Here is a 144,179-nt window from a genome sequence, read left to right on the forward strand (position 1 = left end):
ATTATGTAATGGCCTTCTTTGTCTCTTTTGATCTTTGATGGTTTAAAGTCTGTTTTATCAGAGACTAGTATTGCAACCCCCGCTTTTTTTTGTTCTCCATTTGCTTGGTAAATCTTCCTCCATCCCTTTATTTTGAGCCTATGTATGTCTCTGCATGTGAGATCGGTCTCCTGAATACAGCAGACTGATGGGTCTTGACTCTTTATCCAGTTTGCCAGTCTGTGTCTTTTAATTGGAGCATTTAGTCCATTTACATTTAAGGTTAAGATTGTTATGTGTGAACTTGATCCTGCCATTATGATATTAACTGGTTATTTTGCTCGTTAGTTGATGCAGTTTCTTCCTAGCCTCGATGGTCTTTACATTTTGGCATGTTTTTGCAATGGCTATGACCAGTTGTTCCTTTCCATGTTTAGTGCTTCCTTCAGGGTCTCTTGTAAGGCAGGCCTAGTGGTGACAAAATCTCTAAGCATTTGCTTATCTGTAAAGGATTTTATTTCTCCTTCACTTATGAAACTTAGTTTGGCTGGATATGAAATTCTGGGATTAAAATTCTTTTCTTTAAGAATGTTGAATATTGGCCCCCACTCTCTTCTGGCTTGGAGAGTTTCTGCCGAGAGATCTGCTGTTAGTCTGATGGGCTTCCCTTTGTGGGTAACCCGACCTTTCTCTCTGGCTGCCCTTAAGATTTTTTCCTTCATTTCAACTTTGGTGAATCTGGCAATTATGTGTCTTGGAGTTGCTCTTCTCGAGGAGTATCTTTGTGGCGTTCTCTGTATTTCCTGGATTTGAATGTTGGCCTGCCCTACTAGGTTGGGAAAGTTCTCCTGGATGATATCCTGAAGAGTGTTTTCCAACTTGGTTCCATTTTCCCCCTCACTTTCAGGCACCCCAATCAGACGTAGATTTGGTCTTTTTACATAATCCCATACTTCTTGCAGGCTTTGTTCATTTCTTTTTCTTCTTTTTTCTTTTGGTTTCCCTTCTCGCTTCATTTCATTCATTTGATCCTCAATCGCAGATACTCTTTCTTCCAGTTGATCGAGTCGGTTACTGAAGCTTGTGCATTTGTCACGTATTTCTCGTGTCATGGTTTTCATCTCTTTCATTTCGTTTAGGACCTTCTCTGCATTAATTACTCTCGCCATCAATTCTTCCACTTTTTTTTCAAGATTTTTAGTTTCTTTGCGCTGGGTACGTAATTCCTCCTTTAGCTCTGAGAAATTTGATGGACTGAAGCCTTCTTCTCTCATCTCGTCAAAGTCATTCTCCGTCCAGCTTTTATCCGTTGCTGGCGATGAGCTGCGCTCCTTTGCCAGGGGAGATGCGCTCTTATTTTTTGAATTTCCAGCTTTTCTGCCCTGCTTTTTCCCCATCTTTGTGGTTTTATCTGCCTCTGGTCTTTGATGATGGTGATGTACTGATGGGGTTTTGGTGTAGGTATCCTTCCTGTTTGATAGTTTTCCTTCTAACAGTCAGGACCCTCAGCTGTAGGTCTGTTGGAGATTGCTTCAGGTCCACTCCAGACCCTGTTTGCCTGGGTATCAGCAGCAGAGGCAGCAGAAGATAGAATATTTCTGAACAGCGAGTGTACCTGTCTGATTCTTGCTTTGGAAGCTTCCTCTCAGGGGTGTACTCCACTGTGTGAGGTGTGGGGTGTCAGACTGCCCCTAGTGGGGGATGTCTCCCAGTTAGGCTACTCAGGGCTCAGGGACCCACTTGAGCAGGGAGTCTGTCCCTTCTCAGATCTCAACCTCCGTGTTGGGAGATCCACTGCTCTCTTCAAAGCTGTCAGACAGAGTCGTTTGCGTCTGCAGAGGTTTCGGCTGTGTTTGTTATTGCCCTGTCCCCAGAGGTGGAGTCTACAGAGACAGGCAGGTTTCCTTGAGCTGCTGTGAGCTCCACCCAGTTCGAGCTTCCCAGCAGCTTTGTTTACCTACTTAAGCCTCAGCAATGGCGGGAGCCCCTCCCCCAGCCTCCCTACTGCCTTGCCGGTAGATCACAGACTGCTGTGCTAGCAATGAGGGAGGCTCCGTGGGTGTGGGACCCTCCCGGCCAGGTGTGGGATATGATCTCCTGGTGTGCCTGTTTGCTTAAAGCGCAGTATTGGGGTGGGAGTTACCCGATTTTCCAGGTGTTGTGTGTCTCAGTTCCCCTGGCTAGGAAAAGGGATTCCCTTCCCCCTTGCGCTTCCCAGGTGAGGCGATGCCTCGCCCTGCTTCAGCTCTCGCTGGTCGGGCTGCAGCAGCTGACCAGCACCGATCGTCCGGCACTCCCCAGTGAGCTGAACCCAGTACCTCAGTTGAAAATGCAGAAATCACCGGTTTCTGTGTCCCTCGCGCTGGGAGTTGGAGACTGGAGCTGTTCCTATTCGGCCATCTTGCTCCTGTTTGAACATACTGTTTCTTAACTAGAGATGTTCATCAGGATTATATGGGGAAATTTTAAAAATACCTATGCCAAGTCTTATTTCTAGAGGTTCCTCTTTAGGAGGCGGCTCTGTTTTAAATATTTCTCAAGTGACCTTACCTCATAACTAAGAACCATTATGATGTTGAAAATCCTTATTAGAGAGTCAGGTAGCCTGCATGCCTCACGAATTGTAATAATATCTTAAAAAACAAAACAAAGATAGACATGTAGTGGTTAAATACATTAGTCAATAAGAGGGTAAGCAATATTCAGCGCCTCAAGTGGAGGATACTTTTTAATTGTTAGTAATCCTTAGTGTGCAACTTCTGAAGTTGTTAATGCCTGAGGTAAATGGACCAGTAGAATCAAGAGAAAATTTCTTCCAGTTATTCTATGGATTTAAATACTTGAACAAAGGACTAAAGGATTCTCTGAGGCATCATTTGAATTCCAAAGCGTCAAGGGGAAGGTATTAGGTGATAGTACCTGGTGTATTTGAATTGTTTCCTTTTGTTTCCCAAGACTCAAAAAAATAAAAGAAAAAAAACATAGAGTGGCCACTAAAGATCAGTGACGATGTAGAAAATGCTAGAAAAAATTATCACCCAGTAAGTTTTATTAAGTATATAACTAAGAGAAGTATAACCTCTTAGCAAATTATGTTATCCAACTGAACACCTTCTTAGAGTTTATGCTTAATTATTTTAAGTTAACATAAAGAAACAGAACACATTGACTATACAATGCACTTGTATTTACTATCCAGTTATTTATGTGGATGTGTTTATAAATAGTGTTAGAAAAAGTGTTTCTGCGAGGGCACATATACTTTTAGATGTTTTGTTTAATCACGTTGCTGCCTGCTAAAATAAAACATATTTCTAAGAGGATTAGTTCTTCTGAATGTGCCAACATGATTTCTGTTGTCATTAGGAATGCAGATGGTGTGGGGTCTGAGAGCCCAAATCTTTTCTCATTCTGTTGTGACTAGAAATAATAAATGGATCCTTAATTAGTAAGCAAGGAAATATGTTGTATTCCATAATACAAATGCATTATGTTTACTATGTTAATTATATTACCAAGGAAACCATAAAACTTTGGGTAGAAATTCTTAAAAGTGAATCAGCGAGTGAAACAAAGTAGAGAAAAGAGGATTTGGAATTAGACAGATGTTTGGGTTCAATACACGTATTTCTAAAAAATGAGTTATTTTATTTAATTATATAAGTATAAACTCTATAAATGCTTGTAAACACTTGACATAGGGTATTTATTTTATATCTTGCACATCTGTCTGTCTTGTATCGGTTCTTTACCTCTTTATATTGTGAAACTTTTTATCTATTTATTTATTTATTTGAAATGGAGTCTGGCTCTGTCACCCAGGCTGGAGTGCAGTGGCACGATCTTGGCTCACTGCAACCTCCGACTCCCAGGTTCATGCCATTCTCCTACCTCAACCTCCCAAGTAGGTGGGACTACAGGTGCCCGCCACCACTCCTGGCTAAAATTTTTTGTATTTTTAGTAGAGACGGGGTTTCACTGTGTTAGCCAGGATGGTCTTGGTCTCCTAACCTCATGATCCACCTGCCTCAGCCTCCCAAAGTGCTGGGATTACAGGCCTGAGCCACCATGCTTGGAGTATATTGTGAAATTTTAGAGGGAAATAAAGGACTTGGGTTATCAGAAACCTCCTGTCTCTAATTCCTAGAAATTCATAAAATAGATGAAATCTCTCCATTGCTAATTTTCTATATTAAATTTCATTTAGCATGTTTCTTCAATTATTTTTCTTTACCTGTCAATTTCTGAAGGAGTAGGTGAATAAAAATCCATATTTGAAAAAAAATAGAGGAAATAATGATATAAAAGTAGTATTTAGATTTGGGTCTGCAGAGCTGGTAAAAAGTTGATAAAGAGAAGAAAATTAAAAACAATCAGTAGAGGCTGGGCGTGGTGGCTCACGCCTGTAATCCCAGAACTTTGGGAGGCCAAGGCGGGCGGATCACGAGGTCAGGAGATGGAGACCATCCTGGCTAACATGGTGAAACCCCATCTCTACTAAAAATACAAGAAAATTAGCTAGGTGTGACGGTGGGCACCTGTAGTCCCAGCTACTGGTGAGCCTGAGGCAGGAGAATGGCATGAACCCGGGGGGGAAAGCTTGCAGTGAGCCAAGATCACGCCACTGAACTCCAGCCTGGGTGACAGAGTGAGACGCCGTTTCAAAAAAAAAAAAATCAGTAAAGATTTTCAGTAAGGCTCAGTGATGTTCTCTACAAAGAGGAAAATAAACTCAAATGAAGAAGAAAAATGCTTCAGTATCTACAAACCCTCACTTTCTCTACATGTTGCTGAGAGGTGACAATGTGCTAGCAGCCCTCACTTGTTCTCGGTGCCTCCTCCTTGGCCTCAGCATCCACTCTGGCCACACTTGAGGAGCCCTTCAGCCCACCACTATGAAATGAGGGCTCCTCTCTGGGGCTGGCTGAGGCAGACTGGCTCCCTCTGCTTGGGGGGAGGTGTGGAGGGAGAGGCACAAGTGGGAGCCGGGGCTGCATGTGGTCCTCCTGGGCTAGCGCGGGTTTCGGGTGGGTGCGGGCTCGGTGGACCCTGCACACAGTGTGAGTGACCAGTGCCTGCTGGGCTTGATCGGGGGAAGAACTCCCTCTGGGCTGCCAGAGTGCCCAGGCTGTGTGCCTCAGGGTCCCCTGGTGAGTGCCAGTGAGAGGTGAAGCTGTCTGGGCTTCTGGGATGGGTGGGACTTGGAGAAATTTTCTGTCTAGCTAAAAGATTGTAAACGCACCAATCAGCACTCTGTGTCTAGCTAAAGGTTTGTAAAGACACCAATCAGCACTCTGTGTCTAGCTAAAGATTTGTAGATGCACCAATCAGGGCTCTGTCAAAACAGACCAATCAGCTCTCTGTAAAACGTACCAATCAGCTCTCTGTAAAATAGACCAATCAGCTCTCTGTAAAATGGACCAATCAGCAGGATGTGGGTGTGGCCAGATAAGGGAATAAAGGCAGGCCACCCCAGCCAGGGGCACAACTCTCTCGGGTCCCCTTCCGTGCTGTAGAAGCTTTGTTCTTTTGCTCTTCACAATAAATCTTGCTGCTGCTCACTTTCTGGGTCTCCACCACCTTTATGAGCTGTAACACTCACTGCAAAGGTCTGTGGCTTCACTCCAGAAGCCAGCGAGACCATGAACCCACCAGGAAGGATGAACAACTCCAGATGGGTGGAACGAACAACTCTGGACGTGCCACCTTTATGAACTGTAACACTCACAGTGAAGGTCTGCAGCTTCACTCCTGAGGCCAGCGAGACCACAAACCCACTAGAAGGAATGAACAACTCCAGATGTACTGCCTTTAAGAGCCATAACACTCACCACAAAGGTCTGCAGCTTCACTCCTGAAGTCAGTGAGACCACGAACCCACCGGGAGAAAGAAACTCCGGACATGTCTGAACATCAGAAGGAACAAACTCTGGACACACCATCTTTAAGAACTGTAACATTCACCGTGAGGGTCCGCAACTTCATTCTTGAAGTCAGGGAGACCAAGAACCCACCAATTCTGGACACATTTTGGCAGCCAAAAAGGGACTATTGCCTATCGCCAAGTAGTGAGTACCATTGGACCTCTTTCACTTGCTATTCTTTCCCATTTTTCCTTAGAATTTGGGGGCTAAATACCGTGCACCTGTCAGCTAGTTAAAAGCGACTAGTGTGGCCACCAGACTAAAGACACAGGTGTCAGGCTTTCTGGGAAAGGACTGTCTAACAATCCCCGACTCTTCAGAGTTGGGAGTGTTGGTTTGCCTGGAACCAGCTTCTGCTTTTCCTGTACTTCTGGGCTGAGCCAAGGGTTGACAGAGAGGAAAGCCATGCAGCTCCAGGGTCCCAACAACAAGTTGGTTGACCCTGTGTTCATGAGCGGAACTCTCAAAGGCATGTCACCCAAGCGAGACTCTCCCATCTATCTATTCTGATCCTTGCCTTCTGGGTCCTAATGCCTTCCAGACAAACTTCCTCTACCCTCTCTTCTCTAAGGCTAGCCCTGCTTCTAAAAACCACTCCCTGTCTCTGGTGCTTTTCTAGTTTCTCCTATAAGAATGATTTCTAGTATAAACTCCAGGACTCTGTTACTGTCTTTAGGCACTTGGGCTCACCAATCAAAAAGACATAATTTTGCCCAAAGACCTCCATTGTGGGGGGGGACTATCTGGAATTTTAGGATCCCTCCTCAGACAAGTAGACCTAACAAAAGCTATTCCTGAAGCTAGGATATGGGGAGCCTCAGAAATTGTATCTTTCCTATTCATATAAGTGGGGACAAAAGGCATCACTCTTCCAACTCTGGAGATCCCTTCCCTCCCTCAGGGTGTGGCGCTCCACTTCATTTTTGGGGCATAATATCTTTACAGGACACGGGTAAGGTTTCAATACTAACAGAAGAATGCTTAGGACTCTAACAGGTTTTCGAGAATGCATCTGCAAGGGCCACTGAATCTGATTTTTTTGGTCCTCTTTGTGGTCTAGGAGGACAGGCAAGGGTGCAGGTTTTGGAGAATGCATTGGTAAGGGCCACTAAATCTGGCCTTCCTTGGTCCTCCAGAAACAAAACTAGGGTTTCTGCTGCTGCATCGGTGAGCGCAACTGTTCTGATCAGCAGGGTCCAGGGACTGTTGCGGGTTCTTGGGCAGGGGTTGTTTCTGCTGCTGTGTCAGTGAGCAAACTATTATTATCGCGGGTTTTGGGGCAGGGGGAGAAACAAAACAAATAAAAACCTTGGGCACTTTTGTCTTTCAGATGGGAAACACTCAGGCATCAACAGGCTCACCTTTGAAATGCATCCTAAGCCATTGAGACCAATTTGACCCACAAACCCTGAAAAAGAGGCAGCTCACTTTTTCCTGCACTATGCCCTGGCCTCAATATTCTTTCTCTGATGGGGAAAAATGGCCACCTGAGGCAAGTACAAATTACAATACTCTCTGTAGCTTGACCTTTTCTGTAAGAAGGAAGGCAAATGGAGTGAAATACCTTATGTCCAAGCTTTCTTTTCATTGAAGGAGAATACACAACTATGCAAAGCTTGCAATTTACATTCCACAGAAGGACCTTCAGCTTACCCCCATATCCTAGCCTCCCTATAGCTCCCCTTCCTATTAATGATAAGACTCCTCTAATCTCCCGTGCCCAGAAGGAAACAAGCAGAAGAAATCTCCAAAGGACCACAAAAAACCCCAGGCTATCAGTTATGTCCCCTTCAAGCTGTAGGGGGAGGGGAATTTGGCCCAACCCAGGTACATGTCCCCTTCTCCCTCTCTGATTTAAAGCAGATCAAGGCAGACCTGGGGAAGTTTTCAGATGATCCTGATAAGCACATAGATGTCCTACAAGGTCTAGGGCAAACCTTCTACCTCACTTGGAAAGATGTCACGCTATTGTTAGATCACACCCTGACCTTTAATGAAAAGAATGTGGCTGTAGCTGTAGCCTGAGAGTTTGGAGATACTTGGTATCTTAGTCAAGTAAATGACAGAATGATAGTCAGAGAAAGGGATAAATTCCCTACTGGTCAGCAAGCTGTCCCCAGTATGGATCCCCACTGGCACCTTGACTCAGATCATGGGGACTGGAGTCATAAACATCTTTCAACCTGTGTTCTAGAAGGACTAAGGAGAATAAGGAAAAAGCCCATGAATTATTCAATAATGTCCAGCATAATCAGGGAAAGGAAGAAAAACTTCTGCCTTCCTTGAGTGGCTATGGGAGGCCTTAAGAAAATATACTCCCCTGTCACCTGAATCACTCAATGGTCAATTGATTCTAAAAGATAAGTTTATTACCCAGTCAGCCACAGATATCAGGAGAAAGCTCCAAAAGCAAGCCCTGGGCCCTGAACAAAATCTGGAGGCATTATTAAACCTGGCAACTTTGGTGTTCAATAATAGGGACCAAGAGGAACAGGCCCAAAAGGAAAAGCGAGATCAATGAAAGGCTGCAGCCTCAGTCATGGCTCTCAGACAAACAAATCTTGGTGGTTCAAAGAGGACAGAAAATGGAGCAGGCCAATCACTTGCTAGGGCTTGTTATCAGTGTGGTTTACAAGGACACTTTAAAAAAGATTGTCCAATGAGAAACAAGCCGCCCACTTGTCCACGTCCGCTATGTCGAGGCAATCACTGGAAGGTGCACTGCCCCAGAGGACAAAGGTTTTCTGGGTCAGAAGCCCCCAACCAGATGATACAGCAACAGGACTGAGGGTACCTGGGACAAGCACCAGCTCATGTCATCACCCTTACTGAGCCCTGGGTACATTTAACCACTGAGGGCCAGGAAATTGACTTCCTCCTGGACACTGGTGCAACCTTCTCAGTGTTAATCTGCTATCCTGGACAACTGTCCTAAAGGTCCATTACCATCCGAGGAATCCTGGGACAGCCTGTAACCAGGTATTTCTTCCACCTCCTCAGTTGTAAATTGGGAGACTTTGCTCTTTTCACATGCCTTTCTTGTTATGCCTGAAAGTCCCACACCCTTATTGGGGGGGCTATATTAGCCAAAGCTGGAGCTATTTTCTACATGAATATGGGGAATGAGTTACCCATTTGTTGTCCCGTACTTGAGGAAGGAATCAACCCTGAAATCTGGGCATTGGAAGGACAATTTGGAAGGTCAAAAAAATGCCCGCCCAGTCCAAATCAGGCTAAAAGATCCCACCACTTTCCCTTATCAAAGGCAATATCCCTTAAGGCCTGAAGCTCATAAAGATTTACAGGATATTGTTAAACATTTAAAAGCTCAAGGCTTAGTAAGGAAATGCTGCAGTCTCTGCAACACCCCAATTCTAGGAGTACAAAAACTAAATGGTCAGTGGAGACGAGTGCAAGATCTCAGACTCACCAGTGAGGCAGTAATTCCTCTATATCCAGTTGTACCCAACCCCTATACCCTGCTCTCTCAAATACCAGAGGAAGCAGAATGGTTCACTGTTCTGGACCTCAAGGATGCCTTTTTCTGTATCCCCCTGCACTTCCAGTTTCTCTTTTTCTTTGAGGATCCCACAGACCACACCTCCCAACTTACATGGACAGTCTTGCCCCAAGGGTTTAGGGATAGCCCTCGTCTGTTCAGGCACTGGCCCATGATCTAGGCCACTTCTCAAGTCCAGGCACTCTTGTCCTTCAGTATGTGGATTTATTTTGGCTACCAGTTTGGATGCCTCATGCCAGCAGGCTACTCTAGATCTCTTGAACTTTCTAGCTAATCATGGGTACAAGGTGCCTAGGTTGAAGGCCCAGCTTTGCCTACAGCAGGTCAAATATCTAGTCCTAATCTTAGCCAGAGGGACCAGGGCCCTCTGCAAGGAACGAATACAGCCTATACTGGCTTATCCTTGCCCTAAAACATTAAGATAGTCATGGGGATTCCTTGGAATCACCGGCTTTTGCCAACTGTGGATCCCTGGATACAGTGAGATAGCCAGGCCCCTCTATACTCTAATCAAGGAAACCCAGAGGGCAAATACTCATCTAGTAGAATGGGAACTAGAGGCAGAAACAGCCTTCAAAACCTTAAAGCAGGCCCTAGTACAAGCTTTAAGCCTTCTGACAGGACAAAAGTTCTCTTTACACGTCACAGAGAGAGCAAGGATAGCTCTTGGAGTCCTTACTCAGACTCGTGGGACAACCCTACCACCAGTGGCATACCTAAGTAAGGAAACTGATGTAGTAGCAAAAGGGCTGGTCTCACTGTTCATGGATAGTTGTGATGGTGGCTGTCTTAGTGTCAGAGGCTATCAAATAATACAAGGAAAGAATCTCACTGTCTGGACTACTCATGATGTAAATGGCATACTAGGTGCCAAAGGAAGTTTATGGCTATCAGACAACTGCCTAATTAGATACCAGGTGCTACTCCTTGAGGGACTGGTGCTTCAAATATGCATGTGCGTGGCCCTCAGCCCTGCCACTTCTTCCAGAGGATGGGGAACCAGTCGAGCATGACTGTCCCCAAATTATAGTCCAGACTTACGACACCCGAGATGATCTCTTAGAAGTCCCCTTAGCTAATCCTGACCTTAAGCTATATACTGATGGAAGTTCTTTTGTGGAGAATGGGATACGAAGGGCAGGTTATGCCATAGCTAGTGATGTAACTGTGCTTGAAAGTAAGCCTCTTCCCCCAGAGACCAGCGCCCAGTTAGCAGAACTAATGGCACTTAACTGAGCCTTAGACCTGGGAAAGGGGAAAAGAATAAATGTGTATACAGAGAGCAAGTATGCTTATCTAATCCTACATACCCATGCTGCAATATGGAAAGAAAGGGAGTTCCTAACCTCTGGGGGAACCCTCATTAAATACCACAAGGAAATCATGGAGTTATTGCACTCAGTGCAAAAACCCAAGAAGGTGGCAGTCTTACACTGCCGAAGCCATCAAAAGGGGAAGAAGAGGGGAGAACAGCAGCATAAGCGGCTGGCAGAGGCAGGGAAAGACCAGCAGAAAGGAAAGAGAGAGAGAGACAGGAAGTCAGAGAAAGAGAGAGAGAGGAAGAAACAGAGTCAAAGAGAAGGAGACAGAGGGAGGAAGAGACAGAGAGACAGAAAGTCAAAGAAGGAAAGAGAGGAAGAGACAGACGAAGAGGTAGTCAGAAAGAGAGAAAGACAGCGACAAGAAGTCAAAGAGAAAGGAAGAAAGATGGAAGTAGTAAAGAAAAAAAACAGTGTACCCTATTCCTTTAAAAGCCAGGAAAAAAAATGAGGATGTCTGTCTACCCAGCCAAGGCATATTTTTCTTATGTGGAACTTCAAACGATATCTGCCTCTCAGACAATTTGCAATAAATAACGAAATCTATTCTTACTTTACAATCCCAAATAGACTCTTTGGCAGCAGTGACTCTCCAAAACTGCCAAGGCCTAGACCTCCTCACTGCTGAGAAAGGAAGACTTTGCACCTTCTTAAGGGAAGAGTGTTGTTTTTACGCTAACCAGTCAGGCATAGTATGATATGCTGCCTGGTGTTTACAGGAAAAGGCTTCTGAAATCAGACAACACTTTTCAAACTCTTATTCCAGCTCTGGAGTTGGGCAACGTGGCTTCTCCCCTTTCTAGGTCCTGTGGCAGCCATCTTGCTATTACTCACCTTTGGACTCTGTGTTTTTAACCTTCTTGTCAAATTTGTTTCCTCTAGAATCGAGGCCATCAAGCCACAGATGATCTTACAAATGGAACCCGAAATGAGTTCAACTAACAACTTCTACGAGGACCCCTGGACCAACCTCCTGGCCCTTCCGCTGGCCTAAAGAGCTCCCCTCTGGAGGACAGTGCAACTGCAGGGCCCGTTCTTCATCCCTATCTAGCAGGAAGTAGCTAGAGCGATCATTGGCCAAATTCCCAACAGCAATTGGGGTGTCTTGTTTAGAGGGGAGATTGAGAGGTGACAACATGCTAGCAGCCCTCACTCGCTCTCGGCGCCTCCTCAGCCTCCGTGTCCACTCTGGCCACACTGGAGGAGCCCTTCAGCCCACCGCTGCGTTATGAGGGTCCCTCTCTGGGGCTGGCCAAGGCCGGAGCCAGCTCCCTCTGCTCACTGGGAGGTGTGGAGGGAGAGGTGCAGGTTGGAGCCAGGGCTGCGTGCAGCACTTGCAGGCCAGCGTGGGTTCCGGGTGGGTGTGGGCTTGGCGGGCCCTGCACTCCGCATGGGCGGCCGGCCAGCGCCTACTGGGCTTGATCAGGGACGAGCTCCCTCTGGGCTGCTGGAGTGCCCAGGCTGGGTGCTGCAGGGTCCTGAGGCGAGTGACAGTGAGAGGTGAAGCTGGCTGGGTTTCTGGGATGGGTGGGGACTTGGAGAACTTTTCTCTCTAGCTAAAGGATTGTAAACACACCAATCAGCACTCTGTGTCTAGCTAAAAGCTTGTAAACGCACCAATGAGTGCTCTGTGTCTAGCTAATCTGGTGGGGAACATGCAACTGATACTTTGAAGCAACTTATACCTTTATAGCATGTTTTCCACCTAGCAAATCTTGTATAAAGGAAAACCCTGTTATGCTCACAGTTTTTTATGATTTTTGTCAAAGAAGCCTCATAATAATTAATTTTGCATATTAATAAATATAACTTCAAGGAAGCTCTTTTCAAGCTTAAAATTGTAGACCAAAGTTCTGTTTTAACAATTTCTGTATAAACCTAACCCCCCACCAACCCCCCCCTTTTTTTTTTCCAAGGCTGGAGTGCAGTGGTGTGACTTCGGCTCACTGCAAGCTTTGCCTCCTGGGTTCAGGCCATTCTCCCACCTCAGCCTCCCTAGTAGCTGGGACTACAGGTGCCCGTCACCATGCCTGGCTAATTTTTTGTATTTTTAGTAGAGATAGAGTTTCACCGTGTTAGCCAGGATGGTCTCGATCTCCTGACCTCGTGATCTGCCTGCCTCGGCCTCCCAAAGTGCTGGGATTACAGGTGTGAGCCACCGCGCCTGGCCCAAACCTAACTACTTTTTATGAAAACTATTGAGTATAGGGAAGGGTTGTTTAGAAAAAGAAACTTGATTACAATAGCATTTTCCACTGATGACATTTATTCATATATTTACTAGATAAGGGAAGTTTAAACAAGACTAGTGCTTCCCTTGCAGACAATGAGGTCAAACACTGCTTTGATAATAATACTAAGTTATTTGTCTTTTTCACTGTGTTGACATTTTCACTGATGGTGCAGAAGCAATGGTTAATAAAACTTGAGGATGTCTTGGCCTGGAATCAAACCACTAGTACTAAATTGTTCCTGTAATTATTGTTTTCTTTACTGTCATCCCCTCATAGTTAAATATTTTTAAAAATATAAAAATAGTTTCCAGTTTTGTGAAGAAAGTCATTGGTAGCTTGATGGGGATGGCATTGAATTTATAAATTACCTTGGGCAGTGTGGCCATTTTCCCGATATTGATTCTTCCTATCCATGAGCATGGAATGTTCTTCCATTTGTTTGTGTCCTCTTTTATTTCATTGAGCAATGATTTGTAGTTCTGCCTGAAGACATCCTTCACATCCCTTGTCAGTTGGATTCCTGGGTATTTTATTCTCTTTGAAGCTATTGTGAATGGGAGTTCATTCATGATTTGGTTCTCTGTCTGTTACTGGTGTATAAGAATGCTTGTGATTTTTGCCCATTGATTTTGTATCCTGAGACTTTGCTGAAGTTGTTTATCAGCTTAGAGAGATTTTGGGCTGAGATGATGGGGTTTCCTAAATATACAATCATGTCATCTGCAAACAGAGACAGTTTGACTTCTTCTTTTCCAAATTGAATACCCTTCATTTCTTTCTCCTGCCTGATTGCCCTTGCCAGAACTTCCAACACTATGTTGAATAGGAGTGGTGAGAGAGGGCATCCCTGTCTTGTGCCAGTTTTCAAAGGGAATGCTTCCAGTTTTTGCCCATGAAGTATGATATTGGCTGTGGGTTTGTCATAAATGGCTCTTATTATTTTGAGATACGTCCTATCAATACCTAATTCATTGAGAGTTTTTAGCATGAAGGGCTGTTGAATTTTGTCAAAGGCCTTTTTTGCATCTATTGAGATAATCATGTGTTTTTTGTCTTTGGTTCTGTTTATATGCTGGATTACATTTATTGATTTGCATATGTTGAACCAGCCTTGCATCCCAGGGATGAAGCCCACTTGATCATGGTGGATAAGCTTTTTGATGTGCTGCTGGATTCGTTTTGCCAGTATTTTATCAAGGATTTTTGCATCATGTTCATCAGGGATGTGGGCCTAAAAGTCTCTTTTTTTGTTGTGTCTCTGCCAGGCTTTGGTATCAGGATGATGCTGGCTTCATAAAATGAGTTAGGGATGATTCCCTCTTTTTCTATTGATTGAAATAGTTTCAGAAGGAATGGTACCAGCTCCTCCTTGTACCTCTGGTAGAATTCGGTGAATCCGTCTATTCCTGGACTTTTTTTGGTTTGTAGGCTATTAATTATTGCCTCAATTTCAGAGCCTGCTATTGGTATATTCAGGGATTCACCTTCTTCCTGGTTTAGTCTTTGGAGGGTGTTTGTTTCGAGGAATTTATCCATTTCTTCTAGGTTTTCTAGTTTATTTGCGTAGAGGTGTTTATAGTATTCTCTGAGGGTAATTTGTATTTCTGTGGGATCGATGGTGATATTCCCTTTATCATTTTTTATGGCGTCTATTGGATTCTTCTCTCTTTTCTTCTTTATTAGTCTTGCTAGCAGTCTATCAATTTTATTGATCTTTTCAAAAAACCAGCTCCTGGATTCATTGATTTTTTGAAGGGTTTTTTGTGTCTCTATCTCCTTCAGTTCTGCTCTGACCTTATTTATTTCTTGCCTTCTGCTAACTTTTTAATGTGTTTGCCCTTGCTTCTCTAGTTCTTTTAATTGTAATGTTAGGGTGTCAATTTTAGATCTTTCCCGCTTTCTGTTGTGGGCATTTAATGCTATAACTTTCCCTCTACACACTGCTTGAATTGGAAAAAACTACTTTAAAGTTCGTATGGAACCAAAAAAGAGCCTGCATTGGCAAGTCAATCCTAAGCCAAAAGAACAAATCTGGAGGCATCATGCTACCTGACTTCAAACTATACTACAAGGCTACAGTAACCAAAACAGCATGGTACTTGTACCAAGAGATATAGACCAATGGAACAGAACAGAGCCCTCAGAAATAATACCACACAGCTACAACCATCTGATCTTTGACAAACCTGACAAAAACAAGAAATGGGAAAAGGATTCCCTATTTAATAAATGGTGCTGGGAAAACTGGTTAGCCATATGTGGAAAGCTGAAACTGGATCCCTTCCTTACACCTTATACAAAAATTAATTCAAGATGGACTAAAGACTTATATGTTAGACCTAAAACCATAAAAACCCTAGAAGAAAAGCTAGGCAATACCATTCAGGACATAGGCATGGGCAAGGACTTCATTTCTAAAACACCAAAAGCAATGGCAACAAAAGCCAAAATGGACAAAAGGGGTCTAATTAAACTTAAGAGCTTCTGCACAGTAAAAGAAACTACCATCAGAGTGACCAGGCAATCTACAGAATGGGAGAAAATTTTTGCCATCTACTCATCTGACAAAGGGCTAATATCCAGAATCTACAAAGAACTCTAACAAATGTACAAGAAAAAAACAACCCCATTAAAAGTGGGCAAAGGATGTGAACAGACACTTCTGTAAAGAAGACATTTATGCAGCCAACAGACACATGAAAAAATGTTCATCATCACTGGCCATCAGAGAAATGCAAATTAAAACCACAATGAGATACCATCTCACACCAGTTAGAATGGTGATCATTAAAAAATCAGGAAACAACAGGTGCTGGAGAGGATGTGGAGAAATAGGAACACTTTTACTCTGTTGGTGGGATTGTAAACTAGTTCAACCATTGTGGAAGACAGTATGGCAATTCCTCAAGGATCTAGAACTAGATGTACCATTTGACCCACCTATCCCATTACTGGGTATATACCCAAAGGATTATAAGTCATGCTGCTATAAAGACACATGCACACGTATGTTTATTGCGGCACTATTCACAATAGCAAAGACTTGGAATCAACCCAAATGTCCATCAGTGACAGACTGGATTAAGAAAATGTGGCACATATGCACCATGGAATACTATGCAGCCATAAAAAAGGATGAGTTCGTGTCCTTTGTAGGGACATGCAGCTGGAAACCATCATTGTCAGCAAACTATCACAAGAACAGAAAACCAAACACCACATGTTCTCACTCATAGGTGGGAATTGAACAATGAGATCACTTGGACTCAGGAAGGGGAACATCACACACCGGGTCCTATTCTGGGGATGGGGGAGGGGGAGAGATAGCATTAGGAGATATACCTAATGTAAATGACGAGTTAATGGGTATAGCACACCAACATGGCACATGTATACATATGTAACAAACCTGCACGTTGTGCACATGTGCCCTAGAACTTAAAGTATAATAAAAAACAAAAACAAACAAACAAACAAAAACAAACACGCACAAAAAAAGAAGATGTGGCATATATACACCATGGAATACTATGCAGCCATAAAAAAGGATGAGTTCATGCCCTTTGTAGGGACATGGGTGAAGCTGTAAACCATCATTCTCAGCAAACTGTCACAAGGACAAAAAACCAAACACCACATGTTCTCACTCATAGGTGGGAATTGAACAATGAGAACACTTGGACATAGGAAGGGGAACATCACACACTGGGGCCTGTCATGGGGTGAGGGCGGGGGGAGGGATAGCATTAGAAGATATGCCTAATGTAAATGACGAGTTAATGGGTGCAGCACACCAACATGGCACATGTATACATATGTAACAAACCTGCACGTTGTGCACATGTACCTTAGAACTTAAGTTATAATTAAAAAAATGGTTTCACTTAAAAATGCTCATAGTGGAGCCATAATACGTTAATTGTATTAAATATCTGTCTTTATATACACTGTTCTTTAATATTTTGTGTGGCAAAAGAGGCAATTTGAATGGAGCGCTTCTGTCAGTTGGCAAAATGGGATAGTTTTTTCAGAAGAAACGAAGTGTTTGTATAATTTTGTGATCTGTTGGCTGAAATCAGCAACTTTATAAAAAATTGGACGTTACCTTTACTTGAAAGAATGATGGACAGACAAACGTGATTTGAAACATTTGGATATTAGGCAAAATTTTATTGAAAACAAACAGAAAAGCTCATCATGTCAAGAAAAAACAAACAATATTTATTGCCAATTATAAAATTTAAATTTTCAAGCAAAAATTAGAATTTTGGAAAATGTTTAGCCATCATGATGAGCTTCATGGCTTTCCAATATGTAAAGAGGTTTCTAATATATGTTGTAGTATTTAAAATGTGATATTTTGAAATTATATGATGAAACATGCCAACATTTAGACAAACCATATAATTTAGTGAACCAACATTTCTCAAATGGCCAATGTCTGATTTTATAGAATCATACATGGAAAGCATAACCATTTAAAGTATAAGCTGGTAACTAAAGAGTATAATTGGAATGTTTATAACACAAAGAAATTGTAAATGCTTGAGGTGATGGATACCCATTTACCCTTATGTGATTATTATGATTTGTATGCCTATTTCAAAATAGTTTATCTATAAGTATATACACCTACTATATACCTGTAATAATTAAATATTTAAAAATAAAATTATAATGCAAGATGAGCTAATGAATTTTATTATAATATAATATGTAATAGAATATTTAAAAATCATATAGATTCAGATTCTATACTGCAACTAGTATTTAAGGAATAATACTTATAAAATCTTGGTGTCACATCAAAGAAGAATATTCAAAGTTATTTGAAAAGGTTATTAAACACTCCTTCGTTTTCTAAGTAGTTATTTTTGTGAGGCTGTGTTTTCTTCATATATTTCAACCACAACAAGATATTGCAATACATTGGATAAAAAAGCAGATATAAGAATCTAACTTTCTTCTCTTAAGAAAAAATAAAGAAATTTTCAAAGGCATTAATAAAACAATGTTACTCTCCTGAACAATTTTATAGAAAATAGTTTTTTTAAACAAAATCTATGTTATTTATATTAACATATAATGTCTTTATTATTATTAGCACTATTATTATTTTTGAGAAAGGATATCACTCTGACACCTATGCTGGAGTACAGTGACACTATCATTGCTCACTGCAGCCTTGAACACCTGGGCTCAAGCAATACTCTTGCCTCAGCCTCCTGAGCAGCTAGGACTACAGGAGTCCATTGCCACACCTGGCTGATTTTTAAATTTTTGTAGAGACTTGGTATTGCTGTGTTTCCCAGGTTGGTTTCAAAGTTCTGGTCTCAAGCAGTGCTCTTGCTTCAGCCTCCCAATGTGCTGGGACTACAGTTATGAGCCATTGAGTCCAGCCTGTTATTTTAAAAACAATTTGTAAATAAATAGTTTTAAATGTCTATATTAATTCTAATATTGTGAATGTTGATAGATATAACTCATATTGTATAAAGAAGCTCTTTGACATTTCTCCAAAGAAAACACAAATAGCCCAGTGGCATAGGAAGAGATGCTCAACATCACTAATTATCAAGAAAATGCCAATCAAAGCCGTAATGAGACATCACCTCACCCCAGTTAGAGTGGCTATTAGTGGAAAGACAGAAGATAGCAAGCATTGGCAAGGATGTGGCTTAAAAGGAGCCCTTTACACACTGTGGGTGGAAATGTAAATTAGCACAGAAATTACTATTATGCCAGTATGGAAAACTGTATGGAGGTTCCTCAAAATATTAAAAATAGAACTTCCATATGACCCAGCAGTCTCAATACTGGGTATTATTCAAAGGAAATGAAATCAGTTGTCAAAGAGATACATGCACTTTCAGTTTATTGCAGCACTATTATCTGTGGTTAAGATAGGGAAACAACCTAAACTCATCAACAGATGAGTAAAGAAAATGTGGTATGTGTACAAAATGGAATGCTAGTCAGTCATAAAAAAGAATAAAAGCCAGTCATTTACAACAATATGGAAGAATCTGGAAGGTATTGCGTTAAGTGAAATAAGACAGGCACAGAAAGACAAATACCACATGATCTCACTCATACACAGAGTCTTAAAAATTTGATCTCATAAAAGTAGAAAAATAGAATGGTAGTTACCAGAGTCTGGGGTGGTTAGCAGGGAGGAGAGGATGGAGAGAAGTTGGTTATAAGATGGATAATTACAGTAAAATAGGAGATATAAGGCCAGGAGCTCTATTATGAAAGCATGGTGATTATACTTAATGATATGTTTTATTCTTAAAAAATGCAAAGAGAATGAATGTAAGTTTTCTCACTACAAAAGTAATACTTATGTGAGGTAATACATTTGCTGATTACTTAGAATTAACTATTCCACAATGTACATATACTTCAAAACATCCTGTTGGACATAATAAATGAATACAATTTCATCTGTCAATTAAAAAAATTTAAAAATTCAGCTCTTTGGGGCCCTTAATAGTTTCTAAGAGTGTATATAATTACTATGCCATCATCACATATATTAATAATATTCCATTACTAATACCCAACATCTTGTCTATATTAAAATATTTCCAATTTTCCACAAACACATGATTATATGTTTGTTTGTCAAATTAAAATCAAATTAAGGTCTCATTGTTGTGATTTGTTTCTCTGTTTCAACTCCAACTGCGCAGTCCACACCCTACTTTTGATGCCATTGCTGTGTTGGAGAAACCAATTCTCTTATCCAATGGAATGCTTCAATTTCCACATTTGGATGAACATTTCTTTTGATGTAATTAATTTTTCTTCTATTCTCTGTGAACTTGTAGTTAGATGTGGAAGAGTGATTAGATTCAGACGCATTATTTGGCAAGAATACATCCCATATGGATGGATGCTTTCAACTTCCTTTTGAAGGATATCTTGAAACACAATGTCTTGTTCTTGTGTTTTTAGTGAATGCTGAAATTGATCAGTGGGTACAGGTGGGGTTAACCTAATTTATAACACAAAGTTTCTCATTAACATTTCACTTAAAACCTTTATAATCCATTTAATAATTGTTTCTTAGGGCTATTAGCTTACTTTGGGTGATTTTCTAATTCTATCAGGCTTCTTGCATTTTTTAAGCTGAACCTTTTCTATAAAGAACAATTTTTCCTCACTTACTATTGGTTATTCTGAAAATCAGGTCACTTAGTAATTATAGAATAAATGCTTGAGCATTTTCCTTTACTTTTCAATGTTAATGTTAATGAATTTGTGCACTAGTAATTAGCAATGTTGGCCAATAGTGATTTTTAAAAAATAGTTAACAATACAGTAATTTACATATGATTTATTTTAATCAATTTCAATCAATATTATTTTAATGATAAAATTGGTCCAACATTACTAGTAGCAGGCCCTTCATGTTGGTTCCTAGGTTGCATGTCTTGACTCTTACTAGTCATCTGAAAACTTTTCTTCCTGGTAAAATAAGATTTCCCAGGCTTGTCTTGTATATTTCTTGTCCCAAATATGGAAATAGCCATTTCTGAAGAAGCACCCCAACATCCCTACTTAAAACAATTTAGAATGTCTTAAATACTTAGGGAAAGAAAGATAAATGAGGCCATCAAAACTTTCAGATTTTCAGGTCATAATATTTAATTTAGGTATTCCATTTGATCAAACTACGCAGATAATTTGTAAACACCATTACAATTTTGGTATGATATAAAAGATGTACAGTTCATTGTGTTAACACTTTGATAAACACTTTTTTCAAATCCATTATTTTAACACTTCTTTTAAATAGAATATTACCTATAACCCCAATAATGGCAAAGATACAAAAAAAAAAAAAAAAAAAGCATGACTAGCTACTGTGTTTGAAGCAGAGATTTATGGGGGTCCAGGGTGAGAGTGAAATGCTGAACCTGGAGACTCCAGCCCTGCCCACTGAAACATTTCTTGGCTGACCCTTATGTCAGACCCTCTAGATACCCCCTAGGGTTCTCAGGCTTTGTCAAACGTAGTTTGAAAGCAATTGATTTATATCCGTTATTTTCAAAGTGTGCTACCTAGACCTGCAATATCTGCATCACCTGGTACTTTAGAAATGCACATTTTCAGCCCTAACCCACACTCATTGAGTCAGAAATCCAAGGACTAGAACCCAGAAATCTATGTTTTAACAAATCTTGATGGACACTGAAGTTTGGGTGTCACTGTTTTATAACAGTCCATGTTTTTCAAAGCGCCCTTTCCTATACCCACTCCTTATATTTTTATAACTCCCATGGGAGGCAGGTGTTATCTCTTCTTTGTAGTTTGGAGACCCTAAGGCAGTTATAATTAACATTCAGGTTTTCTCACCTTTGAATTGGGACACTTTTTATCATATCATTTAACCATGATGACCTGTCTCTTCTGTCATGGAAATTCTGTATTTCAAATGCTGTGATGTATTTTTAAATGATACTTGGAGAGCATTTAAGGAGAGCAAGAAATACTTCACCTGTGAAAATTCCAGAGTTGTTGATAGAATACATATACATGCCTGTAAAACTGTAATCTGCATACAGAAGTTACATTTTTCTTGTGGGGCTGCAGGAGCATCACATGAAATCCAGCTCTGGGTCTTCATCTAGGGACAGCAGTGTATTGCTGCACACATGTGAACTTAGCCACTCCCAACATTCCCACTTCCATGTTTTCTTAAGCAATCACCTATCTAGAGAATCGGCTGCAGGATAAAATGCCTCTATTTTAAATGACTTTCATTCTTGAGGTATCCTGGACTATAAGAAACACTTTAGACTTCAGTCGTTCCTTGCAAGACATACAAGAAACTGAATTTAAAGATAAGAGTATATTTTCTCCTCCCAAGAGACAAATGGCTTGATTATTTATTCAGGTCTCTGGAGCTGCTGGAGCAGTGGCTACAGTGTAAAGGGCATCGTGTGCAGTGAGAAGGAGATTTGGTGCCCAAGGAAATGAAAAAAAATATTAGCACTGTTGTTATCTGTACTTACAAAGGAAGACCTGCTTGGCAGATAACAGCATTCGAAGTTCTCTTTTCTATTTATCTTGCATTACATCTTCTGAACAAAACCAATGTGTAGACAACTGAAGCTTGTTCTAATAACAAAATTGTTGCCTGAAATGAAATTCTTGACATACCAATCATTCTCTATAGCCAAATCTTTTTTTCATACAAAACATGTTTGAAGAACACTTTAATGAATGTTTTGCACTTAGTCATCTACTTTATTTTCTTTGCTAAGAGTTCCTTCAATAACCATAAAAGAACAAATCTTTCCTGGGAGGCATAAAATATTTCCTGGAATGTTATGAGCATAAGGTCTTCCTAAGACGTAACGGAAACAAAAGCTGATGATTACTAGAACAAAAATGACTTTTTGTAAGAGTGTTCTAAGAGAATTGCCTAATAGACCTTAGAAAGGCCAAATACTAATTCGACTCTTAATTGATGAGATAGACAATGCCAGGTTTAAGGCCATAGTCCTTCAGTTTGTGGAAAGTGCCTGGAGACACATTTTAGGGAAGGAGGCAATGACTCTGGGCTTAGCCCAGATAAATCAGTGTCTGCATATATATTATAATTTCCCTTGAGTGAGGCACACCTCCCTGCCTTGTCCTGAACCTCACTATATCTGAACCTCTCATGCCATAGATAGAAGTCAAATTTTACATGAGCTATCCTTGGGTAGAATAACATTTTTTAACACTATGGTTAATATCAACTTCTTTTCTGAGAGCAGGTGTTGGAAACCAAATGGAGTATGAAACAGGGAGTTTATATCTCCACTTAGTTAGACTGCCTTCTGAAATATCTGTAGAAAGAATTTAAAAAGCAAGCATCTATCAATACAGTCACTTGTAAAATAATGTCCAGTGAACTTTACACAAAATTGGTTAGAAACAGAGGCAATGAACCTGCTCTTCTGCCTCATCCCATGCCCTGCCAAGGGCAAAGGCTGTGGTTTGAATACAAAGTACAGTTAAACTAAGGGCTTATTTACTAGATATTTTATTTTACTTCCCTTACAACGTAGGTTTTACAAAGCCAGATAGATTGACTCTACTTAATCATATTTGCCAGGAGTTTTTGAAATTATAGGTTTCTCCATCTCATTTTTTAATTAATTTTATTTCTTTTTAAAATATATTTTCATATTGTAATCACTACTCTTCTTTATAATTATATCCTTGTTGTGATTATATGCGTCTATTTTATTGCTGATTGTATGTCTAATCACTAGAATTGAAAATTTTGTCCTTCAAATGCCTTTTAAACTTCAAATGTTGTTTTTATATAATTTTGTTATACTCAAGCATTTTGATATATTATACTTTCGGTTTATTTCAAGCTTAAATATTTTGTAATGTCCTCCTGATTTCCACTTTAGCTTATGAATTACTTAAAATTAACTTTTTAGCTTTTGAATGTTATATTTTAGCAAACATTTTGTTCTGAATTCTAATCATGCTGAATTGTGGGCAGTGAACATAGACTCTATGATATTGATTTTTTTGAGAAAATTATTGAGATTTTGTTTGTGATCTAATAAATGTATAGTGAGTATTTTATATCATTGTTGTTTCTTTTTATTAATGTTATTTGTCTCTCTGATTTCCCATCAATAACTTTTCCTTGAATTATATTTTGTCCAATACAACTGGCTTTTATTTACTATTTGTGCAACATAATTCATTGCAGTCTTTATTCTCATCAGCTCTATATTATTTAATTTTAGTTTCATTACTTATAATTTAAAAGTTATATTTAAAAAATCTAATCTGATAATTTTCTAGCGACTGATATATACACACACACACACACACACACACACACACGCATACACATATATATGTGTGTGTATATATATGATTTGGCAAAATGTTAACGTTCTCTGCATTTCACATTCTCCTGAACAAAATAAAAGATTTGTCTTAGTACTGCAAATTTACACCTGGAGATTAGGTCAGAAATGATCTTGCTTCCTTTATAACAGAGGGTAATATGTTGGAAAGAGAGAAAACAAAAGGAAAAAGAGAAGAGAATTCTAGGGAGTACCAACAGCCTGAACTGGACTTCCTGTTAAGAGGGGGAAATGGATGACTGTGTCCACTGATTAAAATGATTACTAGATTACTATGCATATTGGTAGGAAGTAAATACATGTGATAGCCATTCAGTTAGGGAGCTCTCTGTTCAGTATTCCTATTAGACATTGTTTGTAATTACATATCTCTACACAATAAAAGTAAACATTATTTAATACTGTAATCAGAAGACTAAATATACTGTGTTGAAGACACTTGAAAAGGATAACTATATAAAACAGAAGTTTGGTGTCTCTAAAACTGTCTGTGGGGACAAGAAACTCTTGGTCCCTAAACTAATGACAAAGGAATAAAAGTACTTGGCAAGGATAATAGCAGAGGCTTTTTAATAAGTGTGACTCTGGATCTCCTTAATCAAAGAAAACATACTCAATAGAGTCAGGTGAGTCAGAATCCTTTGCGACCCTGAACACATTAAAGAGAGAATCTGAAAATATCCCATTTTACATCCTCCATTTCATTTTGCAAATGCTGCTTATAAAGCAGAAATAGCATCTGAGTTACTTTCTGTCTTCAATGCCATAATCTGAAAGAATCATCTACTTTCCAGGAAAATTAGATTTCCCTTTCCCAATTTCCCCTTCATTTCCTAGGAAAAAGAAGAAGAGAAAGATAGGCAGCAATCAGGAAAAAACAGGCAAATAATTTTGACCTTGTGTGGTCTTCTTCTTCTTTTTTTTTAATTTGGAGAGGGAGTGGGAGGAAAGGAGTATGTATGTGGCAAGATGAATAGCTGAGAAAACATATCTCCATCGGAGGGAAAAATTTCAGTTATAGTGCCAGGGTCTGTAATTTGCCATATCCAGATTTTCTACACTCTGATCTCTGTCCCTGGTTCTTCTCTATTTTCAGTTTCTCCACAGGTTATGATATAGCTACTATGTCTGAAACTAGACTCTAATTTATTTGTTTTTAAAATTTCTTAGAGGCCTACTTGTGTTGTCATTTATACTTAAGGAGCGCTAGTACTGAATGCCTTCATTGAATAAGGTGTTTCCAAGGGTTCATATTCTACGGTAACTTCAGTCTGCTAATGTAGTATCTGAGGATGTTAAGAGAAATATGTGTCTTTATCTTTGGTTACATGAGGATGTGTTAGACTTGTAAATGTTATTATTTATTGTTTCCAGAAACAATAGTCAACTTTGTGCAAGTTGACATAGAGAAGGAAAAAAATGAGATCATCTTGCTCATATTTATTTCCTACTATGAAATCTATTTTAAGATATGTTTACTTCTAGGACAATTCTATACAATGTATACATAAGGGATTCTTCTTCAATCCTCAATTGAATTGAGTGACAAGTCCAATGGATAACACACAAAAAATAGAAATAGAATGTATTTCAACTTTCATAGAGATTTTGGTTTAGTTACACAAGACAAACTTATACAAAAATAAAGAAAATACTTTAAATCACACTCACATTTAGTGCATCTAATCAATTAAAGATTCCACAACTGTAGGTAGAGGTTTAATGTTCTCCTCAGGGAGAGAAGATATAAACAAAGTAAAGTGTTAATAAAAATTTGCTTTGAGTCCAAAATAGCATAGGATATTCTGTTGATCATATGTGTGTTTTCAAACTTTTAAAAAATCATACCCATTGTCAAATAAATCTTATGCAAAAATATGATTTATGAAAAGATATCAGTGAAATTTGTATTCATATATTTTCTAAAATTAAAGTTCAGGATAATTATGATTTTTAAAGTAAGCCGAACAGTAAGAATAATTTAATGAATTAAATTATTTTAAATTCATAGTTATGGATTATAGTCTCAATTATATTAATCACAGTATATAGTTATGCTTTACATTTTTTGGTTAAATAAAATTATGAAAAGGCTGAGTCAACCAGGTACCTTTTTTTTTTTTTTTCAAATGAAAAAACTTAAAATATAATACCTTGCAATCTCAAAGTATTCTTCAAACAAACTGACACAGGACACAATTTTTATCTCAAAAGTTTTTAAAAATTGAATTACAGAAACAGACATGTTCTTGCTCTGTCAGCAAAGAAGCAATGTTACTCCAAAGGCAATGTGTTTTTATGAAACAGATCTTGATTTTTAATACTATTCTCCAATAAAATAAATCATGGCTTCTTAAACTAATGGGTGGTCTAGCACTGGGGAAGGAAATTTACAAGATAAGTCTAGAACATCTTGTAGAGCCAGACAGTATGGTGAATATGGTGAACTAAAAAATCAAACCCCACAGTGATAGGTATATCAAAAGTACACAGGAGCAAATTGAAATAGTTCGTGATTATCAAAGCTGGAAGAATTTGAGTAACAAGATAAATAGTTTAGTATTGGACTTTAGCCCAAAGTATAAATTAAATATTCATAAATCTGTAGACACATATGCAAATAGTTGAATAAATAAATAAATAGAGGAAAATATACAAATCTCCTATGCCAAATAATTTCAAATAATTTATGTTGATATTCTTCCTTAAAGGAGGAGTAACATAAATCCCCACTTCTTAAGTGATTGTCTTTCAAAAAGTATACTATAGAAAGTGAATAAACAGAGCACGGAAAGGGCAGGAAAAGAGTCACCTACAGTGGAGACTCCTGATCAGTACTAGCTCAGCCAGGGAATTAAAGTTAATGCTGTAAATAATAATTCATACTGATATGATCTTGTGTGAGTGAGGTAATAAAAATGACGCTTTATCTCTGTGATCTCTCCCCTTCACTCAAATAAATGCCCACAAATCCAATTTAAACAAAAGAAAAACATCAAACAAATTCCCACAGAGGAGCATTCTACAAAATACCCAGCTGGCACTCATCAAAACTGTCAAGGATATTAAAATCAAGTCTATAGAATATTGAACACAACGAAGAGTTTAATTGTATAACAACAAACATGATAAAATACTTAGAAATACATTTAACATAAATGTTGGAACACATAAAAATATCAAGTACTCTGGAATTTTACAAAAGTAGTATTTAAAAAAAACCTCTTTAGGACATCGAAACAGCATCAAGATATAAATTCTCCTCAAATTAATTTATAAATTTAATGTGATATGAATAAAAATACCATGGAGTTATCTCTGGAGCTAATCAAGTTTACTAAGAAAATTTACACATAAATATAGCTAGATTTTGGCATCAGAGTGATGCTAGCCTCATAAAATGAGTTTAGAAGTGCTTCCTTTGCTTGTGTATTTTGGAAGAGTTTGAAAGGGTTGATATTAATTCTTCTTTGAATATTTGGTAAAATTCACCCATGAAGCCATCTGGTCCTGGGATTGTCTTTGTTGGGAGGTTTTTGATTACTGATTCTATCTCCTTATTTGTTATTGATCTGTTCAGGCTTTCAATTTCTTCTTAATTCAGTCTTGGCAGATTGTGTGTGTTTAAGAATGTGTTTATTCCTTCTAGGCTATTCAGTTTATTGGCTTATAATTGTTCATAATAGCCCCTTATGAATATTTTTATTTCTGAGGCACCTATGATAGGGTCTCCTTCATTTCTGATTTTGAGTCTTTTGTCTTAGTCTAGCTAAGAATTTGTCAATTTTATCTTTTCAAAAAACAACTTAGTTTTGTAGTTTTTTCTATACTTTTTACGATTTGATTTAGTTTTTCTCTAATTTTTATTATTTATTTTCTTCTTCTAACTTTGAGATTTGTTTGTCCTTCTTGTCCTAGTTTATTAAGATGTAAACCTAGATTATGTATTGGAGATCTTTCTTCTTTCTGAAGGTAGGAATTTCTTGCTCCATCTTGCTCCAAAAGCACTACTTTTGCTTATGGGTTGTGATTTCTGGTATGTTGTGTTCTTATTTCATTTGTTGCTAGATACTTCTTAAATTCCCTTTTGATTTCCTTTTTGATCCAATGGCTATTCATAAGTATATTGTTTAGTTTCTACATATTTGGGATACCAAAGGTGCATGATCCTTTCAATGTGCTGTTGAATTCTATTTGCTAGTATTTCATTGAGGATTTTTCATCTGTGTTTATTAAGGATGTGGGCTGTAGGTTTTTTTTTTTTGTTTTTTTGTTTTGTGTGTTTTTTTTTTTTTACATGTTTTTTGGGCTTTTGATGCTGGCCTTGTAAAAAGAGGTTGAAAATGTTCCTTCTTCTCAATAATATGTGACACATAAAATAGTCAAACTGTTAGGAACAGAGAATAGAATGGTGGTTGCCAGAGGCTAAGGGAGGGGAAAAGGAAAAATGTTAGTGAAGGGGTATAAAGTTTAGTTATGCAATATACAAAAGTTCTAGAAATACAATGTATAGCACTGACACTATGGTTAATAATACCATATTATATATTTTAAATTTGCTGAAATATTCTCACCACACACACACACACACACACACACATACACATCCATCCACACACACAAGAAGATCGTAACTATGTGAAATGATGAATGTTAATTATCTTGATTGTGATAATTAGTTCATAATACATACCTATATCAATTCAACTTGTACATTTTAAAGCTAAAATTAGATAAGACACTACTGGAAAGGTAGAGCTTTGAGTAGAAATCATCTTTTCCAATATGTTAACATACTATAAAATCTTTATAATGAAAATATGTATGATTGGCACATGACTAAACAAATAATTCCAGAAATAAACCCAAGTACATATGCAAATATAGCACATGGTCAAGAAACATCACAAATAGCTAGGGCAACGCTCTGTTTTTTAAGCAATGACGTTGGAACACTTAGATAAATTTTTGAAAAATAAAATTAGACTTTTCCTTCAAAACATACACAGAATAAACTTCAAATAAATCAGAGTTCTGATTATAAAATATAAAACTGTTGAAGTACTAGAGGTAAACTTGAATGAATTCCTTTATGACAGTGTAGGGAAAGGCTTTCTAGCTATATATAAAAATTCAGATACAATACAAATAAGCATAATTACTTTAGATCTTGTACATATTTATATTTATAAATATTTAATATATTTAGATATACATAAGTGTGTATAAATGCTTATACATACTTATGTCAATAAATGATTATATATTTATAATAAATATTGTACATTCATTAAAATTTGTATGGAAAATGCAAACTTTTCATCCTAAGAACATCATAAGCAAAATCAAAGGGCAAATGACAAACTGGAAGAAAATATTTTCTATATCTAACACAGGTATGAAGTTAATATTCCCGATATATAAAGAAATTTTAATAATTTTGAGGAAGAAAAAATCTTATAGAAAAATGGGCAAATGGCATGAATAGACATATACATCAGTAGACACATACACAGAATTTTTAAATATTTAAATATATAAACAGATGTTCAACTTCACTCATGAGATAACTGAGATACTGGACAAAATTCAAAAGCTTGACCGTATATTTTACTAGGGCTATGTTGGTGAAACTCTCGGGCAACAGTCCATCTCAGATGTTATCGGTGAGCCTAAAACGATATGACCACTACAGAGGGGAATTTGGCAAAGCCTAAAATTCTACATATGTATTTATCCTTTGACTCACCAATCTATATTTTGGGAATTAACTCTGAAGATAAATAGCTTGTCTCAATGTCATTTATTAAAAATTATTTGTAATTATAAAATGTTAATTTAAATGTCCAAATACAGGGAAATGTTTAAATTAGGTATAGTGTACACAACCAAATAGATACCATTCCGCTGTGACAAAAAATGAAAAAGACATCTATAAACCGATTGAATTTATTTACAAAAGTATTGTGTATTTTATAATATGTAATATATTAGAAAAGTAAAGTATTTTTTCCGTTGTGTAAGAAAGATGAAGGAACAAGGAAAGCTACATGAATTTGCTTACTTTTGTTAGAGAAAAACACAGGATGGATAACCAGAACCCTGTGAAATTGGTGAGTTATGGTGTCAGGTCCTAGGGGAAAAGGGATGAGATGGGGAATAGAATAAAACTTCTCTGAGTATACCTTTTTATTAATTTTGGAAGCACATTCATATTCTAATCACGCAAAATTAAATCAACGAAGATAAAAAGAATTCTAAAATGAACTGCAAACAGAAGGAAAAGAACCCAACTATTATTGTAAATGAAGAACAACCACAATGAACCAGTAAAGAAAAAACTAATTTAAATAACTGCTAGACAATAAGACTTTGACTAATTAGGGAAATATTAGGGAAACAATTTGACTCAAATTAGGGAAATTAAACTGAACTAAACTAAAACTCTGTACCTATATCTTATCTCTGTCACTAAATGTTCTAAAAGGGATGATGCTCTAGTAGTAATAAGTATACCTAGCTGCTGAAATTTTGGTTTGTAAATACCATTTCCCACTATAAAGGATTAGAGCTTCTTGGAAAAATGGCTCATTCCATGCCTGGGCAGAAAAGGTCCAAGGTGAGCCTAGAATTTATTGTTATGCCACAAAATAAGTAGTGTAAAAAAAACTGAAGGGGACATAGGAGAAAGATTAACAAGATTCCCATTGACCAAATTTGGTTCACTTGGAATATCAAATGAAATGTGTTCAATAATAAATTATAACTTTTTGTAAAAAATAGGAGTTTATTAGCTAGATAGATTAGATAAGTATCTCATAGAAAAATGCAGATTGATAAATATATACGGAGTAATGGATTTGGAGAATTATTATTTTGCAATTAGCATTTTAAACATTTCAAGAATCATGAATCAGTATTAAATCTAGGGGAGCAAAATTTGATGGAGATTAGGGTATCTGCATAATTTCAATGTCTACCCATAGATTGCTTATTAGTTGCAAAGCAAAAACAGTAGTTATTCAGTGAAGAAATTAGAGAACATTCTGAGTTTGTGATCAAAATTAACATCACCAATAAAGGGTAGGCAGATGCCATGTGCCTCCAAATGGGATATTCTGTAAAGATTAAATTTTTTTTACACAACATACCTAGAGGTGGGAATACATTACTTGAATCTGATTAAGAAGAGACATCAGACAAAACCAAACAGGAATATTCTATAAAATAATTATCCAGGGCCGGGCACGGTGGTTCATGCCTGTAATCCCAGCACTTTGGGAGGCCAAGGCAGGTGGATCACCTGAGGTCAGAAGTTCGAGACCAGCCTGGCCAACATGGCGAAACCCTATCTCTACTAAAAATACAAAAATTAGCCAGGCGTGATGGCATGTGCATGTAATCCCAGCTACTTGGGAGGCTGATGCAGGAGAATCGCTTGAATCTGGGAGGCAGAGGTTGCAGTGAGCCGAGATCATGCCAGTGCCCTCCAGCCTGAGTGACAGAGCAAGACTCTGTCTCAAAATAATAATAACAACAACAACAACAATAATAATAATAATAAATAATTATCCAGTATCTTTTAAGCTGTTAATATTATGAAATACAAAGAAAAGCAAAGGCATTCTTTCAGATTACAGGAGTTTAAAGAAACCTGACTAATTGCAACATGTAATCCTAAACTAGATATTGTCCTGTAGGGAAAAGTGCCATAAAATAAATTATTGTGATAAGCAATGAAATTAGCACATATAGTGTATATTAAATTAAATCATTCTAACAATCTTAATTTTTCTGAATTTGCAACATTACTTTGGGTATAAAAATATTCTTATTTGTAGTTTTCTTTACTCTCCTCCTTATAGGTTTATGTATTTATCTACAAACACAGAAAATCACAGCAAAAAAGGTATAAATTTTCATTTTGTCATACATATTTTTAAAACATAAAAGGAAAAATGATTTTTATTTTTACCAACATTTTTAGTATATATCTTTTATTCTTGAAGTTTAAAGTTTACCTCTAGTTTTCTTTTCTTTTTTGTTTTGTTTTGTTTGTTTTGTTTTGTTTTGTTTTGACAGAGTGTCACTCTGTCACCCAGGCTGGAGTGCAGTGGTGTGATCTCAGTTAACTGCAACCTCTGCCTCCCAGGTTCAAGAAATTCTCGTCTTCAGTCTCCCAAGTAGCTGGGATTACAGACGAGTGCCACCATCCCTGGCTAATTTTTGCATTTTTAGTAGAGACAAGGTTTCACCACGTTGGCCAGGCTGATCTCAAACTCCCGACCTCAGGTGATCTGCCCGCCTTGGCCTCCCAAAGTGCTGGGATTTTAGGCGTGAGCCACCGTGCCCGGCCTCTAGTTTCATTATCCTTCAGCCTGAACAACTTTCTTTAGCATTGTTTTAGAGCGGGACTGTTGGCAACAAGTTCTCTTGGTTTTCCTTCTTCTAAAGTTATATATATTTCACTTCATTACTGCAAAATGTTTTTTGGATGAAGAATACTGGATTGTTTTAAAAATGTTTCACACATGGTCTACCTCCACAGTTGTCCCATTAATATCCCATTTTCTTTTATATATATTTAATTAAGATTTTTTTCTTTAGCTTTTATTTTCAGTAGTTTAATTTATGAAATACTTGGGAATAGTTTTCTTTGAGTTTATTTTATTTTGATTTGATGAGTTTCTCCAATCACTTATTTATATCTTTCACCAAACTTGGAAAGATTTCTATTTTCTCAAAAAAGGTTGTATTTTTTTTTTTTCTTTTTACTCTGTTGATAGTTTCTTTTGCTGTGCAGAAGCTCTTTAGTTTTAATTAGATTTTATTTGTCAATTTTTGCTGTTGTTTCCGTTGCTTTTGATGTCTTTGTCATGAAATCTTTTCCCATTCCTATGTTCTGAATGGCATTGCCTAGGTTGATTTCTAGAGTTTTTATTGTAGAGGCAGGAGGCTGACAGGGACAAGTCCTTAGTGAAACCCCACCTTCAAGCCAAAAAGCCTGAAACCCACAGCCCAAAATGAGAACTTCTATTTTGTTTGCCCACTCTCTCTTGATTGTTTCTTTCTGAATAATGCCTTTTTGCCAATCGAATGTTGCCTTTTCCAAAACTACTACGGCCAGCCCTGCTTCCCCATCCTGTGCCTATAAAGACCCCAGGCTCAGTAGGTAGGGGAGAGAGAGGCAGCTTGACTGGAGAGAGGCAGCTAGACTTTAGAGAGATGGCTGTACTTCAGATGAAAAAGGTGACTTGACTTTGGAGAGATAGCTTCACTTCAGGGAAGAGCTGGCAGGACTTCAGGGGAAGAATACCTGCCCATCTCATCCCCTCTCTGGCTCCCCTCTCCGCTGAGAGCCATTTCCATCGCTAAATAAAATTCTCTGCCTTCATCATCCTTCAAGTGTCCACATGACCTTATTCTTCTTAGATGCCAGATGAGGGCTTGGGACCCACCAGCTGTGGGAACCCAAAAGAGGATGTCACACTGGCCCTTTGCCCTTGCTGGTGGAAAGCAGTCACCCCACACAATGAGTCAAGGAACCAGGTGAACTGATACACACAGCAGAGCTAAAAGAGTATTGTAACATGTTCCCTGGGGCTTCAGGGTCACAAGCACCCCTACTGGGGCACTGCCATGGGCCCTAAACAGAGCTTGTTTCTGTTGGCAGCAAGCTGGATCCCTCACTAACTTGCTCACATGCTCCCTCCTGCAAGGGATTGAATGTGGTGTGCCAAGTAAACAGGGCACCACTGTCGCAGTCTGATGAAGGGACTGAGGAAAGTCCTGCATCATTTATGGTTTTGGGCTTTTACATTTAAGTCTTTAATCCATCTTGAGTTATTTTTTTTTTTTTTTGTATATGGAATGAGGAAGGGGTCTAGTTTCAGTCTTCTATATGTGGTGAGCAAATTATCCCACGCACGCAGCATTTATTGAATTGGGTGTCCTTTCCCCATTGCTTGTTTTGTCAGGTTTGTCATAGAACAGATAGTTGTAGGTGTGTGGTCTAACTTCTGGGTTCTCTATTCTGTTCCATTGGTCTAGGTGTCTGTTATTGTACCAGTATCATGCTGTTTTGGTTACTATAGCCCTGTAGTATAGTTTGAAATTGGATAGCATGATGCCTCCAGCTATGTTCCTTTTGCTTAGGATTGCAGTGCCTTGGCTATCTGGACTCTCTTTGGTTCCATGTAAGTTTTAAAATAGTTTTTTTTTCTAGTTCTGTGAAGAGTGTCAATGGTAGTTTAATGAGAATACCATTGAATCTATAAATTACTTTGGGCAGTATGGCCATTTTAATGATATTGATTCTTCCTATCCATAGCATGGAATTTTTTTTTTATTTGTATGTGCTTCACTGCTTTCTTTGAGCAGTGGTTTGTAGTTCTCCTTTTGGAGGTCTTTTGCCTTCCTAGTTAGCTGTGTTTCTAGGTATTTTATTCTTTGGTCCTTGGCCTGCCTATTGTTGGTATATAGGAATGCTAGTCATTTTTGCACATTTATTTTATATCCTGAGACTTTGCTGAAGTTGCTTATCAGCTTAAGAAACTTTTGGGCTGAGATGATGGGGTTTTCTAGATATAAAATCATGTCATCTGCAAACAAAGATACTTTGACTGTCTCTCTTCCTATTTAAATGTTTTATTTCATTCTCTTACCTGATTGCCCTGGCCAGAACTTCCAGTACTATGTTGAATAGACGTGGTGAGAGAGGGCATCCTTGTCTTGTGTCAATTTTCAAGGGGAATGCTTCCAGTTTTGCCCATTCAGTATGATGTCAGCTGTGCATTTGGCTTTTATTATTTTGAGGTATGTTTCATTAACACCTAGTTTATTGAGAGTTTTTAATGTGAAGGGATGTTGAATTTTATTGAAATCCCTTTCTACATCTTTTGAGATTATCATCTTGTTTTAGTCTTTAGCTTTGTTTATGTGATGAATCACATTTATTGATTTGCATGTGTTGAACCAACCTTACATTCTTGGGATGAAGCCTACTTGATCATAGGGGATAAACTGTTTTATGTGCTCCTAGATTCAAGTTGCCAATATTCAGTTGAGGATTTTTACATCAATGTACATGAAGGATACTGCCCTGTAGTTTTTGTTTTTTTGTATCTCTTCCAGGTTTTGGTATTAGGATGATGTTGGCCTCATAGAATGCATTAGCGAGGCGTTTTTCTTCCTCAGTTTTTTTGAAATAGTTTCAGCAGGAATGGTACCAGCTCTTCTTTGTACATCTGGTGTGAATTCAGCTGTGAATCTGGTTCTGGGCTTCTTTTGGGTGGTAGGCTATTATTGCCTCAATTTCAGAACACATTACTGGTCTGTTCAGGGATTTAATTTCTTCCTGGTTCAGTCTTGGCATGGTGTCTGTGTCAAGGATTTTATCCATTTCTTCTAGATTTTCTAGTTTATGGGCACAGAGATGTTTATAATGTTCTCTAATGGTTGTTTGTATTTCTGTGGGGTCAGTGATAATATCCCCTTTGTTGTTTCTGATTTTGTTTATTTGAACCTTCTCTCTTTTCTTCATTATTAGTCTAACTAGTGGTCAATCTGTTTTATTGTTTATTTTTTCAAAAAAACAGCTGCTTGATTTGTTGATCATTTGAATGGTTTTTCATGTCTTTAATTCCTTCAGTTTATCTCTGATTTTGGCTATTTCTTGTCTTCTGGTTGCTTAGGTATTTCTTTCCTCTTGATTCTCTAGTTTTATTAGTTGTGATGTTAGGTTGTTACCTTGAAATCTTTCCAAATTTTTAATATAGGCATTTAGTGCTATGTATTTCCCTCTTAACACTGCCTTAGCTCTTTCTCAAATTCTGGTACTTTGTATTTTTCTTCTCATTAGTTTTAAAGAAGTTTTTGATTTCTGCCTTAATTTCATTATTTTCCCAAAAGTCATTCTGGAGCAGGTTATTCAATTTCCATGTAATTGTTGGTTTTGTCTGAATTTGTTAGTCTTCAGGTCTAATTTAATTGCACTTTGGTCTAACAGGCTGTTATGATTTTAGTTTTCTGCATTTGGTGAGGAGTGTCTTACTTTCAATTATATGATCAATTTTAAAGTAAGTGCCATGTGTCAATGAGAATGTATATTCTATTGTTTTGGGATAAAGAATTCTGTAGATTTCCTTCAGGTCCATTTGATCCAGTGCTGAGTTCAGATCCTGAATATCTTTGTTAATTTTCTGTCTCAGTGATCTATCCAATATTTTCAATGGGGTGTTAACATCTCCCACTATTATTGTGTGGGATTCTAAGTCTCTTTGAAGGTTTCTAAAAACTTGCTTTATAAATCTTGGTTCATCTGTGTTGATGCATATATATGGAAGGTGTTAAGCGGGAGAGAATCAGGATAAACAACTAATGGTTACTAGGCTTAATACCTGGGTGATAAAATAATCTGTACAACAGTCCTCCACCACGCAGTTTATCTGTGTAACAAACTGGCACATATACCCCTGAACTTAAAATAAAAGTTAATATTTTTTTCTGCATTGTCTTTCCCCTCTGATTCTGAAACTTCAAAGACATAAATGGTTAGCCTTTTGTTATTGTATCATAAGCTCTGGAGGCTTTGATATTTTTTAAAAAGTATTGTATCTGTCGATTCATCAAATTAGATAATTTCTTTTGTTCTATATTCAAGGTCATTAACTTTTTTTTCTCTGTTATCAACATTCTGCTACTGAGGCTATTTAGTGAATTTTCTACTTTAGATAATATATTTTTATTTCTGAAATTTCCAGTTAGTTATTTTAAAGTTTCTATTTGTCTGCTCAGAACTCTCTCTCCATTCATTTTAAGCAAGCTTAATGTCTACCTTGCCTCATGGTTTTCATAGCTTCTTCAAAGTCTTTGTGTGATAATTGCTACATGTGAGTCAAATCAGGTTTATCATCAGTTGATTGTCTTTTTCCTTGAGAACTGGGTATAGTCATAGATCATATTCTCTATGATGTATTTATGTCTCATAATTTTAGATTGTATCCTCACTGTATAGGTCATTTTGTTATGAAAATCTGGATCCTTTTTAAATCTTCCAGATAATATTGATTTGTTGCTGCTATTACTGATGTTTTTCTTGGTAATCAACCTGGTTAGGCCCAGCTGCAAGTTCTTCCTTGCCTTCTGCCAGCAAGATTCTATTCTCAATTAAGTTTTTGAAGCCTCTGTCACAGAGTTTGAATGTGACCATGCCACTCTTTGATTTCTAGGAGTTGATAGTGGTTCTCAAAACCTTCACTATGCTTTTGGGGGCCTTTTTCACAGATACCCAGGTTGTAGGTAAGTCCAGTAGTTGCCTTGGTTTATACACATAATTATTGAATTCCTTCCCAAGTTCTATCCTCTCTGAATTTACCTATAACCCCTGGTTACCAAGGATCCTCTTTGCCAGTTTCTTTGGCCAGAAAAATTGGCTTGTTTCATAGTTTTATCCGGCCGAGTTGGCAAATCTGACTGACTGGGGATTACCCACATGGCAAAGTTGTGAGAGAAAGGAGAGAAAAAAAAATTAGAAATCTCATGCCATGCACTTTTTAGACAATAGTCACTCCATTTCTTGGTTCATCTAGCCGTAGACACAGGTTTTACATTGAAATTTTATATGCCTATGGCTCCACCTCTGTCATTACAAGACTCATTCATCTCTGCAACAGGGTTTGCTTTGCAGCAGGGGTGGAAGCCCTTCCCTGCTGCAAAAGAAAAAGAAAAAAAAAGAAAAGAAAAAAGAATAAAAGAAAAGATTCACCCAGTACTCCCCACTTTTCCTGGCCTCAGGGCTAGAAAATGTTTTCCTTCAATGTTTTTTCTGTCAGTGTTCACTGCACAGTTTCACAACCTGAGCTACTAGATCTTTCTTGGGTGTAGGCTTAGAAATAAATAGAGAAAACAAAATAAAACAAACAACTTAGGAAATGTGCTGTTGCTGGTCCTTCTTCAAGTTTGAAATTGCGCTTTATCTTTCTATTCTTCTTTACCTTTTCAGAGTCCTCAGGTAGTTGACCTGTTTATTCATTTCAGAATTTACAGTTGTGACCAGGCCCTTGTTATCTTACTCCAGTTTGAATGGTATTGAAAATTCCCATTCTTTCTGTTGGAAAAATTCCTTAAATATTAAATAGTAAAGCAACATATTGTATGAGGTTATACTTAAATAGTCCATAAAGAGTAATTATCTATCTGTAGATAGATATAGATAGATATAGATATAGATATAGAGAGAATGTTAAAATGTAGCAAGATGCTAATAATTCATGAATCTGTGCAAAATATGTAGTTTTCTGTTTTATCCTTATAACTTTTTATTAGATTTCAATTATTTCAAGAAAAAGGTTTTTTTTTGTTTTTTTGTTTTTGTTTTTGTTTTTTTTTACAAAAAGAAAAATAACTCTGAAACATCTTCAATCCAACACTAATTATTTAAATAAAAGTGTCTAATGCACTTCATTTGCCAATACTGTTTGAAAGATTCTGGCATCTTCATTGTGACTTGTGCTTTCCTGGGCAACTTGGAATGACAGATTTAACACAATAAATCTTCATTTTATAAAAGAATCTCTTTCTGGAGCAATTATTAAAATTTATTTTGCATAATAAACTTAGAAGCCACTGTTCTGCTCTAAATTAATATGATGAGATGCTAAAAACCGATGGAAATACTTTAGGGCACCTTTTTTACATATGTGTCAAGTGTTTTGAAATTATTTTATTTTCATTTTATTCACTTGTATTAAAACTGCATAAAAATCAGCAAAAAAGAGATGAATACAATGACTGTGCTCTATTCTAGCTGAACTGCAATATCCCGCTGAATCATAAAAATGTCAGCACATCTTAAGCTTTAAATACATTAATCAATTATTCCAGGTGTTAATATTTGGATTAGACAATGGTGAGAACTACATTATTTTTTTGTAACATTTGCTCATAGAAACACCTCTTTCAATGTCAATGGCATAAAACTTGGAAGACTTTTTTTCTGTCTACCATTATGTTTCTTCCTTTCCTCAAAATAAATAAATTTTAATATCAGAGTGTCTATAGAGTTTTGTGGCAACATTTCACTCTAGAAAATACCAAGTAATTTGTTTTACTATAAAATATGAAAGTTTATGTATTAGCCTAGTTTTTATATTTGGATGACTTTGGATGGAAGTATTTAGTGATTTATGCTTTAATTTAGTATCACTAATTGATAGTTGAAAAACATTTGGTTGATGGATACTGTATTAGTTTATTTTCATGCTGCTAATGAAGACATACCTGACACTGGGTAATTTGTACAGGAAAAAGGTTTAATGGACTTACAGTTCCACATAGCTTGGGAGGCCTCCCAAGTATGGCAGAAGGCAAGGAAGAGCAAGTCACATTTTACATGATGGCAGCAGGCAAATAATGAGAGCTTGTCCAGGGAAACTAGTTTATAAAATCATCAGATCTCATGAAACTTATTCACTGTCATGAGGAATAAGAAAAGACAGCAAAGAAAAGACCTGCCCTCATGATTCAATCACCTCCCACTAGGTTCCTCCTATGACATGTGGGAATTGTGGGAGTTACAATTTAAGATGAAATTTGGGTGGGGACACAGCCAAATCATATCATTCCACCCCTGGCCTCTCCCAAATCTCATGTCCTCACATTTCAAAACCAATCATGCCTTCCCAGCAGTCCCTCAAAGTCTTAACTCATTTCAGCATTAACTCAAAAGTCCACAGTCCAATGTCTCATCTGAGCAAGGCAAGTCTCTTCCATCAATGATCCTGTAAAATCAAAAGCAAATTAGTTGCTTCCTAGATACAATGGGGGTGCAGGCATTAGGTAAATACAGCCATTCCAAATGGGAGAAATTGGCCAAAACAAAGGGACAACAGGTCCCATGCAAGTTCAAAATCCAGTGGGGCAGTCAAATCTAAAAGCTCCAAAGTGATCTCCTTTGGCTCCTTGTCTCACATCCAGGTCATGCTGATGCAAGAGGTGGTTTCCCACGGTCTTGGGCAGTTCCACCACTGTGGCTTTGCAGGGTACAGCTTCCCTCCCAGCTGCTTTCATGGGCTGACGTTGAGTATCTTCAGCTTTTCCAGGTGCACAGTGCAAGGTGTCAGTGAATATACCATTCTGGGGTCTGGAGGACGGAGGCCCTCTTCTCACAGCTCCACTAGGTGGTGCCCTAGTTGGGACTCAGTGTGGGAGCTCTGACCCCACATTTCCCTTTCACACTGCCCAAGCAGAGGTTCTCCATGAGGGTCCCACTCTTGCAGCAAACTTCTGCCTGGACATCCAGTCATTTCCATACATCTTTTGAAATCTAAGCAGAGGTTTCCCAACTCCAATTCTTGACTTCTGTGCATTTGTAGGCTCAACACCACATGCAAGTTGCCAAGTCTTGGGTCTGGCACCCTCTGAAGCCACAACCTGAGCTCTAGATTGGCTCCTTTCAGCCATGGCTGTAGCAGTTTGGACTCAGGACACCAAATCTCTAGTCTGCACACAGCACGGGGACCCTGAGCTCACCCCATGAAACCACTTTTTCCTCCTAGGCCTTCAGGTCTGTGTTGGGAGGGCCTGCCGTGAAGATCTCTGACATGTCCTGGAGACATTTTCCCCATTATCTTGGAGATTAACATTCGGCTCTTTGTTACTTATGCAAATTTCTGCAGCCAGCTTGCATTTCTCCTCAGAAAATGGGATTTTCTTTTCTATCGCATTTTCAGGATGCACAGTTTCTGAACTTTTATTCTCTTCTTTCGTTATAAAACTGAATGCCTTTAACAGCACCCAAGTCACCTCTTGAATTCTTTGCTGCTTAGAAATTTCTTCAGCCAGATACTGTAAATCATCTCTCTCAAGTTCACAGTTCCAAAAATTTCTAGGAAAGGGCCAAAATGCCACCAGTCTCTTTGCTAAAACATAACAAGAATCACTTGACTCCAGTAACAAATTCCTCATCTCCATCTGAGACCACCTCAGACTGGACCTTATTGTTCATATCACTATCAGCATTTTTGTCAAAGCCATTGAACAAGTCTGTAGGAAGTTCCAAACTTTCTCACATTTGTCGGTCTTCTTCTGAGCCCGCCAAACTGTTCTAACCTCTGCCTGTTACCCAGTTCCAAAGTTGCTTCCACATTTTTGTGTATATTTTTCCACATTTGTCTCTGTCTTCTTTTGAGCCCTCCAAGCTGTTCCAACCTCTGCATGTTACCCAGTCCCTTGTCACTTCCACATTTTTGTGTATCTTTTCAGCAGCACCCCACTCCTGATACTAATTTACTGTATTAGTCTGTTTTATGCTATTAATAAAGACACATCGAGACTGGATAATTTATGAAGGAAAAGGATTTAATGAACTCATAGTTCCACTTGGTTGGGGAGGCCTCACAATCATGGTGGAAGGCAAGGAGGAGCAAGTCACCTCTTACATGGATGGCAGCAGGCAAAAAGAGAGAGCTGGTGCAGGAAAATTCCCTTTTTTAAAACTTTCAGATCTCATGAGACATATTCACTATCATGAGAACAGCATGGGAAAGACCTACCCCCATAACTCAATTACCTCCCATCAGGTTCCTCCCATAACACATGGGAACTGTGGAAGTTAAAATTCAAGATGAGATTTGGGTGGGGACACAGCTAAACCATGTCAGATACTATATATCAATCAGTTCAATGTTTATCCTGCCTTCATGGAATACAAATTTAATGGAAGAAATATAATAATGATTGACAAATAGGTAAATGAGGTTGATTTCAAATGGTGATAAATAGTGTTTTAGAAGATATAAGTTTTAGAAGACCAAAAAATGGGAATATTTCAGGGAGAGAAAACTCTCAAAAATGTAAGAAGAGGAACTGCTTAGTATTCTTCAGAAATTAACAGAAGGTAAATGAGATTGGAGGTTAGTGAATGAAAGGGAGAGTGGCAAGACCTCACTGTGAAATAAATCTATCAGTTATTCCAGGTGTTAACTGGAATATCATGTGGGACTGGGAAAAGCATGTGTGATGTCATAATAAAGGACTGGTATTTAATTCTAAATGCTAAGGTAAGACATTAAAGTTTTTGTTTTAAGTATGAAATTTGAAAGAATACATACATATTTTGCTGATTGCCAACAGGATAATGCATTGGGTACAATAAGAATGAAAGTAGAGGAACCAATTATGAAATATTTGCTACAATTAAGAAGAGATGATAATAACTTGGACCAAGGTGGAGGCTATGAAGATGGAGCAATGTGGATACATGGCGACATGTTTTTGATATAGACTCAGCAAGAAACTCTAATATATTAGATTTTATGTTTTGGGAGAAAAAGAGACATCTCCAAGATTATGGCTTGAATAGATTAGGTAATTTTGCAATTTGTTTTTTTGGTGAAGAATGGGGGATATTTGTGAGGAATTTAACTAGGAATTTGATTTTGGTCATGTTAAGTCTGAGATTGCCTAAGCAGTAAGCAAATAGAGATGGCAAGTGGAGTGGTGGAATATACTTCTTATCCCAAATGTCAGAAGGCAAGGCTGAATTAAAGACATTAGAATTAACTAACAAGTTGGAGATAAAGGCATGGGACAGTATGAGGAGAAAAAGAGAAGAGACATAGGAACTAGTTCTAATTGAAAGCATCATGTAGTGGTTGTGTAGAGAAGGAGTCAATAAAAAAAAAAAAAAACGTGATAAAAGGTGACAGTGAGGTAGAAAAAAAAATCATGGGAGGTTGCTGTTACAACAGCTGAGAAAGATAAATGTTTCAAGTAGGAAGAGGTAATCAACTGTGATGAATATTGCAGACAAGTGTAGTAGTATTAGGAAAACGTCCATTTTCCTGTGGTAATGTAGAGGTTCTTTGAGATAAGCGACATAAACTTTATATAAGCCTTCGTGAAGTGGGGGCAGTGCCAGATGGCAGTAGACTGAAGAGTAAAATGTAGAGGAGGAAGAAGAGAAAGTGTGCATAAGACAGATGGGTCTTTTGAGGTTAAGCTAGAAAGTAAGTGGGTGGTAGCTGGGATATTTTATATATACTTTTTTAAGATTAAAGGGAAAAGAATACAGTCTTACATTAATGCAGACAACTTAGTAGAGAAGGAGAACCTAACAATGTAGAATGAAAATAATAATAGAAGGTAAATAGCTCCTGAAAAGAGAGAAAAAAAATGAGATCCAGAGCAAAAACGGAGGGGGTTTAGCTCTTAAAAAGAGGACTCATTCTTCAATCTAAGAAAAGGATGAAAGATGAAAATTATGATAGCTTTTTATGTTTGCTATTAATGAAATTAGGGATATACTTTGAGTGGGCTTTAATCCCTCAATAGCACACAAAATAATATCACCAACTGAGAGAGATAGAAATAGAGACAGAGACAGAGGTAGAGGTAGAGGTAGAGATAAGAGAGAGATAAAACATTACATGGGTCCAAGACAAAGTTTCTGGGTTTGCTATCAAGTGGTATTTGGACATCAGTGGGATTAATGTGAAAGAGCCCATAAAGGAAGAAACTTAATACATGGTTAAAAAGTACTATTGCAGAAAGATTAATCTGCTAAAATCATAAGAAATGCATTGAAGGAATGGAAGAAAAATAAAACAAGAAATTAAACTACTAAAATAATTTCGAACATGAAGTGCCTTGGACTGAAATCAGAGGCATAATTTGGGTAATAGAAGGTTGAGATAGATTTGAAAGGTCTTATAAAGTACAGATAAACAGTGCTTATGTATTACTTGGAGATGGTATTATAATTAAAAACTAAAAATCTGGATTTTAGTTTTATTTTATTATTTTAAGTGTTAAGATATGGTAGTATGGTGGTGCTATTGAAAGAAATTTAAAAGTATAATGTAAGTTTTGTAGGGAGAAGATGGGTTAAAGTTTGAATGTGTTTTATTTTAGGACTAATAGTGAAACTTGAGAATGGCCACATATGGAGATGAAAGGTTGAAAGACCTCCCACTGAACATAATATAGAAGGTATAAAATACTCTCAAGTCCCCTTCATCTCAAAATGACAGCAGTAACAATGAAAACTAAACATACCTGTACCTGCATTCTATTCCAGGTCACAAATAATCTCTTTGTTTTATTCCTTCCTTAATTCATTTATTTAATTAATATTTCTTGATTTCTTTATATGTTCATTTTATGTTCAGAATCCTATGATCTGCTTTTGTGAATGATGAGAAAAAGGGTGGAGGACAGTGAAGCAGGTATGACCCCTGCTCACTGTCACATAGCATATAGCTTTCAGTATGGAGATAGATTAAACAAATGGTTACATAATTAGATAATTACATTTATAATAAGAGGTAATGAAGAGGAGTCTATAATTATGTGAGAGCACATAATGGGGATACCTTTGCACTGTGAGTAGTTGGAAGAAAGAGAAAGTTGGAACTAAAAAGGTGAGAAGGAATTGGCTAGGTTAAGAGACAGCAGAGAGTTCTGTGCAGAGACAACAGTATGACACAGTCAAATAAGAAAGAGGGTTGGTGTGCCTCAGACAGAGAAAACAAGGAGAAAGGTCATGAGCTCTGTGGCAGAAGTAAGGGGCTCAAATCTATAATGTTTTAAATTCATATTTGTATTTACAATGGCATAATGCATATCTCCATTTAGATTATTGGCTTCTGAACTACTGAGTGCATCAAGGTGAATTAATTTCCCTCTCTTCCTATAATATATTGATTAAAGGCATTAAAATCTATTAGTCATTCACACACTCTCTAAAACCTGTTTATCTTTCATTTCTTCTCCTTTATCATTCACACTGAATGACTCACAGATGAGTCTACCTATGAAATTGTTTTTTTCTGTGAAATTTGCCTTTTGTCAGATAAAAGTGAATGTATCATTTAGTTAAGTTTTGTAGCTTTGCATTTTCTATCTCCTAAGCATCTATACTTCTAACCTCTATTACCCAATTATCCATTGGGCTATGAGCCATATTTCATCTTGATACTCTGTGTACCTAGCATATAACATACATCTATTAATACCTACCAAATGGTATATATATGTGTGTGTGTATGTGTGTGTGTGTGTGTGTATAGCATGAATGGAGGGAGTGTAGAATGAGAATTGTATGAATATTATCAATAGAAAATAGAAAGATTTGAAGGCAAAGCAGAATGTGAAATTGTTGGATAAGTGGTTCCCCAAATAATTACACATTAAAGTCACTCAGGGGGTGACTGTTGAAGTAATTTAAAAAAAAATCGGCCGGGTGCGGTGGCTCAAGCCTGTAATCCTAGCACTTTGGGAGGCCGAGACAGGTGGATCACGAGGTCAGGAGATCAAGACCATCCTGGCTAACACGGTGAAACCCGTCTCTACTAAAAAAAATACAAAAAACTAGCCGGGCGAGGTGGCGGGCACCTGCAGTCCCAGCTACTCGGGAGGCTGAGGCAGGAGAATGAAGCAAACCCGGGAGGCGGAGCTTGCAGTGAGCTGAGATCCGTCCACTGCACTCCAGCCTGGGCGGAAAAAAAAAAAAAAAAAAAAAAAAAAAAAAATCGATTCCCAACAGTTATGACAAGATACCTAAATAACAACACACTCAAATCTTGTCATAAGAAATTTTTATTTAACTGGTCTTGGTGAGGCATAGGAACAATAAATTATTATTTTTTTCTTTATTGAAACTCTAATCACTTCTTAGCTTGATAACTCTTTACTGATTTTATTTGTCCCATCCCAAACTCATCTCTCCTAATGGATAGATGGGATGGGACAAATAAAAACAATAAAGAGTTATTGACAAGTACTCCATGGGTGATTTTAACATGCAATTCTTTTGGGGAACCACTTATCTAACAATTTTACATTCTGCTTTGCCTTCAAATGTTTCTGTTCTCTATTGATAATATCCCCACAATTCTCATTCTACATTTCTTCCATTCATGCAGTATACATATTTATTTATCATTTCCAGTCTTGTCATAAGTAATTCTGATTTAACCAGCCTTGGTGAGGCATAGGAACACTTATATTTAAAACAATCCTCTGGTGGGTATGTTGTACAGTCTTAGGTAAGAATCATTAGAATAGATGAATTTGGGATGGGACAAATAAAACCAAAAGAGTTATTGAGCTAAGAAGTGATTAGAGTTTCAATGAAGAAAAAGTAATTTATTGATATAGCCAAAACACCTTACACTCTGGCCAACATAGAGTTCTACAGAGAGAGCAACAAGAATTTATATATTTTAAAAATCTGTTGGTGTTTATGTTTAAAAAGTCATCATCAAACTTTACAGCAGCAATTTTACTTGTGCAGAGAGAAACAGATTACAGAGAAGTGGTAAAACAAGTCAGTCTTGGGAGAGTGAAGGGTTAAACAAATATGTTTAAGAAATTTAAGTAATTTGAGAGAAACTGGTTGTTAGCATGAAGAAGCAACCATTGAAAGATTTTATTTTATTTGTTTCTTGTAGTACAGATCTAATATATTTGAAAACATGGTAGGAACTAGTAAAGAAAGAGAAATTATTTAGGGTCAAGTATCTCAGAGGAAGTGGCAGAGTATAGTATTTAGGGCAGATGTACAAGTTAATCTTGGGAAATATAAGGGAATTTGTCCTTTTTTCTCTTAGTGAAGTGGACAAAGGAGTGACCCAGAATTTAAGGAGAGAGAAGTATATATATATATATGTGTGTGTGTGTGTGTGTGTGTGTGTGTGTGTGTGTGTGTGTGTGGAAATTTATTATAGAAATCTGTTCACAAAATTATGGAAGCCAAGATGTCCCACAATATGCTGTCTTCAAGCTAGAGAATGAAGAAAGTCTGTGGTGTAATTTAGCCTGAGGTCAAAGGCCCGAGAACCCAATGGGTAAAAGGACTGCTAGTGTGAATCCCTGAAACCAAAGGCTCCAGAATCTGGAGTCCTGATACTCTCTTACACAGGAAAAGATGGATGCACAAGCTCAAGAAGAGAGAGACAGAATTTTCCCTTCCTTCAACTTTTTGTTCTATTCTGGTCAAGTCTTCACAGATTGGATGATGTCCATCCACATTAGTGATAGTGGATGGATCTTCTTTACTCAATCTACTGACTCAAATTCCAATGTCTTACAGGAACACCCTTGCAGACACACTCAGAAATGTTTTCACCAACTATCTGGGTATTCCTTAGCTCAATCAAGTTGATACATAAAATTAGCCACCACATTCTTAAACTTAAGGAGTCCTTTCTGGAATGTAACTCTGCACACTTGAAATTTTAATGAATGTTAAAATCTTCTGGTACTGGGCTGAGGAATCACTTATGAAAAAGTATGATGACATTCTGCAACAAAAATTACCTAACTTTATTCAGATAATTTTTAAAGGCTTTGCCTTCTATGTTATGAGCAACATTTACACCCAAAATTATGTTTAAAATTTCCGTAACTTGGAATGATTTATTTTTCTCAGCTAAGAATGTTTAAATTTCTTTCTTTTAGAGCTGTGAAAGTGAGGCAAGCTTAGGGGCTGGGCTCCAAGATAGGAATGTGTTGAAAACAAATGAAGAAAATTTGAGATGATCTTGCAACTACTGAGAGTATATTGGTGTTATGTGTGCGTTGTTTAAAATGTAGAGTTATAACAGATATCACCTCTCCTTGATCCTCTTGATCCTGAGACCATTAAGTTTAGCTGATTGTCTTAGTCTGATTGTCTTTGTTTTGTGTTTCTATAAAGGAATACCTGAGGCTGGGTAATTTATAAAGAAAAGAGGTTTATTTGGCTCATGGTTCTGCAGGCTGCACAAAAAGCATGGTGCCAGCACCTGCTTCTGGTGAGGGCCTCGGGCTGCTTCTACTCATTGCAGAAGGGAAAAGGAAGGGTATGCAGAGACCACATGGTGAGAAAGGAAGTAGGAGAGAGGGGAGGGAGATACTGAGCTCTTTATAACTTTAGTTTCCAAGGAAACTGATAGGACAACTCACTTACTCTTGAGGGATGGCATTAATCTAATATTTATGGGGTATCTGACCCCATGACCAAACGCCTCCAATTAGGCCCCGCCTCAAGCACTGTGGATCAAATTTTGGCATGAATTTGGAGGGTCAAACATCCAATCTATAGCACTAATTAAAGACTTAGAGGCAGGCCTTGGGATGCTCTTGACATAAGATGATTTCTCCCTTGATGACCCTACTGGCTTATACCAATTTCATGGAATCAATATTGGTTGCCATTCAAATGCTGCATTGACTGGGTAGAGTAGCCACTTGTTAAGGATGTAAGGTTGGATCTGAAAGCTTTATATGGAGAAAATATTTAGAGTCCCCAGGAAAACTGAAAGTAATAAAAGAGGGAGTAAATTTGTATCATTTTGGTAAATAATGGTAAAATTTAGTGGAGTTGATTACTAATAATTACAAATAGAACCAAGAATAAGTCTTTCAGTTTTTGGCATAGCTACCATTATTTGGTAATAATGTGCTTAGATAAGATTTCTAAGAGGAATCTTATTTATAAGACAAGATCTGTCCCCACATGCCTTGTAGTACTAGTTGGTATGTTGAAAGGTGACCTCAGATATTGCTAATACAGGCCATTGGTTGTGATTTTCTTTTTTAAAGTTGCAGGCATAGAGAGAACATAAAATTACCCTGTAAAGCTGTATTTTTGGTAAAGTATATTAGAATATTCCATACTAATTTTGCTGTGGTAAGTAGATGAACCATTTTTCTCGTCATATGTACCAGACACCAATGTGCACCAGTGAAATGACTCTCAGCAAACACAATGGATAAATTCTATCTATCCCTTGAGAAGAAGTGTAACATAATAGTTAATGACATATACTCTGGAACAAAACCACTTAGCTTTAAATTCTGTCTCCGTCACATACCAGCTGAGTGATCTTGGCAACATCATTTTATTACTTTGGGTATCAGTTTTCTCATTTTAAAATGAAGGTGATACTATACTTACCATACACGGTTGTTTGTGAAATTAATACATAAAAATATTCATGTTCAATGTATTATGGCACTAAGAGCAGTGTCTGCGGGAGAGCAAGCACAAAGGAATGTTTTACTGTCATGCTGATGAGAATAGGGGGCAAGAATAAGGTTTTGGGTCTTAAACGGTGCCTCCTTGAATCACAACTAGAAATTTTTGCAACAGCTCCTGATTACCTTCCTGGATTGAAGTCCAATTTAATTCCCAGCCTGCATCTCAGTTTATTATTATTTTTTATTATTATCTCAATCTGTTGGCACTGGTGTCAGAATTTGCTTTTCGCTTCTGTGATTCTTCTTTTGATTCCTGGTATGGTCTGAATGTTAGTGCCTCTCCACCCCCAATTTATACATCAAAACCTAATCCTCAGTGTGGTAGGATCCTCAATGTGTATTAGAACTCAGGGCATTTGGGTGGTGATTAGTCGTTAAGTCAGATCCCTCATGAATGGGATTACTGCCTTTATAAAAGAGACCCAAAAGAGCTATCTCGCCTTTCCACCGTGTGAGGACATAGTGAGAGGCACCTAATACAAGGGCCCTCACCAGACACCAGATCTGCTGTGCCATGACCTGGACTTCCCAGCTTCCATAACTGAAAAATAAATATTTGTTTATAAGCTACCAACTTTCTGGTATTTTTGTTATAGCACCCTAAACAGACTAGGACAATTCCTCATCAAGGACTTTTCTTGAATCTACCTTATATCTTCTAAATTGTCCTCACTTTGTAATGTATCCACTTCAGACGCCTGGGAGACCTGGCATTTAGCTGACCCAACAGGCAGAATATTAATGAAAACAGATGAGGGTCAAAGATTATTCCCACTTGGAGGCCAAGTGTCCTGATTAGAACAGGAATTCCTTATTCCCTTTCTTTTTTTTTTTTTTTTTTTTTTTTTTTTGAGACAGAGTCTCGCTATGTTGGGTTCCCGCCATTCTCCTGCCTCAGCCTCCCAAGTAGCTGGGACTACAGGCGCCAGCCACCTCGCCCGGCTAGTTTTTTGTATTTTTTAGTAGAGACGGGGTTTCACCGTGTTAGCCAAGATGGTCTTGATCTCCTGACCTCGTGATCCGCCCATCTCGGCCTCCCAAAGTGCTGGGATTACAGGCTTGAGCCACCGCGCCCGGCCCCTTATTCCCTTTCTTAATGAGAACATAGGGCTCTAGTAAAGAGGGTTGTTGGTTTAATGAACTTTTATTGGAGCACCTTTGGCTCCAGTAGTGCATACACTCCACTAGCAGGGATGTAGTCTCACGGCACTCACTAGTAAGTAGGCAGGCATAGTCATAGTCCTGATGTGCAGGCAACATAGTGATTAAGCAGCCAGTCTCCATAACCAGAGGACTTAGATGCCAATACTGGCTCCTTCACAGCCCTGCTTAGTGACCTTGGATAGGTACCTAAGCAATCAAATTATCTCCTCGGTTTTCTCATCTATAAAATGGAAAATAATTATATTTTCCTCTGAAGGTATTCTGAAGCTAAAATGAATTCATGGATGGGAAATAGGGCTTTACATATGGGTTACTCACTGTTACTGTTAAAGAAATACTTGATATTCTTTGTAGAATTAACTTGTTAGCCCTGCACCCCTTTTACAGTGTATGTGGAAAGGGTCATGGCAACCCACAGGATTTGTGAGCAGTGAGCACATCATCACCCTAGGCACTAAAGGAAATGGCGAGATGATGGCACCAATGCTAGTGAAACCTTGAATAAGAACAATGGGTACCCGGTTGACCTTTGTGTCAAAACTCCAGCAGGAGGCAGCACCTGCAGTGCCCATCTCAATGAACACCTGCTTTCGTTTTACGACAGATGTGTGACTGCTCCAAAGTTTGGCTGTAAAAACTATCCTGAACCCTTAATGCATGATATAGAGGCAGGCAATCTTGCCTGTCTACCAGTGGAAATCAAAACATGGATTTGGTGAGAAGAGCTGATATCTGGGCCCAAATCTTCTTCACAGCCCCTGGAAAAGTGTGACATTCCTCATGGTGGGGTTTACACCCTAGGATGCCCATACACAGAGTGGCCTGTTGTGCTGTCACCACGTAGCGTGGTACTATGTCCAGTCCCCACCCCCACTGCCAGTAGGTTATGAACACTTTCACTCCATGACATTCTGTAGCTATTAAAATGTTTTTGAAGAGGGTATAACAATATGGGAACTTTATGTTATAGACTGAGTGAGAGAAAGTATGAAGTTTTCTAAAATAGTATTTTTTATTTCTTACTCCACTCTTGAAAAAATGATAAACTCACCTCTCTTGTATGTGCCTATTTTCATCACCATACAGATAAGTACGTTTTAAGTCACATATTGCCTTTTAAAAAATGGTTTGTTTACAATTGCATTTTAAATTAGAAATGAATTCCTCAAGGGAAGATATGAAATCTCACTTATTTTTCTACCCCAAGCCCTAATACAATGCTTCACATAGAGCAGTTATCCAATGAAAGTTTACTGAGTGAATAAATAAAATAAAATAAATAAATAAATAAATAAATAAATGAGCAAAAAGGTTTGCCATTGAGACATGGAATTAACCTGAGTGTCCATCAGCGAAAGAATGGATAGGCCAGGCGCGGTGGCTCACGCGTATAATCCCAGCACTTTGGGAGGCCGAGGCGGGCGGATCACGAGGCCAGATCAAGACCATCCTGGCTAACGCAGTGAAACCCCATCTCTACTAAAAATATAAAAAAATTAGCCAGGCGTGGTGGCGGGTGGCTGTAGTCCCAGCTACTCGGGGGGCTGAGGCAGGAGAATGGCTTGAACCCTGGAGGCGGAGCTTGCAGTGAGCCAGGATCGTGCCACTGCACTCCAGCCTGAGCAACGGAGTGAGACTCCATCTCAAAAAAAAAAAAAAAAAAAAAAAAGGATAAAGAAAATGTAGTATACATACACAGTGGAATACTATTCAGCCACAGAAAAGAACAAAACCTAGTCATTATCATCAATATGAATAAACCTAGAAAACATTAGGTGAAATAAATCAGTCACAGAAAGACAAATACCACACCATCTCACTCATATGTGGAATCGAAGAGTTGATCTCATAGAACTAGAGAGTAAAATGGTGGTTACCAGAGGCTGGGATGTTTATCAGGGAGGGTAGGATCTGGAGAGGCTGATCAAAGGATATGTAATTACCGTAAAATAGGAGGATTGAATTTTGAGAGATCTATTGTACAGCAAGGTGATAATAGTTAATGATAATATATTCTTGAAAAATATAAAATTAGGAAACATTAAGTGCTCTTATCACAAAAACGATAACTGTGAGACAATGCATTTGTTCATTAGCTAAGTTTAACCATTCCACTATATATATATATGTTTCAAAACATCATGATGGACACAGTAGAAATATACAATGTTATCTGTCAAATTAAGTTTAAAAATAAATTAAGGAACAATTTTATTTTTATGTATTTTCAATATCATTATTAGAAACATGGAAATAACCTCTTTGTTTCCTTTTGGCCTAAGTCTTGGTGATCAGTTTCTTTTTATAAACCCACATAAATTAGACTAGATAATATATTTCTTTCTGTGGAAAAATGGTATTACTGTTCAGACTCATGGGCCTCATTGTCATTACATCACCAATCTACACACATTTAGCTCCTGAAGCCTAACTTGGAAATTGATGTTTCCGCTCCCTAGTCATTTCTGTTGCCTGTGTCTCATACTCTTGATGAGGCTGTATTACCTCAGACACTGTTATCTGATGCAGTCTCCCCAGAGTTTTGTAGGAAAAGGCTATTACTTTCCCATCCTAGGATCAAATGTCTCTTTATATGCAGCCTTGAAAATCACTGCCCGTCTGGGTACTGTGTTACATTGTGTGTGCAATTCTAATTTGTCCTCGGTTTTCAGCCATTTGTCTCCTTTGGTGATATTGATTTCTTGAGCAATTCTGCTCTTTGATTTCAGACTATTTTCCTGAGGTCTATTCTTGTTTGTTCTCTTCAGCATTTATGGAGAATTTTAGAAATTAGCATTCACATTCTTATATACACTCACTTTATGATAAGTCTCACATCTTTGAAATATTAACAGTTCTTTTCATTTCACAAATAGATATGGACAAGCAACAGAAATGTACAACAAACGTCTCTAAGATGAATGAATTTTCTGTGCAAACTAAATTAGGAAAACGCACCAGGGAAGCTGGGGTGGAGATGATGATTACAAAAATCTCATTGACTTCTTTATATGCCCTTGGACAAGTCAATTGACTTTCCAAAATCTCAACTTGCAAATTTGTATGGAAGGTAAAAAAAAAATGTTTTTAAAATTCTTATCCACCACCTATATCATATACTTGTTATAAGGATCAATTGAAATATTGGATATAAATATTTTACAAAGGTGAATTTAGTTCAGGATAAAGAAGAAGTGATCATGTTCAATATAATTTAAGTTAAATGTTAAGAAGAGTTAACAATGAAATAAATGAAAAAATCATTAATGCAGACTGCTGGTTGAAGTTTTGTTTTTGTTTGTTTTCATTTTTCCAATTGTGCCTGCATCATAGTCACCTGCATGTTCACTAAAATGGGATGCTATTCACTGAGGTCGCTCTTAGATGTGTCCTATCTCCTAAACATTAAAAATAGCTATGAGGATTTAAAAGTACTCAATCAGGCCGGGCTTGGTGGCTCACCCCTGTAATTTGGGTGGCTGAGGTGGGCAGATCACATGAGGTCAGGAGTTCAAGATAAGCCTGGCCAACTGGTGAAACCCCCTGTCTACAAAAATACAAAAATTAGCCGGGCATGATGATGGGTGCCTGTAGTCCCAGCTACTTGGGAGACTGAAGCAGGAGAATCACTTGAACCTGGGAGGTAAAGGTTGCAGTGAGCCAAGATCACACTCCAGCCTGGGCAAGAGAGCGAGACTCCATTTCAAAAAAAAAAAATAGATTAATTAAAAAAATAAAACTACTCTATCAGATAGACCTGGTTTGAATCTCAGCTCCACTGCTTACCAGCTACATGTAGTTGGAAGTGTCATTTAATTTCCACTCTCAGTTTCCTCAACTAACATGAGCACAATGTGTCGTCATCTGGGTGAAGACTGAAGGAGAATGTAAGCCAAACCATGAAAACAATGTCTGGCACATATTTAGTCTCAATAAATATGTGCTATTATTAAATATCCTTTTAGATACATTTGACGATGAACATTCCTCAACTTACCCATCTATCACTGGAAAAATGGCTGTTTATTCCTTTCTTTCTTCATGTGCTAGGTTTGTACCTTTGATGCTGGTGGTATAGAGATGAATTAAATTGAATCTGTGCATTCACTAGCTAGGACTTGAACTTATTCATTGGTGTTCCTCACTGACTAACACTGCACCTGGTGCATAGTCCTTACTCAATAGTTTTGTTTTTTTTTTTAATTAAGTGACTTAATGTCTCATCGTGCTTTCAGCTAAGCAATGGGGATGATTATGTAAACAATTTTACAAAGTGCACTGCAATAAGTGCTATAACTTAGGTGTCTTCTCCATTTAATTACATTTCTTCATGCTATTCTGTTATTGTGTACCTAAATTTTATTTTCTTCCCTTTTAATTTTTCCTATTATGGCATCACTGTTATTGGTTCTCAGGCTTTTCCAACACTTGCAGTGCCTCCTTATTTTGTATCATGTAAAAATTTCATTAACTTGGTGTTTATTTCTTTTGCCTGATGTTGAATAAAAATAATTTCATACAACAGTTACTGACACCCACACTCATTCTACAACTGCCCTTCCTAGCCTGTTAAACACTACATTTTATTGTTTGCTTTGATCTCTGGCCTTTGAGCAAGTTTGAATTTTCACAATTATCATTTTATCACAGACAATTTTTAAAGCATGTTTTTCAGGAACATTCTTAGGGAGAAATTTATGAGACCTACAACTGTGTGTGTGTGTGTGTGTATGTGTATGTGTATGTATATGTGAGTGTGTGTGTGAGAGAGAGAGAGAGAGGGAAGGATGGAGAGAGAGAGAGGGTCATATAAATCTGAATTGCATTGAATATCTTATGTTTAATACTAATCATGTGATAAAATCATCTCAAGGGAAACTTTTTTCAAAAGCAGAATGTATGTTAGATTATGAATGAGAATGTTCAGTCTCATGTAAAATAATATTAACTAATATTTTTTGAATATTGCAGATTGTCAGGTATTGCTTTAGGTGATTTTATAAATTAAATAAGCATTTTTATGAATCAATTTGAGAATTTTCTTTCATTTACAGATAAAAAATTTGGGGTACAAATCAGTCAAAGAACTTATGCTATGTCTCAGAGCTGGTGAACGTATGGCAGAACTGGCATTCCAGTTCCCATATATGGGCTGCTGGGCTCATTTTCTTCTCTACTAGAATTTTAGCTTTTATAATTTTGGCGGTCCAGAGTTCAGTCTTTCTGTTTCTGTTAAGAGCAACTTGATTGAGCTTTGGGCACCACCCCAGACCCATTGATGAAAGACTCAGTAGGTCTATCCATCAGGCTTCCTGACCTCTCTTTACAAAGAGATTTGTGGTGACCCAAGAGCAATCACACTCTTTCCAAAACTTTTATCTAGATTGTGGAAACAAAGACTGAGAATGATTGGAGTTGATTCACCAAGAAGGCAACAACCCAAAGAGACTCTCCATTAGTTCCTGCTTTTACGTCTCTAAAGCATCTATGAGTTTTGAACTTCCAAAGTATGGTTTTCATCGTTTTCTTCAGTTCTGTGAGGTTCTGGAGTAAGCCCGTGGATTATGATCATATGGGTTATGCACTGCCCAACTGCAGAGGGCACGAGTCTCAGGCAAAGGCAGCCTTGTCCCTCACATCCTATCAGCACACTCCTTTTGGGTGAAATGAGTTGCAATCAGTATCTATTGCTTGCAATTAATGAACCCTAATTAATGTTCCAGGATACAGTGGCTGTTATGGACTAACGTGTCTATATATTAGAGCCTTAATCCCCAATGCGATTGTATGTGCAGAATGGGCCTTCAGGGAGGTAATAAAGGTTAAATGAGGTCATGAGGGTGGGGTTGCAATCTAATAGGACTCTTGTTCTCATAAGAGGAAGAGACACTAGAAATCTGTCCCTCTCTCTCTCTCTGTCTTTTGTACACACTCAGAGGAAAGGCCATATGAGGACATAGCAAGAAGGTGCCTGTATACAAGTCAGGAAAAGAGACTTCAACAGAAACCCACCCTGACCAAGCACCTTGAACTTGAACTTCATAATGGTGAGAAAACAAACTTCTGCTGTTTAAACTACCTGGTCTATGGTATTTTGTTATGGTATTCCCAGAAACCTATGAATGTCGGCACCACAAAGTGGGTGCTACTGTAATAAATGTCTAAAAATGTGGAGTGACTTTGGAATTAGGTGATGGGTGCAGGCTGAAAGAGTTTTGAGGTGCATGCTAAAAAAAGCCCATGGTGCTTTTAAGGGACTCTTGGTAGAAATATAAATGCTAAGGGTGATTCTAGTGAGGTCTCAGATGGAAGTGAAGAACATGTTATTAGAAGGTGAAGAAAAGGCATTCTTTTCATAAAGTGGCAAAGAACTTGACTGAAATATTTGTTTTTTACTATTTTGGAGAAGAGAGAATATGTTTTCTAGAAGTGTTAATAATCTGGCCTTATGTCTCTTTAGTGTTTAGAGTAAAATGTAAAAGGAGAGAGATAAATTGAAAAATTTCTTGGCTGGGTGTGGTGGCTCACTCCTGTACTCTCGGGACTTTGGGAGGCCAAGGAAAGAAGATTGTTTGAACTTGGGAGTTTGAGACCAACCTGGACAACATAGCAAGGCCCTGTCTCTACAAAAAAATAGAAAAAAAAAAGTCAGTTCTGGTGGTAGCATGCACCTGTGGTCCCAGCTACTTGGGAGGCTGAAGCAGGAGGATCGCTTTAGCCCAGAAGGTCAAGATTAGAGTGAGCTGAGTCACTGCACTCCAGCATGGGTGACAAACCAAGATCGTGTCTCAATTTAAAAGAGAGAAAGAAAAAGAGAGAAGGAAGAAAGGAAGGAGAAAGAATGAAAGGGAGAGAGAGAGAGAGAAAGAAAGAAAGAAAGGAAAGAAAGAAAGAAAGAAAGAAAGAAAGAAAGAAAGAAAGAAAGAAAGAAAGAAAGAAAGAAAGAAAGAGAGAGAGAGAGAGAGGAGAGAGGGAGGGAGGGAGGGAGGGAGGGAGGGAGAGAGAGAGAGGGAGAAAGAAAGAAAGAAAGAAAGAAAGAAAGAAAGAAAGAAAGAAAGAAAGAAAGAAAGAAAGAAAGAAAGAAAGGGAAAGAAAGAAAGAAAGAGAAAGAAAGAAAGGAAGGAAGGAAGGAAGGAAGGAAGGAAGGAAGGAAGGAAGGAAGGAAGGAAGGAAGGAAGGAAGGAAGGAAGGAAGGGAAAGAAAGAAAGAAAGAAAAGAAAGAAAGAAAGAAAGAAAGAAAGAAAGAAAGAAAGAAAGAAAGAAAGAGAAAGAAAGAAAGAAAAAAGAGAGGAAGGAAGGAAGGAGGGAGTGAGGGAGCGAGGGAGGGAGGGAAGGAAGGAAGGAAAGGAAGGAAGGAAGGAACGAATGAAGGAAAGGAAAATGAAAAAAAAAACTGTTAAGCAAAGTTGAACCAGAACTTGAAGATTTGGAAAATTCTCATTCTATTCATATTGCAAAAAATGAGAAAATGTTTTCTGGAGAGAACATCAAGGATATGACTGTACAATCAGTCCATAGGGAGATTATCCATGGAGTTAATCAGCCATCTCAGCAGCACCAGCAATAGAGGTGGAATTACATTAGCTGAGACACTGCCAGTTTGGACTAAAGGGAAGACAAAAATATGAAATAAAAAAAGGCTTTCCGGCTTCTGAGATTCCACAGGACTGGACAATAGAGCTACTGGGCTCCAACATGCTTTATCCTTCAAGAAAAGGGAATCCCCAGATGTTATCAGAGCTACCACTCTCACTACAGGCCTGGAGGGCAAGCCTGTTTTTTTTCTCAGTTTCATAGGGTGGACCTCCTACTTGGTTTTACCAGGCCAAGCCATATCTGCCCAGTGCCCCAAGAGCAAGGCCTCTGCCCAGAACTGAGCGGGCAAGGCTGCAGTCTTGGGCTGTGTGAGTGATGTTGCCACCGGACTGGGCCTGCAGGAAGAACATCAAGACAAAGAGGATTATTCTTGAGCTTTAAGATCTAGAAGAATTTGCCTTTCTAGATTTTGGACTTTCTTGGGACCTGTCATCCCTTTCTTTTTTCTGATTTCTTCCTTTTGAAATGAGAATATTTATCCTACACCTTTCCTGTCATTACATCTTGGAATCATATAATGTGTCTAGTTAAAAAGTTTAGAGATAGAAACTGAAATTTTGCCTCAGGATGAATCATACCTGAAGTATCACCCATGCCTGACTTAGATAATATTTAGATGAGATTTTGAACTTGGAATTGATGCTTGAATTCATTAAGACTTTTGTGGCTGTTGGTATGAGGTGAATGTATTTTGCACATGGGAAGGACATGAATTAGGGTAGGAGGCAGAGAAACGTGCTATGGATTGAGTTGTGCCCCCTCCCCATTCATATATTAAAGCCTGAACCCCCAGTGTGACTGTATTTGGAGGTAGAGCCTTTAAGAAGGTAATTAAGATTAAATGAGGTCATGAGAGTAGCACCCTAATCCAATAGGACTGGTGTCTTTTTAAGAAGAGAAAAAAGACACCAGAGAGACTCTCTCTATGTCCACATACACACAGAGGAAAGGCCATATGAGAACACAGCAAGAAGGTGGCTGTGTACGAGTCAGGAGAGGCTTCATAAGAAATCAGCCTTGATGTTACCTTAATCTTGAATTTGTAGCCTCTAGAACTATGAGAAAATAAATTTCTTTTCTTCAAGTCACCCATTCTATGGTATTCATTAGTTAATACCATTAGTTAATATTTATGGCAAGCCTAGAAAACTAATACAATTGCCTTGAGCTCTTTCAGGGTTTGGAGGGATATAATTCTGTCTCCTGTTCTGTCTGTCCAGAGGCTAATAAAGGCTATTTTGGTTATCCCTCCCAGAGTTCATTATTGTGTGTTAAGCAGTGTGCAAAGCAATGAGGAATCAATGGTGAAGAAGATAGACCCAATTCTTACCCTCATAGAGTTGAGTTAATATATATTAAATTAATTTTATGCACAGCTCCTTTACTTCCTTAAGATTTATGCTAAAACGTTAATTCGTCAGAGGTCTTCCCTGACCACCTAGCCAAAGAAACAATCCTCTAAGTGTGAGCTCTCCCAGTCCTGCTTTGGTATCTTCCTTCTATAACATTTATCACTTGACATGTTATATATTCATTTTCTAATCTGCTCATCTTATGTTTCCTCACTAAAATGTAATCTTGAGTCCATGGTCCTGTTTTTTCCACTGCCGCATCTCTTTCAGTTAATGCCAGACATGTGAAGATACCTGACATATTTTTATTAATTTGCATTAATTAGAGAGTAAATAAAGTACATAGCAAAGTAAAAATGAACTAATGTCAACTCAAAATTTCTTTAACTACTTTCTTTTTTTTTTTTTTTTTTTTTTTTTTTTTTGAGACGGAGTCTCGCTCTGTCACCCAGGCTGGAGTGCTGTGGCCGGATCTCAGCTCACTGCAAGCTCCGCCTCCCGGGTTCACGCCATTCTCCTGCCTCAGCCTCCTGAGTAGCTGGGACTACAGGCGCCCGCCACCTCACCCGGCTAGTTTTTTTGTATTTTTTAGTAGAGACAGGGTTTCACCGTGTTAGCCAGGATGGTCTCGATCTCCTGACCTCGTGATCCGCCCGTCTCGGCCTCCCAAAGTGCTGGGATTACAGGCTTGAGCCACCGCGCCCGGACTCTTTAACTACTTTCTGTACACTTTTCCACTGTGTGAATTGCTTCTTTCTTCCTTCATGTGTTTCTTTTCAGCATCATTTTTCTCCCTCTGCTTTTTAACTCTGTCCTTACCACTCAACTCTCTTTTCTTCTGTCTTCAAATCTGCCTCTTCTGCTCACTCTCCTACTCATACCCATTTTTAGTTACCATCTTCATAACTTAACATAAGATACATTATATCCTATATATTCAATACTTAAGTGGTGTATACATCCTTGTTACTTACAAAGTGGATGAAGTCATTTAGTTTAAATTATATTAAAACAAACATGTAGGCAAAGTTGTAGTTGATCTACTTTGTAATCAAATTGATTTGTGAACCATGAATTTAAAAATAATATTTCTCAGTCCTATAACAACTCCGGTGCTTCATTCTGAAGCCATGATATTCCCACAAACATGTATATCTTTTCAAAACTAGGTTGAGTTATCAACATAAAAATTGCTTAATGCCATACATTAAAAACTCTAAAAACTTGGATTTCTGGCTCTTCTTAGGAAATAATATCCTGAAGAGGTCCCTGTTGCTGGCTTATTATCAGCTGCCCTGCGTGCTCTAGAGATTTTCCCTTCTTTTCCCTCATTGTTCCTTCTCAGATTCCCTGCATCTGGCTGCATTTGCCCATGTGCACCTCATGATTGACCCCTGGAGGTATGTGACATCATAACACTGATCTACCCAAAGCAATATTTTTTATAGGATATATTAGGTCTTAAATAAAGCTACTGCATTGAGTTGAACCTTTCTAGAATATCTTAGTGGGGTAAAAGGGATTTCAAATTTGGATCAATTGGGACAAATATTGTAGTTAATTCTCTGTTCATCAAACGTATGGTTTTCCTTATGACTCACTTCCTATCTGCCCTCTAAATGGCTACAGCAAAGGTTAAAAAAGCCTCTGGTTAAGGAAACAATACTTCTTTAGGATCTGGACCCAGCATTATCAGTCTTCAATCTTACAGCTAATTCCGCTCTTCCTTTCCATCCGAAGTTCTAAGAGCTAGGATCTTTCATTGTGTCTGTGGCCAAGACCACAGCTTGCAGCTCCACTTAAGTAACAAGACTTTCTCTTCCCGGCCTTTTCAGTAATTCCAATATTGATGGCCCATCTGCTCTTACCAATTCTTATAGGGACCAGATTATTGCCTTTGAACTCATATACATACAGTTTATATACTCTTCGTTTATGGGATTTAGGAATCTCTAGTTATTTAAGTTCCTTAACAATTTGAGAAATATGTGTATAGTGCCAACTGAAAGCCAAGCACAGCATCAGTTCTATTTCTAGTAAAGTTGGACTGGAGATCCTGTTTATGGTTTTACTGAAAAGGCAACCTCTGCCTATTCTCAAAGCTATATCTTGAGACAGTTGTTCAGAAAATTGGCACACAGACGTGGCCTTTTTACTTGGAGATGCCACAAAACCTCATCAGAAATTTAATTATCAAAGGATGAAGAATTCCAGAAACAAAGGAGGAAGACAGCCAGGTAGACCTTTAGACAGTCTGTTTTATTACCTGGGTTGGAGAGATAAAAACCCTCCTTAGTAATTAGAATAGCAATAGAGAGATAAGCCCAGGCCCTATTCTTTTGTTTAATGCTGTGACACCACTCAGGGTTAATGTAATTGCATATATCAGGCTTTTCTTAGGTCCAATTAGCATGTCATTCCTCTTCTTTACATATCAGTAAGCAAGGGAAAAAATGCTAGAGAGGAGGCAGTGATGTTTAACAGTGTCCTGTCTTGGAGACAGAGTGATTGTCCACAATTGCCAATATAAGAACAGGAGACTGTTTCCTCTGATAGTCATAACAATTTTCGGCATCAATGTAATTACAATGTTTGTTTTACAGGTGAGGAAACTAAGACTTAGAGATATTAAGTAAATTGCAGAAGGGCAGATGTATGTCTAATAAGTGGACAACCTGAACTCGGACTTGACCTCTATACTTCTGACTGCCCTGAATAGGAACACCGGCCTGGCTAGCGTTTCATCTATACTACTGTGAATGGAACCAGAGTTCTTACCTCATTCTAGTTTGTAAGTCTATTCTGGAGGCTCTTCCCCATCTCTCATTATGTTCACACATGGCAACCAAGCCCTAATTGTGACTATTTCAATGAATTACAAATAATCTGCTTTGGGCAAAATGTGGGGTATTAGGAAGAAACATGAGAAGAATAACTCTAATGTTTTTGTTTAACTTTGTAGGGTCCAAAATGAGAATAATATTCTTTGCTTAAAGTCATTAAGTGTCTATTTTGGGGAGTGGCATCATGCAGAGTGTAGGGACCGTACTTTCTTAATAAGAGAAGCAGATGTCCTGGCACAGACAAATTAATTTACTTGCTCATTCAGAGCAAAGACACTTTTGTAGATAATAAAAAATATTTAATTTATTTCACTATTTGAGAAAATACCCTACTTGTAATCTGTAAGCAAAACTGCCCCATGGCTTTTAGAGAGATCTATGATAGATGTAACTAATAGGAAATAGTGTAGTGAAATTAAATTTGGAGGATAAATTTTAAAGCTAGAATGTAAGTCCCCTGAGTGACTTTTGTCCATCAAATTTGTAGCTGTAACCCTAGCACTTAGAACACTGGATCGTAATATGTTAGACATATTCTTAGTAAGTATTTGTCTTCTTAATAAATATTTGCTGAATGAATGAGTAAAATTTTGAAAGAATATTAAGTTATAGGAAGTTGGGGCACCAGAGTATGGAGATGAATTATCAGTACTATGATAGGACGTTGTTGTTCAGAATTTATTTCATTTTGGTGCAACTCAGTTAGCCAAGAGCATACCTCTGAATTAACTGAAGTTTGCATTTGGCCCCCAATGTACTTGAGCCCTTGGAGACACCCCATTTTTACTCAATTTAAGTGTCCATTGCCCTATTATCCTTCTTTTCATTTTAACTTTACGGTTCCCAAATCAAACACATGCTTTTTTTCTTTTTAATTTTTGTGGTTATATATATCAGGTGATGCACATACACCCTGATTTTAAATTTTTTATGAGGATGAACGTATAAATTCAATACAATAAAAAGAAAACTGTAAAAGGAGTCCCACTGGTCTAATTTCAGGTAAGTGACGGCAAGTATGGAATTTACTAATGAAGCCATCAGATCCTTGCTGGCCGCTCTGTCATGGCGGTGCAGGCTGTGCCTGTTCAATCTACATTTCTGACCCATCTGGGAAACTGAGTTTGTGATTACACAGACACATTTATTAATATTCCTTTAAGTGTGTAGTGTTACTCTCAGGGTGTTTTTCTGGGTAATAAGAGCTACTCAATATGATTATATTTTGGACTTAAAGGAATATTTTTTAAATGGAGCTGCTTCAATTACAGGTTTATTAAGGTTCAAAGTAGAACCTTGAGAAAGAAGAGTATAGAGTCATCAGGATGTCAAGTTCGTTCACTTCACAATAAATCTATGTAACATAATGGAAAGATTCATCATGGAGGTAGTAGCAGAGGCAGTCATACAAAGACAAGCCACAGAGCAGAGGGAATCAAAATATATTAAGTATGTAATTTAACAAATGTGCCCATGAATCTAATTCCTTCAGGAATTTATAAACACTAGTGCATAACCTAGGAAAAGTGGAGTCATTGCTTTAAATGTCAGCCTTGTATTCACTTATTGAGGGAAGAAAATGAAAACCTTATAGAGAAATAAAAGAAACGATAATATGTTCCTTAGGTTATTTGGCTTATCCTAAATTTAGACTGAGCAATTTCCAAATTGCAAAAATGGAGAGTATGGAAACAAGAGGAATATTCCCCTTGGTGTGTCATATTATATGTGAGACTTTAATTATTTTAAGTCAATAGCCAGTGGATCTGTGGAAATTGCTTTCTTATTTTCTATAATACAAATTATAGTAGCAGGCATAGAGAAGCTGCTCAATAAATATTAATTTGTGGCAAAAATCAATAATTTCTCCCCACCCTTCTGTAATTTCTCTATTTAGTATCATATTGGAACATCAACTATAATAATACAGGTAAATATATTTTTACATATATATATAAATACAAAACAGTACTTACTATTCTCTTTGTAGAAATTTTTCTCTACTTTCACATTTTCAGTTTGTCAGACTCATAGTCTGACAAGACTATGTCAAAGTATCCTGCAACAGGAGCATAGAACAGCAGGGAGTCTTTCTTATTATTAAATTGTTTTTTGTTGTTGTTGTTGTTGTTGTTGTTGTTGTCTATTTGGGTAGGGCAATGAGAGAAAATAGTTTATTCAGGATTAACATTGTTCTATCAAGCAGTTAGTATTTTATTCTGTGCTAAGGTCCATGCATTAGGCTGGAGACTGCAGGGAGAATTCTATACTAGCTTTCCCAATGGTGCCTGTCTTCAAGTTAAATGTACCTCTGGTGCAGCATCAGAAGCATCATCCTAATATTTATATCAGCTTATACCAGATTGAGACCTTACAGATGCGCCCTCTGGTGTGTTGGTCAGGTCCTGAGGAAGGAGCCCTCATCTCCACACTCAGCCTCCTCCAGAAAGAGCTCCTCACATTGGCTCTGGGACTTGTTTCCATAATCTTTTATGGTGACCAATTCCTAGACTCTATTCTGTTATCTCAAGCAGATGGACACTAATAGTACTTGATGGGAAAATGCACAAAGCAACAGTGATAAGAAATACAAATTAAGAGAATTAGGAACTTTCCCATTCATATAAGAGCTCCTAATGGAAAGGAAAGCAGTAGAGTTTAGTGGGGAATGATGCTGGAGCAAAACCACTTACGTTTGGATTCTTCCTCAACCACTGATTAGCCCTGGTGTCCTTGGGCAACTTAGTTCAGCTTCTTTAAGCCTCACTTTCCCTACAGTGACTCCTACTTCAAAAAGTAGAAGTTGTGAACTTCAAGAGAGATAATACATGCAAAGTCATAATACACAGTAAAAATTCATATTAATATTATAATATCTTGTTTTTCATGAAAACCAGCTTAACCATTGCCTGCATAGTAAATTTTCATATGTCTTGGCATAATTCTTGCCAATTTTTAATAACTATGTCTTTCAATTATCAAAACAAATTGGAAGTTTTTAATCTTAAAAATAGCTCAAAATATGACTTTCAGCTGAAATTATACTATACGCTAGCTGGATCTAAAATTTATTGGGTGCTTCTAGTTGTTACATAAAACTTGAACAAAAGAGAAGTCTGAATAATGCTACAGCTTCCTTTTATTCTCTTCCCCCTCAGAGACTTTTAGTCTTCAAAAAGATTCTTTGGTAAGTCAGAGTACAACCTGTGTTTTCTCATTTTCCTGAAGAAATGACTAGGTTCTATGTTTTTAATTGTTCTTTAAGACCCTAGCTTCTCTCTTGGGAGGATGAAGACAAGTACAGCATGTGAGCCACACTTCCCTCATTCATAAGCACGGTTCAGGGAGAAAAAAAAAGTCCTTGAGTAGTTCACAGGCTTAGTAGCTCTGCAGCTCCGGAAATACAATGTACTTCCAAGAAGGCTTATAAAGTGGCCTGTTAGCAAGACCTGAGAGAATGACTCTTTCTTCTGGCTGTATTTAAAGTTACAAAGAACGGAAAGGATATTGGTTTTTCTCAGAGCAGCAGAGACATTGTGTCTATTCCTTGTCCAAAGCTTGATTTGCTCATGTTGAAAAACAGAAAGAAAAAAAAAAAGGAAGGAAGGAAACTTATTTTAGGTATGGAATATGATATGGCTTGGATTTGTGTCCCCACCCAAATCCCATGTCAAATTGTAATCCCCAGTGTTGGAGGTAGGGCCTGGTGGGAGGTGATTGGGTCATGGAGGTAAATTTTCCCCTTTGGCGCTGTTCTCATGATAGAGTTCTCATGAGATCTGGTTGTTTAAAAGTGTGTAGCACCTCCCTTCTTGCTGGCTTCCCCCTGCTTCAGCCATGTAAGATGTGCCTTCTTCCCCTTTGTGTTCTGCCACGATTGAAAGTTTTCTGAGACCTCCCCAGCCATACTTCCTATAAAGCTTGGAGAACTACCAGTCTCAGGTAGTTACTTACAGAAGTGCAAGAATGGACTAACACAGAATGTTTTCTTTCCATCTTTTAAGATCATTAAGAATTCTGTAGCTATACTCCCACAAATTTAATGCCTTGTTCCTATCCTACTGTGTTATTGCTGCAATACCTCCAACCCTGCCCCCACTTTGAGAATAAATTCGAAAGAAGACTAATTTTTCACTTTCCTATTTCTTCACATTCTGTTCACTCCACTTGGAATTCCCTCTTCCATTTCTCTCCATCTATTCTTGTTCAAGTATCTAACCTTCTTCTCAAATCTACCCTAAACATTATAAATTCAAATAAGCTGTCCTTTATCTGTAAACTGATACTTGAGTTACTTGCACCTCTCATTTGGCACTGAATCATGTACTGCCTCAAGGGACAGGTCTGAGGTTGTTGTTTTGCAACACTAATAAATTGCATAGAGTGAAATATTTTCTTCCAATCCAGATTGTAGGTTTCAGGGCACCATTTATTCTGCCTTATACAAAGAAGTTTATCAGCGTTTCTTTTTCCTTTTGAAATGGATGCTTATTATTTTTTTCTGAAATTTGTTTTTATAAACAGCATCTTTATTGTCTGCTTGCCAAAGAGTCAAGAAGAATAAGACAGATACTCTAATTTGTTGCATAATTAGCTTCTACAGTGTCCATATAAAAGTTGACATCCCCTAGAATCCTGATGCTATTGGGAATCTGCAAAATCACTTTTTTGCTTCATCTTTAGTTCTGTATTGACTCATATGCTCAAAGTAAATGTATGTCTCTTTTTAATAAAGATGTGGCATTTACCCTAAAATTTATAAGGAAATGTTAGAGAGCAAAACAGAATCACATTAAGTAACTAATAGGGCTTTGGGATAATGAAAATTAAAGTGAGTCTGTAAGATTTTAATCAATGTAATTGATTCATTGATCTGAAAGGGAGTGGTCCCTGTTAGTGTATCTCAAAATAGTTCTTGTTAAAATCATTGTCTTTGGATGTATTGATAAGTCTTATAACTATTTGAAAAAGTATACATGATTAGAATATTGAGCTTAATATAATTACTAAGCAGGCATGTGTCTGGTGTCTGGATCACCCATCCCTCCAAAAAAGCATGGAAGCAGTTGGAATGTAGCTGAAGTCATGAAGGGTTCCAGGTAGGATTGTCCCTCTCACTTCAATACCCAGAGTGTGTACCACATGGTCCAAGGAACCCTGTCTCTCCACCTTCACCTTGCCCTGCCAAAACTGCCTTGAGCCAAAAGGGTAAATCTCATGCCTTTAGTTCATGTTTATGTCAGTATTCAAAAAGTGCAGCAGGTCATCCCTCCCTTCCTAGGGCATCTCCTCCCAATGTAGCTCAATGGATTGTAGTTCACCGTCACTCTCCCTGTCCCTTCTTTCCTTAATTTTTGTCCATAGCACTTATTGTCAGCTGAAATACTATATGTTTTACTAATTATCTGTCTCCCCTGACTCAGACGTATGCTCTGTGAGGGAGGATTTACATGTGCATGTATGTACAAATTGTTTCCATATCTCCAGTGTTTAGAATAGTGCCAGTACATAGCAGGCACTGAATAGGTACTTATGGAATAAATGCATGAGTGCATGCACGAAAGTCCTCCTGGTCCACAAAGGAGGCCAGGCTTGCGGAGGCAAGCCATGACTGGGCAGTCCCTGAAAAAGTTCTACTCACCTTCAGCTGCTTGTTTGCAGCTGCTACCACTTGGCTATGCCTTAAAATGTTTGTGAATGTTTTCAAAGCCATTTTGAAATATTTAAACTTCAAGGGCTTTATGCTAAGGGTTAATCCAAAAGAAGGGTAAACTTTAATATCCATAAATGCTTACTGAAATCTCATTGAAAATAACAAGCCATTCATTCATTCATCTGTTCATCCGTCTGTTTCTCTATTTAACAAATTTTCCCCTTCCACATATTACGGGCTAGAAAATGTGTTAGATGCCAAGAGTATAATGGTGAGCAAAATCGCCAGTCCTTGTTCTGAAGGAGAGTTTATAGTTAGTGGAAATGACTTAAATTTTTAATATCAATACAATAACTCTGTAGGTTGAATTGGATATGATTACTTGTATCATATTTTATCTGCTGGTGATAAAAGGATTGTGTATTGTCATATTATTATCCTCCTCCCCCTCTCTAGCCACCCTACCTTACCTCCACTCCAGACCTTTTCCTCATTATGTTCTATGCCTGGAATCCCCTATATTCCCTCAACTCCCTTCCTGAATGAGACTCTTTTTCTCTTGTCTGCTACTATCTGCATATCTCTATCATAAATCACCACATTGTTTTGTAATTACTTGCTTATTTATTAGCCTTCTCCCTTTCAGTACCAGCTATTCAAAATAAAGTGTGTTCTTTAGTAATTACTGAATCTCTGACACTGAAAACACTCTCTGAGATATGGAACAATACATGTATGTGAAGCAATGCTTGAATAAATGATAGAATTTTAGCACTCTATGAAATTATAGAAAAAGTTGAAATTTGATATGGTCATTCTTTAATATTTTAATCATATTCAGTAAACACAAATTTAATCTTCAAAGTGAACTTTTATCTTCTGACTTTTCTTGTAATTGTTGTTTTCACTTATATATGAGAAATTTGAGCTTCTCTGCCTCAGAGGTTGATGCCTCTAATTTGTCAGTGATAGGGAGAAAAAGGATACACTGAAAATCTGTATCCTCTTAATGCAATATGTCTACTCCTTTAATGTACTCTAAATCTCTATTTCTGCAAATTAATTTAATTTCTATACAGCCTGTTAGAATTTACATTACCAATAACATAGGGATAATATTATTATAATTATGATTGATCCCCTTTAGGTTTACTAAATTATTTTCGTTGGGATTTCTATTTTGTTTGATTTAGGATACAATCAATTGTGTAGTTTAAAAAATATTTACTTAGGGTTTAATATACAACAGTCACTGTGCTAGGGCTATAGTGAGAAATACACAAGGCAGACACATTTCATGACAAAAAATATTTATTTCAGAACTTTCCGGCCGGGCGCGGTGGCTCAAGCCTGTAATCCCAGCACTTTGGGAGGCCGAGATGGGCGGATCACGAGGTCAGGAGATCGAGACCATCCTGGCTAACACGGTGAAACCCCGTCTCTACTAAGAAATACAAAAAATAGCCGGGCGAGGTGGCAGCGCCTGTAGTCCCAGCTACTCAGGAGGCTGAGGCCGGAGAATGGCGTGAACCCGGGAGGCGGAGCTTGCAGTGAGCTGAGATCCGGCCACTGCATTCCAGCCTGGGCTACAGAGCGAGACTCCGTCTCAAAAAAAAAAAAAAAAAAAGAACTTTCCTACCTATTTAATGTCCTGTAGCCTGAATGTCACAATCTCCACTATTATTTTTCCCTTGCAAAATTGCTTTTCGGTAGGTGCATTGGTCATAATCACTCACATTGGCTAACATGATGCAGTCTCGTGATCATAGCTCACTGCAGTCTCGAACTCATGGGCTCAAGCAATCCTCCTGCCTCAGTTCCCTGAGTAGCTGGGAAGACAGGCATGCCATAAATACCACAACATGTTTTTATATAGTACATAATGCAGTTATCTATGAATATTTATCAAAATGCACCTTATTGTTTGCCTTCAATTTATCAGCTTATCATGTTTTTAATGAAAAATAGCAAACATATAAAAATATTAAAAAAGAGATTCAGCAGAATGGTGAATTCCCAAGAACCAACAACTCTGCTTCAATAATTGTCAAGTCTTGGTCAATCTTAGTTGAGCTATACCTTTACCAATTTCTTTTTTCCATTTCACCTCCACCCTGCATATTGTCTTGAAGTAAGTATATGAATTCATCCCTAAATATTTGTATATAAATATAATTAAATATAGGTACTAAATTATTATTTTAACAAAACCACAAAACATATGTCATCCTAAAAATTTTAATAATTTCTTAGTTTCAATGTTCATACTTTCTAGTGTTACATATACATCATTTTTCTTGTTGAGTCAAGATACAAACAAATTACATGTATTGAAATTGGTTAATATAACCCATAATTTTCTTTTATATTGTAGGTCTTATCTTCTGTAATTTTTTCCTTTGCAATATATTGTTAAAAAATCTTTGTCTTCTGTTCTGAAGAGTGTTGCAAAGTCTGGATTTTGCTGATTTTATCCCTGTAGTATCGTATTGCATGTTCTTCCATCCTGGGGATTTTTTATAAGTTAGTGGTTGGATCTCAAGTAGTAATAAAATTTAGATTCAACATTTTTGTCAAAAAGTTATCAAAAATGGAGATTTGATTTTCTGTCATATGACAAGTAATGTTTAGCTATCTTCATTTTTGTGATACTCGATACTCATCCTGACTTGATATTCAGTTTCTAAATCAATTCATTTATTAGTAGCTGTGAAAAAGTGATATCCTAAAACTCACCTTGCTTTATTTATTACTGAAATATTTCGATAAAGTAATTTCCTTCCTTGGCTATATACAATTAGTATAGAGGAGTCAAAATAAATATCTAAATTCTGTCCTTAATTTTCTGCTTTTCAAACTAATGAATTTTTATTGATATCCACTACCAGTGACTTTTTTATTATTATAATTAATTAAAGAGTTAAAAGATACTTGATATTTCAATGCATTGCAATTATTATCATTATTACTCAAAGTGTCCCAACTTTAGCCAGTTGGAAATGGTTCAAATTGCATTTGAATCTTTAGATAGAACCCTACTGTATTAGTTGGGGTTCTCTATAGAGACAGAAATAATAGGAGATATATATGGTATATATATCTCCTATTATGTAATATCCTAGTATATATACACATATATATACACATATATGCACACACACACGTGTGTGTGCATGTGTGTATGTATATATATGGGAGATTTTAAGTAGTATTAACTCACATGATCACAAGGCCCCACAATAGGTCATCTGCAAGTTGAGGAGCAAAGAAGCCAATCCAAGTTCCAAAGCAGAAGAACTTTGAGTTCGATGTTTGAGGGCATGAAGCATCCAGCACAAGAGAAAGATGTAGGCTAGGAGACTAGGCTAGTCTAGCCTTTTCACATTTTTCTGTCTGCTTTATATTCTAGTCACACTGGCAGCTGATTAGCTGGTGCCCACCCAGATTAAGGGTGGGTGGGTCTACCTTTGCCAGTCCACTGACTCAAATGTTAATCTCCTCTGATAACACCCTCACAGACACACCCAGGAACAATACTTTGTATCCTTCAATCCAATCAAGTTGACATTCAGTTTTAACCATCACAAGTCTACTCCTTGTCAACTTGAACCCATACACATCTCTTGAGATCATACATAATCTTCTAATAAAGACAATAATAAGGTCATAATTATGCCTACCATAACACAACTATACTTTGTACAAGTGGAAACACACCAATCTCCAACCCAAATACTATTACCTAAAGTTAACAATACTTAATTGCTGACATGAAGTCAATAAATCTTGCATCACATGAAAAAGGGAAAAGGAAATAAAATATATGTTCTTAGTACAAGTGTATACATGCACAAACGTGTTTTTAAGAAAAGAAGGATGAAATACTCATGACAATTATGGTCCTCATTTCTGCAGATGGTCATGTGGTTGTACCTGGTATTGCTGACTACCTTCTTCTACTACCCATTCTGTATTCCCTTTGTCTTCGGCAAGGACCTCAGCAAGTTGTAGTTTTTTTTTCCCTGGTGGAGTGGCCCAAACCTTTATTCCTGAATGGTCTGGGCCATTTGTAGTCTTGCCTGGATTGGGCTGTTGTAGTTTCCCATTGACCTTAATCACAGGGCATGGTAATACTAAGAGATGTCCTAATGGATCTCCTGTATTCCACGCATACTCTTCTTTACTTCTGTTGTGTAGTAGTAGACTTACTTCATCCGGATAGTCTGAGTCACTCAATAAATGGGCTGGAGTAACACATCCAAATGAGGAATGTGTTGCTTCCAAAATCCAAATAGGCCCACTAGCCATTGTGCCTCTTCCTTGATTGTAGGAGGGACCAAATACAGCAACTTATCCTTCACCATAAAAGGAATATCTCAACAGGCCCCACACCACTGGACCCCTAGAAATTTTACTGAAGTAGAAGGTCCCTAGAATTTAGTGGGATTTATTTCCTACCCTCTGGCACAAAAATGTCTCACCAATAAGTCTAGTTTGTTTGCTACTTCTTGCTCAATAGATCCAGTCAGCATAATGTCATCAATGTATTGGACCAGTGTGATATCTTGTGGAAGCAAAAAGCGATCAAGGTCTCCTCGAATAAGATTATGACACAAAGCTGGAGAGGTGATATACCCCTGAAGTAGGACCGTAAAAATATATTGCTGACCTGGCTAGCTGACAGCAAATTGCTTCTGGTGGGCTTTATGGATATGAATGGAGAAAAAGACATTTGCCAAGTCAATGGCTACATACCAGGTACTAGGAGCTGTGTTAATTTGTTCAAACAATGAAATCACATCTGGTGTAGGAGCTACAATTGGAGTCACCACTTGGTTAAGCTTATGACAATCCACTGTCATTCTCCAAGATCTGTTTGCCTTCTGCACAAGCCAAATAGGAGAGTTGAATGGAGATGTGGTGGGAATACCATCCTTGCATCATTCAAGTCCTTGATGGTGGCACTCATCTCTGCAATCCCTCCAGTGATACTATATTGTATTTGACTTACTATTTTTCTAGGTAGAGGCAGCTCTGATAGCTTTAATTTGGCCTTTCCCACCATAATAGCCCTCACTCTACCAATCACAGAGCCTATGTGGGGGTTCTGCCAGCTGCTAAGTATGTCTATGTCAATTATGCATTCTGGCACTAGGAAAATGACCACAGGATGAGTCCCAGGACCCACTGGACCCACTGTACATCAGACCTGAGCTAAAACTCCATTACTTGCTGTCCTCCATAAGCCCCTACATTAACTGGAGGCCCACAATGATGTTTTGGGTCCCCTGGAATCAATATCAGCTCAGCTCCAGTGTCTAATAGTCCCTTAAATTTCTCATCATTTCCTTTTCCTCATTGCAGTTACCCTGGTAGAATGCTGGAGGTCTCCTTGGGGAAAGATGGGAGAAAGATTAACATCATAAATTGTTGGTAGTGTAGTGGGGTCCTTTCTTATGGGGATCCAGCCTCCCCTTCACTTAATGAGTTCTGGGTCTGTAAACTTGCTTAAGTCTGGAAACTGATTGAGGGGCTGTATTTCTCTGTTTTCATAATTCAAATTAGTCTTTCGTCCATTCTTGATAGTCCAGGTCACTCAATAAATGGGCTGCAGTAACACACCCAAATGAGGATATTGATTGAGGGGCTGTGATTTTCTGTTTTTTATAATACAAATTAGTCTTTTGTCCATTCAACCTTGAAGTTTCTGCTTATATAAATTAAGTAGGAACATAGTAGGCCTCCTATCAATTTAACTTCTAGGAACACTATGATTCATTAGCCTACACCAGAGTTCTACACAAGTCAGACTATTCTGATTGCTGTTTTGCCTCTGCTGTCCATTATGATAGCTATACCCACCTTGTCTTTGATGGTTGAGTGCTGCCACTTGGCCCCTGCTACCTCGGGATCAATTATTCCCATTGTATTTAAATTTTGTAGTTGAGTGACTATGGTTTCCACTGTTAGATCTGACATACAGAGAAGAGTAATTGCAGGGCTCTTCAAAGATGCAGGTGCTGCCTTCAAAAATCTATTTCACAAAGCATTGGACAAGGATATATCTTCTGGACCCTCCTAACTGGGATGAATCGGTCTAAAGTGACTAATCCACTCCCCCATCCCAATCTCCCTAAGCCTTTGGATCCCTTCCTCTACATTAAACCAAAGGAGATCAGACATTTCCAGCTCTCTCACAGTGGGCTATATTTTAATCCGTATTTCAGTTGGACAAGGAAACAAACTATTAGAACCTTCTTTAACTCCCTGAGCTACAACATTAAATGCAGGATCCCTACTTCATGGGCCCAAATCAATAAATTCAGCCTGATCCAACTCTATGTTCCTTCCACCTTTATCCTACACTCTCAATATCCATTTCCATGCCAGTTCTCTAGATTTTTGCTTATATAAATTAGAAAACTCAAGCAGTTCTTTTCAAGTGTAGCACACCTCCTCATGAGGTCACACTATGAACCTCACCTTTAGGGGCCCACCAGGACTTTAATTATAGGTCTAGAAGCAGAGGTCTTGAGGGTGGCTCCTGAGGAGAATTAACATTATCTTCCCTAGCAACTGCCTCAGGAGAGGCCATCACTGTTGCTTCAGGCAGTGCAGGGTTTATCTCCTCAGACAAAAGTGGAAAGACTGATGGCAGCATGGGTCTGGGAGGGGAAGTTGCCACTACTGGGGATGGGGAAGTTGTTTTTTCTGGCAAAAAAGGTTCATCAGCGTTTACAGGCTCAGTGTCCCCAGCTTCATCAGGGTCCTGCCACAAATCACCATTCCAAGTTACAGGGTCCCATTTTTTCCAATCAGTGCCCTCACTTTAACAGTAGACACTTGGCAAAGCTGTGCATGCACCTTTTGTTGCAGGTCAGCCACTTACATGATATGAGCTTGTGTCTGTTTTTCCACAATTTCAACTCTTTCTCTAAAGGACATAAGACTCTCACTCAGGGTAATCTTAACAGATTTGAGACTCAGTATCTGCTTCTGAAGCCAGGAGTTAGAATCCCTGAATTCATAATTTTCTTCCATCACTTTGTCCAGTGAACTTAGGAACAACCAACCGACTTCATTATGATCCTTTGTTCTCCACATATAGTCATAAGTATTTTGTATAATGTCACTAAACTCCTTACCCCTCATGAACAGTGCATCAGCAGTGTCAAATGCATTTATTCTGCATAACTCTCTAAACAGTTCATGCCAAGGACTATCAGTATTCTCCATAATATTAAAAGTACAATCCTTAGCATTTTTGGGTCAATCATATCAAGCTGCCAACTCCAGAAACCCCAAAACCAATGAAAGAACTCCATCCTTAACATTCTATCCCTCTAGAACCACTCTTGGTACCAAAATCTGTATTAGTCAGACTTCTCTAGAGGAACAGAACTAATAGGAGATACATATATGAGTTTATTAAGTAGTATTAACTCACACAATCACAAGGTCCCACAATAAGCCACCTGCAAGCTGAGGAGAAAGGAAGCCAGTCAGAGTTCCAAAACTGAGGAGTCTGGAGTCTGATGTTCGAGGGCAGGAAGCATCCAGCACAAGAGAAAGATGTAGGCTGGAAGGCTAGACCAGTCTAGTTTTTTCATATTTTTCTGCCTGCTTTATATTCTAGCCGTTCTGACAGCTGGTTAGATTTTGTCCACCCAGATTAAGATTGGGTCTGCCTTTCCCAGCCCACTGACTCAAATGTTAATCTCTTTTAGCAACAACCTCACAGACACACCCAAGATTAATAATTGGCACCCTTCAATCCAATCAAGTTGACACTCAGTATTTACCATCACACCTACTCTACTTCGATGGACTCCTTATTGTTTAGTAAAACATGTGGATCTAGCATATTTTAAGCCTTAAGTATGAAATTATCCATTACTCCAAAGAATTATTATTTATTTTAGTAGGAAAAGATATTTGAAAAACGGAATCTACACATTAGAGATATTCATTCCTATTAGATTATTACTATTTACAGGCACCTTCAGTGAACCTAGGAAATTCGAATGCTTATCTTTTAAAGATAAAATACTAAATAATAAATATTGACAGTTTTCATTAAAATGTAGAATACAGAGTTCTTAATGTCTTAGTTCATTCTTGCTGCTATAACAAAATACTTAAGGGATTGGGAAATTTACAACAAATTTCATTGCTCTTCAGTTCTGGAATTTGGAAAGTCCAAGATCAAGGTGCCAGCAGATTAATTGTCTAGTAAGAGCCCATTCCTGATCCTCATAGATGGATTCTTCTTGCTGTGCCTTCCCAAGGTGGAAGAGCTAGCCCTTTAAGAGATGATATGTCATGGGAATGCCAGGAGATTCAGTGTCTGGGAGAGCCTGCTGTTTTCTGTTTCAAAGATGGCATCTTCTTGCTCTGTCCACAAGTGCTGGAAGGGGCAAAAACTAAGACGTTCCCTCAAGTCTCTTTTATAAGGGCACACATTTCTTCATGTGTCTGTTGGCTGTATGAATGTCTTCTTTTGAGAAATGTCTGTTCATATCCTTTGCCCACTTTTTGATGGGGTTGTTTGTTTTTTTCTTGTAAATTTGTTTGAGTTCTTTGTAGGTTCTGGATATTAGCCCTTTGTCAGACGAGTAGATTGCAAAAATTTTCTCCCATTCTGTAGGTTGCCTGTTCACTCTGATGGTAGTTTCTTTTGCTGTGCAGAAACTCTTTAATTAGATCCCATTTGTCAAATTTGGCTTTTGCTGCCGTTGCTTTTGGTGTTTTAGACATGAAGTCTTTGCCCATGCCTATGTCCTGAATGGTACTACCTAGGTTTTCCTCTAGGGTTTTTATGGTATTAGGTCTAACATTTAAGCTCATCATCACTGGCCATCAGAGAAATGCAAACCAAAACCACAATGAGATACCATCGCACACCAGTTAGAATGGCGATCATTAAAAAGTCAGGAAACAACAGGTGCTGGAGAGGATGTGGAGAAATAGGAACACTTTTACACTGTTGGTGGGATTGTAAACTATTTCAACCATTATGGAAAACAGTGTGGCGATTCCTCAAGGATCTAGAACTTGATGTACCATATGACCCAGCCATCCCATTACTGGGTATATACCCAAAGGATTATAAATCATGCTGCTATAAAGACACATGCACACGTATGTTTATTGCGGCACTATTCACAATAGCAAAGACTTGGAATCAACCCAAATGTCCATCAGTGACAGACTGGATTAAGAAAATGTGGCACATATACACCATGGAATACAATACTATGCAGCCATAAAAAAGGATGAGTTTGTGTCCTTTGTAGGGACATGGATGCAGCTGGAAACCATTATTCTTAGCAAACTATCACAAGAACAGAAAACCAAACACCACATGTTCTCACTCATAGGTGGGAACTGAACAATGAGATCACTTGGACTCAGGAAGGGGAACATCACACACTGGGGCCTATCATGGGGAGGGGGGAGGGGGGAGGGATTGCATTGGGAGTTATACCTGATGTAAATGACGAGTTGATGGGTGCTGACAAGTTGATGGGTGCAGCACAGCAACATGGCACAAGTATACATATGTAACAAACCTGCACGTTATGCACATGTACCCTAGAACTTAAAGTATAATAATAATAAAAAATAAATAAATAAATAAATAAATAAATAAATAAATAAATAAAATAAGGGCACACATTTCATTTATGAGGGCTGCCCTCATGACTTGATCACCTCCCAAAGGCTACACCTTTTAATACTGTCACATTGGGGATTCAATTTCAACATGTACGTTTTGTGGGGACAAACATTCAGACCATACTTTCTTCTAATTTATGTATGTCTCTCTTTTCTCCCACAGTAATAATCCTGGCCAGTCTGTGAATGATAGAAACTGAAAACTGCAAACTCAATTACTTAATCCCATAATATATACAATGTATGTATCCCCTAGAGACAATCATTAGAACATATGTTAGGGTTTACCCTTTCTTGTTTTAATATTGCATATATATACACACATATACCTCCACATATGTATCATATATACATATATAATATGTGTATATTTGTATACACATATGGGTATATATTTACTTTTTTCTCTTCTTAGCTAAATATTATATTAGTAGGTTTTCCCTAGGGTTTCTACTTTATTTGCTATTTATCTAGCTGCTTTGTTTAAAGAAAGATTGTATATTGGTTTCAATGATTATCTTTAGTACCCTTATAATATTTGTAGTTTTCTCTTTTTTGGTTATTATCTTTTGGTTCACTTTGATGATTAATATTAAATTTAACTAGTAGCTTATTTTTTCCCACCTTTTGTCTCTCCTCCTTTTCATAGTATCATTTGCTATGCATCCTTTGATTTTTGGCCTTTTTATTGAAAGGTTCAGGCAGATCTAAGAAGCATGTAGCTTCTGTCTCTGTCTTTCCAGTTAGTACACTAATATAAAACTTACTTTTCTATTTCTATTGAAGGGCATTATTGGGAATTTACCATAGGAAAAAAAGAGCTCAAATTTATTATTTAACTTTTTCTCTTACAATATTGCCAACACAAAGGGAAGTGATTTTTTAAATATGTTATGTTCAAAATAGAAAGTAAATTAGTTTGTAGATTCTAAATGTTCGAAAAGTAAATATTCATCAGACTGAAACCTTAACATTACAAATTGCCAGATAATTGCTATTCTCTTAAATGTTAAAATGCTGTGAAAGTTTTACACATTTGGTATTTGTCAAATGTAGTCCAGGTTATTTTGCCTTTAGTCCTTTATTTCAAAAAGTTATTTCATAATTAACTAAAAGCACTTACCAAGTAGTCATAACTACTCAAAAGAGTTATAGAGATACTCAGTAATAACTTTGAACTCTGTATCCCTTTTATAATTTGTAAAATTTTACATTGGATAAAAAACATTTTACCCTAGAAAATAATGGATAGCTCCACTTTGATGCATTCAGTAACTGTGGCTATCAGGTTGAGGGGTCTCTGAGGAAGAAGTTATAAAACAATCATTGCACTGATTGCAGTGGGGGTACAGCTTGTGTATTTTCTCAACAAAATCCCTTCAGTAATGAAGTATAACTTTTGCTCTGGATAACCTCCTCTCTGGATCCTTGAATTTTAGACCCAGCATTTGTGCTGTGGAAGAGATTCATTCCAAAGTCTCCCATGCTTCTGTTGAATTCTGGAATTACATTTGTGCTCTGGCCTGAGTTACAATTATTTGCTTCTAGCAGTGTGATTACCTTATTAGAAAAAACTAAAAGGGGGAAAGCTAATTTCTGGTGCCAAATACTCAAAATAGATCTTCTTTCCGATATGAGAGATTATTCTCTTCAAATATTTTAGTTCTACATAAACAGCAGGTAACAGGGAGTAAAAGATATCTGTGACTATAAAGAATATGTTTGTGGAGTTTTACCCTACCATGTATGCTGTTTGAAGGCTGTCTTGTGCTATATGTATGAGGCACTGATTAGGGGGAAAACCATGCAGTAAAGGTTTGTCTCTACCTCTATCTCTGCCTTTGCTTCTGTATTGCAAATCTGGGAAGGAGACAAAGAAACCCATGTTGGAAGACATTTTTTACAACATGTTGTTGTTTGCACTCAGAATTAGGTTCTGCCCCTTCCCCAAATGTTACCAAAGAACTATTTTAGTCGATGCAGATCAAATGGAAGATTATTTACACCTTGAATGTGAGTTCTGTAATCATTAGTTTCTGAAAAGAGATTTGTGTCCTGGTTTGCCAGTGAGAAGCAGCCAGATTCTTTAAGACTATTTCTGAGACTAAATCAGAATGGAAAGGGGTTAAAGCCCTGGGGTTGGGTCTTTTCTGAGCTTAACAGTTAGCAGAAAAGCAAAGGCTTTCTGCCTCATTCCTACTGGGCTGGTTGAAGGAGGAATTTCCCAGACCCTGCACTCTGTGCCTTTTGGTGGTAATTTCTTTCATAAAGGCTGACATAATGACATTACTACCTACTTACAATGTAGTGATAATGAAAGCTATGTTTCTGGGGAATAACACACTGCAGCTAGAAGTTCAGCAGAGGTACAGAAAGGCAGCACCAGCTTGGTGCAAGCTGGCAAACTGATAAAAAACACTCAGACCTCAGTGACTTTCTCCTGAGTGTGCACTTGAAAGACTTCAGTAATTATTTCTTATTTCCTCTTACAACATTGCCATTGCATATCCCCACAATGCCCAGTTTCAGCCAATTGCCACAGCTTATTGCTCCAGATACACTGGCTTTCATTTGTTGACTTTATCATGCCAAGCTCCCTTCCTGCATCAGGGTCTTCTCTGGCTTTCGCCAGATCTTCCCATGGATGACTTACCTGGCCAATAAATTTTGCAGAAGTTCTTGTTTTATCTCCATCTCTAATGTAGCCCTATTCATTCCCTAGCACACCATCTTACAGCATTTTATTTGTATGATCTCATGTGATTTTGCTTATTTATTGGTTTAATTATTTTATAAACTAAGCCTTTGTATTAGTTCATTCACACACTGCCTTAAAGATACTACCTGAGACTGGGTAATTTATAAAGCAAAGAGGTTTAATTGACTCATAGTACCACATGACTGGGGATGCCTCAGGAAACTTACAATCATGGTGGATGGTGAAGGGGAGGCAAGGTGTGTCTTACATAGTGGCAGGAGAGAGAGAGGTGAGAAGTGTCATACTTTAAAACCATTAGATCTTGTGATAACTCACTATCACAAGAACAGCATGGGTGAAATGGCCCCCAACGTCCAATCACCTCCCACCAGGTCCCTCCCTTGACATGTGGGGATTATCATTTGAGATGAGATTTGGATAGGGACACAGAGCCAAACCATATCAGCCCTCTCCCCAACACACAAACATTAGAACATATGCTTTATCAAAGAAAACTCTTCATCTATTTTGTGCACTGTTGTATCTCCAATGCCTAAATAAGTACTCAGTAAATATTTTTTGAATAAATAATCATTCATATTTTCTGCCTTTTGGTGAAGGCAAATATCTTGTCTGATAAAGTATTTTAAAATCAAGAGCATTTGATTTTTCTTGAATATAACTATTATAGCAAGTACTAAATAGCTATCCAAAATGTGAATGCAGTTCTGCAAAAGCCAAAATTCTGATAAAGGCCTAAAGAGTCATTAATCATCTATGGAAGAATCCATACTGACAATGTGGTTCACCCTTAAATGACTCATCAATTGGCTCAAATGACTTTGATGACATAGGTGCCACTCCCTTCATCATGAGCTAAAAGAGTATAACTGATTTAGTGTTGTTAGCAGATTTTTGCTCTTAAGTTGGATAATTTTAAGCATTGATGTGTATACACACACACACACATATATACACACACACACACATATATATATACACACATTTATGTCCTTTCATATATTTCAAAGTAAAGGTGAAAAGAGTAACGGAGATTTACAGTTTGGTAAATATAAATTAAAAGGACTCATTAGCCTTTATGTGGCTTTTAGTTTAGTAGTACCCTAACACATTGTTGTTCTGTTTTTCTCGATGAAATTCATCCTATTTTGTTACTTTCTAGAATTGATTTTCACATTTTTGACTAAATTGGTAGAAATGTTTAATGCCCCCCACCATCTGTAAAGAGTTTTATTGTGTTGATATAAATGTTGGTCTGAATTTTGAATCAGTATAATTGAATGATTGGTTGGGGCCATTTGGACAAGCTCTCCAAAGAGCAGGTTTCACCAGAGTGACTGATAGGGGCCACATTTGTACTCAGCCTTATAAAAAATGGGATATCCTCAAGGCTCCTTTTCTGAGAGGCTCTATACAGAAATCTTCATTTTGCAGCCATTCCCACTGCAGTTACTGCTGGAATCCATGGTCAGGTATGGTGACTAGAAGAAGCTGACTTAGTATCAGTCAGCTTCTTGGAACCACATTTGGTATTGGAACCACATTTGCTGAGATGAGCTCCTACACTCCTTTCTCTCCATTTGAGGGTAGTAACTGTTGCATGAAAATGTGGGAGATGTCTTCCACTAGAGATCCACCCTCTTTTCCTTCTGAGAGAAGGGTTTGGGGGAAATGATCATTTGCTTTAAGCAAAATGAGGTATTTTGCTTAAAAGTGTGTTTTGCCCCTTGCTATTTGAAACAGATGAAAGTTTTTTTTGTTTTGTTTGTTTCTTTGTTTGTTTTTTAAGACTAGGTACAAATGTGCTACTAGATCTGTGGCCTGGTCATAACTGATACGTATAATTGCACCCTACATTTTCTTGCTTTTCATCTAAGTTTTCTATTTGATAACCAAATTCCATAATTTATTGATAACAAAACAGACTATATAATAGGTTGGTGTTTAATTTTGGAAGACGTAAACATTACCTTTTACATATTAATTTTTTTTCATTTAAATGTTTAGTTTAACAAATAGTTATGGCAAACTATTTGTCAAGAATTGTGACCTGGCCATTAACACAGTATGTAAATTCTGAAGTTTACAGGCCAAGAGATTTTCCAGCATCTTATTAAAGATCATGATTTTTAAAATCAGAAACTTTGTTTCCAGTTTTGGCAAAATACACACTAGCTGCATGAATTTAGGCAAAATACTCAAACTATTTAATCTTCCCTGCTCCTGCTTTCAGATGATGATGATATCTACTTGATCAGGTTGTTAGGAGAGTAAAATGGAAAAAAAATTATGCAAAGCTTCTCAAACAGGACAATAAATAGACGATATTATTTATATTAGAGATTTTAAATTAGGTTGAGTTACTGGCTCCCAGTTGAGGAGATCTCTTGAAGCCAGAAAATAATGAATGATTATTGTTATTATGTCACTGTTGAGTAAAATAACTTATTTAGATAGTAGTACAAATTTGTATCTTAACAAAGGAGAGAAAAACTAAAAGATCTCTAAGAATTTCCAGCTCTATGTATATAAGCTATCTATAGAGAGATTATGTCTATCTATCCGTGTGTATATATATCTACCTATCTTATAGATTATATAATCTATAAGTCTGCAATAATATATTTTTATATGATCTTATAGATTATATCTATATCTATATCTATATAATCTATAAGATGGGTAGATAATATAGATAAAATCTATATATCAATAGATAGGAAGATATACATACATACACAAACACATACACCTATCTACCTATCTAACATGTTCATATCTACACAGGGAAAATAATTAGAATCCTTGGATTTTCTCCGCATTTAGACATTTAGAAACATAAAACATGGTCTAAGTAGAGTACTCCATTTGCCTTTGGGGGTTAGGGTCAGGCAAGTTTCTGTGTCAATAATTGTGCCTATACTAATGGACTTTGATCATCTATACTCAGGTACAGTACATTGATCCCATTAATGTGAGAAAAATTTATGATTTTATTTATTTATTTTAGTTATTATATTCCAGCAGCAGAGAAGAAATGGAAATGGAATAGAAAGCCTGAGACACAGATTGATAGGCCTATGCATAGGGAAAGTGAATTTCACTACAGAAGTGAAACTATCAGTGAGAGAGCTTCTTGGAGTGGAATTACCTAGAGAGGTAGAGAGGTTGGTGATACAGGAAAACACAAACGCTGTTTGCTTATTTCAAAAGTTAAGACTTGTGTTTTCTCTGAGAATAATTTCTCACTCTCTTCACAGATGTCAGTTCAATCTGATTTGAAGTCTAAAGAAGTTATTAAGAGAACAAAGGAAGTTGATTTGTTTTTACTTGATGACAGCTGACTCTCCCTGCCTAAAACAGTGCCGAACACTTGATAGGCATTCAGTAAATATTTGTTGAACAAATTAATAAATAGTTTATATCCTACGAGCATGGTTTTATTGTCCTCCTGAGAGTCACATTTAGTTTGAAAGTCTGCAAGATTTTTAAGAATGTTGTTGTGGGGTGTGGGAAGGTCAATTTAGGTGAAGAGATCCACCTAGCTTAAAAGAAGTAATTTATTTCACAATAAGAAGACCTCTGAAAAATGTATCATTTTATAAGAAAAAGTAAAACTGTTGCTACTTTAGAAACTTTTTAAAAAACCGTCAGATTCAAGAAAAATCTTTAATCAAGAATGACTTGTTTAAAACAATCTGTATTCTTTGTGGCGTTCAATATGGAACCAAATCTGACACCTTGTCTTGCCTCTATAAGATAGTGTGCACATCACAAACCACAATCATAGAGTGAAAATGGCACCTTTAAAACTGAGATAAACAAAAAATACATAGTAACCCTGTATACTTCTGGACTTCCAAATAAATTAGCTTTCAGACTTTTCTATAAGTTACCAACTGACTTCCTAAAAATCCACTAGCATTCCTGACTTTCATAGTGCCTATGTCTAACATATAGAATAACCTTTGCAAATATAATACATATCTGAAGAAAATAGTTAATTTTCCACCATAAATTGACTAACTGTAGGATAACTTTTGTAATATAGATTTTTCTTTAATCTTATTTATTTCTTTTTTTTCAATTTGGAGATCAATTTCTAAAGCCTGGATTCCCTTGCAAAACCTTTTTTCCAAAACATTACTTTTCTAATTTTATCACTTTAATACTTCCCTCACGAATATAAAGCAAATATACTAAGTATTATAATACAAATATATTAAATGTTTTCTGAAAATTATGTATTATAGGCTGATATGGTTTAGCTGTGTCCCCACTCAAACCTCATCTTGAATTGTAGCTTCCATAACTCCTGTGTGTTGTGGGAGGCACCCAGTGGGAGATAATTGAATCATGGGGGCAGTTTCCTCCATACTGTTCTCATGACCTTCTGCCATGATTGGGAAGCCTCCCCAGCCACTTGGAACTGTGAGTCCATTAAATCTCTTTTTCTTTGTAAATTACTCAGTCTTGAGTATGTCTTTATCAACAGCATGAAAACTGACTAATACATAGGCCAACATAGGTATTAATGTGTCTTAGAGGAAACAGTTAGATGGTTCATTCTAATGTAGGACTTTAATGTGGTTTGGTTATTGTATTCCTCTAGGCAAGTGGTAAATTAATAGTAAACATAGTAAAAGCAAGAGAGAATTTATAATAATTTTGAAAAATTTTATTAAAGAACGTAAAATCACAATAATTGGAGAGATATACTATAACACTGTTTTTGCTGTTGTTGTTTGTTTGTTTGTTTGTTTTGAGATGGAGTTTCACTCTTGTTGCCCAGGCTGGAGTGCAATGGTGGGATCTCAGCTCACTGCAACCTCTGCCTCCCGGGTTCAAGCAATTCTCCTGCCTCAGCCTCCCAAGTAGCTGGGATTACAGACGTGTGCCACCACATCTGGATTTTTTTTTTTTTTTTTTTTTTGTATTTTCAGTACTGGTGGGGTTTCACCATGTTGGTCAGGCTGGTCTCAAACTCCTGATCTCAAGTGATCCACCCACCTCAGCCTCCCAAAGTGCTGGGATTACAGGTGTGAGCCACTGCTTCTGGCCTAATCATTGTTGAATTCACTTTAGTACAGAGACTTTCACTCTCTCCCCAAACTGTTATGCAATTAGAATAAAAATTCCAACTAGATGATTTCAGAACGAAATAATTTCGGACAAGCATATTCTAAAATTTATGTGCAAGAATAGTGAATAACAAATAGGCAAAACAATTTTAAAAAAGAAAAGCTGAATAAGAACTTGCCCAACCATATTTTAAAAATCTACTTAAAATTTATGATAATAACACAGATGGAACTAGTTCAGGAATAGAAAAATAGAGCAGTAGAGAAGAATAGTGATATCAGAAAAAGAACTACATAAATACAGAAAATCGATTGGTGATAAAACCAGTACAACAAAAAATGAGGTAGGGTTGGGAAGCTGTCTCAAATATGAAAAAATTCAAAGCAAGATACTTAGCTTATACTATAAGTAAAAACTGTAAATGTAAAAAACAAAAGTATAAGGCTAACAAAACAACATTTATGAGACTATTTTTGTTACTTAAAGGTGGGTAGATTTTTTTAAAAGGTCCAAAAAGCATAGATCATATGTCAAAAAACTTGATTGATTTGTTGATATTAAGATAAAAGCTCTGAGGTCAATGAAGGACTACATGAACAAAATTAATAGATAATAGATAACTGTTTAGGAAAAGATATTTACAATTCTTAAAACCACAAAAGGAATTTATATATTTACTGTAAAGTGAAATATTTCAAAACCAAGGAATATACGGCAGAATACCCAGTTAAAAAATGGCTAAAAGATAAGACGATTTTAACAGGCAATTCATAGATGGGTAGATGAGGAAGCTCACATATATAACAAGTGTATGGAGATGCTAAAACTCAGTAACAAATTTGAGAAATTCAAATTGAAATAGCATGCATATTCATCTGAATCATAAAAATTAGGAAAATAATAATAACAATTATTGACAATAAGTTTTGGGGTAAAAATTCTCAAGCCAAAATTATGGCACTATGTGCTGGTGCAAGTCTAATGTTTTTTGAAAATTGATTTAAAAAAAAATCTGGCAGTATTTAACAGAATTAAGAATGTGTATCTTCACTGTCACTATAGGTAGCACTCCTGAATATATAAACCAATTAGTTCACAAACAGATTGTAAGAAACATAAACAAGGACAATTATTCTTGTTATGTTCTGGGTAGTAAAGAGCTGGAAGCAAACTAGGTATACTTTGAGGGAAGGATAAATAAAATGCAGCCACTGCATACTGTAGTGTTCTCTATAGCAGCCACAGTCAACACATGGACACTCTAAATGTGTATATGGTAACATGATTAGATCTCTAGTGTGGAGTGAAAGGAGAAACAGAAGGCAACTTATAGCATAATACCATTGAAAACAAAACAGTGCACTTATTTGATGAAGACATATGCATATTTAAGTAATTATCAAGCTACCAGATGGGTTCTTATAGCTATAGAGGGAAACGGGAATATGGATTTGCAAACAGGGTGGGAAACTGAAATAAAATAAAACAGTAGAGGGACTCTATGGACTGACTATAATAACATATTGTGAAATGAGGAGATGATTATCACACCCCACATCTTTGAATGCTACCCCTTCCCCTACCACAGACTCATAGTGAGCATCAACTCTTTTTAACTCAATTAGTTTAATGTGTTAATGACAGAAGCACACTCTCTTTCAGTGTCTCTCTCTTTCCTTTCTCTTACCAAGAAGAAAAATTATTTTTGAGCTTTGTCTTCTAAAAATATTGTGTATTCTCTCTGTTTCTATTCTCAAGAAATAACCAAGAAAGAGGATTTCCTATCACATGCCTGAATTCTTGCAGTTCAACTGAAGTGATATAAGAAGTCCCAGCTGAAAGAACCTCTGGGGTTTGCCTAACAGAGATTTTAATTTTCTCTCTGGCTGGAATAATTTTATTGTTCATTTCCAATCCTGTGTTAAAGGAGGAGTGAGCTATTATATTGACCTCCTTCAACATTTATCTATTGGTATTATTATCTTCACATGACTTTAGGATGACAAAATCTGTATGGTTTTGTTTTGTTGATGACAAACCAGGTTATTTTGGGCATGGGGCTAATGACTTCTACCCCTTTACAGTAAAAATACAAGTCCTCTAACTCTGCCAACCATTAAAGATCCATGTGAACTTTCTGGATTTGCATGTACAACAGTACTCAATTATGTATTTATCTATCTTCATTGACATGGAATTAGATGTAAGGGCATTTCTACATAGAAACTGCCCCAATGTAGATAGTTATTTCTAATCTCTGTTAATGTTGTCTTAATTATTTTTAAATTGTATATTTTAAGAGCTGGATGCAGAGTATCCAAATAATCTCAGTAAAAGATGGTAGTCCTTAATTTGAAGTGCCATGCTTTGCACTGAATTCCAATGAAGTCAAAAAGGAAAAAAAAATTATCTCTTATCTTTTATATCTTAATGCAAATGCATGCCAACACTTTTTTCTGTCAATAAGATAAGAGAAAGCCAGAAATTTGAAAATAAGGTATTAGCAAACAAACCCCATAACATTTACTACAATATAAGTCTTGCCCTCTTCTCTTACTTTGTAAGTTAGGGTAAAGTTTACTTGATTAAGCTCAGTCATCTAGACAAGCAAAGATTTGTGTCTAAGCTCTAAAACAAATTAGCTGCATTACTTAGAGAAACAAACTTCAATTTTCAGGCCAAAGTTTGCTTGAGAGATTAAAATAATTCATAAAATATTTATTCACCATATGTAACACTTGATAAGTGTGTGGGTGCAGTAAAATATATAATATGATATTTGAATTAGTCTGTTTCCATGTTGCTAATAAAGACATACCTGAGACTAGGCAACTTATAAAAGAAAGATGTTTAATTGGGCTTACAGTTCCACATGGCTGGGAAGGCCTCACAATCATGGTGGAAGACAAGGAGGAGCAAGTCACATCTTACGTGGATGTTGGCAGGCAAAGAGAGCTTGTGCAGGGAAACTCCCCCTTAGAATACCATTAGATTTCTTGAGACTTATTTAAAAACAGCAAGGGAAAGGCTCACCCCCATAACCATAATTCAGTCATCTCCCACCAGGTCCATCCCACAGCATGTAGGAATTATGGGAGTTACAAGATACAATTTGGGTGGGCACACAGAAGCAAACCCTATCTTTCTGTTCCTGGCCCCTCCCAAACCTCATATCTTCACATTTTAAAACCAATCATGCCTTCCCAACAGTCCCCCAAAGTCTCAACTCACTTCAGCATTAACACAAAAGTCCAAGTCCAAGGTCTCATCTGAGATAATGCAAGTCCCTTCTGCCTATGAGCCCATAAAATCAAATGCAAGTTAGTTACTTCCTAGGTACAATGTGAGTACAGACATTAGGTAAATACAGCCATTCCAAATATGAGAAATTGGCCAAAATGAAGGAGCTACAGACACCATGCAATTCCAGAATCCAGCAGGGCAGTCAAATCTTAAAGTTCCAAAATGATCTCCTTTGACTCCATGTCTCACATCCAGGTCATGCTTATGTGAGAGGTGGGTTCCCATGGTCTTGGGAAGCTCCGCTCTTGTGGTTTTGCAAGGTACAGCCTCCATCCTGGCTGCTTTCATGGGTTGGCATTGAGTGTCTGCAGCTTTTCTAGGCACATAGTGCAAGCTGTTGGTGGATCTACCATTCTGGGCTCTGAATGACAGTGACCCTCTTCTCACAGCTCTGTGTGGGGGCTCCAAGCCCACATTTCCCTTCCACACTGCCCAGGAAGAGATTTTTCATGAGGGCCCCGACCCTGTATCAAACTTCTGCATTGGCATCCAGGCATTTCCATACATCTTCTGAAATCTAGGCAGAGGTTCCCAAACCTCAATCCTTGATTTCTCTGCACCCATAGGCTCAACACCATGTGGAAGCTGTCAAGGCTTAGGGCTTCCACCCTCTGAAGCAACAGCCCAACCTGTACATTGGCCTCTTTTAGTCACAGGTGGAGCAGCTGGGACACAGGGCACCAAGTGCCCAGGATGCACATAGCATGGGGACCCTGGGCCCAGTCCACAAAACCATTTTTTCCTCCTAGGCCTCCAGGCCTGTGATTGGAGAGACTGTCTGGAAGACCTCTGCCATGCCCTGGAGACATTTTCCCCATTGTCTTGGGGAATAACATTCATCTCCTCACTACTCATGCAAATTTCTGCAGCCAGCTTGAATTTGTCCTCAGAAAATGGGATTTTCTTTGCTATCACATTGTCAGGCTGCAAATTTTACAAACTTTTATGCTCTGTTTCCCTTTTGAAACTGAATGCCTTTAGCAGTTCCCAAGTAAGCTCTTGAGTGCTTTGCTGCTTCGGAATTTCTTCTGCCAGGCACCCTAAATCATCTATCTTAAGTTCAAAGTTCCACAAATATCTGGGGCAGAGGCAAAATGCCACCTGTTTATTTGCTAAAACATAACAAGTCACCTTTACTCCAGTTAACAAGTTCCTCATCTCCATCTGAGACCATTTCAGACTGGATCTTATTGTTCATATCACTATCAGCAATTTTGTCAAAGCCATTCAACAAGTCTCTAGGAAATTCAAAACTTTCCCACATCTGTCTGTCTTCTTCTGAGCCTTCCAAACTCTTCCAACCTCTGCCTGTTACCCAGTTCTAAAGTTGCTTCCACATTTTTGGGTATCTTTTCAGCAATGCCCCACTCTATTGGTACCAATTTACTGTATTGGTCTGTTTCACACTGCTGATAAAGACATACCAGAGACTGGGCAATTTACAAGAGAAAGAGTTTTAATTGGATTCACAGTTCCATGTGGTTGGGGAGGCCTCACAGTCATGGTGGAAAACAAGGAGAAGCAAGTCACATTTTATGTGGATGGTGGCAGGCAAAGAGAGCTTGTGCTGGGATACTCCCCCTTATAATACTGTCACATCTCATGAGATTTATTTGCTATCATGAGAACAGCACAGGAACAACCTACCCTCATAATTCAGTAATCTACCACTGGGTCTGTCCCACAACATGTGGGAATTATGGGAGCTACAATATGAGATTTGGGTGGGGACATAGAGCCAAACCATATCAATATTTAATTTTTTTCTTTGCCCTTAGTGTCTCAATGTGTATATTCGTTTTTGGTGTTTTTTTTTAAACTTTTATTTTAGGCCAGGCATAGTGGCTCATGCCTGCAATCCCAGCACTTTGGGAGGCTGAGGCAGGCACATCACCTAAGGTCAGGAGTTTGAGACCACCCTGGTCAACATGGTGAAACCCCGTCTTAGTAAAAATACCAAAAATTAGCCAGGCATAGTGGCAGGTGATTGTAATCCCAGCTACTCAGGAGGCTGAGACAGGAGAACCACTTGAACCCGGGAGACAGAGCTTGCAGCGAGCCGAGATTGCATCATTGCACTCCAGTCTGGGCAACAAGAGCAAAACTCCATCTCAAGAAAACAAAAACAAACAAACAAAAACACTTTTATTTTAGGTTTGGGGGTACATGCGAAGTTTTCTTATATAGGTAAACTGTGTGTTCACAGGGCTTTGGTGTAGAGATCATTTTTTAACTCAGGCAATAAGTATAGTATTCGCTAAGTACCTTTTCTGATCCTTGCCTTCCTCCAACCCACCGCCCTAAGTAGACTCCAGTGTCTGTTGTTTCTGACTTTGTGTTCATGCATTCTTATTGTTTAGCTCCCACTTATAAGTGAGAACATGCAGTATTTGGTTTTCTGTTGCTGCATTAGTTTGCTTAGGAGAGTGGCCTCCACCTCCAACCATGTCCCTAGAAAGAACATGATCTCATTCTTTTTTTACGGCTGCATAGCATTTCATGGTGTATATGTACCATAAGTACCATATTTTCTGTATCTAGCCTATCATTGATGAGAATTTAGGTTGATTCCATGTCTTTGCTACTGTGAATAGTACTTCAATGAATATAGGCGTGCATATGTCTTTATGGTAGAATAATTTATATCCCTTTGGGTATATACCCAGTAATGGGATTGCTGAATGGACTGGTATTTCTGCTTCAAGATCTTTGAGGAATTGCTTCACTGTTTTTTGCAATGGCTGAACTAACTTGCACTCCCACCAACAGTGTGTAAGCATTCCTTTTCCGCTGCAACCTTGCCAGCATCTGATATTTTTTGATATTTTCATAATAGCCATTCTGACTGATGTGAGATGGTATCTCATTGTGGTTTTGATTTGCATCTCTCTAATAATCAGTGATGTTGAGCAGTTTTTATATGCTTGTTGGCAGCATGTATGTCTTCTTTTGAGGAGTGTTTGTTTATGCCCCTCTGCCCAAATTTTAATGGGGTTGCATGTTCTTTGCTTATAAATTTAAGTTCCTTACATATTCTGGATATTAGACCATTGTCAAATGCATAGTTTGCAAATATCTTCTACCGTTCTGTAGGTTGTCTGTTTACTCTATTGACAGTTTGTTTTGCTGGGCAGAAGCTCTTTAGTTTGATTAGGTTCCATTTGTCAACTTTTGCTTTTGTTGCAATTGCTTTTGGCATCTTCATTGTGAATTTTTTTCTATGTCTTATGTCCAGAATGGTAGTTCTTAAGTTTTCTTCCAGAGTTTTTATACTTTTAGGTTTTACATTTAAGTCTTTAATCCATCTTGAGTTGATTTCTGCATACAGTGTAAGGAAGGCGTCCAGTTTTACTCTTTTGCATATTGCTAGCCTTTTATCTCAGCACTATTTATTGAATAAGGAGTCCTTTTCCTATTGCTTGTTATTGTTGGTTTTGTCAAAGAGCAGATGGTTGTGTGTGGCTTTATTTGTGGGTTCTCTAATCTGTTCTGTTGGTCTGTATCTCTGTTTTTGTACCAGTAACATGCTGTTTTGGTTACTATAGCCTGGTAGTACAGTTTGAAGTCAGGTAACATAATATCTCCAGCTGTGGTCTTTTTGCTTAGGATTGCCTTGGCTATTCAGGCTCTTTAAAGAGTTTATGTAATATGATAGAAGTATGAGAGAAATAAGAAAAAATATTAATTAACAATAATTTTTTGGGAGATGATGCATTAAATAAGAGACTATTTTCAAATTTTGCTTTCTTTGGTAAGTCAGTATGTAGAGAATATGTTAATATTATCCAGTCTCCATAAGTGGACTCCTAGAAGACTCCTTTCAATTTCTTTGATAATTAGTTGCTGAATTGTACTGCTTGTATAAGATTACACTATAATGATGATATCTCTGAACTTACATCAACTTGCTTGTAAATAGTATTCTTTTTTTTTTTTTTTTTTTTTTTTTTTTTTTTTTTTTTTTTTTTTTTTTGAGACGGAGTCTCGCTCTGTCGCCCGGGCTAGAGTGCAGTGGCCGGATCTCAGCTCACTGCAAGCTCCGCCCCCCCGGTTTACGCCATTCTCCTGCCTCAGCCTCCCAAGTAGCTAGGACTACAGGCGCCCGCCGCCTCGCCCGGCTAGTTTTTTGTATTTTTTTAGTAGAGACGGGGTTTCACCGTGTTCGCCAGGATGGTCTCGATCTCCTGACCTCGTGATCCGCCCGTCTCGGCCTCCCAAAGTGCTGGGATTACAGGCTTGAGCCACCGCGCCCGGCCGTAAATAGTATTCTTTATGTCAGTAAGTTTTTTTAAAGAGCATAAAATTCTTTATCCTGAGATTTGATTTTCTTTAAAACAACCACTATTTGGGCATGAGGTATTTACTGATAAACTAGAAAAAAATATTTTTATTATGCATGAATAATTTGTAAACATTGATAAAATAAATCATACTGCAGCAGATAAGCAGCCAGAGCCAACCCTTGCACATTTGCAAATAAATATATATTGACACATGATTTTCAACAAAAACATGCACAGCAATATTTATAATTATGGAAAACCTGGTCTTTAATTATACACCAGTTAATTGTCTCAATAATTAATAATTATTCATGTAAAATGAGTAACACTAGGAAAGCTACTTTGCTTCCTGGATATCAATGGGATATTTTCATATAATGAGCTTTCTAACAGAAATTTATTGGTAATTTTTAACTGACATGGTGACCCTTTACTTATTTGGAATAAAAGTATGTTGAATAAAGCCACTTTGTCTACATCATTATTACTAGGTAATCTGTTAATAGGGTTAGAATTCCCAGAACTTGAGATCAGTTTCACTGTAATCTTTTCTGATAGAGGTCTAGGAATCACTTGTTAAAATGTAGGTATCTCTGGCATTAGCTAATAAATATCAATTATCTATTATCATCATAGCATTGGCCATCGTATTAACTGCATTCATCTAGCTGGGCTCTTCAGGAGACTATGTTGGGAAATAATTGTCTAGGAGTCTCTTATGTTTCTGCGTGTCTTGACAGTAAAGTCACTGACTGCCCTTTGTTCTGGATCATCTTTTCAAGGATTTTTCCATTGCAAACTACCTTGGAAGATAGAAATGGTGTCTCTTTCCAGAGCAAAAAATTGCTTTCTGCCTAGTATAATAAATTAATGTCTTTCACCAAAGCAAAGTTTAGGTAGGTTTCTTGCATCCCATTATAAAAGACTTTTTCCTAAGCTTGAGATTCCTCAACAAAAACCCACTGTGTGGAACATCCATCTAGATTTCTACACATCATTTCCCTGTGACTCGAGTGCCAAAAGGAATGAATGTAACCAGTAAACTCATGCTGCTTGCTGAGCTATGAATAATGAAGGCTTTTGTCTCTGAACAAGTGTTTCACATTTTCTACCAGCATCCATGAAACTGAAGCAGGCTGACTCATTAGCTTATAAGTAGGATGCTATCACAAACCATTCAGCATTCTTGACAGGCCACAAAGGAGATAACATTCTGTGTTGGGAAAGTGAAAAAAGGGATAGATCTAGAATGTGGGTAGTCTATGGAGAATAAGTACACATGTTTTGTCTGGATGCAGAAATATGTAGAAAGTGAGGGATACTGGAATCTCAAGGGAAAAAGTTTGAAGAAGAGAGGATAATTTCAGAGAAGAATGAAGGGACTTTATAAGAGACAATGATCCATTTTACCTTTTTTGAAATTTACAATCTAATGCCTTTTAATTCTTTAGCATGAGGAAAAGGTAGGGCTTATGATCAGGCTTGATGACCCTAGAATATGAAAAGGGAAAGTCTTATTGTCAATTGGTGTCCCTGGAGAGATGAAATAAATTGTGCTAAAATAAGAAAACACTCTTTTAAATGAAAAGAATATTGAAATTAAGTAAAGCCATCAAAGAAAATAATGAAATACGTTTCTATGCTGCAGTAACAAGTGAATAAACAGTCATAAAAATACTCAGGCCTTCTAACTATCCCCATCCCCCTTCCACTTTCAGTCCATTTTCCATAGAGCAACTAGAATAATTCCTCTAAAATCCAAGCCAGATCCTATCAGTCTACTGTTCAAAATTCTTCCTGTGCATTCCTAGAGTTTTCAAAACTAAACCCAAATTTACTCTCCATGTCATATAAAGTCCACCAGGACTTGGTTGCTTACTATCTCTCTGGCTTCATCAGTGATCATTCTTCCACTCATTTTCTCATCTCCAGCCACTCTGGCCACCTTGCTATTCATCATACATGCCAAGATTTCTCTCATCTTGGAGACTTTGTACTTGCTGTTTCCCCTATCTGGAGCACTTCCCCACTATAGATCCTTTTGGCTTGCTTACTTATATCTTCCAGGGTTTTGTTGTTGTTGTTGTTAAATTGTTCTTTTTAAGAAAGACTTTCTGACCCCCATCTGTAAAATAGCGCTTATTTGCCAACTGTCTCTCTCTATTCTGTTTTTTATTCTTTTTAAAAATTATACTTAATGCCACATGACATAATATATGTACACAGGTACACATGACTTGTAAATGCACACACATGTGCACATAGCCACTTCTAGGTTACTTCATCTGCCATGTATATGAACATCTAAAAATTTCCTTTGTATGTGCATTTGATCAGGTGACATTTTTCAGGAAGCAGTTGATGATTATGTCCTCACTTACAGTTTTACAAAAATGAGTTTATCATTCAACAAGGCATCTGATATTTGATAAATAGAGTGACCACAAAGTTTACTACTCAAAGGAGCCTAGAGAACAGCACCGTGAGAATAAAAGATATAGTTGATAATTTCTTTAGGATACAGGCAAACTTGGATTTTCCTAGACAAACCAGGAGGCATAGTTATCCTATTGATAAGTGATACTGGTTGGGAATTCAGGCAAGAAGCTTCCTCCTATGCCAGGATTGCCCCACTCCACCAATGTTTTATGCTTCCCTTTATGCTTCAAGACTCTACTCCTACTTCACTTCCTTTCTGAGACCTTTGAGGATGCCATTACGCCCTTAAGGGTCAGAAAAGACAGTTACCATTGTCTTTCTCTCAGACTTTTTACATATCTAAATTCAGTTGAGACCCCTCATGTCCTAGTAGTGCCTAACTCCCATTAGACTCTCAATAAATCTCCACTGTATGATTTAATTAATGACTTGAGGCTAAATTCTTACAGAAACGTTCAGATCCATCTGGGAATGGGGCTTGGGTTGGATATCAGACCACAAAAACCACTAACACGTTGATGGAGAGAGTCAATAGTCTCTTGATGCAGGTCTCGGTCCTGACCCTATTATCAGAGATGAAAGTTCTGACCTTTATATCTGAGAGAGTGATGCTCTACACCACAAAATTCCAAGGGAAAACTCATTGTTTTTTCAAGATAGCTTTCTTTTTTTTTTCTTGGCCAACTTCACATTTTTCCTGAAAGGCAAGAAGCCAACCGCCTGTCTTTCTAGCAGCCATTTGAGTTGCCTGCTTTACTCTCCTCTGGAGCTTAGCAATTAACCACTACTAGAAACCCTCTGGTCAGGACTCTAGGAAGTCTTTTAATACCATCATTTCTTCAATTTTCTCTACTAAGGAAGTCTTCACAATTCATTAACTGAGTATCAATTCCAGCATAATCTTTCTTAAACCTGCAACATTTCACCTTCTAGGCATTGAAAATCTATCAGATAAGTTCTTTTAATCATTTTATTTTCTTGTTTTATTTTGTTGTTCTTTTCCCCCCTTTTTTCTTAATAAGAATATCCTTATTTATGGGGGAGTCATCTCTTTTGCTAGAAAAAGAAAAACCTTTAGAAAAGAAATCACTAAACAGTGGTTTGTTATTATTATTATTATTTTTGGTGGGTGGGGAGAGTGCTTAACAAACACGCCAGGTTATTTTACTTCCAAGAATAGTAAAGGAGCCATGAGAACAAAAACCATGGTCTTATTATCAGTTCATCTTAGAACATAACTCCATATTGTATAGATCCTGGTGTTCAAAAAACACAAAGAGCTGAAATGTCTAATATGGTAATCACTAACTTAGGTGGCTAGTTCAAATTGAGATGTATTATGTGTTAAATGCACACTGATTCCAAGACACAATGTATAAAAAAGAATGTAAAATATATTATGAATACTTTTTATATTGATTGCATATTGAACTGATAATATTTCCTATATAGTATGTTAAATAAAATACTTTTTTTTGAGACGGGGTCTGGTTACGTTGCCCATGCTGGTCTTGAACTCTTGGCCTCAAGTGATCCTCCTTTTTCACCCTCCCAGTAGCTGGGATTACAGGAGTGCACCACTGCAACTGGCTAAAATACGTTTTTAAAATATCACTTGTTTATTTTTATGTATTTAATGTGGCTAGTAGAGAAACTTAAAATTACATATGCAATTCACATTATATTTCTCTCGGAAAGCACTGACTTAGAGGATTAACAACAATAATCAATAAAAATAGCTATGCAAAACATTTAATTCTTTCTGCCTAATGATTATTATACACATTGATATCCCTCTTTTCGAAGGATTATAGAGTATGCCTTTGTTTCATGCTCACTGTTTTGAGTTCTAGCGCTGCTTTGATAATTTAGGCTTCTGTTTGTTGTCTTTGGCAAGTGGCTTAACCTCATGAGCTCTAATTTTCTCATTTGTAAAATCTGGTAGTATCGATATCCACCAATACAGGGTATTTTGAAAGTATTTGATTCATAGTAAATATTATAAGTATTTTATTCATCTTGTTTTATATGAAGTTGTATTATTTTACTATTCAATTATGTTTTGCATGTTTAAATATTTGGTTAGACATTTTGGCTGAATGGAAACCTGCCTAATATCTTTAAAAGAAGAAATATGTGATTAACTTCATCATCTGGTAGAAAAAGATTCTGAAAGGTAGAAAATTTGTGGAGAAGAAGGTAAAGAAGTTGAGTAAGTATGCAGCAAACATACCAAAGCACCTATGCCCAAATATATACTGTATGTGTCAAGGTAGTCTCTCTCTGTTTTTATTTTCATATTTAGTAGTAACCTGCATAAGTATATATTTTATGCAAATTTCCTTCAAGTACTGATTTTCAGATAATTTTGTCAAGTTGATGCATTCTTCTTTTCAAATTCTTCCATAAATACCATATATACTAGGGACGCACTTGCCCTGGATTCATGTTTAAATGTTTAATTAAGATAAAATTCTATCTAACACATTTTCTAAACACTCTGTGGGTGGCTTGCTTATAGGCAATGACTATTCCTGGGAAGCCCCTGTGTTTAAAAGCCCTTTCACCTCACCTGCAACCAGGAATACTCAATTCATCCTGGCCTGGCATGCAAACCCATGAGATGCACTTGCCTCTCAATTAAAGACATGCATTTATTTCTTCTGAAAATGTCTTCAAAGTCTTGACCCATATATTAAGAGTGAACACATACTTCCAGGACTATTGAGCCCTGCCAACGAACACAGACAAAGTCTTAGAGGCAGATAGGCAAACTCTCAAATATGTCTCAGCTCAAGTGTCATTTCTGGTCTTCAACTGTGGCATATTCATAGGCCATAAATACACTCTCTCTACCTAAGGTTCACACATGGCAGAAAACATCCAAGATTTAACAAGGAAGAAAGGAAAATCAATACTCATTTTTATCTCATTTTTCCTGTTTTTACCAAACAGTCTTAGGTCACCTCCATTGCTATCTCATTGCTTTCTTCACTTAATCCTCTGATGACTTCTCTTTGCCATTTGTACTCTGGACCTAATCTCTAATATAGTCCTCAATTTGTTCATTTTTATTTTTAAAACTTTTCTTTTGAAACTGTTTTCAAAGTCAATTGTCTTTCATATTAAATAGCCATTTATTATCAACCTCTAAATGTACATCAGTAGTTCCCACATTTGAGCCTGCATCAGAATCACCTGGAGGTTTGTCAAAACTCAGAGTTTCTGATTTAGTAGGTTTGGGATGGGATGTAAGCATTTGCATTTCTAACAAGTTCCAAAGTGATGCTGAAGCTCTTTGAGAACTGCTGACTTAAGCAATGCTTTTTGGGGCCATCATCATGACAGCTAGTTTGAAGTAATATAACTATCATGACTGATTTCTACTTAGGTTTTGGGCAATTGCATTGAAAGCAAGATCCCCAGCATTGGAAGTTTGAAGGCTTGAGGAGACTGGGGCTATAGTGCTGGGTCAGTGCTCCATATGGTCGATACACAATGGCCATGAGGACTAGTGGATTAGTTGGGGAGTATTTTTTTTTTTTTTTAATGCTCTGAAGTGAGAAATAGTTGGCTACTGCAAAAGATTATTCTTCTATCTTTTTTTCCAGGTGTCTGCTGTGTGCTTGCTAATTAAATTGAATAATCTATAATACACTGCTTAGAAAAGCAGGAATTTGTCATATTTGGACCAAAACAGAACAAAATTAAAAAATAAGCTAGATAGCCTGTCTTTTGCTCTCCTTTTATTTAATTTAAATAAAAGAAGTAGGATATAAGGAGTAAGGAAAGGATCCAGTTTCAGCTTTCTACTTACGGCTAGCCAATTTTCCCAGCACCATTTATTAAATAGGGAATCCTTTCCCCATTTCTTGTTTCTCTCAGGTTTGTCAAAGATCAGATGGCTGTAGATGTGTGGTATTATTTCTGAGGACTCTGTTCTGTTCCATTGGTCTATATCTCTGTTTTGGTACCAGTACCATGCTGTTTTGGTTACTGTAGCTTTGTAGTATAGTTTGAAGTCAGGTAGCGTGATGCCTCCAGCTTTGTTCTTTTGACTTAGGATTGTCTTGGAGATGCGGGCTCTTTTTTGGTTCCATATGAACTTTAAAGCAGTTTTTTCCAATTCTGTGAAGAAACTCGTTGGTAGCTTGATGGGGATGGCATTGAATCTATAAATAACCTTGGGCAGTATGGCCATTTTCATGATATTGATTCTTCCTAGGATCCTTTCCTTACTCCTTATACGAAAATTAATTCAAGATGGATTAGAGACTTAAATGTTAGACCTAATACCATAAAAATCCTAGAGGAAAACCTAGGTAGTACCATTCAGGACATAGGCATGGGCAAAGACTTCATGTCTAAAACACCAAAAGCAACGGCAGCAAAAGCCAAAATTGACAAATGGGATCTCATTAAACTAAAGAGCTTCTGCACAGCAAAAGAAACTACCATCAGAGTGAACAGGCAACCTACAGAATGGGAGAAAATTTTTGCAATCTACTCATCTGACAAAGGCCTAATATCCAGAACCTACAAAGAACTCAAACAAATTTACAAGAAAAAAACAAACAACCCCATCAAAAAGTGGGCAAAGGATATGAACAGACATTTCTCAAAAGAAGACATTCATACAGCCAACAGACACATGAAAAAATGCTCATCATCACTGGCCATCAGAGAAATGCAAATCAAAACCACAATGAGATACCATCTCACACCAGTTAGAATGGCGATCATTAAAAAGTCAGAAAACAACAGGTGCTGGAGAGGATGTGGAGAAATAGGAACACTTTTACACTGTTGGTGGGATTGTAAACTAGTTCAACCATTATGGAAAACAGTATGGCGATTCCTCAAGGATCTAGAACTAGATGTACCATATGACCCAGCCATCCCATTACTGGGTATATACCCAAAGGATTATAAATTATGCTGCTATAAAGACACATGCACACGTATGTTTATTGCGGCACTATTCACAATAGCAAAGACTTGGAATCAACCCAAATGTCCATCAGTGACAGACTGGATTAAGAAAATGTGGCACATATACACCATGGAATACTATGCAGCCATCAAAAAGGATGAGTTTGTGTCCTTTGTAGGGACATGGATGCAGCTGGAAACCATCATTCTTAGCAAACTATCACAAGAACAGAAAACCAAACACCGCATGTTCTCACTCATAGGTGGGAACTGAACAATGAGATCACTTGGACTCAGGAAGGGGAACATCACACACCGGGGCCTATCATGGGGAGGGGGGAGGGGGGAGGGGGGAGGGATTGCATTGGGAGTTATACCTGATGTAAATGACGAGTTGATGGGTGCAGCACACCAACAAGGCACAAGTATACATATGTAACAAACCTGCACGTTATGCACATGTACCCTACAACTTAAAGTATAATAATAATAAATAAATAAAAAAAAAAATAAAAGAAGTAGGATAAATACTAGGTTGTATCATTTTTCACAAATTTAGCTCTTAAAGAATATCATTTCTCTCTGGTTAAAAGCCTGTGGGCTCAGTACCATGGCCCTCATGGTCTTATTTCTCCATTCTCTCTCTTGTTTCCTCCTCTTTTCTAAATGTATATTTCTATGGTGACTCAGTTTTTGGTTACCTAGTATTTTACTGTTACTTCAGCAGAAACATGAAGGAGGCTTTTCAATTAGGCCTTCCAGCCTCTAAATTGTTACATGCCATAAGGGACACTAGTGCCCATAAACCACAAACTAACCAGTGAAAACTGAACTGCTGGTTGCATTTATAATACAGAAGGAAATGCAATATGTGAAAAATCATGGAGGAATATATTTTCCTAATATATTCTGAAAATGTGTGGTTAGGGATTTTTTTCTTTTCTTTTTTAATAATTTAGTTTGGAATGGATTGCACTAGATGATAGCTTGATCAATTTTGCTGACAGGGGCCAGTAGGGTAAAATGAATTCTAATTGTTTATTTTTAAAAATCAATGTCTTCCAGTAATGTCGGGAACTAAATGCACTATGGTAAAGAGGATATGCTAACTAAAGCCATGTTTGATGAGTGTTTCATTTCCTTGTCAGTTGTTTTAGTTGAGTCCAAGTCAGCATTATCTTTCTGAATGGATATAGGGCTTATCTACACACTTCCAATATAGAAAGTCAAAATGATCTCAGTCAATGAGTTAAACTGTATGCTTCACCTTGCCTGTTTGCTTAGTTTCATCCATCTCCCAGATGCCTAAATTCCAAGTATTCAGATTCTCCTTCATTTTTAAATGACTCATGTGTTCAAGGTTTAAAAAATGACAGCACAACCACCATTTGTCCCAAACTGTGATGATTAAATATAGCAACTCACTTACTCAGATGGCTAGTGCAGACAGAAAAAGAGGGAGACAGTGAAAGGAAATTGGAATTGTTAGGAATCCTATCCATTACTTATATCTTTTTTATTCCTTGTTCTTATCATTCTATTAGGTCTTTATGTGGCTATCTCTTTAAAGACAAAGAACAACGAAGATTGAGCCCAGCATCTTGCTATTAAGGAAAAGTGAGTTCTTTCCCATTTCTCATAAACTAAATTAGACCAAATAAATATTGTATTTCCCTTGTACCTATTTTTTGTTCATCTTACAAATATTGCAAGTCTAGGGCTACAAATCAAAGACAAGTCATATATTTGTCTTGATTACCAACTATTTTAATGTTTACAATTATGGCTGTCACATAGAGCTTTAGCTTGAAATTCTTCTTCTTCTTCTTCTTCTTATTATTATTATTATTATTTGGGTGGGGAGGGATGGAGTCTCACTCTGTTGCCCGGGCTGGAGCACAGTGGCACGATCTTGACTCACTGCAACCTCTGCCTCCCGGGTTCAAGCAATTCTCCTGCCTCAGCCTCCTGGGTAGCTGGGATTACAGGCATTCACCACCACTCCAAGCTAATTTTTGTATTTTTAGTAGAGACAGGGTTTCACCATATTGGCCAGGCTGATCTTGAACTCTGGACCTCGTGATCTGCCTGCCTCGACCTCCCAAATTTGTAGAATTACAGGTGTGAGCCACTGCACCCCATCGAAATTATTTTTTAGTCCAAATTGCCACCATTCTACTGCTGTGTGGTTAGGGTTTGGGTTCTATATGAAGAGTCCCATAGTTATTATCTCCTGCCATAGGCTGGGCCTAGGTGCTATAAATTTGTTTTCATTGTTAGTTATAATTTATACTCTTCTAAGGTAATGATGCACATATAAGTTAAGCATAGCAATAAAAATTTGCTTCAAACAAATAAACAAAATGCCTATTTTTAGCGTGAAAAATGTACAAAGAATGTACATTTTAGACCCATAAAAAGGATATGGGGCATTCTCTTTCCTACCCCAATATACATATTCATTTCCTTCAGCTCACTGAAACTTCATTTTATGAACTTACTTAATGTAAATAAACAAGTGAAAAAATAAACAAATAAACTTCTTGGTGCCATTCTAAATGTCTCAACTATGTTGCAATTAAGTATCTTGTATCAAAAATTTTAAGAAAACTAAAAGTTGAAACTAAAAGGTGTTAATCACAGGACAATGATTTTATGCCTTTATTTAAAAAATAAAGGTGAAATGGAACTTTGCTTTTCTACAATATCCATTAACTGCCCTTTTAAAAAAGAAATACAGAAAAGTATAAATTCATAGTAATACATTGATTTAGGATAGAAATATACACACAAAAATGTTACTGCTGAAAAATCTAAAGACTCCACCAAAAAACTGTTAGGACTGGTAAACAAATTCAATAAAAATGCAGGATACAAAATCACCATACAAAAATCAGTAGCATTTTTATGTTCCAACAGCAAACAACCCAAAAAGGAATTAAGAAAGCAATTCTATTTACAAAATTAAACAAACACATACCTAGCGATAAACTAAATCAAAGGAGGGAAAGTTATTTACAATGAAAAGTATAAAGTTGATACCAGAAATTGAAGCAGACACAGAAAAATGGAAAACTATTCTGTGTGGATTGGAAGAATCAACATTAGTAAAATGTCTACATTACCCAAAGTAATCTAGATTCAATGCAATCCCTATCAAATATCAGTGACATTTTTCACAGACATAGAAAAAAATCCTAAAATTCAAGTGGAACTACAAAAGACCCAGAATATCCAAAGTCATCCTTAGCAAAAGGAACAAAACTGGAGTAATCACATTACCTGACTTCCAATTATACTACAGAACATCATGGTACTGGCATAAAAATAGACACAGAGACCAATGGAACAGAGTAGAAAATCCAAAAACAAATCCAAATCCATATATCTACAGTGAACTCATTTTCTTTTTTTTTTTTTTTAATTTATTTATTATTATTATTATACTTTAAGTTGTAGGGTACATGTGCATAACGTTACATATGTATACTTGTGCCATGTTGGTGTGCTGCACCCATCAACTCGTCATTTACATCAGGTATAACTCCCAATGCAATCCCTCCCCCCTCCCCCCTCCCCATGACAGGCCCCTGTGTGTGATGTTCCCCTTCCTGAGTCCAAGTGATCTCATTGTTCAGTTCCCACCTATGAGTGAGAACATGCGGTGTTTGGTTTTCTGTTCTTGTGATAGATTGCTAAGAATGATGGTTTCCAGCTGCATCCATGTCCCTACAAAGGACACAAACTCATCCTTTTTGATGGCTGCATAGTATTCCATGGTGTATGTGTGCCACATTTTCTTAATCCAATCTGTCACTGATGGACATTTGGGTTGATTCCAAGTCTTTGCTATTGTGAATAGTGCTGCAATAAACATACGAGTGCATGTGTCTTTATAGCAGCATAATTTATAATCCTTTGGGTATATACCCAGTAATGGGATGGCCGGGTCATATGGTACATCTAGTTCTAGATCCTTGAGGAATCGCCATACTGTTTTCCATAATGGTTGAACTAGTTTACAATCCCACCAACAGTGTAAAAGTGTAGTGAACTCATTTTCAACAAAGGTGCCAATAACATATATTAGAGAAAGGATAGTCTCTTCAATAAATAGTGCTGGAAAAACAGGATATCCATACACAGAAGAAAGAAACTAGATCCCTATCTCTCACCATATACAAAAACCAAATTTAAATTAATTGAAGACTTATATCTAAAACCTCATACTGTGAAACTACTAAAAGAACACACTGATAAACTCCCCAGGACATTACCTTGGGCACAGATTTCTTGAGTAATTCTCCACAAGCAAAGGCAACCAAAGCAAAAATGGACAAATGGAATCTTATCAAGTGAAAATGCTTTCACACAGCAAAGGAAACAAAAAAGTGAAGAAACAACCTCACAAAATGGGAGAAAATATTTGACAACTAGCCATCTGACAAGAAAGTAATAACCAGAATATATAAGGAGTTCAAACAACTCTATAAGAAAAAGTCTAATAACCTGATTTTAAAAAGGGCAAATATTTGAATAGATATTTCTAATAACAAGGCATACAAATGGTAAACAGATGTATTAAAAGATGTTCAACAGCAATGATGATCAGAGAAATTCAAATCAAAACTACAATGAAGAATCATTTTACCCTAGTAAAAATGGCTTTTATCTAAAAGAAAGATAAAAATGAATGCTGGTGGGGATGTGGAGAAAAGGGAATCTTCCTACATTGTTGGAGGGAATTACAACTCTTACAACCACTAAGGAGAACAGTGTGGAGGTTGCTCTAAAAGCTAAAAATAGAGTTATCATATGATCCCACAATCCCACTGCTGGGAATATACCCAAAGGAAGGAAATCAGTATATTGAAAGGATATCTACATTCCCATGTTTATTGAAGCACTATTCACAATAGCTAAGATTTGGAAAAACTTACATGTTATCAACAGACAAATGCATAAAGAAAATGTGGTACATATGCACAATGGAGAACTAATCAACCATACAAAAAGAATGAGATCCTGTCATTTGTTACAACATAGAAGGAACTGGAGGATGACACTATGTTAAATGAGATAAGCCAGGCACAGAAAAACAAACTTGGCACATTCTCATTTATTTGTGGGAGCTAAAAGTAAAAACAACTGAACTCATGGAGACAGAGAGTAGAATGATGGTTACCAGAAGGTTGGAAAGGTAGTGGAGTGCAGGGGTAATGGGGATCATTACTGGGTACAGAAATATAGCTAGATAGAAAAAATAAGATCTATTATTTGATAGCACAGCAGGGTGACTGCAATCATCATTAATTTATTGTACATTTTTAAATAACTAAGAGTATAATTGGAATGTTCATAACACAAATAAATGATAAATGCTTGAGGTGATGAAGAGCCCATTTACCTTCATGTGATTATTACATATTCTATACCTGTATCAAAGTATCTTCTGTACCCAATAAATATATATACCCACTACGTATCCATAAAAATTAAAAATACAATTATTTAAAAATTAAATTATATATAATTCCATCTGCAAACCATGGACAGTTAGGAGATTTTTGTTTTACTGTGGTTTTCACCATTATTCTTTAAAATACCTTGTCCCTCCTTCTAGCAATATTTCAATTTTAGATTAAATGAGTTGTTATAAGTAGAGGTCTAATTCAATTAACTAAAAAATATTTTAGTCTAGCTAATTGTATTAAACTATATAAAATGTGGGAGCAAAAGAAGATGTACACTATTTAAAATATAACACATTTCTGGGAGGCTAAATTGGGGCTAAATTGGTCATCCTGCCATATTATTATTCATGAAAAAGAATACTCTCCCTCAAAAATATGAATATTTGCCATCCAAGGGGCATATATAAACAGAGTAGAAGAGAAAGCCTCTAATTATTTTTACCAAGGACACTGCTAGATTGCCTATTTCCTGGTGTTCTGATATCATACTTATCAAACAACCTTCAGATTTAAATTTGACTATCCATGTAGTTGTTCCACAGGGAAAGAATAAGCTAACCATTAAATGTAGATATTCAGTTTATTTGGAAGAGTTTTTTTATATAAATGAATACATTTTAATTTCAATTTTATGCATTAGCCCCTTGAGATTGGTTAGCTTGAATATAACCCAGAGAGACTGATTAATTCTCAATTCATTGATAAAATAGAATTTCTCATCACTCAAAACTGACAATGAGATATTGGAAATAGTGACAAAATCAAGGTGCTATTTTAGACGGGGCTTCCCAGATATTAGAAGACTGAATTCAATTCATGAATAAACGAGGTGGCAAATAATGTGTGTCGTGAAAAAATACTTGGGAAGTAAAATCACTACTTTAATATAACTGATGGGGAAATGCATAAGTATATGATACTGTCTATAATGCTGGGAGTAAAAGTAACAAATCAATAAAATAGTCCTATCTTTATTCAATGCAATGCTGTTCAACCCTTCTTGCAGGTGGTAGGTGTCATATTCTTTTAGGGATGCTATAATAAAATAGCATAAACTGACTAGCTCATAAAAAGCAGAAGCAGAAATTTATTTCTCACAGTTGTGGAGTCTGTGAAGTACAAGATCAAAGCACCAACAGATCCAGCGAGTTCCCACTTCCTGGTTCACAGAACAATGCCTTCTTGCTGTGTCCTGGCATGGAGGACGAGGTCAACAATCTCCGTCAGGCCTCTTTTATAGGGCATAAATTCCATTCATAAGTTTGAAGTCCTCATGATCTAATCACCTTCTGAACCCCACCTCTTAATACCATCACCTTGGAAGTTACAACTTCAACATATAAATTTTGAGAGGGCACAAACATTCATAGTATAGCAGCAGATGAGGCCATCTAGAGAGTGCTTACATAAGCCAGTACCACAGCATACTACCAGCAGCCAGAGCTTAACAGGCAGACATTTTGCTAAGGAAGGGATGACATGGACCAAGCCAGATGCTAGTTTCGTGGCCTGCCACAGTAACAGTGAGGGAAAAGCCAAAGATGAACTTTTGAATCATGAGGCTGAGAGTGACAATCTATAAGAGAGATTAGAATTGAAACAGCTGGTCAATATTAAAATGCTGAGGGAAAGATATTGTAGTCGAGTGAACTGGGAAGGACTCATCATATTTATGCTCTAGATTTTCTCATCAGCCTTCAGTAGAACTATAACCTTCCAAGCTGTGCAGTTGAGTTCAGTTTTGTCCTGACTACTTGGAGCATCAGGTATGTGATGATTAATTTTATGTATCAAATTAACTGGGCCACAGAATGTCCAGACATTTGGTCAGAGATTATTTTGAGTGTGTCTCTGAGGGTGTTTCTGGATGATAGTAATATTTGATTAGGTAGAGTGAGTATAAAGCAGATTGTTCTTTCTAATGTGAGTTGGCTTCATCTAGTCAATTAGAAACACAAGTAGAACCAAAAGTCTGAATAAGGAGGAACTTCTGCCTGACTGCTTGAGTAGGAACATTGGTCTTCCTAGCTTTTGGACTATGATTGGAACAACATATTGGCTTTCCTGGATCTCCAGTTTGCCAACTGCAGATCATGAGATGTCTCAGCCTCCAAAATCATGTAAGCCAGTTTCTTGTAATAAATCAGTAAATTTCTTTTTCTTTATAGATAGGTTGATAAATGTAGATATAAATATAGATTGAATAGATACAGATATAGGTTTTCTGAATCTCTTTTTGATTCTGTTTCTCTGGAGAACTCTAATGCAGTTCTTTTGGTACCAAGAAGTGGGGTGCTGCTGTAAGAATTGCCTAAACATAAGGAAGTGGCTTCAGAAATAGGTGATGGGTAAAGGATGAAAAAGTTTTGAGGTACATAGAAATACGGATGTTAAAAGTGATTTTGATGAGTCTCAGATGAAAGTGAAGAATATACTACTGAAAATCGGAGAAAAGGAAATTCTTATATGGTGGCAAATAACTTGGCTGAACTGTGCTCTAGTGTTTTGTGGAAAGTTGAACTTGTGAGTAATAAAACTGGATATTTAGCTGAGGAGATTTCTAAACAATGTTACTGAAGAAGCAGCTTGTATCCTCCTGACTGTATTAAAATGTACAAGGAAAAAGTCAAATTGAAGGATTTGTTAAAAAGAAAAAATAAACCTGAACTTGGAGATTTGGATAATTCGTAGCCTATTCATATTCAAAAAATTAGAAAACAGTGTTCTAACGAGAACACCATGGGTATGGCTAGACTATTAATTGAGTTAATAGGATTATGAAAGTAGAAACACTGCCAGTTCAAACTGGAGAGGATGAAGATGGGACAAAAGGAAGGAACACTATCAGACTTCTTGAATTTGACCGGACGAGATGATAGAGGTATTTGGCTGCAAATGTATCCTCTTCTTTTTTTTTTATTTTTCCTTTTTTTTTTTTTATACTTTAAGTTCTAGGGTACATGTGCACAACGTGCAGGTTTGTTACATATGTATACATGTGCCATGTTGGTGTGCTGTACCCATTAACTGGTCATTTACATTAGGTATATCTCCTAATGCTATCCCTCCCCCTGTCCCCTCCCCACAGTAGGTCCTCTTCTTAAAGAAGACAGAAAAATGACCCTGAATGAGATTCAGATATCAGGGCCACTGGCTAAGTTTCAGCAGCCAGATGGCCTCAACCTGGGATGATTCTGCCACTCTTATGGAACTGGATGGCAGGACATTGAGCCAAAGAGGTTGATTCTTGAGCCTTAAAATCTATAATGGCAATTGCTTTGCTAAATTTTGGATTTGCTTGGGACCCATCACACTTTCTTTATTTCAATTTATTTCTTTTGGAATGAAAATTTCTATCTTATGTCTGCCCCACCATTGTATTTTGGAAGCCAGACATAAGTTGTCTGGTTTCACAAGTTCACAACATGAGAAGAATTTTGCCTTAGGATGAATCATTCCTTGAGTCTCATCCGTTTCTGCTTTAGATGTTGTTTTGATGAGACTTTGCACTTTAGACTGTAGAGTTCATGCTGGGACATGAGCTATAGAATGAATGCATTTTGCATGTGATAATGACATGGATTTTGGAAGACCAGGGATACAGTGGTATATGTTGTAGCCCTAACCCCAAATGTAATGGTATTTAGGATGAGGCCTTTAAAAAATAATTGCATATATAGGAGAGACATCAGAGGACTTGCTCAGTCTGTCTCTCTCTGCTATGTGAGAAACCAGCAAGAAAGCAGCTACCTGTAAGCCAAGAACAGAGCCCTCACCAGAATCTAAACATGCTGACATCTTGATCTTGGTCTGACTCCAGACCTGTGAGAAAGTTAATTTCTGTTGTTTAATCCACCTAGTCTAGGGTATTTTGTATGGCAGTCCACGCCGGCTAAGACAAAGAGAGACTGTCAGAGACTGGACATACAATACTGAAATCAGAAGACAGGACTGCGTAAAAGACTTTATCCAAAAGTAATTAGGGAGGAATGAGAATCATAATCACATATCAATGTTCATCTAGTCAGAAAAGGGACATGAGAGATGTGCAGGTAGGGGAATTGGTTCAAGGGAAAGTTTGAAGCCAGCAATAAGCTTATGATGTGCTTGAAAATGGTAACTTAAAAAGCTAGCTAAAAGGGAGGGTTTTTGAAGGAAGATATAAAGGCTCAAAGTCCGTTTTGGGCCATAGGGTGATGAATCATGTTTTAAGATGATGCATGCATTTCCGAGACACTATGCATTGTCTGGTTTGGTGGCTGTAGTGATAAATTTATACTGATCTTTCCATACTTTTTTCTATACTACTTCTTGAAAGTAATACAGTAGGACAATTGAAGTCCTTTTAAATCTCAAGGTACTCTGATCCAATTGCGCATTTTTAACATGCCTGACTGAGAGGAAGAACATAGTCTGTAATATATAAAAAGATATCAAATGGTGGTAAAAACTATCAAAGCTGTGACCTTCAATTTGCTGACAACACTATTTAGTATAGTGATCACCAAATTGGGTCTACAAACTCCTCAGGAGTATGCAATGTGATCTACGAGACCACTGTCAGAAAAAAAATAGTGGCATGTTTATGTTCTTATTTATGTTTTGGAAAATATTTTAAGATATGCATCACATAGCAATTATATGCTATGAAGCAATTATATACTTATGAAGGTGTATTTAAAACATTTTCAAATAGAGTTGTGCAACATAAGATTTTAAAGATCATTGCTTCAGCCAACTGAATTATTCAGTAGATGAAAGATGACTGGTAGGGATATTAGGTGGTATTCCTGAGAAGTTGAAAATCAGCTGAAGGAATTTAAATATGGAAATTATAAAGTCAGATTATTTTCAGAGAGCTCATTCTGAAAATTCACTGGGATACAGGGTTAGGGATGACACTGAAAGGCAGTTTAAGCAGTCAATAACTTCTCTTCAGGTAGTGAGGGTTTGATCCAGAGGTAGTGAGGTTTTGATACTGAGAGGAAAGGACTGAGCAGATAAATAATGATCAGGTAAAATAAGCTGAATGTGGTGATTGAATGAGGATTATGAAAGAAAAGGAGAAGTGAAGGTTGCCTCCACAGTTTTTCATGTAGATGACCATTTAAACATTAATTGCAATAGATAATAAAACTAGGGAAGGTTTGTGGGTAATTTATGATCAGTACAGTTGTAACCATGTTGAGTTTGAGATACTCAAATCCCTTTTTAGGTGAAGATAAACAGAAAAGAGCTGGAATATGAGGCTTAGAGGAGAAGTCTAGATAAACATATTGATTTGAGAATCAGAACAGGTATTAGTGGAGGGGCTATGAAAGCATAAAGAGTAATAGTATAAGATAACACATGCAGGACCAAGAATGCCCCAAAATATTAAGAATATACATGTGCCAGGAAAACAAATACAAAGCACTTTACTTTATCTGATAAAAACTTTGTAATGTGACTTTTTTAAGGGAATGGGTGAAATGAAATGGTGATTCATAGTGATATGAAATGGTGACTCCTAGATAGTGACTTTTTTCCATTTTTGAAAGCATCTGCTATTCAAGATGGCATCATGAGGTGTGAAAAAAAATTTCATCCTAAAGAATTGGTGGAATGGTAATTTTTTCTATGTTACAAAGAATAACGACCTTAGAATAAATGTTGGAATTAAAATAGCTAAATACATGTGAATTTATGCATTTCATTTTGCAAAACATTGGCCAAAATTGGTTCAGATAAATTAAAATAACTCCATCTAAGTTAATATTGTACTTTATCATACCCTCAGGAAAATGTGTATGAAAAAAGTAGAAAATTTGTTGTTTTAACTCAGATAATAATAATAGGCCATTCTTTTACTTTTTTGAGCCTTCAAATATATTGTTTAACATAATTTCAACTTTTATTTTAGATCCAAGGAGTATACATATAGGTTTGTTACCTAGGTGTACTGCGTGATGCTGAGGTTTAGGGTACAACTGATCCTGTTGCTGCAGTACTGAGCATAGTACTCAATAGTAAGTTTCTCAACCCTTACCTCCCTCTCTCGCTCACCCCTCTAGTAGTCCCCGGTGTCTATTGTTGTCACCTTTACGCCCATGAGTACTCATTATTTATCACCTTCCTATAAGTGAGTATGTTTAGTATTTGTTTTTCTGTTTCCCTGTTAATTTACTTAGAATAATGACCTCCAGATGCATCCATATTGTTGCAAAAGATGTGATTTTATTCTTTTTTATGGCTATGTAATATTTCATAATGCATATGTATGACATTTTCTTTATATAATCCACCATTGATGGGTATGTAGGTGGATTCCATGTCTTTGCTACTGTGAATAGTGCTGCAAAGAACATATATGTGCATGTGTGTTTTTGGCAGAAAGATTTATTTTCTTTTGGATATGTACCCAGTAAGGGGATTACTCAGTCAAATGATAGTTCTATTTTAAGGTTTTTGAAAAATCTGGAAACGTCTGTCCACAGTGGTTGAACTAATTTACATTCCCGCCAATAGTGTATAAGTGGTCCCTTTTCTCCAGAGTCTCACCAGTATTGTTTTTTGACTTTTAAATAATAGCCATTCTGATGGCTGTGAAATGGTATCTCATAATAGTTTTGATTTGTATTTCTCTGATGATTAGTGATGCTGAACATTTTTTCATGTTTTTCAGTCACTAGCATGTCTTCTTTTGAGAATTGTTATTCATGCCTTCCCCATTTTTAATGAGGCTATTTGGTTTTTACTTGCTGAAATGTTTAAGTTCCTTACAGATTCTAGACATTAGACCTTTGTTGGATGATCACTTTGTGAATATTTTCTTTCATTCTATAGGCTGTATGTTTACTCTGTTGATAGTTTCTTTTGCTGTGCAGAAGCGGTTTAGTTTAATTAGGTCCTATTGTCAATTTTCGTTTTCATTGCAATTGCTTTTGAGAACTTAGCTATACATTCTTTCCCAAGGCCATTGTACAGAAGGGTGTTTCCTAGGTTTTCTTCTAGCATTCTTATAGTTTGAGGTCTTACATTTTAATCTTTAATTCATCTTGGCTAATTTTGTATATAGAAATAGGTAAGGTTCCAGTTTCATTCTTCTGCATATGGCTAGCCAGCTATTCTGGCACCACTTATTAAATAGAGAATTATTTCCCTGTTGCTTAATTTTGTCAACTTTGTTGAAGATCAGATGGCTTTAGGTGTGTGGCTTGATTTCAGTGCTCCCTTTTCTTTTCCATTAGTCTATGTGTCTGCTTTTGCACCAGGACCATGCTGTTTTTGTTACTATAACCATATTCATCTGTTTTCATGCTGCTGATAAAGTCATACCTGAGACTGGAAAGAAGAAGAGATTTAAAGGACTTACAGTTCCATGTGGCTGGGGAGGCCTCACAATCATGGTGGAAGGAAAGGAGAAGCAAGTCCTGTCTTACATGGATAATGACAGTCAAAGAGAGAGCTTGTGCAGGGAAACACCTGTTTTTAAAACCATCAGATCTCATGAGACTCATTCACTATCACAAGAACAGTACAGGAAAGACTTGCCCCCGTAATTCAATCACCTCCCACTGGGTTCTCTCATGACATGTGGGAATTGTGGGAGTTACAATTCAAGATGAGATTTGGGTAGGAACACAGCTAAACTATATCATTCTGCCCCTGGCTCCTCCCAAAACTCATGTCCTCACATTTCAAAACCAATCATGCCTTTCCAGCAGTCCCCCAAAATCTTCTCTCATTTCAGTATTAACTCAGAAGCCCACAGTCCAATGTCTCATCTGAGACAAGGCAAGTCATTTCTGGTTATGAGCCTGTAAAATCAAAAGTAAGTTAGTTACTTCCTAGATACAATGAAGGTACAGACATTGGGTAAATACATCCATTCCAAATGGAATAAATTGGCCAAATCAAAGGGACTACAGGCCCCATGTAAGCCTGAAATCCAGCAGGGAATTCAAATCTTAAAGCTCCAAAATGATATCCTTTGATTCTGTGTCTCACATCCAGGTCATGCTGATATAAGAGGTGGGTTTCTATGGTCTTAGGCAGCTCCAACCCTGTAGCTCTGCGGGGTTCAGCCTCCCTCCTTGCTGTTTTAATGGGCTGGCATTGAGTGTCTGTGGCTTTTCCAAGCACACAGTGCAAACTGTCCGTGAATCTACCATTCCAGGGGCTGGAGGAGGGTAGTCCTCTTCACCCAGCTCCATTAAGTGATGCCCCAGTAGGGACTCTATGTGGGGGCTCGAACCCCACATTTCCCTTCTGCACTGCCCTAGCAGAGGTTCTCCACGAGAGCCCTGCCCTTGTAGTAAACTTCTGCCTGGACATCCATGTGTTTCTATACATCTTCTGAAATCTAGGGGGAGTTTACCAAACCTAATTTCTTGACTTTTGTGCATCCATAGGCTCAACGCAACTTGGAAGCTGCCAAGGCTTGAAGCTGGCACCCTCTGAAGCCATGGTGCAAGCTCTACCTTGGCCCCTTTTAGTCATGGCTGGAGTGTCTAGGACACAGGGAACCAAGTCCCTAGACTGCACACAGCATGAGGACCCTGAGTCTGGATCATGAAATCATTTTTCCTCCTAGGCCTACAGGTCTGTGATGGGAGAGGCTGCCATGAAGACCTCTGCCATGCCTTGGAGATATATTCCCCACTGTCTTGGAGATTAACATTTGGTTCCTCATCACTTATGCAAATTTCTACAGCCTGCTTGAATTTTTCCTCAAAAAATAAGATTTTCTTTTCTATCACATTTTCAGGCTGCAAATTTTCCAACCTTTTATGTTTTGCTTCTCTTGTAAAACTGAATACCTTAACCAGCACCAAAGTTACCTATTGAATGCTTTGCTGCTTAGACATCTATTCTGCCAGATACCCTAAATCATGCCTCTCAAGTTAAAAGTTCCACAAATTTCTAGGCAGGGGAAAAATGGCACCAGTCTGTTTGCTAAAACATAACAAGAGTTACCTTTGCTCTAGTTCCCATGGTGGAAGGCAAGGAAGAGAAAGTCACATTTTACACAGATAGCAGCAGGCAAAGAGAGACCTTGTGGAGGGAAACTCCTATTTTTAAAGCCATCAGATCTCATGGGACTCATTCACTATCATGAGAACAGCACAGGAAACAGCTGCATCCATAATTCAATCACCTCCCACTGGGTTCCTCCCATGACATGTGGGAATTGTGGGAGTTACAATTCAAGATGAGATTTGGGTGAGGACACAGCCAAACTATATTAGTAGCCTTATAGTATAGTTTGAAGTTGGGCAATGTGATGCCTCTGGCTTTATTGTTTTGCTTAGGATTTCATTGGCTACTCGGGCTTTTTTTTTTTTTTTTTTTTTTGGTTCTATATGAATTTTAGAATAACTTAGAGTAATTTTGTCTAGTTATGTGAAAAATGGCCTTGATAATGTGTTATGTGAAAAATGTGCCTTGAAATGGTGTTAAATATGTAGTTTGCTTTGGACAGTGTGACCCTTTTAATGACATTGACTCTTCAAATCCAAGAGCATGATATGTTTTTCCACTTGTTTGTGGTGTCTTCTCTGATCTCTTTCAGCAGTGTTTTGTAGTTATACTTGTGGAGAACTTTTACTTTCTCGGTTAGATATATTTTTAGGTATTTTTTGTTTATTTATATTTTGAGGCTACTGTAAATGTTATTGCATTCTTGATTTGGCTCTCAGCTTCAACGTGATTGGTATAGAAATGCTACTAACTTTTGTACATAATTTTGTATCCTGAAAGTTTACTGAAGCCATTTATCAGTTCCAGGAGCCTTTTGGCCAAGCCTTTGGGGTTTTCTATTTATTGACATCAATGAAGAGAGAGTTTGGCTTTATCTGTTCCTATTTGGATCTATTTTAATTCTTTCTCTTGCCTGATTGCTCTGGCAAAGATTCCATGATTATACTGAACAGGAGTGGTGAGAGTGGAGATACTTGTCTTGTTCCAGTTCTCAAGGAGAATGCTTCCAGTTTTTCTCCATTAACTAAGATTTTGGCTGTGTGTTTGTCATAGATGGTTCTTACTATTTTTAGGTATGTTTCTTTGATGCTTAGTTTCTCCAGAATATTCCACCCATCAAATACAGAATATACATTCTTGACATATACACATAGAACATACTCCAAGATTGATCACATGCTTGGCCATTAAGCCAGTCTCAATAAATTAAAAAAAAATCAAAGTAATACCAACCACTTTCTTAGTGGAAAAAAAATAGAAATCAATATCAATATCAAGAGTATCTCTCAAAACCACATATTACCTGGAAATTAAACAACTTGCTCATGAAAGACTTTAGGTAAGCAATGAAATTAAAGAATAAATTTAAAAGTCATTTAAATTAAACAGAAATGCATCATACCAAAATCTCTGGGATGCAGCAAAAGCAGTTTTAAGGTGAAATTTTAGAGAGTTAAATGCCTGCCTCAAAAAGTTAGAAAGATCTCAAATTAAAGATCTAACATCACACCTATAGGAGCTGGAGAAACAATAATGAAGTAACTCTAAAGATAGCAGAATAAAAGGAATAACTAAAATCAGAAAAGTGCTGAATGAAATTGAGACACAAAAATTTATACCAAGTAACAACAAAACCAAAAATTCGTTAATTGAAAGAATAAACAAGGTCAATAGACTGACCAGTTTGACCAATAAAAAAAAGAGTGAAGATCCAAATAAGCACAGTCAGAAATAAAAAGGGTGGCATTATAACTGATCCCACAGAAATACAAAAGATCCTCGGAGACTATTGCGAGCACTTCTGTGCACACAAACTAGACAATCTAGAGGAAATTGATAAATTTCTTAGAACACAAACCTTCTAAAATTGAATCAGGAAGAAACTTAAACCTTGAATAGACCAATATCAAGTGCCTAAATTGAGTCAGTAATAAAAAACCTACCAACCATTAAAAGCCCAGACCCAGTGAATTCACAGCAGAATGCTTCCAGATATACAAAGAACAGTTATTACCAATCCTTCTGAAACTATTCCAAAATATTGAGGAGGAAAGAATCCTCCCTAACACATTCTAAAACCTGACAAAGGCACAAGGAAACAACAAAAGTACAGGCCAATTTCTATGATGAACCTAGAGACAAAACATACTCAGCCAAATACTAGGAAATTGAATCCAGCAACATATCACAATGTTAATCCACTGTGATCAAGTAGGCTTCATTCCTAGAATGTGAGGCTTGTTCAACATGTGCAAACCAATAAATGTGATTCACCACATAAACAGAATTAAAAACAGTAACTGTATGATCATCTCAATGGACGTGGAAAAAGCTTTCCACAAAATCCAACATTCTGTCATTATAGAAGCCCTTATGAATATCCTTTTTCTTCATCTTAAATTTTCTTCCCTCACATTTCATACTAATGCCCTCCTGTTTAACCTTCAATACCCAATTCATAGATAACATGCCCAGAAAGCTTTACTTGACTTCTCCATGTGTTGTCTCACTTATCTTTCCTACCCTACAAGTTTTTTTTTTTAACGTAATTTATCGTATTTTATTCTCTTTCATTGTAAATTGCATTTTATTTTCTTTTAATAGGACATAGTTGTATTTTTTCTTATTGACTCTCAGGTACAGAGTTAATTATGTTCTTTAGTTCATGGTACATCATCATTCTTTTCCCATTTGCATTCTTCTTCCCCATCCATAGGTAACATACTCATGTATCTGTTATTTGTTTTATTGTCATAAAAGTATGGTATAAAGAATGTACTTTAAAAGTATTTCTTCATTTTTGGTCAATAAAATGACATCTAGATAGAGATCTAGACATAGATAGATAGATATAGAATCCATTGATATATGGATATATATATGTGGTATATAGGTATCTATCCATATATATGGGAATATATCTACAGAATCTGTCTATAGCTATATACCCATACATATACAGTGTGTGTGTATATATGTACACACACAATATATAGATACTGTGTATAGTATTTATATGTATTGTGTATATATATACTGTATATATATACACAAAATACAGTATACTATATATTATAGTATATATAGATATAGAGGTATATATACTATATAGTACATATCCATATATGATATATATTCATAGATATAAATAACATATAGTATATATATGCATATGTATATCATACATGGACATATAGATACATAGCCTATATATCTGTGGATTATATATACTATATATAGTATATATATAGTGTGTATGTATCTACATATGGTATCATATATTCATAGATATATAGGCTGTATATCTATACACTATATAGTATATATATCCTTATAAGATATGTAGGTGCCTTTATATATTTACATAAATTATATAATATGTTCACTAGATTTATTTTAAAAATCTAGCAGATATATGATTAGGACTTTTGGTAATAGTTTTGTAACATTTGAAATGTTAATAATATTAATCTTCCAATGGAGTAGCTTGGGATTTCTCTCCATTTTGAAAGATTTTATATATTATTAGAGTTTTAGATTATTTTCCACATTTTTGGTATATTCTTTGTTGATTCTTAGGTATTTTAATTTTTAACTGATATTATAAATTGTATCTTGCTACTGGTAATATTTTGTAGTTTGTTATGGTTGATATACAGAAACAGCATTTATTTTCATATGTTAATCTTGTTCCAGAAAACATACTAAATTCTGATACCTTATCCATTCTATTTGTTTTTGATAATTAATTGGTAATAGTTGGTAAATTATTTTATCATCTTTAAACAATAACAGTTAATTTCTTCATTTGCAAAGTTGATACTTCTTATAAATCTTTTCCTATAATATTTTTTCAGAACCCTAGTATTCTTATTATTGTGAAAGAATAAAAATTAAAACTGACAAGACATTCTTGTCTTGTTCCTTATTTTAACAGGAGACTATATGTAAAATGTCTATTTTAAATAAAATATTCGCTTTCAGTGTTTTGGTTTAGAAACTTGACCATATCAATGAAACCCTCTTCTGTTTATTATTTGGTTTCCTTCCTTATGCTATGTGTTGATTTATACCAGATGTTATTTCCATATCTCTTAAGTAATCATGAGTTGCTACTTTTATCTGTGGCCAATTACATGGATATATTTTCTGATATGGAATCATCCTTGCATTCTTGAGATAAACAGTACTTGATTATTAAGTATTGTAATCACATATAGCAATCTGTTAGGTTTAAATGGCATTAAAAAAATATGTGTCTCTATGATCATACATTAAAAAGGACTACAATTTCTTTAGCACTGTCTGTATTGAGAATTGGAATGAAAGGTACAGTGGTCTTGTAAAATGGCAATATTTTAGTGTATTTCTTTCACTCTTAATTGGTACATGGATAGATTTAAAATATAGTTCTTTAAAATAGTATTATTCTATACATCTCTCTATATATCTATCTAGTTTTTATATTTCTTATTTTCCTTAACAGTGTATCTCCATTTCATATTACTACATTTTAAAGTTATCATTTTATAGTAATATAATATACTATGAAATAGTAATGAAATATTCTATTAATCTGTGTGAATTTTTTGGAAATGTTTGTCTTTTAAATAATAAAGCTATACTGATAACTATATGCTTTTGACAACTCAATGCACCTATCCCAATACTAGTAAGTTCCCTTGCCCCGGGGCTATATTTTCAACTAGTTGTTGTATTTTTTTGTATTGACTCTCAGGTACAGCTGAGTTGTTTACTGTCTGTTGTTTTCCCATGATTTTTTTTTTTTTAATTTCTGTTGGATGATAATGAAAGCTACTTTTGGGGAAATTTTTATGTTTTATTCTACTTGTAAATACTATTCATAAAGTACCCTCTTTTTTGGCTCAGAGCAGTTGCAGTTTCTCAAGACCGCATTTCCATTTTACAACGTGGCTCTCACAAGAGTGTCTCCACTGAATACAGGCACTTCATTAGATAATGTTAGAGATAACTTAATACATTGTGCTAGCTACAGGAAAGCAATCACACTCCAAGCTCTGAATTTCATCCCTTAGTGAATCAAGAGCAAGTTTCCTATGGAAAGACAGGTTTTTAGCTGAGTTTTTGTTGTTTAAGGAAAGTTAAAGTACAGGATCAAAGGTGAATTATATTATTATGTCTGCAAAGCCTTTTAGAGTTGTGCTGACATGTTTTGCTTATAGATGAATTCACCAAGAGAGAAGGAGAATGTTTCAGGTGCTACTAGCAAGTGTATATAGAAATAATGACAATTAGTCCTGTGTAAATCCACCATTGATAAGAGAATGAGTCAAAGGAAAGAAAACATGTAAGAACTGGATATACACAAGTCTTCTGTTATTTTTAACACAGCACGATTCACAACAGCAAAGACGAAATAAACCTAGATGCCCATCAATGTTAAGAAATCTTTTATTTTAGTGTGTGAACTCCATGCCTAAGGGCACCAAGATTCTTTCCACTGTATATGTGAATACCTCTGCTTTTCTTTTTCCTCTGTCTTCATGCCTTGGGCCCTCGTTCTTGTACAATCTTAACAGAGAAAAAATAAAGAAAGAAATTCCTAACACTCATTGAGTAGGCCCGTTTTCCCTTCTGATGAAGGCATTGTGCCATAATGAAAAAGGCATAGGTTTGAAGTATACTTTGCAAAATGCAGAATTGCAAAATTTCATTATAAATAGGAAAACGTTCTTTGTAATTTATATTATGCTTTATTTTCTAGGATACAACTTAGAATTTTAAAATAGTTTGATTATAAAGATCACATATGCTCTTACACTGGAGTTGCAGGAGCTGCATACTTAATGTTTGTATTATATATGTTTTTTTTCTCAATGTATTTTAATCAGTGAATTATAAATTGCCTGGAGTTTTGACAGTCATAGACAGTTTTCAACATCAAAGTGAAAGGAGACAAAGTATAGGAACAGTATTCTACCAAAGGCATATAAATGCACAGCTGTAGTCTCTATCTTCCAGACACTTTCTATCCCAGACATACACACATAAAATGAGCTTTTATTTTTATTGTATAGATTATTCTGATAAATACCTGTATTAGCAAATTGTGTAGGCTAGGCCACACAATGCTTTACAAGACTATTTAAATTAGAGTTAATATTAGAGTATATCTGTAGAATGATGCCATAAATCAATTAGGTTGCAGTTAATATTGTTGAGCCTCAAAAATGGAAGCTATATTTACAAACAGCACTTCCATTAAGAATTTTAATCTATGTTCTAGAAACAAATCTACTTTTTAGTCCACAATTGGTGTAATGTTACCTGACTTCATTTCATTTATCCGTGCACAGAAATTAAGGAAGAAAATATAAATACATAAAAATAAGAAAAATAATGACAAATAATGAAAAGATGTAGCAATCTCAATTTTTTTTTTTTAAGTTCTAGGGTACATGTGCATAATGTGCAGGTTTGTTACACATGTATACTTGTGCCATGTTGCTGTGCTGTACCCATCAACTCGTCAGCACCCATCAACTCGTCATTTACATCAGGTATAACCCCCAGTGCAATTCCTCCCCTCTTCCCCCTCCCCGTGATAGGCCCCGGTGTGTGATGTTCCCCTTCCTGAGTCCAAGTGATCTCATTGTTCAGTTCCCACCTATGAGTGAGAACATGTGGTGTTTGGTTTTCTGTTCTTGTGATAGTTTGCTGAGAATGATGGTTTCCAGCTGCATCCATGTCCCTACAAAGGACACGAACTCATCCTTTTTTATGGCTGCATAGTATTCCGTGGTGTATATGTGCCACATTTTCTTAATCCAGTCTGTCACTGATGGACATTTGGGTTGATTCCAAGTCTTTGCTATTGTGAATAGTGCCGCAATACACATACGTGTGCATGTGTCTTTATAGCAGCATGACTTATTATCCTTTGGGTATATACCCAGTAATGGGATGGCTGGGTCATATGGTACTTCTAGTTCTACATCCTTGAGGAATCGCCATACTGTTTTCCATAATGGTTGAACTAGTTTACAATCCCACCGACAGTGTAAAAGTGTTCCTATTTCTCCACAACCTCTCCAGCACCTGTTGTTTCCTGACTTTTTAATGATTGCCATTCTAACTGGTGTGAGATGATATCTCATTGTGGTTTTGATTTGCATTTCTCTGATGGCCAGTGATGATGAGCATTTTTTCATGTGTCTGTTGGCTGTATGAATGTCCTCTTTTGAGAAATGTCTGTTCATATCCTGTGCCCACTTTTTGATGGGGTTGTTTGTTTTTTTCTTGTAAATTTGTTTGAGTTCTTTGTAGGTTCTGGATATTAGCCCTTTGTCTGATGAGTGGATTGCAAAAACTTTCTCCCATTCTGTAGGTTGCCTGTTCACTCTGATGGTAGTTTCTTTTGCTTTGCAGAAGCTCTTTAGTTTAATTAGATCCCATTTGTCAATTTTGGCTTTTGTTGCCGTTTCTTTTGAGAGTTGAAAGGTAAATGGTTTCTACAAAGATTCAAATTAACAGAAATTTTTTCTAAACATGGTAAAATTTGTAACTATGCATGTGTATATATTTCTTTTTAAACATCTTTTTGTGATTATAAAAATTATTCTCACTGTAAAATTTCTGGAAAATGTAGCAGCATGTGAAAAGAAAAAAGCACCCAGTCTCTCATTATCATTCAAACCCTTGATCCTGTCTGGCGTATGTACTTCGAGGCCCTTTTCTGTATTTGTAAACAAAGTTGAGACGATTTTGTTTATATGTATTTTAATTGTTTTTATTTGATTTTATATCTTCAAGTTTTACCCTTAGTATCAAATCACCCCTGTTATTAAACCTTATTAACCAGTGGGTTTTCATCTTACTGGCCATGAAATAAATAATTCTGGCTCACCATGGCACTTTATTTTCTCCCACTCTCTTCTCACTCACTCCACACTAGCCAGCCAAGACTTACTTGTTCTTCCTCAACCATGCCAAGAACATCTCTTTCTTTTGGGGTCTTTGTCTTTACCATCCCCTCTACTCACAGTGCCCTTTCCCTTCGTGTATATATGGCTTGTTTTCCCTCTTAATTCGAGTGTCTGTTCTAATAACACCTCATAAGAAAACCTATCCTAGTCCATCACTGTGTATCTTCCTAGTCTACTTGGTTTTCTTCATATTACCTGTGATAAGTATTTCTTTTCCTATAGTCTACTTTTTCCCCTTATTTTAGACACACAAACACACATGCACATACATTCAGAACTCTAGTAGAGTCTTGTTTTATTCACTGCTCAATTAAGAGAACTTAGACTAATGTCTGATGCATAGTACATAATAATTTATTTTATTTTATTTTATTTTTATTATTTTTTTTTGAGACAGAGTCTTGCTCTGTCTCCCAGGCTGGAGTGCGGTGTTGTGATCTCGGCTCACTGCAACCTCTATCTCCCAGGTTCAAGCAATTCTCCTGCCTCAGCCTCCCGAGTAGCTGGGATTACAGGCATGTGCCACCACGCCTGGCTAATTTTGTAATTTTAGTAGAGATGGGGTTTCACCATGTTGGCCAGGCTGGTCTCGAACTCCTGACCTCACGTGATCTGCCCACCTCAGTCTACCAAAGTGCTGGGATTACAGGCGTGAGCCACTGTGCCCGGTCACACATTTAATAAATAATTGTTGAATAAATAAGTTTATTGGCTTCAAATATTCAATTTCATAGGTAAATCTTATTTTATTTAACTGTATAGTTGGGCAATGCGCCATTAAATAGTGAAATAATTAGCATATTTAAAATAAGTTTTTTCAAACTATACCACAGGGCTACAGTTACCAACACAGCATGGTACAGGCACAAAAACGGACACATAGACCAATGGAAGAGACTAGAGAACCCAGAAATAAGGCCGTGCACTATCAGATCAGGTACAAAAATCTCATCTTCCATGAACCTGACTAAAACAAGCAATGGGGAAAGGACTCTCTACTCAATAAATGGTGCTTGGATAACTGGCTAGCCATATGCAGAAGATTGAAACTGGACTCCTTTCTTATATGATATATAAAGATTAACTCAAAATGGATTAAGGACTTAAATGTAAAACCTAAAACTATAAAAACCCTGGAAGACAACCTAAGCAATATCATTCTGGACATAGGAACGGGCAAAAGATTCATGACAAAGACACCAAAAGCAACTGCAACAAAAGCAAACATTGGCAAATGGGATCTAATTGAACTCAAGAGGTTCTGTACAGCGAAGGAGACTGTCAACAGAGTAAACAGACAACCTGCAGAATGGGAGAAAATTGTGCAAACTATGAATCTCATAAAGGTCTAATATCCAGCATCTATAAGCAACTAAAACACATTTACAAGAAAAAACAACCCCATTAGAAAGTGAGCAAAATAAAATGTGGTACGTATACACTATGGAATACTATGCAAACACACACACAAAAAAAACACCACAAGATTATATCCTTTGCAGAGACATGGATGTAGCTGGAGGCCATTATCCTTAGCAAACTAACGCAGGAACAGAAAACCAAATATTGCATGTTCTCACTTAAACGTGGGAGCTAAATGATGAGAACACATGGGCACATAGAGAGTAACAACCCATAGAGCTTATCAGAAGATGGAGGATGGGAGGAGGGAGAGGATGAGGAGAAATAACTAACAGGTACTAGGCTTAATACCTGGGTGATGAAATAATCTGTACAACAAACCGCCATGACACAAGTTTACCCGTGTAACAAACCTGCATATTTTCCCATGAACTTAAGCTAAAGTTTAAAAAAAGTGAGCAATGGACACGGACAGATGCTTTTCAAAAGAAGAGATACATGCAGTCAAGAAGCACATAAGAAAAGCTCAACATAACTGATAATTAGAGAAATGCAAATCAAAACCACAATGAGATACCATCTCACACCAGTCAGAATGGCTATTAATAAAAAGACAAAATATAGGTGCTGGAAAGGTTGTGGAGAAAAAGGAACACTTTTACATTGGTGGGAGTTTAAATTAGTTCAACCATTGTTTGTGGAAGACAGTGTGGTGATTCCTCAAAGACCTAAAAACAGAAATACCATGCAACCTAGCGATCCCATTACTAGGTAGTGTTTTTTTAAAGTAAACATTAGTGTTCTTCTTTGCTTTTTCCTTTTTTTCTGGTGTTTTGTCTATAGTCTTTGGCTTTTCTTGGCTTGTAGATACATCACTCAATCTTCCATCTTCAGGTGGCATTTTCACTGTGTCTTCGCGTCATTTTCCTGTGTCCAAACTTTTACGTTTTATAAGGACACCAATCATATTGGATTAGGGCCTGTTCTAATAAATGCAGCTTAACTTGATTACCTCTTTAAATACCCCGTTTCCAAACGGGGTCACATTCATAGTTATTGAGGGAAAGAATTGCAATATATCCTTTGAGAGAGATGCAATTCAACCAATAACACTAATGTTTACCTAAAGAAACATGTTTTACTTTATTTTATTGATCAATATCTGTATTGTAAAGTGTACTGCTTTAATAATTATAGTTTTATACTGTTTTATTTGTATAATACAATCAATCTTCATATATCAACTTTTTAAAATATCTTACTCTCATTTTTATTTACAGATGGGTTTCAGAATATTTTTCTTCCCACATCTGCTAAATCTATAATTTAATTAGGAAAAAATTGATATTTTTCAAGTTTTTTTTCTGTTTAGGAGCATGGTGTATTTCTCAGTTTATGTATTTTCTTTTAAATATGTTCACATGATTTTATACTTTTCTTCATAAAATACTGTCAGAATGCTTGAATAGGTTATTTTTTAATTTTTGTGGGTACGTAGTAGGTGTATATATTCATGGGTTGCATGAGATATTTTGATATCAGCATGCAATGTATAAGAATCATATCAGGATAAATGGGCTATCCATCACCTCAAGCATTTATCCTTTATGTTACAAACAACCCAGTTATACCCTTTTGGTTATTTTTATATGAACAACTAAATAGTTTTTTACTATAGTAACCCTGTTGTGATAGCAAATAGTAGCTCTTAAACATTCTTTCTATTTTTGTACCCACTAACCATTCCCACTTCCTCCTTACCTCCCGCTCCACTACCTTTCCCAGCCTCTGGTACCTATCCTGCTATTCTGTCTCCATGAGTTGAATTGTTTTGATTTTCAGATTCCACAAATAAATGAGAATATGTGATGCTTGTCATTCTGTGCCTGGCTTATTTCACTTAACATAATGTCCTCCAGTTCCATCCATGTTGTTGCAAATGACTGGATCTCATTCTTTATTATGGCTGAATAATACTTTATTGTATATATGTACTACATTTTCTTTATCCATCCATTGGTTGATGGGCACTTAGATTGCTTCTAAATCTTGAATATTGTGAATAGTGCTGCACTAAACATGGGAGTGTAGAATCTCTTCAATATATTGATTTCTTTTCTTTTGGGTATATAGCTAAAAGGGGGATTGCTGGATCGTGTGGTAGCTCTATTTTTAGATTTTTGAGGAACCTGTAAACGGTGGTTCCTCCATAGTGGTTTTACTTAGGTACATTTCCACCAACAGTGTTCAAGGGTTTCCTTTCACCACACCCTCACCAGCATTTGTTATTGGCTGTCTTTTGGAAATATACCATTTTAACTGCGGTGAGATGATATCTCATTTTAGTTTTGATTTGCATTTCTCTGATTATCAGTGATTTGTGCACCTTTTCATATACCTGTTTTCCATTTGTACATCTGAGAATTGTCTATTCAGATCTTTTGCCCATTTTCTAATTGGATTACTAGACATTTTTCTATATAGTTGTTTGAGCTCCTTATGTATTCTGGTTATTAATTTCTTGTTAGAGGGGTAGTTTGCAAGTATTTTCTCTCATTCTGTGCGTTGTCTCTTCACTTTGTTGATTATTTTTGCCATACAGAAGTTCTTTAACTTGATATGATTCCATTTGTCCCTTTTTGCTTTGGTATCTTGTGCTTGTAGAAAATTGCTCAATAAATTTTGCCTAGACAAATGCCCCAGAGAGTTCCCTTGATGCTTTCTTGTATAATAGTAGTTTCATAGTTTGAGATCTTACATTTATGTCTTTAATATATTTAATTTGATTTTTTATATGGTTAGAGATAAGAGTCGTTTCATTTTTCTGCATATGGATATCCAGTGTTCCCAGACCATTTGTTAACGATGTCATTTTCCTAATATATGTTCTTAGAATCTTTGTCAAAAATGTCAAAAATGAGATGTATCGATTTCGCTCTGGGTTCTCTATTCTGTTCCATTGATTTATATGTCTGTCTTTACACAAGTACCATGCAGTTTTTGTTACTATAGCTTTGCAGTACACTTTAAAGTCAGGTATAATTTAAAGTGATTCCTTCAGTTTTGTTCATCTCGCTTAGGATAGCTTTGGCTATTCTTGAATTTTGGTGGTTCTATATAAATTTTAGGATTTTTTTACTATTTTTGTGAAGAATGTCATTGTTATTTTGATAGAGATTGCATTGACTCTGTAGACTGCTTTTGGAAATGTGTGTGTTTTACCAGTACTAATTATTCCATTGGAAAATATTTTTCCATTTTTTTGTGTCCTCTTCAATTTCCTGAACCAATGTTTCATAGTTTTCATTTTAGAAACTTTTCTCTTGTTTAGTTAGGTTAATTCCTAGGTATTTTATTTTCTTTGTAACTATTGCAAAGTAAATAGAATTATTTATTTTTCAAATTGTTATCTCTCTGGCATATGAAACTGCTACTAATTTTTTAATGTTTATTTTGTACCCTGCAACCATGCTGAATTCATTTATCAGTTCTAATAGTTTTTTTGTGTGTGGAGTATTTAGTTTTTCCAAATATAAAAGATTCACACCATTCAAACAAGAATAATTTTGATGCCTTTATTTTTTCCTGTTGCTTGATTGCTTTGGCCAGGACTTCCAGTACTATGCTGAATAACAGTGGTGAAACTGGGAATGCTTGTCATGTTCCTGACCTTAGAGAAAAGGCCTTTGGCATTCCCCATTTGGTATGATACAAGCTATGTGCCTTTTATTATGTTGAGAAATGTATTAATAACTTCTATATCCAGTCTTTTGAGAGTTTTTAAATGAAGTCATGTTGAATTTTATCATATGCTTTTCGAGCATCAATTTAAATGACCATATGGTTTTTGTCCTTCATTCTGTTGATATGATGTGTCACATTGATAGATGTGCATATGTTCACCGTTTTTGCATACTTGGAGTAAATCCCATTTGGTCAAGTTGAATAATCTTTTTAACGTGTTGCTAAATTTCATTTGCTAGTATTTTGTTGAGGATCCTTGCGTCAATATTTATCAGTAATAATGGCCTATAATCTTTTTCTGATGTGTCTCTGTCTGGTTTTGGTATCAGTATAATACTGGCCTCATACAATGAGCTTGGAAGTTTTCCTTCCACCTCTATTTTTCATAATAGTTTGAGTAAAATTGATATTAATTGTTCTTTAAATATTTGGTACAATTCAGCAGTGAAGCCATTGGCATGGGTTTTTCTTTGCTGGGAGACTTATTATTACAGCTTCAATTTTATTACTTGTTATTGGTCTGATAAAGCTTGGGATTTCTTCATGGTTTAATCTTTGTCTGTTGTATATGTCTAGGTATTTATCCATTTATTCTTGATTTTCCAATGTATTGGCATACAAGTTGTTCATAGTAGCCTCTAATAATCCTTTGAATTTCTGCAATAGTTGTAGTGTCTCCTTTTTTCATCTCTGATTTTATTTATTTGGGTCTTCTCTCTTTTTGTTTCAATTAGTCTAACTAAAGCTATATCAATTTTGTTTATCTTTTCAAAAATCAACTTTTTGTTTTGTTGATCTTATGTATTATTTTCTTCATTTCAGATTTATTTCTGCTTTAGTCTTTATTATTTCTTCTACTAATTTTGAATTTGGTTTGCTCTCGCTTTTGTAGTTCTTTAAAATGCATCATTAGTTTGTTTATTTGATGTTTTTCTTCTTTTCTGACGTAGGCACGTATAGTTATAAACTTCCTTCTTAGTACTGCTTTTGCTGTGTCACTTAGGGGTTTTTAAATTTTTTTTGTAGACAACATCTCACTATGTTGTTTAGGCTGGCTTTGAACTCCTGGGCTTAAGCAATCCTCCCACCTCAGCCTCCCAAAGTGTTTGGATCACAGGCACAAACCGTGACACCTGGCCAAAACTGTTTTTTTCTGTTCAATATCTTCAAGTTGAGTATGTTTAACAATGTGCAATATTTGCATTTTATGTTTGAGATTTGTTTTTATATGCATTGTCATACATAGGAAAAGAAAAATATTATCCTTTAATTACATTTTTTTCCAGTAATTAGGTTTTCCACGTGTGTGTGTGTGTGCGCGCGTGTGTGTGTGGCTGTGTCACAGTTTTACTCTGTCACCAAGGCTGGAGGGCAGTGGCACAATCTCAGTTTACTGCAATCTCTATCTCTCAGGTTCAAGTGATTCCTGTGCCTGAGCCTCCCCAGTAGATGTACAACAGGCATGCACCACCACACCTGGCTACTTTTTGTATTATTAGTAGAGATGGGGGTTTCTCCATGTTGGTCTGGCTAGGCTCAAACTCTTGACCTCAAGTGATCCACCTGCCTTGCCTAGGTTTTCTACTTCTTAAATGAATTTTTCTTATCATTAAAACCCTTGTTATTTTTTGGTATGTGGTATTTCCATTATCATTTGTTTCAAGAAAATTTTCAATTACATTCTTAATTTTTTCATTGGCCCACTGATCATTCAGAAGCATACCGTTTAATTTCCATGTGTTTGTATTGTTTCCCAAATTCCTCTTGTTATTGATTTCTAGTTTTATTTTATCATAGTCAGAGAAGATGCTTGATATAATTTCAATTTTTTTGAATGTCTTAAGACTTGTTTTGTGACCTAACATATGGTCTATCCTTGAGAATGGTTCATGTGCTGTGGAAAAGAATGTATATTCTGCAGCCATTGCATAGAATGTTCTATAAATATCTATTAGGTCCATTTGGTCTACATTAAGATTAGGTCCAATGTTTCTTGATTGATTATCTTATATATAAGATTGAGTGCAATGTTTCTTTGTTGATTTTCTGTTTAGAAGATCCATCCAATGCTTAAACTGGGTGTTGAAGTCTGTAGCTATTATTTTACTGAAGGCTATCTCGTTCTTTAGCTCTAATAATGCTATCTTTATTATCTCAGTGCTCCAGTGCTGGGTGCATGTATTTTTAAAATTGTTATATTCCATTGCTGAATTGATCCCTTTATCATTTATAATGACCTTTTTTTGTCTCTTCTTATAGTTTTTGTCTTGAAATCTATTTCTTCTGCTTTAAGTATAGCTACTCCTGTTCTTTTTTGGTTTCTATTGGCATGAACTATCTTTTTCAATCTCTTTATTTTCAGTCTATGTGTCTTCACAGATGAAGTGTGTTTCTTGAAGGCAACATATCATTGGCTTTTCTTTTTCTATCTATTTAGCCAGTCTGCATCTTTTGATTGGAGAATTTAGTTCATCTACATTCAATGTTGTTAAGTAAGAACTTACTCCTGTCATTTTGTCATTTGTTTTCTCATTGTTTTATGGTCTTTTTCTTCTTTCCTATATCTTTTAGTGAAGGCAGTTTTCCTTAGTATGATTTAATTTCTTACTTTTTTATTTTTTGTATATTCATTGTATTTTTTTTATTTCAAGTTACCATGAGGCTTGCAAATAGTATCTTACAACCCATTATTTTAAGCTGATAACAACTTAATAGTGTTTGCATAAATAAACCATTAGAAAACTAATTTAAAAACTCTACACCTTATCTTTATCCCCCTACTTTTTAACGTTTTGTTGTTTCTATTTATATCTTATTGTACTATGTCTTGAAGAGTTGTTGTAGTTATTATTCTTGATTGATTAATCTTTTAGTCTTTCTACTTAAGATAAGAGTAGTTTACACACAACATTTACAGTGTTATAATATTCTTTTTCTGTGCACTTCCTATCTGAATTCCTTCTCTGTTATCTTGAATTTCAATGAGTTTCCTCAAAACAGCTGTTTTGAATTCTTTGTCTGAAAGGTCAAACATCTCTGTCATTCTGAGATTGGCCCCTGGTGTGGTGCCTGATGTAGTTCATTTCAAGAGGTCATGTTTTCTAGACAGTCTTAACGCTTGTGGATGTTTGTCAGTTTCTGGACGTTGAAGAGTCAGGTGTTTATTGTGATCTTTGCAGTCTGAGCTTGTTTGTACCAATCCTTTTTGGGAAGACTTTCCAGATATTTGAAAGATCTTCAGTATTGTGATCTAAGCCATATCTGCATTAAGGGGCAAGTCTAACATGTGGTTACCCAAGCCTGCTAACACTGTGGCTCTTGCAGACTTGTAGAGGCACCACCTTGTTGACCTTGGATAATATCTGGAAGAATTCTCTGGATTACCAGGCAGAGACTTGTTTTCTTCGCTTACTTTCTCCCAAACTAATAGAATATCTCTCTCTATTATGAACTACCTGGAGCTGGGGGTGAAGTGACCCAAGCATCCATGTGGCCACCACTACTGGGTCTGTGCTGGGTCAGACAGATCTGAAGCCAGGACTGCACCAGGATTCACCCAAGCCCTGCTGTAAATACTACCTAGCTATTGCTTATGTTTTCTCAAGGCCCTGGGGCTTTACAATCAGCACGTGGAGAAGCCAGCCAGGCTTTTTTCTTCCCTTCAGGTTGGCAAGTTCCCCCAGGCCCCAGATGAGTCCAGAGGTGCTGTCTAGGAGCCAGGGATGCAGTCAAAACCTTAGAAGTCTACTCTGTGTTCCATTGTACTGTGGGTGTACTGACACAAACCATGAGATGCAGTACTTTCAATTCTTTCTTACCCTTTCCACAGGTAGAAGAGCCACACCCTACCACCATCATAGGCCCACAGGAAGTACTGCCAGGCCACTGCTAATGTTCTCTTAATTCACACAGGTATTGCTGGGTGTTTCACAGATGTGTTTTTATTGTGAATGGGTTATTATTTCTTATTTTCCCAATGGTTAGTGCTAGTATATATAATGATACTATTAATTTTTGTACACTGATATATAGCACATTTGTTAAATCACTTTATTTATTGCAACAACATATAAACTAGTTTTAATGCATGTCCTAAGCATGCAATCATATTGCCTATGAGGGCTTATATTTTTTAAAAAATGATTACACTATTTTGGTTTATTTCCAGACATATTTTATTGTTAAAAACTTTTAGGAATAATAATTATAAAATGCTAGAGTGAATACCATAGTCCTTTTCTTATACACTTTATTATGAATATCTATAATATTTTATTTTATCTATGATTTTGCATGCTTAGTAGACATATTCATTTCTTATCCACAAATATTACTCACTTTTATTTTGAGCTTTTAAATTAATGAGTATTTTACTTTCATAAATAGCTTTTGTTTTACATAATCTGTCATATTACATAATAAATCCATTGATAGGAAACATGGCAGTTTACCATAGGAATCTAGATTGTATGAAATTGCTTTGTCCTAATTTTTCTCTCCTAAGCCTATGTCATTGATGGTAAAATCTGGATCTCCAATCAGAGTACCTGAACTTCTGTTAAGAAATTTTAAAGTACTATTTTCCATTTTAAATCTCAGTTCATTATAATTAACATCTAGAAAATGTGGAACCAACTCCTAGAAAGAGTGCTTTTTATTGTATATAAATTGTATCTCAATAAAATTGATTTTTCTAAATACTGAACCCACATTTGTTTAGTTTTTTATATTAATCTATTAATCAATTTGCTAGAACACTAGGGATACAAAAATGAGCAATGAAGAGTAACAGCAGAAAACATACATTTTCTCCTATTATGGGAGGAAGTGGCAGCACACATCATTCAAATATTCACATTATGGAAGAGGAGTTTATAAATGCAATAAATAATCTAATAGAATAAAAATATTTAATGGAAGCATGCAGGAGTAGGGAAACAGTTATGCTGATGAGGGAGTGGTGGTCTGGGAAGGCTTTCTAGCAATGATAATTTTTGAGATGAGTTCGGAAGTATTAGTGAGAATGACAGTTTGAAGGAGAGAGGTAGGATTGTCATAAAGAAAGGGAAATGTTTATGTAAAACCCTTGTGTCCGAAGCAGCTGAAATGCCTGAGAAACTGAAAGATTATTAAACAAGCTGTAACTCTATAAAGTAAGCAGGAGAATATTAGATGCAACTGGCAGGGCCAGATGATGCCATGACTCTATGGATTATGCCAGTAATTTTTATTTTTATCCTAAGAACACTGGGCAGCTGCTGAGGGATTTAGCATAGTTAGGATGAGTTAAATTATCATGGATCATGGTAGAGGCAGGTGAAATGAAGAGGAGTGGATGAAATGACATATATTTAGAAAATAAAAGTCTATAGCTAAATGAGAAATTAAATCTTCTTCAAAGGTCCCTCCAAATTAGGAAAATGAAACTATGCAGGTCTCACGTCAGGTTGAGCTGCAACAGTCAGTGTCTGTTTCCTTCTGAAACTAGAAGATGTGCTTCAGAAAGTAAACAATTGCTCTGGGAGATGGAATGTATTGCTGTAAACCGGAGTTTTTCTATACCTTGTAGACTCTTTTATGTAGTATTCTTACACCCTAATATTACAGCCTTGAATCAAGAAACTTTTTCTTTAAAACTGTATAGATCACACCTTTAAATGAAGAATGAGTACTTTTATTTTACAAATAGCTTTCATTTTACATATATAATCCTTGGTCTTTGAGACGTCGCACTTTAATTTCAATGTATCGATTATCTCTATGCACTAGTTAAGACTATTTTGGTTATAATTCATTATAAATTAACTGCGGTAGCATAAGCAAAAGTCACTGCTCTTGTGGAGGACGCATTTAATTGTTGAGAAACCAGATTGCATACTTTCTCTGTCTCCATCTCTCTCTTCTGCCTTCTCTATGTGTCATTTCCCTCAAATGACTTAGTGAAATGTGACTGCCATCAAGTTTACGTATTATAGATCCACTTACCAGTCCCCCTCTTTCTCTCTCTCTTTCTCTTTCTTTTTCTTATTGACTAAATTCTAAATTCCTGTGGAAGGGACTCTGATTAAACCAGTTTGGATCAGCTTTCCAACCCTTGTGCAATTAGCCACAATCATAATGATTGGTTGTAAATGAAGATAGCTTCTGTGGATGCTTCTTCATCTGGGAAAAGGAATAGCTGGAAGTAAAGGGGGTCAGTTGAGGTGGGAGAACATTCTAAAAAGTTTGCAATTTACAGATAACTTTTCTCAAATACTCAATTTAAAAAATGGCCTGGATAATACTGTATTTTAATACATCCTTCACAAAATACAACTGTTAATATGTTATCAAGACCCCTAGAACATACACTTGGAAATATTTTATAGCATTATAATATAACTATTTTACACAAAGATTTATAAATGTAATATATATTATGACCTGGTATTTTGAAGGCACAAAACATACATGAGGATAACAACAGAAGCTTTTTTTTTTTCCTATTAAGTTTGCTTAACAATTGCTTTCTCCCCTGGAATGAAATTTTATGTAAGTCCCACTGCTTTCCCAGTCCATCTAAATAATGAAAGTTGTCTGGTCACTTCAAAAATCTTAAAGAATACATTTTAGTGTGATAACTGAAATTTGTAACGTCCAAGTTAATTTTTTTTCTCATCTGTGAGCTTGAGTTTACCTAGGTAAAAAAGTAGATGGGTAGTTTCCCATCCTTCATTTCACCTCCTTCCAGATTCACTAGCCCTTGTTTCTGCCCTTGAAAAAGAAGATTTAGGTTAAAAGGCACAGCTTCATGTCGCTGATAGAGTTGTGCTACGGCATTGGAATGCTTGAGAAGTGACATATTTGAAAGCTAAATCTTCTGTCACGAGAACATGATTGAGGCATCCTTCTGGTTGATTGCTTATGACTCATTGCTCAGCTCATCCAGGTGGCCCTCTTGGTGGAGGGTCTTTAAGATAACTCCAGGCCAGCTCTGATTGACAGGTATCACAGCTAGACACCAGAAAACAAACATTTTTCCAAGTTAATGAAAGTGCCACTTGCTGTTCTTGCAGCCATGTCTTGGCAGCCTAAAGCAATATAGTCAGAGCCTCTCTCTTCAGACTTTTAAGATATAGGTCAGAGTCCTGTGCTTTCATTCCTTAACTCCATGAGATCTTTGTCATGCTCTTTTAGTGGTCATCTTGCAGCCTCTATCCCTGGGCTTAACGTAAAAAGGAAGCACTCCTCTTATTCCCCACAGAGCACACCCAAAATTATTCTTAAATTTCCCTTTCACTCTTGAAGTATGGTCTGTGGAGCTGCAGTATGACCTAAGAAATTGTTGAAATTATACAATCTCAGGTCTCACCCCAGACCTAATGCATTTTAACAAGATCTCCAAGTGATTTGTACACAAATTGAAGTTTAAGAACATCGTTTTACTTCACCTCTACTATTTTATAACATCAATATGGAAGATGGATTAATATTGGCTGAAATGGATTTTGTAATCTCAGCATATCCCGCATAAGTAGTGCAGCACGTGGAAAGGGATTTCGGTCTTTGAGACCACAGCTAAGACAGAATAAGAGAACTGCTTCAATATATGCATTATTCTAATACTTATCATAAAAATGCAAAATTCAAGAAAATGGTGAGAAAATTTTTATGATTATAGTAGTCAAAGACAATTATTGTGAATGTTTTCACTTTTACGTCTATGCCAAATTACATATTTGATGTTTACTTAGAAATAAAAATGTGATAAGAATGTGCAATGTTAGTATATTCATAAAGGATAAATGAAATATTTTATTTTTAATATACTTATTATTCATGAACATATGTGCTTATAAAATCAAACTACCAAGGAATTTGGTTAAAAACCTACAATTCCCTTTCATTCCTCTACTCACCATCTCATAACTGATCCCCTCTTCTTAGCCAATTTTGCTTTATTATTTGGTAAATATTGTTCAAGACTTCTTTCCTACATATACACATATTGGAAAATGTTTAACATAAATTGGTGTGTAATGGAAGTCTGTTTTGCAACATGATTTTTACATCCTGGAATGTCACAGTGATCCTTGTATGTTAATACATTTAGATCTAAATCATCTTTTTAATTACCAGAGAGTATATTAATTATGAACATGCCAAACCTTAAGCCACTTCCCTACTGGTGTGTATTTGGATTGCCTTCAAGTTCTAACTTGAAGACTGTTCTAACATAGATGCTCTGAACCAAGCATCAGTTCTACTCCTGCATCACTTCTCATTTTATCAATGCACTGGGGTTCCTTTAGGTTTTCTATTCTTAGAACCTATTTGGCCTACACCTCCCTTTGAAGTACAGATTTCTCACTCATGCTCTACACTGTTGAAGATCCACGAGACTCACTGTGAGTCAACAATCTTGCTCAAAGCAATTTGGCAAGACTTTCCGACAAAGTCTCATTCTCTGGCTGCTCGCTGTCCACGGCCTAATTCTTGGATATTTGTCTTTCCATTTTTAGATTATCATATCTACTTTTGGCCTCCTGAGTTTAAACTGCCTTCTCCTTCTTTGTAGAAACAGATTCCAACTGAGTCCCTGGCACTGCCCACTCACCTAGGTTCAGCACTTTCTCCAGCTTTGGGTGTGAAAATTCTCAAACCAGCTCCCAAAAGATTCACCCAGCATTAAGCATATGAATGCAAATTAAAACCATGATGTGACAATTTTTTTGTGACACAAAAAGAAAGAAAAAATTACAAAACACAGTGTTGATGAAGATATGTGGAAGTCAGCACTCCTTTTCACTGCTTCTAGTAGAATTTGTATCACAAGCATTAAAACGGTGCTTCGCTATTGACGCAACCATTAAACTTCAAGAAAAAGTGTTCTGAGAATATATTCATGATACTTGCAAAACTTTATCTTTAGTGATTTCAGATCCAGAATGGTTTATAACTGCAATACATTTGAAGCTACTGTTTATCCTAAAAAGGACTAGTATTTCGCTTTGAAGATGGAGGGTGATAAAATCATTAAAAATAATGATGTGAAAGATTAACTGATAACATAAAAAACTTTTCCTTAGATTGTTAAATGAGTCAAAGCAAGTTATAAGCCAGTTTATACAGACTACTCTTTAAGATACTGTATACCAATACTTTCTCTGTCTAGTTTTCTAAATTTAACCTTCCTACAGGTAAAATAATTTCTCAGAAGCAGACCGAATAGTCAGGATAGCACATGCTGGAAGCCTAATGACAATGCCCTTGATGTCAGTGAGTTTTAGTAGTCTGATAAAATATATTACTTATAATGTGATTTGTTTCATATTTTAATTAAAATCATTGTTTACTGGTAACTTAGTTTGTAGACTAATTTATTTTGAGCATAAAACCTCTAGTCTTTTGCTAATTTGAATTGATACCATTTTATAAGAATTAGTGAGAAATGCTAGTATCAGTCTTTCTGCCATATTTGACACAGTAGAGTTATCTTCCTGTTTAAATCTCTCTGTGTCTTGCCTTACAAAACATTTTATAGCCCAGCTTTCTCCCTCCCTGACAGTACTGTTCTCTGGCTACCTTTCTTCTTGTTTCTCCATTATTATAAATATTCCCGAAAATCCCACCTTTGAACTTTGCCCTTATGTTTCATTTCTAATGGCAATAGCAATTCATTCATTAGCTCACTCATTCATAAATATGTTTTTTCAACACATACTTATTACTTATGTTCCACATACTGGGATGGATGATGTCACACAATTTTGAGTAGGTCATGTTTACTTATTTGAATCACACAAGACATTTAAAATTTAGTGATGTTGATGTATAAATAATAGTAGCTAACATTATTAAGTGTTTTTAATGAGTAAGGTACTCATATATTACATTAAGTTCTCACAAAACCTAATGAAGTGGACATTAATTTCATCCAGAATTTAGAGAAGAGTCTTATCATCATAAGTATGTTTTCTATGTTGTATTTATATGAGCAGGCGAGGCATTTTTCAATAGGTCCATTCTTTTCACCTGCCAAGTAGGGGCAAACTAAGCAGTGGTTTAATGACAGTAGTTACCTCCTGGGAATCCCATTATAATCACCTGGAGGAGCTTTTGAAACTTTCATTTCCCAGGACACATTTCAAACCAACTAAATCACAAACTCCTGGGAAGGCAGGGAGGCATCAATGTTATTTAAAACTCTCAAGATAATTTCATTATACTGAAGTAAAGAATCACTGCTTAAACTTTGTTTGCATATCAGAATTATCCAAGGGGCTTCAAAACCTGATGCTAGGCATTCCTAGCAATTTTGATGTAATTGTCCTGAGGTTGAGACCAGGTATTAATACTTTTGAAAATCTGTAGATAGATAATTAGATAGGATTAAGAATCTCTGTAATGGGACCCCCATTTACTTAGTTATAATTATTAGATGTGTTAAATTATCTTAAATGATTATTTAGCCCTACCCTAAACCTTTTTCACTCAAAGAAAGTAGAATATCTTTGAGAGTTTATTTAGCCTTTCTGCAAAGAAGTTGGTTCTGTAATCATAGTTGGCTTTATTCCATTTTTTAAAAACGATACCCTTAACAGGGAATTGCTCACTCATTCATTTGTTTTAGTTTTAAAATATTGTTTTCCTTACCAAATTATTTGATATTAAACCGAGACAAAATAATTCAACTAATTAATTAATTCAATAGGTATTTGTTTGCTAATAATTAAGCGAAATGCCATACCATACCATTTTCTGCCGACTTAATACAAAGAAATACATGAACGTAAAATAATCATTGACATAGTCATTCTGAATAACACATAAAAGAAAGTTAATTCTAAAATGTGTAGTTTAACATCAACTTAGATGGAATTGGTGAGAAAGCACACCAATATTACACTATTACACCATGTAATAATTAATTGAATATTTAAATTCTTATGTTTTAATATTTGTACTTATCTAACCACATACTGTCAAATATATTAATAAAACATCTATAATCCCTCCTTGTAGTTGTAATTAAAACAGAGCCTTGCTTTAACTAAAAAATGATTTTAACTAATAATGTTTATATTATAATGTATATTTACAGAAAACATATATAACAATATATATAATATTATAATATAATACACACTGGGCAAGACAACTTTTGTGGCCACATATTTGCAGCGTTCTTTAACAAGAATTGTTGGTACTATTTGAAAACATAACCTGAATATAATTATTTATCATATTTCTACAGTCAAAACTCTAATCCAGTTCTCCATAGTCTTTCACCTGGACTACTGTGATATCCTACTATCTAGTCTTCCTACTTGATTATTTTTCCCTATAACCCATCCACTCCACATTAGCAAAAGTAATATTTTAGGAATACAAATCAGGTGATACGCCTTTCTTGTTTACAACTCTCCAGTGGTTTCTGTCAGAATTACAGAGACTGGGCACGATGGCTCACACCTGTAATCCAAGCACTTTGGGAGGCTGAGGCAGGCAGATCACCTGAGTTCAGGAGTTCCAGACCAGTCTGGCTAACATGACAAAACCCTATCTCTACTAAAAATACAAAATTAACCGCACGTGATGTTGCATGCCTGTTATCCCAGTTACTCTGGAGGCTGAGGCAGGAGAATCACCTGAACCTGGGAAGCGGAGGTTACAGTGAGCCAAGATAGACTCACTGTACTCCAGCCTGGGCAACAGAGTGAGACTCCATTTCAAAAAAAAAAAAGAAAAAATGATTTAGAATTCATTTTTATCACAATTAAAATAGAAGGTCCTACCTCTCTTTCCTCTCCCCATGTCATTTACTCTGTCATTCACTAAGCTCTAGTGGCATTAATCTTTTTTGTTGTTGTTGTTCCTCTTATATGACAGAGCATTTGCAACAGTTCTAGCCTCTACTTGAAATGCTCTTCCTGTAGATCTTTATGTGATCCCTTTAGTACCATGAAGAACTGAATGATCAAAGCATACTCTCACAAACAAAGCACTTAGCAATACAAGAGTGACAAATAATTAGTAAAGTATACAAGGAAAAAGCAAGCAAACAAACCATATTTCAACATTGTTTCCAGGATGACCAATGGAAATCATAGGCATGTGATTCATTTGTTACACAAGATAGATTAGAAAACCTGAATAGCTATATGACTATTAGGGAAATTGAATTTGTAGTTACAACCTTCAGAAAAATAAATTTCTAGGCTCAGATATATCCACTATAAATTCTATCAAACACTTAATGGAGAAATAATACCAAATCTGCACAATCTATGCCAAAAAAATAGAAGAGAAGATTATATGTCCTAACTCATGTTATAGAGTCAGGATTAGCCTTATACCAAAATTATACAGATAATAAAAAAGAAAAGAAAATACAGACCTATTTCCATCATGAATACAGATGCAAAAATTCTCAATATGTTAGCAAATAATGCCCATGAATATATTAAAACACATGAAAACACTAATGTACCATGATCAAGTGGGATTTAGTCCGGGTATGCAAGGATGGTTTAATATTAGAAAATCAATCAATGTCACCCACCACATCAATAATCTAAGGAAGAAAAGTCACATTTTCTTATCAATGGATGTAAAAATATTTGAACAAAATCCAACATCTATTCAGAATAAAGTTGAACTTCTTTTTTTCCCCAAGAGGGTGGATTAGAGGCTTTGTTAGCACGCCTCATCTACTTGTAAATAGCAAAATAGTGTGTGGAGATTCACAGTGATCTTTTATTCAAGAAGGAAAATGGGAATTCATTGGAAAAGTGAAGTACACTTCAGATTCTGGGAAACAGAAGGTGAGCAAGCAGCGTTTATGACCACATTTGGCTGAGAACTGTCAGTGAAACCCCAATATAGGAGAAGGGCAGAGAGTGTACCTCTGTGATCTACCTTTCAACTAGGGAACCATACAACCAGGCCATGGAAGAGCACCTTGTCCCTCCCAAGCACTGGTTGTAAGTTGGGGAGAGGCTAAGTGACTGTGAAAAGGAAAGGCACTAGGAAAGGCTTCAGGCATTTTCCCAGTAGGATGCCATTCTCTATCCAGGCACATACCAAGCCAGGTAATGTTTGGCAATCTGGCAGCAGTGGCCACTGAGTACATTTAAGTCTTGGGCTGGAGATTGAAGCACTTGGAGTATGGGAAGGGTGCCCACCAGCAGAACTGAGAGGCAAGTGTGGAATGTACTCCAGCTGCAGGCACTGGAATTAGGCTCTATCCCTCATGGGACTAGAGCAGGAGGAGATTTTCCTGGAGCCACAGTTTTGACTGGGTGGCAAGATTGCAGACAGCAACAGCTTTGTTCCTGGGGACCAGTCTGTGTGTGATACTGCAGGATACCTCATTTTGCTCTCTTAGTCAGGAAAGAGACTGAACTCTGCTGATTCTGAGGAGTGGGAGGGAGGCTGATCCCAATTCTGCTTGCCTGGATTGAAAGCTTGGGCGACTCCTCCCTTCCTGTGCAGAGAATTAGGTGCATCAGTGGTTTCTCAACTCTTTGCCTGGGCATATCTCTGGGCATTTGGTGGCTGCCCCTTGGACTCCCACCGAAGCTGGTGCTTGCACCAGTCACTGGGGGACTCACGTGTCATCTTGTCCAGTCCAGCTCTGCCCAGCTTCATTCCCCCACTCTGTAGCTAAGTATGGAGCCCGGGTGACGGTACATTCCACAGCCCTGCCCATTGCCTGAGGCACTGGAGAGCTTCTGGTAAATAAAGATCAAGCAGAAGGCATACTGTTACTTCCACAGCCAGCTTTTGCCTGCTAGCGCCACCTACTGGTCTAGAGGTAGGCCTGAACAACCCAATACATAATCGGCCGACACAAGAGTATGGCACTTAGGAAAAATAAACAGTTCTTAAAAATCCTGCCACCTCAGTTTCACAGGAGGCTGTGAGACTGCTCACATGCACAGTGCACCACTTCTACAACCAGCATTTGAGCCACCACAATAAGGCTATTTATAACCGAGGAATTCATACGGAGCTTCACCATTGAAAGCATACAGAAGCAAAGCCAAATCATCCATGAAAACATACAGAAGCAAAGCCAAATAATCAACATATATTATAGTCGCATCCTCAAGGAAAACGAAGTCCTGTCCCAATTAAAATAAACTCGAAGAGTGGACAGAAGAAAGACACAGAAGCTGGGATGAAGGGAGAGAAATTTGGGAACCCGGCATGGGCTCTCATGCACTAGGATTCACTTTTAACCACAATAGCTCTGAGGCAATGGATGAGTTGAACTGGCAAGGAGCAACTCAATCTCACCATGGGCTCTGAAACCCCACCAGGAGAGGACCCCTCGACCACTACAGACACTTAAGATAACAGGGAGAGCTGCTTAAAGAAGTGGCAGTGGGTCGGGGGGTGGGGGCGTTGCAGCAACCAGCTGATGTGGAGCCCAGAGGGTTTGGTGCTAGAGCACCTGTAGTGGAGCATGCCCAGGGACAGCCATTCCTCTAGGCTCAACTTTCTCCCATAAGAGACTTTAGCCCCAGGAGGCACTATTTGACGTGATCTTTGCAGGACGGTCTTATACATCAGACGGTGCTGGTCAGACCTGAGCACCGGTTGGTCTGCTGGCCTCTCCGAGGGTCCCAGCCTGCCCAAATCTGCTTACAGGGCAGTCTTGGGTGCCCTGGGGGCCCACACCATAGCTTCTGTGCCTGACCAGTAGAAAGCTCCAATGAGGTGACCCCTATGGCCACACACTAGCCTGCATGCTCTCTCCCCACACTGCAGCATCCCCTGAGCTCATGGCAATGGGACTGGTATGTGTCTGCATGGGTGGGTTTTGCTTTACTTGCACCACCAGCAAATGGGAGTGCAGTCCATCCCCTCTCTCCCTGCTTGCCACCTTTGCAGAGCAAGCCTTGACGAGCACAGAGCCAGCCAGCCCCATCCCTGCCAGTGCCCCAACCTTGCACTAACACTGTGCAGAGAACAGTGGATCCTCCAATACCCTGAATAATCATTCTTGCTTGTGAGACTAGCCGAATCCAGCAGTGAATCAAAAAGTTTATCTACCACAGTCATGTAGGTTTTATCCCTGGGATGCAAACTTGGTTCAACATAAACAAATCATTAAATGTAATTCATCACGTAAACAGGACCAAAGATAAAAACAACATGATTATCTCAATAGATGCAGAAAGGTCTTTCAACAAATTTCAACATCTCTTCATATTAAAAACCCTGAATAAACTTGGTATTAAAAGAACATACCTCAAAATAACAAGACGCATGTATGAAAAGCACACAGCCAACATCATCCTAAATGTGCAAAAGCTGAAAATATTTTCCTTGAAAACCAGTACAAGAGAAGTACGCCCTCTCTCAACACTCCTATTTAACATGATATTAGAAGTTCTGGCCAGGACAATCAGGCAAGAGAAATAAATAAAGGTCATCCAAATAAAAGAGGAAGTCAAACTATCCCTGTCTGTAGATTATATGATTCTGTATCTAGAAAATCCCATAGCCTTAGCCCAAAAGATTCCTAAGCTGATAAACAACTTCAGCAAAATCTGAGTATACTAAATAAATGTGAATAAAATTACTAGCGTTCCTACAGTCAAGGTGAGAGCCAAATGAGGAACGTACTCCCATTCACAATTGCCATGAAAAGAATAAAATACCTAGGAATATCGCTAACTAGGGAGGTGAAAGAGCCCTAGAAGGAGAACTACAAAACACTGCCCAAAGAAATCAGAGACAGCACAAAGAAATATTAAAATATTTTATGCTTATGGGATAGGAAGAGTCAATATCACTAAAATGTCATACTGCTTAAAACAGCTTATGGATTCAATGCTATTCCTATTAAGCCACCATGAGATTCTTCGTGGTGGAATCTATTTTTTAAAAAAAGAACTATTTTAAAATTCATATGGAACCAAAAAAGAGCCCGAATATCCAGAGAAATCCTAAGCAAAAAGAACATGTTGTGCTACCTGACTTCAAACTATACTACAGGGCAGGAGTAACCAAAACAGCATGGTATTGGTACAGAAATAGACACATAGACCAATGGAACAGAATAGAGAACCTAGACATAAGACTGCATACCAACAAGTATCTGATCCTCATTGAATCTGACAAAAACAAGCAATGGGAAAAGGATTCCCTATTCAATAAATGGTGCTGGGATAACTGGCTGGCCATATGCAGAAAATTGAAACTGACTCGTTTTGTATACCATATACAAAAATTAACTCAAGATGAATTAAAGACTTAAATGTAAAAACAACCCAAAACATTAAAAACCCTGGAAGATAACTTAGGCAATAATGTTCTGGACATAGGAACAGACAAAAAATTTATGAAAAGACACCAAAAGCAATTAAACAAAAAGCAAAAATTGACAAATGGGATCTAATTAAACTCAAGAGCTTCTGCACAGCCTACTGTCAACAGACTAAACAGACAATCTACAAAATGGGGAAAAAAATTGCAAACTTTTCATCTGACAAAGGTCTAACATCCAGCATCTATAAGGAACTTATGCAAATTCATTAAAAAAAAATGGGCAAAGGACATGAACAGACACTTCCTAAGAAAATATATATGTGACCAATAATCATATGGAAAAAAAAAAAACCTCAACATCACTGATTATCAGAGAAATGCAAACAAAAACCACAATGAGATATCATCTCAACCAATCAGAGTGGCTATTACTAAAAAGTCAAAAAATAACAGATGCCGGTAAGGTTGTA

Source organism: Macaca nemestrina, chromosome 5 (genome assembly GCF_043159975.1).
Source record: "Macaca nemestrina isolate mMacNem1 chromosome 5, mMacNem.hap1, whole genome shotgun sequence".
Taxonomy (NCBI): domain Eukaryota; kingdom Metazoa; phylum Chordata; class Mammalia; order Primates; family Cercopithecidae; genus Macaca; species Macaca nemestrina.